At 55.5% G+C, this 121,896-nt stretch overlaps 1 protein-coding gene across 1 annotated transcript; it reads right to left on the bottom strand.

Moving 5' to 3' along the window:
• Nucleotides 1-211: 211 nt before the first annotated feature.
• On the bottom strand, nt 212-115,901 carry PEPD (peptidase D). The gene is made up of 15 exons (XM_060083429.1): nt 115,829-115,901; nt 107,410-107,593; nt 105,340-105,467; nt 99,557-99,620; nt 92,268-92,315; nt 90,542-90,603; nt 82,060-82,104; nt 71,850-71,925; nt 70,897-70,943; nt 25,457-25,525; nt 23,921-23,998; nt 13,670-13,818; nt 5,512-5,696; nt 1,966-2,157; nt 212-1,513 (listed from the first exon to the last, which is right to left on the bottom strand). Exons 1-15 carry the CDS (start codon nt 115,843-115,845, stop codon nt 1,376-1,378), a joined length of 1,482 nt encoding a protein of 493 aa, XP_059939412.1. The 5' UTR covers nt 115,846-115,901; the 3' UTR covers nt 212-1,375.
• Between the last annotated feature and the right edge of the window lie 5,995 nt (nt 115,902-121,896).

Here is a 121,896-nt window from a genome sequence, read left to right as displayed (position 1 = left end):
GGGGGAACCTGAAACCCTGCGCACCACAGCATGGCTCGCAGATACAGCCGGGGGAGAGAACGATTTGGCAAACTCAAACTCCTGACCCTCAGAAAGACGATCATTACTCAAACTGCTTAATACCACAGATAACTTAGGGAATATATCTGCGCACCAGGAGGAAACCTGAAAAAATGGTTTGTAAATCTAAGAAGAAAAAGATAAATGATGATTTGAAACTAATGCTGCTTTATTTTAATGTGGCCACATCACAAGCACTTTTGTGTTACTGCCATAGGAAGAAATCAATTTACTCAACTCTTCAGTGACTTCAGCGGTCTCTGGCTTGGGCTACAGAGTTTCCCCACCCTGTTAAGGTTTCATCTCTGACGTCCGTCCTTCTCACCTGTCCTTCACCTTGGCTCGGATGAGAGCCAAGGATGAGAGAACCCCAGGATGGTGTGCAGAATTCTCGAAGCCCGCTGCAGGGGTGGGGGCGGTTCTCTGGGACCGTGGGAGAGGTGGGCAGGCAGAGGAAGGCCAGGTGTCCTGCCACTGGCAGGGACTGGGCCCAGGTGGCCCGGGATGGCTCCACAGCCTCAGGGTGGAGTTCGGCCAGGGGGCTTCCACCTAGGGGAGACAAATGGACTTGGCAGACGTGGAAGGAACCAGAAAGCTCACCTTTGCCATGGTGCTGCCTTAGGCGGCAGTGTCTCTCAAACAGATGCTGGCTTTGCAAGCCTGTCCCGCATGAGCAGGAAATCACAGACGAGGAATCTGCGAGTCTCATGTTGTCTGTCGATAACTGTACCTTAAAGGCTGCGTGATTCTGCCCCCCTTCGGAAATCCAGCTTTGAGGCAGTAACCGTACCAAAGAGGCTTCCTACTCTACAGCCCTCTTCACGTGGGCAGAGGCCCAGCCCCACCTATGCCCAGACTCCCGGGTCTCTGCAGGGCCAGTTTCCAGGTCTAACCCTGCAGTGCTCACCTGCAAAGGGACAAATAGAGAGGGAGCGGGACACAAAGGTCCATTTTAGGAAATCTTTTATTGCAAATTCCATTCTGTGTACTGATCTTGAGAGAAAACACGAGAAAGGCATCTTTCCTGAGCAGCATACACATGACGGCAAGATACACATTTAGTTGCTAGTGAAGAACAGGATTATTCAAAATAACGGGATAATTGAAAATGAGCATTTTAAAAGCCGCTGTCGCTGTCGTTCAAGCAAAGTAAGTAAAAACAGATTAAGGGTGTGATCCCACAGAAGGTTAATAAAAAAGTTTCTCCCTGGGAAACAATTTGGTGTGATCAAACGCTGATGCCGCATGTGATTTCTGAGCACCGCTGGGGGCCAACCGCCAGGCCGCCGTCCATGAAGTGAGCTTGCCCGTGGCTCTACTTTGGGCCAGAGAAGGGAGCAAAGGCCTTGTCACGGCCTGCCATGCATTCTTCAACCTCCTCCACTGTGCGGGGCACACAGGTCAGCAGCTCCACGCCACTGTCCGTCACCACGACGTCATCCTCGATCCGGACCTGGTCAGAATGACGGACGCTCGTTATTTCTGAGCTGGCCTCACACGCTAAGTTTGAGGGTCGGGCCCGACGGCTCCAGGCTGACCCCCGCCGAGTGGGAAGAGCCCTTTCTGAGGAGTGGTCAGTACTGCCGGGGGCAGGGGGCTGGCCTCAAGGCCTCTGTGGGCAGCTGCTGGGAAGAAGGCGCCTCCCACAGGGACCTGCTCATGCCACCTGCCCACCCTGGCCTTGCCCCTTGCCCGGTGGCTGGGAGCCCCTGGAGTGGGCAGGGGTTTTGTAGGAATCTGAGTCGCTTGTGTTGAGGGCTGAGGCTCCTGTCTGGTGACAGACCATGAGAAAGGGCAGGCCAGGTCCCTCTCCAGTGAGGAAGTCAAGACTGTGCCTCCTGTCCTGGAGGACAAAGAGGTGACACGCAGCAAGGGAGCAAGGACGCGGGGCCCACCAGCACTCACCCCGCCAAAACCACGGAAGCGTTGCAGAACCTCGCGGTTAAAGAAGCAGGCACGGGCCGGGTCAGCCAGGGCCTCGTCCAGGAGGTGGTCAATGAAGTAGATGCCGGGCTCCACAGTGAGCACCATGCCCGGCTCCAGGCGCCGAGCGGTGCGCAGGTGCCGCAGGCCAGGCTCGTCCAGCCGGTCCACGCCCTGGGGGAGAGGACGGTGAGGGGGATCCAGGAGGGCGCAGCCCCAGCCCAGGGCCACCGCATCGGTGGGAGGAAGATGGAAACAGGTGAGCGTGCGGGGCACCCGCCCCTGCCCGTGCAGGCGTCCACACGTGGGGCCTGGCTCGGGCCCCATGGGTCCCCCTGGAGCTGCAGGAGGCTCTATGACCATGGGGGTCTCCAGCCCAGACTCAGCCTTGCTGTGTTGTCCATGGCACTCCAGATAAAACCCTCCGCTCTCTGCACGCTCCCCTAGACTTCTCACGTCCCTGCCCCTGCTTCTCCTCAGAACCGTGACCCGTGGACGCCCGTGCGCACACACCCAGGACAAGCTGCCCCTGCTGGCCCATGGGGCTGGCTGGGGGTCCGGCTGCCTCAACCAGGCCCTCTCCCCGCGAGAGGAACAGTAGAAGCCAAACTTGTGAAGCTTTTAAGAAGGCTTGTGGGGCCTCCCAGGCTGCACGCTTTCTTCTAGGCAGCTCAAGTGGAAACCGGCCCCAGAAGTGCTGGACCTGGTATCCCCCACAAGCCAAGCCCTAGGTTTTCCACGTGGCCTTCCAGGAGGAGGGACAGGTGCTGTCGGCAGGACGGGCCATCAGTACGAGCTCTGGCTCGTGTGTGCACACAAACGCACGCTCACCCCGTGTGCATGGCCTGGGGGTGTGTGCCCCAAGAAGCGCACGTGGGCGGCTCCACACCATGCCCGTGTGCTGGGCCCCCACTGAACCATGGGGACCGGTTCTCAGCCCTGCAGGGGCACCACCCCACCTCCCCTGCCAACACTCACATGGGCGTGGCCAACAGGGCCATGAGGGCAGGTGGTACCTAGGACACTTGCAGAAATTTCCCTGCCTTCCCCAGGTCCCAGAAGCACCCATCCATCCCTTGGCCAAAGCCTGTGAGTGGGGCAGCAAGCAAGCTTTCTGGTCGGGCTCTGAGCTTGCCCTGCCCCGCTTGCAGCTCTCCCCTGGAAGCCCAGCTGCTGGAGATGGAGCTGTCATTTCTGACTGTTTGGGGGCCAAGAACATCAGACTTCAATTAGTGGTTCATGTAAGGTAACCAGAAACGGGCTGGCTCAGCCTCCATCCACGGCTGGGCACAGCAGGGAAGGCTGTGAGCGTGATTCCGTGAGGGCGGGGACAGCGGGCGTGTAGAAACTGGTACGCGCAGCCGCCCTGACCTGGTGTGAGTCAGGCTGGGACGGAGGTGATGAGGGGACACCAAGGCCCTGTGACCCCTGATGGGTCATGCTCTGGGCCCAGAAGCCTGTCTGGTGTGGTACCCGACCCCAAAGCACTACTATGTGCCTGGAGGAGCTAGGCAGGAAGGCAGGGGACATAGAAGGGCACAGTCTGGGATGACAGTCCCTGTGCTCAGGTGGGAGGTGCTGGTGGGGCGGGGCGGGGCCCTGTCTCCTGCCATCTGAAGCCCGTGCCTGCCCCTGGGCAGCCCCTCCTGTCCCTTCCCTTCCCTTCATGCTGCCCCCCAGGTGCCGTCGCCTTCTCTCTACTCCAAGGTTGTCAAAGCCAGGGGCCTGGCGGAGGCAGAGACTGACAAGGTCTCCCTGACCTCCTTGGTCACCGTGGGCCCCCCGCTGCCCCAGAGCGGTGTACCAAGGGTGGAGGGTTTGCTCCAACTTGTACAGACAGCCTTCCCTCTGGAAGATTTCAGGACCACGACTCAGACTGGGGGTGAGGGGAGAATGGAAGGGATCCCGTGGGGCACAGGAGAATGTGCGTGCCCCAGCCCACTGACCATGACCCCCCGCCCCCTTTCAGAGCGCTAGCTCTCTGGTCTGCCCTGTGGGGCCCACCAGGAACGGCCAGATCAGGGCTGGGAGAAGGATGGAGGCCGAGCTGAGTGGGGAGAAGACCCCAAGAAGGGGAGCAGCCGAGTGCCCAGCCCCTCGGGCCCGGGGACTCCAGCCTTGTTGGGGCTCAGGGGCCCCTGCCCATGCCGGGTCCACGCTGGCTTCTCCCTGGGCTCAGGGCTCGATGGGGCCTCCCCTTTACTGGGCTCTGGGCAGAAGAGACCCAGATGTGTCTATAGGCCTGAAATAAAACAAATGACTTTTATAGGAAAAGCCATATTTTTTCCACAATGTTTATCTGTCAGAAGAATAGACTCTGAGCACAAAGGACTGCTTACTGGAAAAGATGAAAACAGTTTGCTGCCAATTTTCTCTGGTGGAAAAAGAGCGCTTTGGAGACTAATGAATAACGAGCCTCAGTTAACAATGTCTGGAAGGCCCAGCTCTTGGCTCCGTACCACAATGTGATGGATAGAAATTAGGAAATTAAAACCGATTTTGTTTCTCCAAATTTAACTGTTTACACTTGAGGAAAAAATAATTGAATAATAATGCTTCTCTTGAGCAATTCCGCACCCCCCCTCAACCCCCAAATATCGTTCTTAGAGCTTTCAAAATACCCTGCAGCTAAGAGGCCAAGCCCAGTCTTGGCTAACTGGCTGGTGGGCCCCAGGGCGTGCACCGATTGCATAATCCGCCCCCTGCACTGCGGGCACCAGGCCAGACGGCAGGGCTGGGCTTACCCACACCCACCGGCCGGGCAGGCTGCAGCCACCTGCCCGGCAAGGCTTCGGCAGGGCCTCCCGAAGCCGTGAGCACCGTCTGGGTGGTCCTTTCAAGGGTCGGTCAGTAGGAGGGGGAGGGGAAAGCCTGGCCTGGAGACGCCCACACAAGCCTTCCTCCCCTGCCAAGGGTATCTCCTAGAGACAAGGAGGCCAGCAGAGCGTGCTGGCCCAGGGGCCTGGGGGGCAGAGGTTGCACCAGGGAGGAAGCAGGAGTAGGACCTGTGAGGGGCGCTGGGCTCAGCTAGTCCCAGGAGGGACCGGGGCCAGCCACCAGATGGTGGAGCCTCATCACCCCGTCTGAATGAAGCCAGAGGCATGGGGACATGACGGGTGCAGTGCCAGCCCCATCACTTAAGACCCAGCTTTGTGGCTCCCGCTGCCCTGTGGGGACCCCGTGCACTGCACACTGACCATCTACCACCTTTCAGGGCAGGCGATGCCCCCAGCGCACAGCCCGGGGCTCCATGCAGAGCACGCCCATCCCACACCAGGTCCTGTGGAGGCACCCATGGCGGGGGAGGCGTTGGGCACGGGGGGGCATCAGGGCAGCGACCTGGGCCAGGACCAACCAATGGGTGAAGGGGGAGGAGGGGCGGCGGGCCTCGCCAGGACCCCACTCCTCCTCACCCTGCCTGTCCCACTACACTCCCGCCATCTCCCAGAGCCCCAGCCCAGCCCAGGGAGGGCCAAGCCCAGCTACGGCTCACAGGCAGGCCACTCGGGCTGATGCGCCCACACTGACCTCGGGGTAGCCTCCCACGTCATGCACATCGATGCCCATGAAGTGGCCGAGCCCGTGAGGCATGAACACGGCTCCCAGGTGGGCCTGGACCATGGCGTCCACGCTGCCGGTCAGGATGCCGATGCGGGTCAGCTCCTCCAGATGGATGCGGTCGGCCAGGCGGTGCATGTCGGGCCACCAGACGCCTGTGGCTCAGAAGGAGGTTGCAATGAGCTGCGGAGTCTGGCAGCCTGGCCAGGGCTTCCCCGGGCAAGGTTTTGGGGGACACACGATGCCCTCGCACTGGCTGAGGCCGTGAGGGCCTGAGGTGAGGGGCAAGGGTGACGTGTCCCGAGCAGCCGTCCACGCAGGGCTTTCCCAGCACAGCTCTGGACTGGAGACCCTCCCTCTCTCCACTGTGCCCTCAGGGGCAGGCTCTTGTCACCCATGGTCACCACAGGGGCCCAGCCCATGTCGTGTCTGCTCCTGGGGCCAGGGGAGCCCAGTAAGGTCCTTGGCGTCAGGAGGAGAAAAGCGTTGTGTCCCCAACAGCGGACGTGGGGCGGCCTCAGTGAGCCCCAGGCTGAGGCTCAGGTCCAAACGTTGCCTCAGAGCCTCAGGCTGGGGGTGGGGGGCATCCCTGCACACCCCCACATGGGGCTGAATCATCCCTGGGGCCTCTGTGGGGAGCAAAGGTTTCTGGGGTGAAAGTGCAGCTGGCACTACCTCATGGGCAAACTGGCAGGGGTCTGTGGCCCTGTCTGCTACAAGCGCCAGGTGACCATCTCCGTGGCAGCCCAGATGTCCAAGCCCCAGGCTGCTAATCAAACTCATCTTTGCCCCATCCTTCTGGGGCAAAGGTCACCATGGAGAGTATCCCCAGTAACCAACTTTCGAGGAGGGCAGGCTGTGCAGAGCTCAGGGGCTCAGCCCTGCCTGGCGCCCAGAGAGGCCCTTAGGGGCTGGAGCCTAGGGCCCTCAGGGAGCCGCCTCAAAGAGCCTCGGCCGTCACTGGGGCACGGCCGCCTTGGCCACTGGGCTCCATGGAGTCCCCACCTTCAGCCTCACTCGAGGGCACTGGGTGCTCAGCCTAAGCACCAGACAAGGTCTTAGGCTGGCAAACCCCCCCGCCCCATCCTACGAGGGTGGAGTTGGGGGCAGGCCATGTGCCAGCCGAGGCTAGCAGCCCCAGGACACTCAGGGCCAGGTGGACAGGGTGGGACCGGCACCCAGAGAGGGTGGCCAGTGCCGGTACCTGTGACCCCCTCCATGTGGGGAGTAACCCTGGCTCCCAAGGGGCCTCCCAGCCATGCCCTGATGATCACGGGAGCACTGGGACCCCACACCCTGAGGGGCCTTGTTGGACCCTGCACTGGTGAGGGTTAGGCCACCAGGGTCTGAACCTCTGGCTGGCAGAGGGCAGATGATGGGCCCAAGGGGTAAAAGGAGATGAGAGCCCCTCCTGGGACACATACCCTCCCCTCTCAGATGCTCTTGCTGGGCACCAGTCCCCCATGTGGGGGCCCCCTTTCCTGCCAGAGATAGTGGGCCCACGGCTGGGGTCTCGGGCTGGCTGGAGGCCCAGGGCTGATCCAACGTCCCGGATCCCCAGGGTCCAGGCTCTGAGCAGGTGGTGCTGCGGCCTGGCCAGTTCACAGGGGAGTGGCCAGCCCCTGGCCCAAGCCGCAGGGAGGCCAAGGGTGGAGGATGCCCAGTCTTGTCCCAAGGCTCAGCCTCCTTGGAATCCAGCTCCTGAGTCCAGCCCCGTTCTACCTGCCCAAGCCCACCACATGGGGGTGGCATCCTGGGGTCTGGAGTCTGGCTATAACCACGACAGTGTGGGGGACCAGGTCTGCACCCCTGAGGTTGGAGCCGGCATGGGGGGCTTTTCTCTGATGGTCTGGCATCCTGAAATGGAGACCTGGGTAACCGGGTCCCACCTTGGCCGCTCACCTGCCGTGTGATCTGGCCAAGCCTTCACCTCCATGAGCCTCAGATGCCTCTTTTGTCAAACAGGGCCACAACGCTGGCCCCAGAAAGCTGGCTGTATAGGCTCTGGCACCTACTGGGGGACCAGCTCACTAATCCCCCCAAACTGTCATTCGCCACCTGTGGCCAGCCAGACCCTGGCTTGGACACATGACAGTTCACTGCGTTCCTGGGGCACAAGCCAAGCCTGCCCCAGCCTTGGCCGCTGCTCTTTTTCTAAGACCGACCCACCCACCTCGACCTCCTCGGGTCAGGCCACCTGTGTTCCAGAAGCACACTGAGGTCTCTGCAGGTCAGACCCTTTCCAGACCCGGCTGGCCTGTGACTCTTCATCCTCGAGGTCTCAGCGGAAACGTCAGCCCCTCCTGGGGTGACACCCCCCACCCCACCCCCACCGTTGTTCTCTCTCTGCTGTCCCGGCTATTCCTCTCCTCTCCGTGCACCTTGTTCCTGTCCAGCAGGTGTGCTTCCTTGCTTCTAGGGTCTCTCCACCAGAAGGGCGGCTGCCTCCCCTGGGCACACCAGGGCCTGGCGGAGCGGGTGCCGGTTCAGGGCTGAGTGTGTAGCACACTCTTTTCTAAGGTCTGCTCCTGCCTGGGGCTCTGGGCCTAAAAGAGCCCCCAAACAGCCCAGCGAACTCGGGTCCTGTCACTCAGCCTGGCCCCTGGGACTGAGGAAGGGCCGATGCCCCAACCCCCGGGCAGCTCCATCTCTCTTGGGCAGGGCCTTTTCCGGTGGCCAAGAGAGAGGCCCGGGAAGCGGTCTGACTTCAAACCTGGCTAACTTCCACGGCGGGGCTGCGGTCTCGGCCCAGCCGCAGCAGAGGGTGGGAACCAGGTATAAATCAAGCTCCGTGCTGGCAGCTCGGCTCTCCTCCTGTCCTCGTGGCCCCTCGTGGGGGCCGGACGTGCAGGCCCCAGCGGTCCCCACGGCGCCTCTAGTCTTCCTTGCCTGCGTGCCCTTGGGGAAGGCCTTGCACACAGCTCTCTTGGCCGGGAGTGGGAGTTTCTGCCTGCGTGTGGTTAGGGTTGTGACAGTGATTAAACCTCCAGCAACTTGGCCCCAGCGTCTGGCCCGGACGGTGGTTACGACACCCTCGGCCAGGGCAGGGGCCCCTGAAGCGTGTGGAGGTTACTGTCCTAGGGCTAGGCTGGGGGGGTGGGCACAGGCCAGGGGGCCTGCCTGCCCACCTAACGCCCCGACGCCCGGGTTCCGCAGCCTCTGCAGCCCGCAGGCACCTCTGGGCCCACACGCCCAGCCAGGGGCATCGGCAGTCCCCCACGCCTGCTCCTACTGGGGATGCCACGCCGGGGATCACACTGCAGAGACTGGGCCCCATCTGCCCTGCCCACCCTCCCACCTCCAGCAAGCACCAAGTCTCGTCCCGTCTTCCCGAAACATCTCCTGAACCCGGTGCCTCTGTGGGCCCCCACCTCTCCTGGACCCCTGCCTGGTTCCTCCTCAGTCCTCGCAATGCCTCACCCCCGCTGCATCCTGCACAAGGCCGGGACACCAGGACATCTCTTTAGAACACGGAACAGACCATGCCAGTCCCCCCCCCGCCACCGGCCCCCGCCGAGGACAGAGCCCTGAGCTCCTCGGCCCGGCTTCCCACTCCACCCTCATCCCTCACCCACTCCTGAGTGCTGGTGCCCCCGTGCCTTCCACCTGCTGTTCCCTCAGCTGGGGCCACCCCCTCCAGGGCCCTCGCCTTCCCAGTCTCACTCCCGTTCCTCCTATGGGCCTTTGTGCTGAGGCTTTCTCCAGGAAGCCCTCTCTGACTGCCCCTTCCCGTGCTGCCAGAGCTAAGCACACGGGCACAGCCATGGCAGGTCGTGGCCTCTGATCCCTGAGAAGGCGGGGCCTATGCCCTGCTCCGAGGCTGGTAACCGTTTGGCCTGACCAGGAGCCCCTGCCTCCCTCGTGGCTCTCTTGCAGCCAGTGCTGTGACCTCATGGACCCAGGATTCAGGTGTGCCCGCCCCCCGCTCCTCTGTGCACTCAGACCCCAGGATGGCAGGGCAGCATCTGGGTTTGCGCCGCATCACCTGCCTTTTGGCTCAGAGGGACCAGAGTCCCAGTGCCCAAGCCCCACTATGTATCCAGAGCAGCCCCAAGTCACTGGCTGGTCTTCTGTGCCCACCTGGCCCCCCTCAGACCACACCTTCCCCTGCTGGGCCGGGAGCCTGCTGGGCCTGCTGCCTGGGCCGGCTCCTTGGAGCCTCGGCAGCATCCATCACAGGCTTGAGGCCTCCTGCCCAGAGCGTGACAGCCCTGGGGGCTCTAAGGCCCTGAGCCGAGCTGGGAAGGCAGCAGAGGGCCCCTTGAGCTACATCCTCACAGCCCCATCCAGACAAAGAGCTCACTTCATTTGAAGACAATGGCCCTCGGGGGATGATAGCGCGCCAGGCCCTGGGGGTGCAGGAGGGCAGGCTCAGGGCCAGGGTCCCAGGGCAGGCCCCACGGGCTGCAGGGAACTGTCTGGCAGGCCGCACTGGCGCAGGGCTGAGGGCTTCCAGTCCACCCCACCACACAGCCCTGCCTGCTGCCAGGACCTCTGGGGACCCACTCACCCTGCAGGACAGGGGCAGCACGTGCCCAGGCTGCAGGCGCCTCGATGCCGAGTTGAGCGTGGCTGCCTCACGTGGTCTCCGTGTGGTCCCTCCCCGCCCTCCCTGGCCTCTCCGCCAGGGAGGGCGGGGACTCACCCACTGCCCTTCGGCCAGCAAGGGAGCCTCTCAGGCCAGAGTGGGGACACAGGGCCCTCGCCAAACACAGCCCTCCCTGTCCTGGCTTCTGCCAGAGGGCGCTCACGATCTGGATGGCGCGGTCTCCCAGCACCCCTGTCTGCCAGAGCCCTGCATTCCGCACCATGTCTAAGGCGAGGCCTGAGAGGAGTCCTGCCGCTGCAGCCCCCGCCCCCGCCAGGGAGTGCGGCAGAGCAGGCGAAGGCACCCCGACCCCGGGGGTCTGCAGAACTGCCCCGCCCTGCACCTGCGGCCAGCTCAGACGCTGGCTCCGGCCCCAGCCTCCCCACAGTGCTTCCTCCCCTCATACGGGCCGGTGCGGGGGGTGGGGGGTCCCATCGGCAAGCTCCTGGGTGCCCGCGGAGACGGGGGTGGGGTGGGGGGTGGACACGGAAGCCTTGGAGAGCTTCGACTGCACCCGGCCAGAAGCCGGCGCGTGGCCGCCGCATCCCCTCCCGCGGGGCAGATGAGGGTGGCGTTCTCCCAGGTGTGGTAGCTGCCTGGCCTGCTCCTGCGGCCCCCTGAGTGAGCTCAGCCCTCCGTCCCTGGCTGTCTCTGAGTGGCAGTGAGGGACGCTCCCCCTCTGACCCCAGGCCTGCTTTCCTCAATCCCGGGGCAGTAGACCAGGATCTGGTACACTCCGAGCACTGGTCCCTGCCTCTCCTCTGGGCATCTTGCTGTGACCCCGGCCGCCTTTATTTACTCTTCCCTGGAAGGCTCAGGAAGCAGTCACGCAGTCTCAGCGGGTGTTTGTCTTGGCCCAGGAGCCAAACCCACAAACCAGGGGTATTTCCGCTAGGATAGGGCACAGGGCTGACCTGGCCACGGCCTCTGAGCTGCCTGTGGGGAGGTGACCTGCCCCGACGTGAGAGCAGCTCTGTGGGCAGGACCCCCATCCCGCCCGGCCTGCACGGCATGCGGCCCCCGGGGAACTGTGTGTCCCAACCCCGAAGCACGGGGTGTGGGATGGGGGAGCTCTGCGAGGACTCTGCTTCATCCCCCCAACAAGGGAACTTCGAAGCCCCACTGTGTGCCGGGGGAGGCTTGCCTCCGTCTGCAGGGACCAGCTCAGCTGAGCCCAGCCTGGCCGGGCCTGAAGCCTTATAACTGTTCCTGAAGTGACATGGCCAGGCAGCCCCATGGGACCTCGGTGCCAGGACCACGCACCAGGCCCTTTTAGTGCAATGTGTGGCCCCGGGGACCTGCCTGTGGGCCCGGCCACCTTCTGGGCAGAGTTGGCATTGCTTGGTTGGCCGACTGAGCTGGCCGGGACACCAGCTGGGGAGGCGCCACCCAGGTCCTGCCCAGGCCGCAGCAGGTTTTCCTGTGGGTGGGTGGGGTCAGCCAGGCCTTGGCCGCCACCCGCCTCAGCACAGGGACGGAGCTAAGCAGTGCCAGGGACATGAAGCCTGGAGCTCCAAAGTGAGCGAAGAGCCCCAGGGGAGACACTGTCCCTCCAAATCCCTACCTGCCCGACATCCCGCCAACCTTCCCCGCCCCCCACCACCGCCACATGCCTTGGCCTCACTGTGCCCGCCCCTGTCTCCAGTGTGGAGTGCGGCAGCAGCCCTCCATCCTTCTGTACCGCGGCCCGGCGCCAGGCTCGGGTCCACGCAGACCCACGCCACGCTCCCAGAGGGACCCGCCCTGGGGCGTGGGTGCACAGGGGTCATGGGGCTCACCCAGAGGAGCGTCCACCTCAGGGGCCAGGCACCTCCACTCACTCTCACTGGCCCAAACCTTTTGCTACACATGGAATGCTTATCACTTAAACGACCGATGTTCAAAGCTGAGCAGAACCATCTATTCCTTCTCTCCCTGGGGTAAAGCCAGGGTGTCAAGGGAGGAGGAGGAGATGTCCCTCGCTCGGGGTGACTGCCCCACACAGGCCGGCTTTTACGGGTCACAGGTCACACATTCTGAGGTTTAAAGGTCAGAAAGTATAAAAAGGCTCCTGGGTTTCCCTGGTGGCGCAGTGGTTGAGAGTCTGCCTGCAGATGCAGGGGACACGGGTTCGTGCCCTGGTCCAGGAAGACCCCACATGCCACAGAGCGGCTGGGCCTGTGAGCCATGGCCGCTAAGCCTGCGCGTCCGGAGCCTGTGCTCCGCAACGGAAGAGACCACAACAGTGAGAGGCCCGCGTACCTCAAAAAAAAAAAAAAAAAAGGCTTCTGGTGAACACTCTCCCTTCTGCCCATGCCCCACCGTGTCTGTCCGGTTCCCTTCCTGCACCTCTTCTGTGGATTTCCAAGCACATGTGGATCCACGTTCTCGCCATCCTCTGTTTTTCATGAAAGGGGGGTCCCCTGGCCACCCCCTCCTGCACTTCTGTGTCTTCATGCAATGGTTTGTCCTGGAGGTGTCCATATTAATCCCTACCTAGAGGGAGCTGCTGCTTTTTAAACACAGTTACAGCACAAGATGCTGTTTTCTTTCCCAGCCGCTAAACCAGGCAAGTCTCGTCGACACTGTCGCCGAGCAGGAGGTTAGCTTTGAGGTTTCCTTCCTTGTCTCCTTTCTGGGGTATATCTGAGTTCCTCATCCTTGGACTCATCTGGTGACCAAGCCCTGTTCCCTCTGGACACAGGGTGTGGGCCCATCACCCCTCCAGGGCTCCCTGGCCTCTGGTGGGCCCCAGTGCTGGATGGGGGGCATCCACAAAGCCCTGCTGACAATCTGCCTCCCCTGAAGGGGGCAGCTGCAGAGGACCCCTCACGATCAGCACCTGGCCTGCAACAAGTGGCCACGGGGCCGTGGAGGCCAAGAACCGAGCCATCAGATTCTGGGCCCGAAAGGGGCCACACACTGGGGCCTTACAGTCTGGGGGCTCAGGATCTTTTCTTCTTTTTCTCTTTGTAAAAAAAAAAAAAAAAGCTCCATGGAGGGATACAAATCTGACTGCCACAGTCCCCGATTTTGAACTCAGAGCCCAGCCCTCAAGGCCTGTCATGCCAGGTGCTCAGATGGCCCCGCCACCTCCTCTCACCATTCCCCAAATACCGGAGAGACATTCAGCTCCCGCCAACCCAGCCGCAGCCGGCAGCCGCGAACGAGGGTGCTCCACGCGCAACCAGAGGCCAGTGATCAAGCTGCCAAGCCCTCTCTGGAACAGACTCTGCTCTGGGACAGGGCAGAGGACATGCTGACATCCCAGTGGCCAGTGTGGAAAGGAAGATGTGCAGGTGGAGGTCGGATGGGATGTGGGGTGACCTTGGGCTGAGCTCCCCGATCCCCAGCTCTGTCCCTGCTTGGTGGTCAGATCCCTTTCCCAGGAAGGATGCTGGGGACCCGCCAGCATCTGGAGCCTTGCTGGCTGAGCGTGAGAGGGGGCGACAGATTCAGGTCGCAGAGTGCGGGACCTGCTTCTCCGAGGTAACCTGCCACCTGGCCGTCTGCATCCACACGCCAGGTGGTCCTCCCCGCAGGCCCCGCCCCTGCCCTCACCTGGCTTCATGGTGCTCATGACGGCCCGGGAGCTCCGCAGCACTGCCTCATAGATGGCCTTCTGGTCCAGGGTGAACTTGCCGTTGGCGGGAAAGGAGCACGTGATGTCCGAAGCAAAGCAGTAATACTCCCCGCCCATGTCGAACACGCTGCAGGGAGAGCGGGGCATGAGGCCAGGGGGACACTAGGGGCACCCGTCCCCTCCAACCACGCTTCCCTCCCGCCCGGCGCTCAAGCCGCTGAGCCCAAGCCTTCTTGCAGCGTGGCCAGTGCAGGCAGCAGCTTGGGGCCCTCCGACCCTGCTGTCCCCTCACGGTACACGAGCGGCCAAGGAACCACGGGGCGTCCCAGGAGACCTCCGACCCCAGAGCAGGAAGGCTGGGGGCAGTGGGGCGGCCCACACACCTCCCCTCCACAGCCTCCGCTGGCCAGGCCTCTGGATGCCCAGCTGTGGGGAGGGGGAGGGGCGGAGATGGCCCCAGACCCCCACCTGCCACCTGGCCTCCATAAGGGCATTCTGACAGACCCTCCCGGGGCCACCCAGCACCCAGCATGGGGCACAGCTGCAGCCCATGAGGCAATGCTCACGGGAGCTGGACGGGTCCTTGGGACAGACGCACCCGCCTGACAGAAGACGTGGGCTGAGCCGCAGTGCCTGCTTCTTGCAGGCCCCGGTGTCCCCGTGAAAACCCAGCCGACAGTTCTGCTCCAGCTCTGGGGTCCCCTTGGCCAGAGAAGCGTGGCCCTCTCCCCACTGGGGTGGGACAGTGTGCTCTGCCAGGGCCCGGCTGGCCAAGTCCCCGACTCGGGGGCCGTCTGGCCCCCAGCATCTCCAGGTGACAGAGTGGAGACCAGGAGGCACAGAAGGTGGGAGTAGAGAGGGGGAGGAAAGAAGAAGCTGGAGCTGGGAGCACGAGCCAGTAGAGGCAGGACGGTGCTGGGACAGGCAGGCAGGCTGCTGAGTCAGGAGGACGGGCCAGCTGAGCCTGCCCTCTGGACACCCCGTGACAGGGCCCCGGTGCAGCAGGGCTGGGAGGGAGAGGAGCGAGCCTCGCTCCCACACCCTTGCTGCCTGACCACGTGCTCACACCCTTTACTGGTCAAGGACGGGTAAGAATCCTGCCCCACGCAACCTCCACGGTGAGATAAGACTAAATAAGTGAGGGGCTGCTGGGTCCAAGCCTGGCTCCCACTGGGTCACCCACGCTGAGAGGAGTGGGGTGCCCAGACTGAGCAGCCTCCACATCCTGTCCCACCCCAGCAGGCTGCTCGACTGCAGGCACAGAGCAGGGACCCAACAGCCCCCTGGCCCCATCACGGGGTCAGGGCCAAGGCAGGATGCTGACAGTGACAGAACCGACGGAGGGACATCAGTCCAGCCTCAGGCCTGGACCCCTGCTGTGTCTTCAGGACCAGGGGACCACAGCGCCAGGTGGGGTGGAGGCGGTAAGGGCTGTCCTCTCTGTGCCTGGCTCTGCCCCTGGGGGGCACTCTGTAGGCCGCACAAATCCTGGCAAATCTGAGCCCGGAGGGCAGAGCCACGCCTTCTATGACAAGAGCTTCTCACCCAAACCCAAATTCTAATGGTAAACACGATGGCTCAACCAACATTCCAGAAGCTGCCTGTGTGCCTGTCTCTGGGGACCCCTACCCCCAGCAACTGGCCCTACAAGTGGAGCAAGGAGTTGGGCCACGCGGCCTGACAGCAGCACCGGGGACACCACAGAAACAGACTTCTAAAGGAAAAACGCGAACGCTCGGGATCCGCAGACGCCCTGCTGGAATCCAAAGTCCCCAGTCGGGCACTTTTTAATCTCCTGTCTTTTTCTGATTGCAAAACACCATAAACAGTGTCAATAGTGCAAAAAGCATCAGATAACAACTCAGGTGATTCTCAGGGGGGCGGGGGAAGAGCCCCACTGGCACGGCAGGGGAGACTTCGCGTTGGGTCAAAGTCACAGACTCTGGGGGACCCTGCCTGGGGCAGGCCAACGGAAGGGGGACTTGGGCCTCCCTTGAGGGGAGCCACCCAGGCCTGGTGTGGGAACCGAGGACCAAATGTCGAGAAGCCCTGAGCAGACATGCCTAGGCATCTGCTCTCCAGGATGCTCCAGATGCACCGGGGTGTTAGGGCTGACGGCTGTCTGCAGCCTTACTCCTGCCCGGGGCACATCCCCACTCCCCTCCCGCCCCCCTCCCAGCTGGCCAGGAGGGTGGGGCGTATCTTAGCCCTAAACTGCAGGGAAACTGAGGCTCTGAACACTGGTCCAGCAAAGTCCCAAGTCGGTGGTCAGCAGTTCAGAGCCCAGGGATGGGCTCTCCTGTCCTGGCTCTGGCCCTCAGCCTTCAGGGACTCAGTTTTCCCACTTTTAAAACGCGGACGCCACCACTGCTGCATGTTCACGTCCACCAGGGCCAGCATGCAGACAGGCCTGGGGAGCGGAACCGCATGGGCCGCGGCCTAGCTTCACCCGGAGAGCAGGGCATTCTCATTTGGGCTCCTCAGAGCCAACAAAAGAAAATCGTCTGTGGTTTGTTGATTCAGAATGCCCAGGAATGGCCTGAGCAGTCAGGATAGAGCCAGGGGCGTGGGGACATGGATTCCTGGGGGCCACCACATCAGAGGGCAACCTGTAGCAGCACCCCCGGCAGAAATTTCTATCGGACTGTGCAGATCTCAAAGAAAAACATAAATTAAATTATTTAAAAAGCCAGGAAGCCCACAAGAACAGGCCAAACGCTGGAGTCATCCAGAGCAGTGAAAACAGGACTCTTCCCCAGGACAGACAAGACTCCTGACCAAGTTCTCAAAAACAAAAATGTGGGAAGGTGGGTGCTTGGAGTTCCTCAGCCTGTCTGGCTTTATTGTTCAGGTTCTAGAAAACTTCAGCTGTATTTTTTGTTTTAAAATCATCCGCTTTCTGGAGAAGGAAGTGTACACCCAGCTGGCCAGCTCCATCCTGCCCCGCGACGCTCAGGCACGGGGCTGACGTCTATTTTTGTGCTCTCAGTTCCCTATCTTTTTTTGCTTTTTTTTTTTTTTTTTAAATCCCCCTCAGAGTTCCTACATGTATAAGTTATTCAGATTTTAAGCCATTCTGGAATCCAGGGATGAAAGCCATCGCCTTTTATAAATCATCTCCCCCAACTCCTCTGTGTCCACCCCATCCGTCCTCTGAATGCACGCTGATGATGGAGAATTCGCTCATCCTTTGGCTCAACCGAGAACGCCGGATCCGTCCTCCCCGGCTGCCTGGGGACACCCACCGGAGACCTTACCATCTCTGGTCGAGTGAACGCGTGTGATAATCTAAGCCATCTGGGGAGATATTACACATCTCCGAGCAATATGCTGGCGTCTCTGTCCTCACATGTGTTCATCTGGTTCTATTTCTGGCTCAGATGAGAGGTTCTGTCTTCCGCTGGCTCCTCCTGGGCAGCTTTAGGCCCGGGCTACCCGCCACCATTGGCCCACCCAGGCCCTCCTCAGTCCCCCTGGCTCCACCGCAGGCAGAAGGCCTACGAGACGGTTCGGCCAGTGATGTGAGGCCTGGGGAAGGTTTGGGGGAAATGCCGCAGTGTTTATACGAGGGCCGCTGTGTACGCAGGCTGCAGCTTCATTTTAAGCTCCAGGGTCGCTGCCTCGTTCCCAGCTACCTCTCACCCCAGATAAGGCACTGCGCATGCACGCGTGTGTGTATGCACTAACTCAATGACCTGTTCACCACGGTCGCAGCATTTCAGACCCCAACTTGCACCCGCCCCAGTCTGCGTTCCAGACCAGGCTGGGGGATTTCTGAGCTGCGGGAAACTCCTGCTTCCCTCCAGACCTCAGCGTGAGACAGAGAGGGAGGCGTACTGGTCACTTTCCTGTTCATGTGCCGCAGGCCAGACAAGACCCACGGGCCACCCACTGGCTCCCAGCCAGACCTCTGGTGCAATGCCGAGCCCCAGGTGTGGCCGGCGGGGCAAAGGCCACCACTCGGAGCCCTGGAGGCTCCCTCCGTACCACAGGCTGACTCACCAAGCTGCTCTCTCCCCAGAGAGACTGCCTTCTGGGCATCCCTGTTCCCCAACCCAGTCACGGGACAGCTGTTCCTGTGGGGCCCGGGCAGACAGGGAAGTCACCTAGGCAACCAGCTCCAGGAGCCCCCGAGCCAGCAATCCCCGGCACACACGGTGACAAGAGCAGGCACGTGCTGTGGGCCTCCTGTGTCCGGATGGGACTGCTGTTACCTTTCTACAGATGACGTGGGGAGAAGCAGGGCACCAGTGTGGGCTGCGTCCCCAGGAAGGACGTTACCCGGTACCGGTCCGACCTATGGGTGGGACACGGCGGGCGCCCACCCGGGGCTGGCTGCTGCCACAGCACAGCGGGGCGAGGGCTGGGCGTCAGGGCAGTGGCCTCCGCGGGGGAGGCAGTGAGTCGGTGTCACGCGCACAGCACATGCTTCGTTCCACTTTTCGGTAAGTAGTGTCCCATGGTATCTGCGAGCACCCGGGCTGTCTGGACTGGTGCTTTCACACTGTGAGTCGTGATGTCAACTGTGTGGGCTACAGGGAAGGAGCATAAACGGACAACACAGACGGACAGAAACCCCGTGGTGAGGGTGCCTGGTTATCTAGGCATGTCTGCTCCCCTGGCCCTGGGTTATAACGGTAAAGGCTGCTTCAACCTGGATGGCAGGTTGAAGGCCACGGCCACTGGTCTAGACAGATGGCTGACCAGGGCCTGTGCCCTCCTGAGAGTGTTCTCTTGCCCCCAGGACTGGGGCATGTCCTTAAGACCATCCAATCCTCAGGAGGGGGCTGGCTGGTGACAGCTGCATTGTCCTCTGAGGAGACAGCCAGGCGGGTGCGGGCGGGCTGGGGGTGTGTCTGGGCTGGGCCTGGCATCAGGAAGCCGGGCCTGGAGGTGACACTCATTCCCTAAAGCTGACCGAGGCCTCAGGCACCTCAAGCACCAGGACAACGGGGGCTTGGGGACACCTCAAGGTGGCCTCTCTGCCAGCTGGGGAGGAGCCCCAGGCATGACTCGCCCCTCCATGGGCAGCAGCACACAGATGCCGGAAAGACATCAGACCAAGTGGCCCCCAGGAGTGGGCAGGATCGTCCCATTCCTTCCTGAGATGCCAAGGGGGCTGCCGGGACCCTGGGTGAGCAGTGGGGACCCCGCAGCCCGCAGGGGCGGGAGTGGGATGTCGATGACGGAGACGCAGGCTGTTGTCCCGGGCGCCGTGTGACGGAGGGGGTGAGGCGGGGGCACGCTTCCCAAGCAGTTTAAACTAACGTCTAGTCCACATCAAACCTGTGGGACGAACAGGGAACTAACTCGAGAGAAGGGCAGGGAGAAGCCGGCCGGCAGTGGTGCCAGTGGCAGGACGAGGGTGGCCAGGAGGGGAGAGAGCTGCCCCAGCCGTGCCCCCTCGTGGGCCTGGCTCCTCCTCTGTGGCAGGAAAGGACGGGGCAGCCCGGGCAGCCCTGCAGACAGTGTCTGACACCACCTCAACGCGGGGAGCAGCAGCAAGCACCACCCACACGCCAGCGACACTTCGGGTGTCTTCCGGGGCCTCCCTGGGAGGAAATCAGTAGCCCTTATTTCTCTGGGCTTCGGTCCAGGAGTGCTGTGTCAGCCCTCCGCCAGTCAGCAGGGCAAAGCCGGGGCTTCAGGCTGACCATCATCGGGGCAAGGAGACAGAAGGGGCCCTCGTCCCGCTACAGGGAAGGAGAGGAAATGACACAGGCTGGCTGCTAAGGGACGGGCCGGGACAGGCGTCTCCCTCCCCCACTAACCGAGCTAGCCGCCCCCCCTCCCATGCCCCAGGACACAGAGACCACAGCCAGCAGAGATGAGCCCGGCAAGCGCGCCCTGAGGCAACGCTGCCCTCTTCTGGCCAGTGCTGGGAGGTCCGGCTCACCACCCACCTCTGCCCCTGGGCAACCCAGGCCGGGGCATCCTTCGACTGGGGCAGCTAGAAGGCTCTGATAAGGGCCACAGGGCACGCTACCCCAGGAACCACTCCTCCGCCACCTGATCAGATGGTGGGAGAGGGAGGAGGTGGCAGGTGAGGAGTGGTGTCCCAGCTGTTTTCCAAATCAGACCCCACTGGACGCAGACCCTGGACCCTCCCTACCTCTGCCTCCTGGGGTGTGCCTGCTGGGCCCAGAGGAGACGGGGAGTCTAGCACAAGCGTGGGTCCAACTCTGGGTGCACTACTTCCTTGGAGACTTAAACATGGACAGTGGTGCTCCCTGGTGGCCCATGGGCAGGGCACCAGCCCTCGGCGCTTCTACCCACCTTTGGAGACTCTGGTTTCCAAAGCCCAGGCTGGTTCTGGGAGGAGAGGGCAGTGCGTGAGGACTCAGAGGACCATCACCCCAGCCACTCCTGTGCTCAGAGCCAGCGGGTCAGGACTGACTTGGTGGTGAGGGGTTCTCCTGGGGCTCCCACCCAGGAAGGGCCTTCGATGACGCTCGACACCGTCCCGTGTGAGCTCGGCAAGGGCATTAATTAGAAGCGCGCCACACTTCTGTTATCCTGTTTTAGAAGGTCTGCCTGTTTGCCTTAAGATGAAAACAGCAGCTAACGGCTTCTCTAGGACAGCAACTTGGTGACGGGGCTCATGGTGAACCCCGAGGGCCACAGCAGGAAAGGGCTCTCAGAGGCAACAGCAAAGCCCCGAGAGGCCCCACAAGAGGCCTTGTGCCTCTGAACCAGCCAAGAGGGAGGAACGTGGGGACCTGAGGCCACGTCAAAGTCTAGTTCCCCACCCCGGGATCCATGCAGAGCAAGCGGGGCAGCATCCAGCCGAGGTAAATGGCGGGGGTCTGGCGTGGTGCGAGGAGTGGTCCCCCAAATCCTCTTCTCAGCTCTCGGGTGACGCATCTGATGTGGAGTAAGAACCAGCGCGTCTAACGTACGGGGCCCTGATTTCCCGGCCCAGCTCCCGGGAGGTGCCTGGTTTTAGAAGGACAGAGGAGTTGACGGTGGCCCTGGCCGGCTACGTGCTCCACCTGGCACGCGCCTCGCGGACAGTTTGGGGGCTGAAAACACAGAGCAGGCAACCACGTGACTGGAGAGCTGGGCCCGGCACATGCTCCGCTGGTGGCTCTCGCCTCCAGCCTCCGCCCTGGAAGCAGCTGCTGGAAGGCGGGCCTCAGGGGCACAGGTGCGTTGCTGGCTCTGGGAATGTCGCTGTGTTGCAGCTCCCTCCCGCCAAGAGCCACCTGTGCCGGGCTCCACACTCAACGTTTTGCCCTCATTATCCCAGTCCTCAGAGCTGGGTGCTGTCTTTCCCCCAACGATGGATGGAGAAACTGAGGCTCAGAGGGGTGGCCATTCAGCTAGGGAGGGGGAGGGCAGGGACTTGAACTGGGGACCTTCTGTGTTCATCATCACACATCTGGGACCAGAGGGAGAGGGATGGGAAGGGCTGGCTGCCCCTCGGCACCCACGCCTCACTTTCTCCAGCAGCATCTGACTGTCCTGGACCAGCTCCGGCCCCCAAACAGTCCCACTGCTAAATGTTAAACCATCTCTGGGGCATTTTCACCCGACATCAAGGAACTGAGACCCAGAGCGTATCACCCGATGGGCACCTGGAAAATAGTCATGGCTCTGGGAGACGCTCAGCTTCAGGAAAAATTCTGCACTATGCTTATATTTTGGTTTTGTACCTTATGATGAAGTGCTGTGAATTTTATGTTGGGATAACAGAGTGCTTTATTATTTACCAAACACAGTAGGCGCTTGGCAGATCAATTTCAATAAAACAATGGATTATAAATGCCGCCAGCAACCTGGCTGTAGCAGTAATCAACAAAACACGTTGTTCTAAATGCTGCATAATAAATTGACTGTAATAAACTCATAATTATTCTACTGGCTACATTTCAAAGTGAGCACTAGAAAAATAAAATCACCAGCTTGGGCTTGGCATTAACAACCATGGGATTCCCTGGATCGCTCCTGTCTCTAAAGCTGCAACCAAGAGACACAGGTGCCACACACTGCCCAGGAGGGTTGAGGCCACAGCATCTGGATGTGTGGAGGCGGCCTGCTGCATGGCACCCCTGGTCAGCCAGGCCCCACCGTGCCAAGGGCCCCCGGAGCCAGCCTCTCATGGGGGGAGGACTGTCTTAGGACACATAAAGAGAAGAGAGGAGAAGCAGTCCTTTCCTCTGGGCCGTGACTAACTCACAGAGGAGAAAGACTCAGAGCCATATGGCCCTGCTGCAGAACACCCGACAGGGACAGCTGGGGCCTGCTGGTGTGGCTGGGGTCTGCCTCTGCCTGGGGACTGGGTTCCCCCGTCCTGGCCCAGCCAGAAGGCGCCGCAGAGTCAAAAGCGTTAGGAAAGGTTCTAGAAAGCGTGAGTCCCTGAAGACACCAGGCGATCTTCCTTTGGGGCCACCAAAGGGCAGCCCCCCCCAACCACCAACTTTCCTTAGTCTCCAGCTGAGTCAAGCCGGAGGCAGCCGACCCCACCCCCCAATCCTCTGGCTCTGCACCTGGACTGTGTCTCAGTGACCTTGCCTACACGTTGTGGGGGGGAGGTGAGGGGAGGGGGAGACACACACTTCATAGGATCAAGGTGAGCAAATCTACATAAAGAGCTGTCCCTGGTGCCAGGCATAGGGGAGAACCCTGTCAAAGTGGCTGCACGCCCTTGGCCCCTATGCCAGGAAGGGCGTTAGACACTCTGGGGATGGGGGGGTTGTGGTGAGCGGCAGTGGCCTCTGTGTCCACATGGGGTGTCCCCCTCTGCGTGCTCCCATCCCTGTCCTGCTGGCCCAGGCCCCCAAGTGTCCACCCAGCACTTGTGGTCCCAACGGGTCCCTGCTGCTGCCCAGTGCAGTGCCAAGTGCTGTGTGCTATCTCCACCGACAGCAAGTAAACTGAGGCTCAGAGTGGGAATTAAGAGGCTTTGTTTCCTCCTAGAAGGCTGAGCTGGGCTCCTGCCAACAGGGGCCCGGACCAGAACATCCATCCAGCTCCTGACCCTGGGTGAGTGAACACCGCAGCCAGTGGGTGCCTGGTGCACCCTGCAGCAGGGGCACCCTGGGCTTGGGCGGGTTTCTGAAAACACTGTGCAGTGACAGCTCAGAAGCGGGCATCTCTTGGCTCATGTCCCCCGGTGGCTGTGGGCCAGGGAACCCCGGGTGCAGCCTTACCCACTCCCTGTGCGAGGCTGGTTCCTGGCCAGTGTTGCGGGCAGGACCAGAATGCCAGCTCGGGGATGGAGCCTAGCAGGGCACGTGTACGACCCGAGAGGGGGCGGGGCACTGGCGGGAAGCAGCGCAATGGAGCCTGGCTCAGGTGCCTTAGCAACAGGAGGGAAAGGCACCAAAGGACCAGGTGGGACAGTGCGCACCCCTCCTGCCCTCATCTGCGGGTCGGTGACCACAGCAAGATGTCTGCAGGCCAAGACAGGTGGTCCCGTGGGGCCGGTGGCCTCTGGACGGCTCTCGGGAGCCCTTGGCAGCCTGGACTGGCCCTGCCTGACGTCTGGGTGGTGGAGAGAACAGGCGGGCAGTGCGAGTGCCCGTGAGCGGAGGACGGGGCCGGTCCAGGTCAGTGAGGCGCCCACAGGCCCCTGCCAAGGCCAGAGAGGCTACCCAAGAGAGGGGCGCGTATGCCCAGTATGAGCCCTACACACTGGGGTCTGGGAGCAGGGTCTGCGACTCCGCCTGCTGGGCACAGTCCATCGGAGGGCTGGAGGCTGTGGGTCCTGCCCACGTCTGCTTAGTCACGGCTCCATGGGGAGCGGGGAGCACATCACACTGTGCTCAGCAAAGCCCTGCCGACAGCCTTGAGGGCCAAGCACCACCTCTGACCTCCTGAATCAATGGCCGCTCGTGCCAAGGAGTCTTGAGGCAGGAGCTGGCAGGTTCAGAGGGCGGGGGACTCCCTAGGGGTCTTCTCTGCTCCGAACTGAGATGCCAGAGAAGTAAGCGTGGTGGGTGCTGGGAGACGGCGCAGGCCCTCCTCTGAGGTGGCGCGTCACCCGCACAACACAGGGCCCCCGTTCCCCTCTCTCAGGGCCTCCCTGGTCCTGGAGAGGAGGCTACATGTAGGCCAAAGCCTTGGCAGAGAAGTCTGGACCCAGAGCAACGGGGGGACCTCACCGTGGTCAGCCTTCTCAGGGTGGGACCAAGAGGCCGTGGGCAGCCACCTTTGGGGTTGAGGCCCACCACAGCCCCGCTGTTCACGTGCAGAACCCGGGCAGCTCGGGGGCTGGCCTCACTCACCACATGTCTCCGTCCTGGATGGTCTTGTTGTTGGGGGCCCCGGCGTGTCCGTAGTGCAGCACGGCCGAGTTCTCACCACTGCAGAGTACCAGGGGGAGGTCAACAGCTCATCCTCACCCAGAAGACCCCGGGCGCTAGCACCCCAACTCCCTGCCCCAAGGGCAGTACTGTCCACCTTGCAGCAGGGGCCCAGGGCCGCTGGACCAGGTCCACAGCCTGAGGTGGGGGTGAGGGGCAAGGCAGCCCTGGCATATTGCAGTCACACAGCTCTTGGCCAACCACTGGGCTCCTGGCAGTGGCACTGGCAGCGCTCCCTTGGCTGAGGCTGTTCGGGTCGGTGGCCTTGGCGCTGGGGATGTGGGCCTGAGGTGGGAGCGAGGGCCTGCGGGCCCGGGGAAGGGACTCCAAAGAAGCCCTTATTTCCTGGTGACTAGCAGAGAGGGGAGGCCCAGTGGGAAGGGCCGGGCTGTGTCAGGGGGCTGCCATGGAGGTCTGCCAGGCCAGGGCCACAGACGGTGAGCCAGTGGCTCCTAGCCCCTCTGCTTGAGAACACTTCCCTAATGAGAGATGCCTTTAAGAAAAAAAAGACTTTTAAGTCTGTCGAAAGAAAAAAAAAACCCACTGGGTGTAATATTTATGGCCCTGTTTGGGAGTCTTAGGAATCATAAAAGTAGAAATAATGATTTTTCTCTCTATCTACCAGAGAAGAACACGTCCAAGGACTGAGATGTTCACATGTATTATTCATGTGCCGAGGACGTGCACGTCAGCAGAGCTGCTGGCTCCATCCTGGCTGGACAGAGGCCAGACCCTCTGACCCAAGGGGACAGCACAAGGAGACTAGATGCGGTGAGCCTGGGGGACAGGGGGGCCGCCCACACCCAGGACGTGCCCCTCAAAGCCACACAGCAGTGCACACTCACGGCCATGAGCTGCCCCTATACTCGTGGTCATTTCTACCCTGTGCCTCTAAAGCACACCCGGCCAAGTGCGGGTGACACACAGGACGGACACAAAGCCCCCGCCCCCAGCCACAACGTGCCACACACAAACATGCCTACAGTGGCACCCTGCATGACAGAGCCCCAGACCCACCCACGGCTGTGCTGTTCCCCACACGGCCACACACACGCAAAACCACAGCCTCCGGCACTGATACAGCTCCTTCTGCACCGCCTGCACACAGAAGCTGGCATAGCCTGAGGTCACGGCCCGGTCCCCCCATGCTGGGAGCGTGCCTGTGTGGAGGGGGCGAGGAAGGCCAGCCCCAGGAGGAGCAGCCAGCCGGAGACGGGGAGGGAGGGCACGGCAGTGGGCAGGCCGGCTCCCCTCCTCAGCCGGCACTGCCCAGGATGGGCAGAAGCAACCTCTGCTCCCAGAGCCTTAGGAGGGGAGAGCGACTTCTAAGGCTTAGGTGGGCACTGCCTCGGGCATGGGAGCAACAGGTGCGTTTAAGCTGGGAGGACGGTGGGGTCCCCTCACTTTCCCTAACCGCCTCCCGTGATCATTCCCACGCGACCCAGGAGGCGCGCTTACCTGCCGCAGATGCAGGTGTAGGAACTGTGGCGCATGCCACCCCGGGAGAAGCAGTAGTGCTCGAAGAGGCTGCGGGGGAAGGAAGACACGTCAGAGTAGAGTCACTGGAGCACACACGCCCCCCGCCCCCGTGCAAATCTTCAGCCCAGGCCCTGCTCAGCTGCGCCTGCAGGAAGGCCTGAACTCCCCAGCGTGGATCCGTGGCTGGTAGCCTGTAGTCCACAGGCCGCCGAAGCACAGAGGTCAGCGCGGAGAGGGGACAAGGCTGGAAGAGCTCGCCACTTCCAGTGCCACGGCGCTGCCCAGCCTTCGAGGCCCATCAGGAAGACAGCCCTGGTCCCGCAGGGAGATGGGCTAGGGCAGGGGCCACCTGCCTCTGCAGGGCTGGAGGGGGCGTCTCCCTGTGACTCCCTTCTCCAGTGGCCACATCCTCCCACACGAGGAGGGGCTGGATGCACAGCCAGGGAAGGACGAGAGCTCTCCCAGCCCCAGTGCGGGACTCACCCAGGCCCTGAGCCTGAGCCCAGGGAGGGGCGCAGGGAAAGGAGAGCGGGGGCCACTGGGCTCTGGCCTAGAGGACGGGGTTGAGGGGCAGGTCCATGTGCAGATGGAGCAAGGCAGGGCAGGCTCCAGGGAGGGGGAGAAAGGCAGGGTCTGGGGGCAGGCCCAGCTTTTCCCTACTTGTGCCAAGTAGCAAACCGGTTGGCCCCCTGGACGAGCTCCCATCTGGAGCAGGGGAGGCCAGGAGAAGGTCTAAAGGGAAAGACGAGACCTCAGAGCAGGTCGCTGGTAGCCCACCCTTAGGCTGAGCCCAGAGCCAGAGCCAGGGGAGGCCTCCAGGAGCTCGGAGGTCAGCAGAGCCTGGCAAGCCCCGGGGTGTGACGGAGGTCAGCGGATGAGCCACTGCCACATCAACACCATACGAGCAGTGCTGAGCCCTCAGGAGCCCACACTGCCAACAGCTCTGGAGATGCCAGGACCCTGCCCCTGCCCCCACCATACACTGCAGGACCTCGGGGGGTGGGAGATCGTCTGGGCGTGGGACTCCGCACTCCAAGGCCCCAGCCTCTGCAGAACCCAGTCGGGGCGGAGGGGCAACGGTGGGGGGCTGCCCTCACCCCCTCCCTGAGGCCTGGGCAAGAGCTCAGGCCCAGCCTTCTGGATGGCCTTGGTTGAGAAGCAGGTCCAGGTGGACCCCACTCTACCCACTGACTGCCAGGGCAGGGAAGATCGACCACAGGGCTGTGCTCAGAACACCAAGGCTGCCCGTGGGCACACTAAGTGACAATCCTGCCCTGCATGTTCTAGGCCTGTTTTAGAGCACGTCTGAACAGAGGAGTCTAATCCTCCAGGCACTGTAAACACAAATTATGCATAACTGTTATGATTCGGTATTAAGGAACTGTTACGCAGGAACGGCTCTGCTGTATTCAGTCAGCTTGCAGACCTGCTTTACAAATCCCACAGAGTAATTGGGCATCTGCAAGTGAAATAGTTCCTCAGCCCAAAGAATTTGAGGAACTGCCCAGGGAGGTGAGGAAAGCCACGCACGGCATCAGCTGCCCCCGTATTCATGGCGGGAGCGCTCAGGCGGCTGCCCCCGACTCCAGCCTCGGTCTCTCCGAGGCCACAGGACGGCCGGGCCAAGTCAGGGCCCTGAGGCGGCTCCACACCGCCCACCCAGACAATGGGGCCTCAGACACTGTGACTCCACACAGCAGCCCACGGTGAGTGGGGGATGCCGACAGGCCATGGAGCCACAGGGCTCCCTGAGCCTTGGGGGACGATGCCCTACCCAGACAGAAGCAGGGCTCTGGGGGCAGCAGCCACTCTCCAGGTGATAGGGACAGCAGGGGACAGGCAGAGGGGTGGTGAATGTGCAAATCAGGAGGTTCAGCCTGGGGAAACGGGGTGGCATCGGTTCCCCCACCTGCAGCCAGTCTCAGAAGCAGGTGTTTCCCTAACCCGTAATCTACTCAGTAGAAACAGCCTTCATCGCATGCCTTGGCTTCTAAGTAAAAAGCCTTTGAAAGGCATGGCTCACAGAAGCACCAGACTAAGGAACGGCCGACCCAGTTTTCATCAGCAAACTGCAGCCCGGATTGCCTCTGTCAGCCACACGATCCCACACCCACAAGGAAGAGCTGGAAAGAGGAGGGGAAACGCCACATGCTGGAAATTCATGCTCCCTTAAAAGGGTTTAATTAAGTCCTTCAAGCTGGACTTGAGCATCTGATTTTGTTTCAAATGAACCTGTCTGACATGATACAAGAACAAACAGATGCTCTAGTGGCGTAACACGTGGACTCGACAGGTTGCGTTTTTTGCTCACACACCTCAAGGGCCCCTCTCCCTGGGACCTCAGCCTTGGGCCATGGACATGCAAAGGCGCCCAAGTTCTGGGGCAAGTGTAGTGGCCCAGGACCCTGAGTCCGACATATTTCTGATTCTCAAGGCATGGGGAGTAAGGATGCTCCAAACTGGGGCCACAGGCTCGACGTGAGGCTCCCGTACAGCCCGGTCAGAGCTCGGCAAGAACAGGCCTGGAGGACAGACCGTAGAAGCAGAGGCACCCCATTCCCACTGGATGGCTCACAGACCAGGCAGCAACGGGAGGATACTTCATAAAGACCCACTAGACCTTTACAGAGAATATGGCAAACTGTGAACTAGGTGAGGGTCCAGCTGACGCATAACCTGAGGGGCTGACCACTGATGACACACGTCTATGGCCGAATTCGGCTGTGAGCTACCAATCAGCCCCTTGGGAGCCACAATAAGATGAAGGTAGAGTATGCAGCCAAAAGACTTCCTACCCCCAACACTCAGAGGTGCTGATTAAAAATCATAAGCAGGGCCTCCCTGGTGGCGCAGTGGTTGAGAGTCCGCCTGCCGATGCAGGGGACACGGGTTCGTGCCCCGATCCCGGAGGATCCCACATGCCGCAGAGCGGCTGGGCCCGCGAGCCATGGCCGCGGGGCCTGTGTGTCCGGAGCCTGTGCTCCGCAACGGGAGAGGCCACAGCAGTGAGAGGCCCGCGTACAGCAAAAAAAAAAAAAAAAAAAAATCATAAGCAGAGCCACATCCACAGGACAAAAGGAAAGTGAGGCCAGCAGAGAAGAGGAAGCTGCTGGTCTTGCTAACCTGGAGGCCTTGGCATTCGTTGCCATGTGGGGACAGTGAGAAGGCCCCGGACAAACCAGAGGTAGGGGGCCAGAACTGAGAGCCCTCCCCAACATAAAGCTGGGGGCTGGGCAGGGATGCACAGCCTTGGAGAAAATGCACCAGCACCACAGGAGGCCATCAGGAAGCTTCCCGGGCTCTGGGAAAAAAATAATGAACGTTCCCTCAGAATTCGCAGCATAGGTCTGTCCTCCACGGGGTTCAGGTTCAAGTGTGAACGACCTGTATGGTTTGGAAACCCTGAAGCCAGGAAACTAACAAAAAATTTGGTCCCTGACTTTTGATACCTGGAGCCAAATTGACAAAGCCAAACTGAGCGGCCACACTCTCAACCCAGGCAGGAGAGCCACGATCTGCCACAATCTCTGCATGTGCACACACACATATGGACACACATGCATATATGCCTACACACACATGCACATACGTCTACACACACATGCAGGTACATATACACATATATATACACACACCCCACACACTGAAGATGAACTCACAGTCTGAAAATAGTCCACAAGAGCTGTCAGACACAGCAAACAGCAGGTTAGACCCTCCCAGGACTTCCGATAAAAGAACCATCAGGGGCTTCCCTGGTGGCGCAGTGGTTGGGAATCCGCCTGCCGATGCAGGGGACACGGGTTCGTGCCCCGGTCCGGGAGGATCCCACATGCCACGGAGCGGCTGGGCCCATGAGCCATGGCCGCTGGGCCTGCACGTCTGGAGCCTGTGCTCCGCAACGGGAGAGGCCACAGCAGTGAGAGGCCCGCGTACCACAAAAAAAAAAAAAAAAAAAAAGAACCATCAGATAGAGACCATAAACACACATTAGATAATTAACACCTAGAAGTACAGTATGAAAACACAGCAGGCAGATTTTACAAAGAGTCAGAACAGCACTGCTAGAAATGACTGGTCTATCCATAAGAGGGCAGCAGACAGAAAGACAGGAAGTGTCGGCAGCCCCAGAGACCAGCGCCGCCTGCCCTTTCAGACAATCGGCCTCTCACGTGCAGCGCGAGGGTCAGGTGGGCCTCACCACCCCAGCTTCCTCCTGCTCACCTGGACGGAGGGCACTCCGACCAGGCACATGGCCCACAGCCTCCCGGAGCAGCAGGAGGGGCTTCCTGGCGAGCAGAGGGAAGGGCGGGGTCTGCCCAAAGTCCCGCCACCCGCCTTGTGGTGGTCCCTGAAGCTCCCCGACATGGCCATCCCTCTAACGCTCTTGCCTATAAATTTTTCCCAAGCAAGACACAGGTAGAAAATGCTTTGTATCCAGGCAAAAATGAGAACCTTTAAGTAACCTGGGAGAGTCTGTGCTGTGAATAACGACGTCAATGGGGCTCCTGTAGTGACAGTGTGGCAGGCCCATCCGTCAGTGCCTGGAGAGGGGTTAACAGGGCAGGGACAGCAGATTCCAAGGCCCAGATCTCCGGGGACAGTACTGCTAGGACTCCCCAGGTGCCTGCAAGTCCAGCCCATGGAGCCTTCCTGGCCGCACGGTTTGGCTTCTGCCCTCTGAGGTGTATCATCTGATGAGGAGACATCCACAGCCCCGCAAAAAATGCATTATAGCTGCTCAAGGTTATGGCAGAAGGGCTGCCCCAGGCAGCAAGGGTCGCCAAACCCTCAGTGCGAGCATGAGCGCCAGCAGACGGGGCCAGCCAGGGAGCTCAGCAGGGGCTGTGGGTGGCACCAGCCACCTCGTTCCCTCCCAGGTTGGGCCTCGATGCATGTCAGGTTCCCAGGAGGCCGAGCCAGGAAAAGGAGCGTGCAAGAGAAGATGGGCAGGGTGGTGGAGGCCACCTGGACGAGCAGAGGGTCTCGGAGGGCAGGAGGTTAGGACACAGGGTCACGAAGGTGGGCAGGGCCAGAGCGTGAGGGCCTTCTTGCGGGAGGGGGGTTCCGGGACTCGGTGGTAGACCGGGGGGCTGCCCTGTCCCCCTCCTTCCCCAGGCCCCCCGGTGAAGAAGGATGCAGAGCGCTCCAGCGAGCCACCACGGAGAGGCTCTGAACATGCTTTAAAAGAGCAAGTAGCCTTCACACGGAACGACATCAAGAAGGGACGGATTTCAAGCCTTGGATAAACCCAGAAATGCATTATTAATAAAACCAGTGCTCACAGAACAGCTTCGTGGCGCAGCCTGCACCGATGCAGCACCACCAGGGACAAAGGACCACCTGCAACCCTGGCCGGATGGGGGATGCTGCCGCCTTCTCACCCAGGACCTCCCACAGGCGTGGCCAGCGAGAAAGACCCAACAGCTACCTGCAGCGTTTGGCGTTTAGGACAATCCTTCAGGGGAGGAGAGGGTTTCCTACTTTGCTGATGAGGAAACTGCAGGTCAGTGTGGTGACGTGCTGTGGTCAGGAAAGCCCTCAAAAGAGTCCCTTTGAGCCTGGGGTCCATGTAGGGTTTCTGACCCCGATGGCTTTGGACCTCACATCTGTCAGCGGTGGGGGCACTTGGCAGGGCAAGGCTCTCTGTTCCCCAAACACCACTGGCGGATGATGCTGTGCTATGCCTTCCAGGGCCCTGGACTCTAGTCTGTGCATGGGGCCCAGACTGAGCGGGAAAGGGCCTGCCAGGACAAATGGCCCACCGATTCCAGGGATGGTGCACCAGGCCAGCCTGTGGAAAGCAGGAGCTGGTGCTCCAGGAGAGGTAGCCGGGGTGCAGAGATCCTGGAAGGGGAAAGCTCGCCTGCCACAGGCAAGGGCAGCGTAAAGACGGCAGTGGTCAGGGCATGAGGAGAGGCAGTGCCAGTGAGAAGCCACTCTCTCTCTCCACCAGAGCGGCCTTATCAAGGTATGAGATAATTAGCATTTTAATTGGATACTTGGGAATTCTGAATTGCCTATCTTGTATGAGACATAACTGAGGACATAACATGACATTCAATTAACAAATATTCCCCTTTATTCTTGACGTGCTCCATTAGGTGGAGTTCCTGAGTTCCTCGGTATCAATTGTGGGATAAAGCACTACATCCTTTCAGCTGGCAAAGCCCTGGCCACATCAGACTGCTAATAAACTTCAGCCGTGTGTGTGTGTGTGTGTGTGTGTGTGTGTGTGTGTGCGCGTGTGTGTGTGTAAGAGATTTTAGAAATTTTCTACACAAAGGGAAAAAAAATTAAAACCATCCATAATCTTATCTCCCAGAAACAATCTCTATCAAATATTTTGTTGAACATCCTTCCAGACAATATTTTTAGTGCATAAACACAGATTTTTAAAATAATAATTAACTAAACTTTTAAAAAGTCACCTCTTGACTGAAGTCTGACATACATACAGAAAAGGACCAGAATCATAAGGGCTTGGCACAATGGCCTGTCACAAAGTGAGCATCTCTGTGCCCAGAGGCCCCTGCCTGTCAGTCCTCCTGCCCACGGGGAGCCTGACTTCCAAGACCACAGGTTAGATTTGCCTGTTTTTGAACTTGATGTAAATGGAATAAAAAACCAAGACCTCTTTGAGTTTGGCGTCTTCCACGGCTCCACATCACGCCGGTGAACCACCCCCCATGGTGGGTCACTGTCATTTGTTCCTTCCGCTGGCAGTGTTCCGCCGGGTGAGTGTGTCCCAGTCTTCTGTTGGTGAGCGTGCCTGCTGTTTCCAGATTGTAGCCGTCATGAATAGTGCTGCCGAGGACCTTGTGCAGTCTTCAAGGGCACATACACACACATCCCCCACCGAGCACGTAGCCAGGATGTGTCGCTGGATTCTGTGTAGGTTCAGCTTTAGCAGATAAAGCCCATCTTTCCAGGTAACTGGATCTATGTATTCACTGGCCTCTTCCACTTCATACCTGTGCATGGGGCCCAACTGAGCTGAAGGGGGTCTGCAAGGACCAATGGCCCCACCCAGCCCGGGATGAGGGCCGGAATGTGCCAGGGAAGCTTCCTTCTAAAGAACGTTGTTCCCTGTCAACAGATACGTGTTTCCACTATGCCCAGAATCTGACACTTCTCCCCACCGCCTGCCCCTGGTGCAGGCCACCCTCTTCTCTTAAAGATGGTGACAGTGCCTGGTCGATGGTGACAGTGGTGGAGCTGGCTCCCCTGCCTCAGCCCTCATCCCCTACAGAGTGTGCTCCTTTAAAAATGTACGTAGGCCCCCAGGACTCCTGTGCTCAAACCCTGCCTTCCCATGAGCAGACTGCCTCCCTCTCGTTCCCCCATCTTCTCTCACTTCCCAGTCTGCCTCCTTGCTACTCATGGGACCACCAGCCAAGCTCCCACCTCAGGGCCACCAGATGAGCCCTGTTCTCTCTGCCTGGAACGTCTGTCCCACAGGTCCACAGCTTGTTCTCTCTCCTTCGGGCTTCTCCTTCATGTTTCCTACTCAAGGACAACTGTCCTGAGCCCCCTGGGTAAAGAATACCCCCCATCCATCCATCCATCCTCTCTCACCTCCCATTAGGCTAGGTTTTGTCTATTCTGTTCACCGCAGAATCCCCAGAGCCTGGAATAGTGCCTGGCACACAGGAAGCTTTCAGTACATCTGTTGAGTGACGGAATAAGTGAATGGTTGCATGAGCAGGACCGCAGCCTATAATTTACCTAACCGATTTCACGCTGTTAGATATCTAGGTTGCTTCCACCTCCGTGTTACGATGGACACCCGTGGCCATATGCCTTTTCACTATCTTTGGGCTAAATTCCTAGAAGGAGAATTCCTGAGCATCTGCAGTTTTGAGTCTCAGGGCACGTTCTGCCAAAAGGACCCCAGAAAGCTCATGAGGATTTTCAGGGTCCTGAGACCTGTACCATGGGGCCTGTTTGCCACTGGACTGTGAATCTGGTAGGCAAAACAAAAAGGATTTCGTTGTCTCATTAACTGGCAAGTTTGGACATGTGTATGTGTTTATTTCCTCATATTTCTTCCTTTCTGAATGGCCTGCTTCTATTTTAGAAAACGGAATGTTCATCTTTTTCTTACAGATCTTTAAGGGATTTATCTATGAAGGATACTAGCTAGTGGTTTTGACCATCACCTACGTGGCAAGCGGCTGGCCTGTTCTGCCCCTCTCCAGCTCCTTCTTTGTCTGGAAAAAAGAATGGGATGCCTGGGGCAGGAGCTGCAGACACAGGCAGGGCAGTACCGGTGCCCAGGATGGTGACTACACACAGGAGAATGAAACCTGGATCTCACAGCACATGGCTCAAGTGGGAAATCCTAGATCTGTAGATCCAGACCTCTTTGGGGCTGGCACTCTCCAGCAAGTGAGAGGCCCCAGCTTTGGAAGGGCCTGGAAGAAGCATGTAAACACAGGCACAATTTGCCAACTGTTCTCTGCCTTCCTCAGAGACCAGCATCTGCTCTCATCTGACTCAATCGAACTAGTCCTTGCCGATGTCAACAAGAACACCTTTCTGGGCCCCAAACCCAAAACTCCCCCTTTAAAAATGCACCAGGTCGCCCTAGGAATCAGCCAGGGAGGATCAAACTGCAGGACCAGGAAGCAGTGGAGGGAGATAATCCTCGTTCACCACGATCTAGAGCCTACTTTCCCTCCAAGGGATGCCAGCACCCCCCGCTCCCCTCCCCGGGAAGGTGCAGGGCCGGGAAGCCCATACACAGGGAGTCTTCCTGGGGAGTGGAGGGAAGGGATTTTCTTTGAGCTAGTGTTTCCCAAAGCATGACATGCGTCCATGAGACGACATTACGGGATGGGGTACACTGATAAACATGTGTGAGTCACCTTCCTGCAAATTATACTGGGTTTCACTCATGACAGGAACACAAAGCTTTCTTTGAAAAGATATCTCAAGAAAAAAGTAAATAAACTATCAGGCACATAATACAAGGATTTGGCAGAAGTTCTCTGAAGAAAAGCCTGTTTTTAGCTCTGGGTGGGAGGACAGTCCAGAAGCTCCCCGTCCCCAAACGTCCTCCAAATCTGCCGGTCTTTGGAAAACAGCTGCTGTGAGGACTCCAAGAGAACCTAGACTCTTTCCAGTGCCCCCACCTGCTCCTGTCCCCAGCTCAGCAGCCTTGGACACCAGGCTAGTGTGGACCCTGGGAACAAAGGCCAAATGGGCCCTCTGTCCTTAGCACTGGGGATGCCGAGGGGTCTCAGGGAACAAAGCCACCTCCAGCAAACGTAGTTGCCGAGGGCCTCGGACAAGCAGATGCCAAGCTCTTAACCACGATGCTCTGTTCCCCTACCAAGTGCAGGCGAGTGAGGAATTCCCTTCAGCCCAGAATCCTGGCTGGAGTCTCGCTTGGCAATGTTTCTACCTTCCTTTATTTAATAGCTCCTCAAAAGGCTGGGGCGTTGACAGGGCCTGGTCAGGGCAATGACTGTCTGTCTGGGGCCCACTCGGGACCACGGTTGTATAGCACCTTGGGTGACGGGCAGCTGCCCGACTCCACCCTGGGGTATCCTTGGGGGTACCACCTGCTACAACTCTCCCCACTCCATGAGTTCCCCTCCCATCCCCAGTGGAAGAAACAAAACCTGGAATCTTCCACCAAACAGGTGCTTCCTAAATGCTAATCCTGCAGGAGACAAGGGCCCCGGATTCCACCCAGTGCAGGTAGGACAGGATGACTAACCCTTATTCCTGAATTTCTCTGGGCTTTGCTTTCTGAATCCCTCTAGGGTGTTGTGTCTTGTTTCTACAGAGCCCAGTGCTACTTTATTTCCAAACATCGAATTCCTTTCTCAGCCTTATAATCTTAAAATATTTCACAAAAGTGTCATATCAGATAGCACTTTCTTTGGAAAGTTCTATCACTGCCTTTCTAACGTGGCAGTCCCAAGCACTGGTTCTCTCTCCCCGGGCCGGCTCCGGCTCTGGGCAGTCTCCCGTGGCCCTCACCTTCCGAGGGGCTGAGCCGCAGCTGGGCCCTGGCTTATTCTGGTTCTTCTTCTGGTCTCGTGTCCACATCCTCCCTCCCAGCTGCCCTCGGCTCAAGGCTCTGAGGGGAGACAAGGAGCAGCAGGTGGGGCCCAAGCCAGGCCCACCTGCACACAAACCCCTCTAGTGTTAAACACAGGGCACCGAAGACAGGGAAATGCTCATCCGGGCGGTAAGTGTGCAGCAGCAGGCTTGGGTCACCCCTAGGCTGGAGGGACCCAGGGAGCTGCGTCCCTGCAGCCCAGGATTGCAGGCCACCTGCAGGAAGCGAGAACCATGGGTGCTCCACCAGGCAACCGCTACCCCAGGTTCCTGCGACATGATGTGTCGTCTTCGAGAAGGCTCTCCCAAGCCCCCAGGAGCCACAAAGCCCAGGTCGAAGTCAAAACAGCAGTGGATGGAGGCCCAGACACTGTCCGACAGGGCCCGGGGACCCTTGGTGGAAACGGCCCTTCCCACCCTGCTTGTGGCTGTGCTTTTTGGCAGCATATCGGCTGTTTGGTGTGAGCTGCCGAAGACCCCTCTTCTAATGAGCTTTCCCATCCTCACTCACGACTCCAACGTTATTTTAGTCACAATTGGCTGAAGAAACAACAGAGGACTCTACTTATCACTGTGAAAGTCGTCATCCACTAAAGACGATAAATGGGGGGTGCACTCATGCTGCCCCTGGAGAAAGATCAGCCCCGAAAAGAGGAGGTGCTGCCGGTGTGGACACCCTGCAAGCACAGGGCGGGGGGCGTAGAGCGAGGCTTGGCCTGGCCAGGGGCATCTCCAGCGCAGTGGGGGCCGCGTCGGTGCTCCCGCGGGAACTCATCAGTGGGGCCTCAGCCAAGGCCCAGCGAAGACACGGTCGGAGGATGATGCCACCTTCCATCGCCACAGCGCTCCCCACTGTCCCCAAGCTGCTGCAGGATGTCCACTCTGGCTCCAAGGGGACGGGAGAGGTGATTTAAGAATTCACGCCCATGCTCTGAACCTTTCTCCAACTGACACCCCAGAGTTGCAGGGCAGGCTCCTAAAAGTACAACTCTAACCCCCATGAATTAAATATTTTGGTAACTTAAACCTACGTATCAACAGCTAATTAACAAGGGCTAAGTCCTCTGGTGACAGGGTGATTAAACTGTTTTTGAAATAATCCATTTTTAATTAAAATGCTACCCTCTTTTGGTTTCTGGATAGATTCAGAACAAAGCCTTAACAGATGTCTTGTTTTAAAATGCACATTATATAAAGCCAATAATTAGAAGAATTCATGCTTTTAATTATATTTTAATAATTCTTTGCCTGTTGATGCGAAGTTAAGTGATCTTTCTTCATGGTACTAATGCTGCTAACCAAAGCCAGCAGACAAGTAGCAGGAATTCTTCTGGGTGTGAAATCCCATTTCAGGGAGCAAAGGTACTTGCAGGGACTCTTTGTCCTCGTCCTGGCAGACGGCAATCTCATTACAGTGAACTGCCTGGTCTGGAAGCGCTCGCCCGGCTCCCGGCCTGTAAGAGCCACACTCCAAGGCGGACACACCAGTTATGTGATGAGGGCCTGGGTTTCCCCTTCTGCTGTGTAGCCACCAGGCAGAAAAGTCCCTTGACTTCTCCACTCCCCTCCCTGTACACTGTGCAAAGCATCTCACCAGTGACCTGCAGGAATAACCAAATCACCTGCCAAAATTCAGAAAGCTCACAAAACACAGTGAAGACTTGAGGATGAGGAAGAGGGGGCCACCCCGAGAGGTGTGCTTTCCCACCTGCCACGCTGACCACTGCAGGGGGCATCCTCATACTGGTCAGTGTGCCCTGAGCTCTCCCTCCCAGGCTCCACCTCCAGCACCACCCACTGCCAGCACCCCGTCAGGTCCCCTCTCCCCAGGACCACTGCGGTCCCTCCTCATGGCTCCCCCCAGGCCACCTGGCTACCCTGCTAGCCTTACACAGGTCCCCTCAGGGCCCACCCAGTAGCCTCCCCCTCCTCTCCCCCATCGAAGTTCTTCATAGGTGAGGCTCCTTCCTCCCCACCTCCTCCCCATCCTCTCTCTCTCTCTCACACACACACACACACACACACGTGCACGCCCTCTCATGGCTGTTAGCCTTGCACATGGCTGTGCCACAGTGCCTGCCTTTTCCCCCTCCAGTCTCAGAGGGAACTCCTAGAAGCAGGCCCAAGTCACCCTGTACCCAAGGCTGGGCACGGTGAGGAGAGCACGGTGAGGAGGGCACGGTGAGGAGGGCACGGTGAGGGGAGCACAGTCAGTCCTCAGTAAGCATCTGGGGAAAGGGTAACAGACGGCAGGGATGGTTGGCCTGCACATGCCTAATGACCAAAACAGAATGCGTGTGCGCGCGCGCGCGCGCACACACACACACACACACACACACAGAGCCTTAAGCCCTGCCTGTCTAGGCGGAGCCCCAGGTGGAGACCTGGCCGTGTGCTCACCCCTCCACTTCCTCCTTCTGGGCACATTTTTCAGGCTCCCTGCAGTTAGGCTGGGACTAGGGACTGACTCTCGTCAATGGGAGTACAAGGGGAAGGGACGTGTGCTGCTTCTCAGCAAGACTTGTAAGTGCATGTACGTTCTCTGTGCTTTCTCTCTCCCCTCTCAAAGGGGGCAGCATTGGGCAATGAAGCAGCCCCTCCCCATGTTTGGAGGAGAGACATGGGGCCACTCAGACCGTAACATGAGCCAGAAATAAACTGTCCCTAGGCTGAGCCACTGAGATCTGCGGTTTTGTTGTTATGGCAGCAAAGGCTATCCTATGCTGACTAACACACATAGGAGTTTAGAATATGGTAAAGGTGAAATTATCAGTCAGTGGGGCAAAGACATTATTCCAAAGACAGGGGATCAACTACTCATTTCAAGAGGGCAAAAGTGCCAGGATCCTTGCTCGCTCACCACTTTAAATGCACTTTAGATAAAGAGTTAACAACTTAAAAATGAAATCACATGGATACATGGATATGCTATACTATACATACCAGCATCAAAATATTTTGTAACTGTACAGAAGATATTTTTTAAAAGAAAATCATAAAAGTAGAAGAAAACATACGCAAATAATTGAATTGTATTGAGGTGCTAGGAACGGTTTATGTAACTATGCAAAAAGCATAAACTATACAAGAAAGCCTCAATTTGACTATTATATTTTTAAATTCCTGTATATCAAATTGGGAAAAATATTTTGACCAACAGAACTGTAACATGAAGAGCCCTATTATAAAGTGTTCTTGTAGATCAGTAAGTCAACCTACACATGTCAGGAGCAAATTGTGCCAAGGACAGACAAGCCACGAAGGCAAATGCCCAGGGAACACCTGTAAGAGAAGTTTAACCTTGCCAGTAGACAAAGAAGTACAAATAAAGGTGGGATATTACTTTTCCCTTATCAGACTGGTAAAGATGATTAATAATAAAAACAGTACTAATTAACTTTACTGTCCGAGTGGGCCCACAGGCACTATGGATGTATATGTATACGTATGTGTGTGTGTGTGTTTGTCCGGCTCGGTAGCTGAGAACTCGGTTTCTGGAGGGAGGCCACCTGGCTCCTCTAAGACCCATCTGTCCACCATGGGATCTTGGGCAGTTCCTTAAAGCCTTCCTGGCTCTGTGTGCTATAAAGCAAAGATGCCATCCCCACCTCACGAGATTAAATGAGAAAATCCCCAGGAAGCCCATAGTATGTGCTCACCAGACATTGACACTGACACCATGCAAGCTGTGTGGGAGAACAACTTTTAGAAGGCAGTTAGGTTTTGTGTATCAAAATCCCCCCCCAGAAATTCCATTAGCAGGAATCTACCCCAAAGAGATTATCAGTTAATCACCCAAGAGGTGGATAGATAAGGCTGATCAGCACAGTGCTGTTCATGCTGTAAAGTCAGAAACCACCTGGCCGCCCTGGCAGAGGGCTCCATAAGCGGATTACGGTGCAGCCCCGCAGGTGCAGGGGGTCCTGGTTCACTGACGGGAAGAGATTTCCACTTCACAGAGGAGGAGGGACAACTCCGCCTAGTGTGATCCCAGCAGACCTGAGTCTGTCTGTCTGTGCCCCCAGAGAGGTCCAGAACACGACTGCTAAAGCAACAGGGATTAGTGAACCTCTGCATCACAGGATATTTTTCATATCTTCTCTTTAATGCTCTGTGCTGACTGAACTTCCTGCTGGCACACATAATATCTTTTTTTTTTTTTTCTGCAGTATGCGGGCCTCTCACTGTTGTGGCCTCTCCCGTTGCGGAGCACAGGCTCCGGACGTGCAGGCTCAGCGGCCACGGCTCACGGGCCCAGCCGCTCCGCGGCACGTGGGATCTTCCCGGACCGGGGCACGAACCCGTGTCCCCTGCATCGGCAGGCGGACTCTCAACCACTGCACCATCAGGGAAGCCCCCATAATTATCTTTTTATCCGAGAAAGCTGTTTTCATTTTGAAAATATTTTTTGGAAGAAATGAAAGCTACTTGTTAAAAGACCAGCTCCCCTGCAGCCAGCCTTGCCCCACTGGCTCCACCAGGCCCCTTTCCCACGTGGACAGAACCCACACGGCCACGATCCGGGACAATGCTGCGATGCTGCCACGAGGGGTCGCTAGTGCACACCGCCCGCCATCCACACTGAGAACCTTGAGAAGCGTCCAGCCTGGCTTGAGGGATCACAGTTCAGAAACAAACGCTGTAGGAAGGCCCTTTGGTATGGTGTGTGAAGAGTCCAAGCCACAAGAATGTCTGCTCAGCCCTGCTTCAAAAGCCCACTTATCTGCCTTCTCTGGAATGGGATTCTGTCTGCGCGAGGAGGCAACCCTCCTGCAGCCGAAGTTGGGGACGTCAGAGACTGGCTGGAAAGCAGCCTCACCTGCTTCCTCTGGCCGCCCACACCGTACACACTGCCCTCCGTGGACCACCCCCCGCCACCTCGGGAAACTCACAGGGCTTGGCCTCCCACTGAGTGGAGGGAGCCAGAGACAGGATGGGGCCGTACATGCAGCTCTGAAGGGCCAAATTAAGAAGCAAATTTGCCCCTGGTGCTGCTACTGGGAAACCCCAGCTCCCCATCTCCCCTGGGAGCAGGAGGACGCTTCTCTGCCCAGGGCACTGAGCTGCTCCGTGGAAGCGAGCCTGCTACTATAAACAGATGCAGCATGCACAGGGAAAACCTCACCTAGGACACAGAAAGCATGACATTCACCAGATGCCCCTGGAAAGAGCACTCAGATCCAGTAAACAGCTCAGATTTGGATGGATTTACATTCACAGCTTCTAAATCCCCAATGCAATGCATTGCTGCACGGCAAAGCTGGGAAGTTGGGGCTCCCTGCACGTGTAACCTGGAGACAGTGGCCCTGATGTTGCCTGAATCAAATACACACACACCTCCCGGGAGCCTCTGGTCCCCCTCTGCTGTACCGCCTGCAGCTATGGCTGGGTACATGGCATCAGACCCTCCCGCTCACCTGCCCGCAGCAGGGTGTTCTGGGGGAAGACACCTTCTACCAGCATCCTCCCCCACTCCAGTTCTGGGACAAATGGTGGTCCCCAGGGCCCCAGGAGCTACACGACACTTGTATGCGGCTCCTAACCAATTCCACCCCATGTGAATCTGGCTATCTCTCCTGGCCTTCCTTGCCTCAGGCACAGGACAAGCATCATGAGGCCACAAAGTGCCAGCTTCCTCAGAAACTCTGACAACTAGGGAAGAGATTTCTTTATGAAATTTTTGTGGTCTGGTTGCTAGTTCCTGCCTCTTCCAGCATGAGCAGGTGTTTTACCCTCAAATACGGAGCCGAGCGCTCCCTTCCCTGCTGGGCATTCCCACCCCCCCACACACACACAGGGCACAGAGAGACCCTTCAGACGGTCTTAGAATAATGATGCCCACTTGGTACCTCCAGGGGACTTAACTAATTTATGAGGCAATTTTAATAATAACTATATATTAATTTTACATTCCCCCTTTTTACCTATTTCAGTGACTATGAACTGTTAGGAATTAGGTAATATATTACAACAGGCTTCTGGGGACTTTTTATTAACTAATGTCCCATATTTAAAAACCTTCCTGTCAAATGAGAAACATTAAAAAATGCTGTCCCTTTTATAATTGCTTCTAACAGACTCAATATTCAGGTCCTGGCCTTACCAGACAGCCCGGGCGGTACTTCCCCAAATTACACTTAACTTTTCATTTTCTTTCTGTCACTGGCCAATGGACTAATTCTGAAAACACAAACGGTCATCTTACCGTGTCAGCCTGTAGCTCCTGAGATGCCTATAAATTTGGAAGGTACAAGGACCACACAGTACAGAGACATGCGGCAGGCTTTCTGCCCAGACTGTCACTGCAACAGCTCTGCTTTTGTAGAGTTGTTTGTTTTGTTTTGGGGGTTGGGGGGCAAACCTATTTATTGAAATATACATAAAGTAAAACGCACACATCGTAGGTGCCCAGATTGATGAGATTTCACAAATGTACCCTTTAGATCAAGACGCAGAACATTTCTAGTCCCCTGCCAGGTGGCACCGCTGCCCCCTCTCTCTGCCCCCATCTGCTCCTCCATCACCAGAGTTTTGCCTGTTGGGGAACTTCACGGAATGGAACAATTCTCCTTTCTCTCAACACTGACACCACGGGAGCCGCCTGACCTTGGTCTCGTGTGCAGAGACCTGTGGTTCTCCCCACTCAATGGTACTCATCACGTGAACACACCACAGTCCACCTCCACGGGCGGGCTTTGGGTCCCCGCGGCTTCAGAGAACCCCCAGCCCACATACACAGTGTTCTCGCGTGTGGCTCTTGGCGTGTCTGCTGTATGCCGAGTGGAACTGTTGGTTGCCAGGTACGGGATGCTCAGCTTTGGTGGACGCTGCCAGTCGTCCTCCAGTGTCTCTGTTTTTCATGTTTGTTACTTTTTCCCTGGCGGAGAAGAAACTTTCAAGCCCATCGCTTTATGACCTAGAGGCTTGAACCCGACCGAGAGTGAGGCCTCAGAGCGCCTCACCAGGCCTGGGACCTGCCTCTCTCGGTCATCTCGGGCAAAGCTGGCAGAAACCGCCTTCTCCTAAAGCCAGACCTACCCTGTGGGATGACGGCACATCTAGCCTTCCCCCTAGCCCCAAAGGTGGGGTCACATGCTCCTGAGAAATGGAGCTGCACATGGACTCTGACGCCCCCTCATCTACGAGTAGAGACCTCTGCAGAAATGGAAACGTGATTGGGGATGAGGCAGAGGGAGTGAAAAACACAAACCCTTTCAAGTAGGGGAGAAAGGTACCAGCTGGGGGCATCCAGAAGTGGCTGGGAAAGGCCATGCTTTTTTTTTTTTTTTTTTTTTTTTGCGGTACGCGGGCCTCTCACTGCTGTGGCCTCTCCCGTTGCGGAGCACAGGCTCTGGACGCGCAGGCTCAGCGGCCATGGCTCACGGGCCCAGCCGCTCCGCAGCATGCAGGATCCTCCCGGACCGGGGCACAAACCCGTGTCCCCAGTATCGGCAGGCGGACTCTCAACCACTCGCCACCAGGGAAGCCCGGTCGTGCCCTTTGAGTGGCCGCTCGGCCTCGGGAACGAGGTCAGGAAGCAGCAGGAGGAAGCTCAGCAAGTGGCTTGCGAGGTCCAGCCCTTCCTGCTTTGAGAGCAGACTGAGACAGGGCAGTCAGGGGCCGCGCAGACACCGGACAGGCAAACATTTGAGGATAACCGGAGAGAGGGAGCAGAGAGAGACATCAACTTCCCCGGGGAAGGAGCCCCAGGGTGCAGGCCCACTGCAGCATGAGGGACAGGGACTATCAGAACACAGGCCAGAACTGATGATGAGGGACGAGGAGGGACAGAGGAGGTGGCAGACAGCCCCCAGCACGGGGGGCGGCCAAGTGCGGGCAGTTGAGGTGACAGTTTCATATCCACCCTGCACTTCCAGGCAGAGGAGAGAAGCAGCCCAGCCTCCCAGGGCTGCTGGAAAGCCACCAAGCTGGGAGTCCTTTGTTTTCATTTCCAAATTCAAAGGCCCTGGGCTGGCGTCAGCCAGCATCTGATCCCGACTCAAAGCCACAGCGGGTCCCCGGTGAGCCCAACACAGAGTCTCAGCTGTGCCAGCCTTGGGGAGCTTGGAAAATTAAGGCCCCAGAAGCCAGGTTTAGAAGTTTATGAATAATAAATGCAATTAATGTGATAGAAAACAGAATCTGGAAGCCGAGGGGAGGCCTCAGGATGGGTGACTCAGCAGGTGGCCTCCCTCGTCACTTCCAGCTGCCCAGCCCCTCAGAATGGACAGGTGGTCAGGAGGTGGGGGGGTGCCAGGCCCCTCCCTCACCTGGCCACAGCCCAGAACAATGAGCAATTGGGGCCTGGGTCTGGCGTCCTGGCTCCAGAACGTGCCTCTCTGGCCTTGACCACACTTTTGACTACATGTTGTCACATAAGTGCTGATCCTATGACCCTCTGCTCTCACTCACATCAGCATCCTGGGGGTCCGAATCGCCAAGGGCTGCAGGCTGAGGGCTGCCTCGGGCCCCTCACACCACATTCCCACGGGGTCCCCTGCCTGGTCTTGTGCTAGTCCGAGACCCGTCTGCAGGTCGGTGTCCCCCCCAGAGCTCTCAGCAGGTCCTCTGCCTTCCCAGTGCCTGGCACTGAATATCCCTAAAGAACGTCACTGGAGGTAGAGCCGGTGTGGAGGAAGAAAGAGGCTGGCCTCCAGGAAGCAGTGAGGAGGAAGAAAGGTGGGCTCCAGCTGGGGGAGGCGAGGAAAACCTGAAGTCAAAGTGGCCCAGAGCTCCCCCGCACTTCTCGGCTCCCAGCTTGGTTTCAGGGTTGCTTCTGGAGAGAGGAGAAGGAGAGGGGAGGAGAGGTGGAGGAGGGAAGGGGCGGGAGGGCTCAGACGGGCAGCCTGCCCAGTGGGCCCCCAGAGCCCCACCTGGAGGCTAGAGTGAGCCTTCTCCAGCATCTCCTGCTGGCGACGACAGGCTGCTCCTGCCTGACCAAGACCAGCACAATCCAGAGCTCCAGTGCCCCCCAGGCTGAGGAGGCACCTGCCCCTGGCATGGGCCATGAGACTAGTGCCCACCGGGGAGGCCTCGGGGGCTGCCCCAGATGAGGTCACCAGAGAGACTCTGTCCACTAGCCCTGTAGGGACTCAAGGGCCCATCGGTGAAGATGGGTGAGGAATTGCCAGGAAGCTTCTTTCACTTACTATAAATTGCACCTTTATGGGAAAATCAATGATATTGCCTCCTCGATCTTCCACACTTGTTGCTGGTCTAAAGTAATTACTCCACAGGGTGACAGGCCAAAACCGGTGATTCCCGAGAGCCCGTCTGCCTCACGCCTGCATCCCAGGAGGGCCCAGGATGGGAAGCTGCCGGGAGAGATTCATCACACCCAGCTCCCCGGCTTGTCCATCAGGTCCCTGGGCAATACCATCCGCACACCTACTATGCACCAGCCGTGACATACTGTGACCACAACAGGATGACTGAGGCAGACCCAGGCCCTCGTCCACGGAGAGACAGACATTACCTGATTAACTGTGACAGTGGGAAGTTGGGACAAAGCAGAAGCCATGTGAGGGAGAGCACAGCCAAAGTGACGGGACTCACAGGAAGACTTCCTGGAGGAGGGGGTCTGCAGCAGAGGGCAGAGCAAGTGGGAAATTCAGAGGCGGAGAGAAGCAGGGCATGTGAGAGGAGCAGCAACAAGGCCCGAGGAGGCAGCCAGAGCTCGGGGCGCTCTGACCCTCAGAGCTCCTGTGTCGCCCATTCCTGGCACTCTGAACGTTAACTTCTTGAAACAGTCTACTTCTTCCTCTTTCAAGGTTCTTTTAAATGATAGCTTGTTTAACTACCAACATCAATTGGCCAGCCATTCCATGAACAAATGGTTCTCTGCTTATCTCTGCGTTCAATCACTTTTATTTGTCCCCAAGTATTTGGCAGGAACCAGTTACATCAATAAAGAAACATCAATTTTTAACTGCCACATGATATGCAAAAGCTTCAGATGGATTTTCCATCAGCAAACAGGGTGCCTGGAGGACTATTATTAACAGCCATTAGAGACACACAGGCAGGCCCGGGAGACAGGGCTCTAGATTTAGACCGGATTAAGGAGATGCTGTAGACGCCGGACCTCTCGGCATCATAAATAATGCTGAAATTTTAGACTGTGGCTGAACTCTGTTGTCACAATCGTTTAGGCCATGGTGTGTCTGATGTTGTATAGCAAAATGACAAATATCTTTCTCAGCTGCTCAGTGCATAGAGCCCCCAGGAATAAATCCAACGAAATTGCCCAGTACAGGTAAGGAGACATGACATGACGGGGGGCGGGGTGGGGGAGGTGGTATCAGAAGCAACTCAGACAGTGATTTCCAGAGGTGTGTGGGCTGTGTGGAGAGGGGCCTGTTTTCTCGCTGACTCTCACCACTTCCTGTTGTGTCACCTAACTGTTGGAAGAGGTGGGGTTCCCAACCCTCAATAACATGCGGGGTCTGATACCCAGCTCTCCCCAACAACCACCACGTCGCAGCAGAGCCAATGACATGGGCAGAAAAAAAATAACGCAGGAAGAATGATGGAGTGAAGCGTCTAACTGTGAAATATAAGGAGAGAAGTGCATTAAAGCCATGAGTGATCCTCCCGGACAGCTGGAAATCGCCCTCCACGTCCCGCTGGCTGGCCCACTGCCCCAAGGCAAGCCCCCAAGGATGTCACCAACCAGCAAGACTTTGTGCAATGTCCAGAAACCGCGGAGGGCGCTCAGAGGGCAGCCCCGGCGGCTCTGGGCTTCTGGCACAGACACTCGGCTGGGTACAGGGTGAACAGACCCATCTGCCCCTGGGCCTGGAAAATAACTGTCCCAGGGGCAGGGACGCCACATCTCAACACCCATGCTGTGCCCGTTCTGTGGGAGAAACAATGCCCATCTTATGATCCTGCCCCAGCTCGGAGCCCCAACCAACACGCTGGGCCGCTCCCTCTCTTGGGCCAGACCTGCCTGATTTTGTGGTTGCCAGAAAATGAAGACTGCAGGGCATCGAGAGAAGAGGCAGGTCAAAGGGTTCCACTGGCCCTTTAGCCCTATTCCTTGCAAGACCAAGACCTTTGCTGGGGCCCGTGACACACCCAGCCTTGCCAGATGGTGAGCTCTTCCACTGTCCAGCCCACCAGGCCAAACCAGAGCGGCCCCTGGGTGATGGAGGTGGGTACGGCAGGGTCCTGCTCGCATCAATAGCCAGCCCTGGCGGGGCAGCTGTCCTGAAGGAAAACATTCTCCCTGCACTGGTCATTCTCCCCGGAGCAGAACTGTGGAGCCAAACCAATGATGCCTCTGGGACTGAGGTGTGCTTCTATAAGAACACAGGAAACAAGGAGAATGCTGTCTAACAAAGAGGGACCTGTGCTCCAGGACAGCCCAGTGACACACTTCTCCTCCCTGGCAGTGCACCAGTGACTGCTCTCGGAGGGGACCTGAAGTGGAGGTTTGAGGGGCTGCTCCACGCTCCAGACAAGTCATGGCCTGGGTAGGGAAAATCGTGACCTGGCCAGGGCTCTCATAACCTGCCATGTCTCACAGGCATTCACAGGCCCCAGAGGGTACCAGCAGCACCCGGGTCCTACACCTCCTGGCCCCGCCTCCCCTCGGCTGGGCACCTAAAACAAGGGGCCCCGGCTGTTGGTGGCCATGACTTCTTTTTTTTTTTAAACAGCTTTTGCATAATGCTAAAAGCTACTGCTTATCTTTTGTTTTGTTTTGGTTTTTTATTATTATTATTATTTTTTTTTTTTTTGGCTTCCTTGGGTCTTCGTTGCTGCGCATGGGCTTTCTCTTAGTTGCGGCAAGCGGGGGCTACTCTTTGTTGTGGTGCGTGGGCTTCTCACTGCAGTGGCTTCTCTTATTGCGGAGCACGGGCTCTAGGCGCACGGGCTTCAGTAGTTGTGGCGCGCAGGCTCAGTTGTTGTGTCTCGCGGGCTCTAGAGCACAGGCTCAGTAGTTGTGGTGCATGGGCTTAGTTGCTCTGCGGCATGTGGGATCTTCCCGGACCAGGGCTCGAACCCGTGTCCCCTGCATTGGCAGGCGGATTCTTAACCACTGTGCCACCAGGGAAGTCCTGGCCATGACTTCTGCCAGGACTGGGGAGCAGCACTAGACCCTCCAAATCCTCTCCTGGAGGGGCCAAATCTTAGACAAAGGCGGGTCGGCACAAAGGCTTTCTCCCCTGTGCACAGAGGCAGTGGGAGGGGGACCAGGCACGGGGCAGGCTGGCATGCCCGTCAAGCCTCCCCAAGAAGCAGGGTCTCTGAGGGTGACCTGGCAGGGCCCCTGGGGCCCAGGCAGTTGGTTTTAGCTCCCTGGGGGCTCACCCAAAAGAAGATTCCCAAGTGAGAGGGCTCAGCCAAGAGATGACCACTACAGCTGGCTGGTCAGGGGTCTGCGGGTCACGCGGCCCAGCAGCATCCTTGTGAAAGGTGGCTGGCGCCCCCAACGGTCAGCATCCGTGATTAAATCAGACCACAGCCTCTCAGGTGCTGCCACCCTCAGGCCTTGATTAACGCCTTTCATACATTCCCTGGAGCAAACGTCAAACCTTACAAGAAGACGGTTCCAAGAAATGTTCTGCATGATTGTATGCTGGCTTCTCCTCAAGCCTAGCAATGGTTCAATTATAAAAATTCCACACGACGCCCAGTAGGACCCGTCATCAGACGGGTGACCCTGGCTGGAGGTGGACCTCTCCCCTTTGCTGCCTCAGTCTCCCCAGGCACAGGTGGTCCAGACTCTTCTGGCCAGTCTCCCCCCGACCCCAATCATTTAAGAGCAAGTCCATCCTTCCAGGTACTCACGTCGAAAACCCTGCAGTCACCCTTGATCTGACGGCAAATCCTGCCGCCTCTACCTTCCACATCAGACAGGACCAGATTCCACGATAACCTCTGAGCCCTCGGGTTCACCAGGTCCACCATGCAATACACCCAGAACCTGTCTGCTTCTCCCCTCAAACGTGCTGACCCCAGACTGGGGCCCTGTCGCCTCTCACCACGGCAGGGGCCTCCTCGTGGGGCCTGCTGCGGCCGCCCTTGCCCCACTGCTGTGTCTGCTCAGCACAGCTGCCAAAGGCTACTTACTCTCCATTATCAGACGGTCCCCCCGCTGCCCGACCTGTCGCCTCTCGGCCCTCACGCCCCAGCCCTCTCCTCTCTGCCCCTCGGGCCTCTGCATTGCTCCTCTCCTCTGCCACCCCAGGGCTCGGCCCCCAGCCCCCCTGGGCCGTACCCAACCTCTCTGCAAGGCTGCGATGCCACCCAACTCAAAACCGCAGATCACTCCTAGGACTCCCTGTATCACTTTTCACGGTTTTCCCTTTTCTGTAGTATTTGTCACCATCGAATATTCTGTACATTTTACTTATTTATTTTGTTTGCAGACAGGTTTCCCTCTGTTCTGTCTCTCTGCTCCTAGAGCACTGCTTGGCACCTGTAGCTCCCCCAATAAATGTCTGTAATCCAACCAACTGGCACAGGCAAGCTGGGAATGAGCCAATACTTGCTGGCCGGCGGGCAGGATGGGCCCAGGGGTGGCCTGTTTGCCAAGGACAGGCAGTGTGTGGGGGGCATCTGTCAGCCTGCTCGGCCACGACCAGAGGGAGGGTCCACAGGGCTTCCGCTGCCCTCCCGGCGAGCCCTCTGAATGGTCAACTCAGAACTCTCTGCGACGGACAACGCTAAACATAGTTCTGAGCCAGTTTTCACCGCACGGACTATATCTGGAAATGACTTTGGAAAATCCTGGTCTTGAAGGGACAGTGAAGCTGGTTTCTGTAGGTTCCGCCAAGCCCAGCGAGGTCAGCTCTGGCTGTCCCAGGCCTGCAGAGGTGACCTCGACAGCCTGCCGCATGAACATCCTCCTGGCGAGGCCGGCCTTTGTCTGGCCTCGAGACCACCTGGGAACGACTGCGACACCAACACGCCTCTTATCTGCCAGCGCAGGGGCGCAGACCCAATTCCTCGATAACCACTGGGCTGTCAGGTTCACCAGGGCCAGTGACCACATCCACAGGAAGCGAGGCTGCCTGGAAGAGGGCATGGCTGTGGGTAGGGTGGGGTGGGGTGGGATGGGGGTGGGATGTGATCTTGCTCTGACACGCACGACTTTGGCCCCAGCTGGCCTGGAGACTCCCTGGCCCCTGAATCCTCCAAGGGTTGAGTGAGGAGCCTGCGGAGTCCTCCTCTTCCTCAGGAATATTTACTGAGCACCTGCTACGTACCAGGCCGCCACAGGCCCTGAGGCAGGGCCTGTTCTCTCTGCCCTGTCTGCAGTCCAGAACTGTCCATCCCTGCTGGTGACCTCTGCCTGCTAATGACCTCTGCCCCCTCCCGCATGTCTACCCGACCTGTCCCTTTGCTCTGGACCTGTGGTCTCTAAAGAGCCACAGAGAATGTTTCTAGAGGCTGGAGCAACCGCTGAAGGCCACACCCTAGCCTCTAGACAATGGCCCCTGGGCTTCCTGACCTTGACCCAAGGTGTGGGGTGGGGTGGGGGGGTTTGAATGCCCTGCCATTTCTTAGGCACTTCAGGAGGCCATTTCTTCCACTTTAGGAGGCAGAACCTCTTCCTTTCCTAGGGTTGACCAGATTCCCCCCCACCCCGATTCTGGCATTCGGTTATATGTCATCATAATTCATAAAGCGATAGGTCTTTATCATTTTAAATTTGCATAGGTAATTTAAAAATCAGAACTCCCATAAAAGACACCTGGGCCTTTCTGGTACCCTGCACTGTACAATGATCACTGCCAGGATGAAAGAAGCAGGCCCCCATCCATTGGGCGGAGGTCGCCATGGCCGAACAGCGAAGGTCAAGCACTCTAGAGCCACGGGCCAGGGTTCCAATCCTGGCTCAATGGATTGGCCTCTTGTCAATGGTATGGCCTTGGACAAGTTACTCAGCCTCTTTGTTCCTCACCTTCCTTGCCTATAAAAGAGTCAATTGTCCCAGCTTACCCTTCCCCCTCCCCATATCCTCAAGTCCATTCTCTAGTAGGTCTGTGTCTTTATTCCTGTCTTACCCCTAGGTTCTTCATGACATTTTTTCCCCTTAATTCCATATATATGTGTTAGCATACGGTATTTGTCTTTCTCTTTCTGACTTACTTCACTCTGTATGACAGACTCTAGGTCTATCCACCTCATTACAAATAGCTCAACATGGACATATATACACTACCAAATGTAAAATAGATAGCTAGTGGGAAGCAGCTGCATAGCACAGGGAGATCAGCTTGGTGCTTTGTGACCACCTAGAGGGGTGGGATAGGGAGGGTGGGAGGGAGGGAGATGCAAGAGGGAAGAGATATGGGAACATATGTATAACTGATTCACTTTGTTATAAAGCAAAAATTAACACACCATTGTAAAGCAATTATACTCCAATAAAGATGTAAAAAAAAAAAAAAGAGTCAATTGTGTCTACATGCAGAAGGTTGCTGTGAGGGTGAAATGCATCGTACCCTCATTTGATGGCAGAAGAGGGAAAAGCCCAGGCCTCTGGAAATGCCTGCGGGGTTGTTGCTGCCGCCTGGCCAGTGCCCATGACCTCCCTCTCCCAGAACTAGCTCCAGGGTAAAGGGCCTCCTTCACTGCTGGATCCCCAGGGCTCAGAACAGTGTCTGGCATACAGTTTGTGCTTAATAAATGCTTGCAGAACAAACGAATGGGCTGAAAGAGGGACAGCTGAGGGAACTTGCCCCGGCCTCAGGGGTTTTGTGTCTTACATGCTGGACCAAGAACTTCTGATCCCCAAAGCCCCTTTGCCCCTCCCTGAGAACCACCACCTTCCCGTCCGCACAGGTCACTGACAGATCATTTCTAAGACCCCAGACCCACTGCCCCAGCTCCTCCTCACTCCTCCACCTGGTCGTCAGCCCCACGAATGGCTCTGTCCCTCTAGAGATCGATCTGACCCACCCCACCTCCTGCCTGTGGTCTAAAGGGACCTGCAAGGGCCAGGCTTGTGTGCTCTCAGGCAGGCAGAGCGAGGGGGTGTGCTTAATGGGTGTGCACAGCCCTCCACACAAACACAGCACACACACACGAATACATTACACACACACACACACACACACACACACACACACTTAAGGCAGGGACATGAAACACAGCCAGGCCCTGAATGAAAGTGCAGAGCCAGGTCCCTAGGGAGCTCTCTTCCATCCAAACGCACGGATGTCATAAAAGCACAGCCCTGTGCTATGCAGCTGCTTCCAACTAGCTATCTATTTTACCTTTGGTAGTGTATATATGTCCATGCCACTCTCTCGCTTTGTCACAGCTTACCCTAATGTAAAAAAAAAAAAAAAAAAGCACAGCCCTAAGGCAGAGCCTCTGTGTTTCAGGCCAGAATTACAGTGGCTGGGAGGTAGGAGATGGGAGAAAAAGCAGCAAGCAGTCTGGAGGCGCGGCACCCGGAGCTGCCTGGACCAGACTTCCCTGTAAGGGGACAGGCAAGGGGCTTTGGGGAAGTGTGACTCAGCCTGCACTGCCTGGCTCGGCACCACTAGGCCGCAAGTCTGAAGCCTGGGACTCCCACCATTCCTTCTCTTCCCTCACCCCCACGTGCCATCCCTCAGCAAGCCCTCAGCTCCGGCTCCAGCCTCAAACGTCCTCCAACCCATCCTCTCCTCTCACTGCCCTGCCACCCCCTCACTGCCCGCCTGTGGCCGCCTCTGTCCACTTGCCACCCAAAGCCACAGCCTCAGCACGTCAAGTCACGCCAATCACAGACATCTCTGAGGGGCGTCTCACTGAGACCTGGCCTGCCACCCGCTCCTCTCTTACCCACCGGGCCCCGGTCCCTGTGCCCCTCGCCAGGTGGGTCAGTGCCAGGCTGGCTCCTCAGCCCCTCTCGGCCTCGGTGCAAGGGTCATGCTGGGCCGTCAGCTCCCTGTTCTTTCCTGGACTCCAACTTATCACCACATGTATTGATAATTCTCCTGCTTGTCTATCTTCCCCTCTGGCATGTCAGCGGTGAACTCCTATGGGCTGAGTTGTGTGCCCCCCAAATTCCTATGTTGAAGCCCTAACCCCAGTGCCTTAGAATGTGACGGTATGGAGACAGGGCCTTTAAAGGGGTGATTGAATTAAACTGAAGCCATTATGGGCACCTTCATCCAATCTGACTGACATCCTTATAGGAGGAGATTAGGACACAGAGACACCAGGGATGTGCACCCACTGAGGAAAATCCACGTGAGGATACAGCGAGACGGGGGCCATCTGCAAGCCAAGGAGAGAGGCCTCAGGAGAAACCAAACCTGCCCCCACCTTGATTTTGGTCTCTTCCAGCTTCAACACTGTAAGACTATAAATTTCTATCGCTTAAGCCCCCCATCTGTGATATTTTGTTATGGCAGCCGTAGCAAACTACTACAGGCACCTTCAGGCCAGAAGGATGAGAGGTCTCCAGACGCTCTCAGGGAGGCTGTGATCACAAACCACCAGAGCCTGAATCGCCCATGACCTAAAAGCTGAACCAGAGTCCCACCAGGGTCAAAGCCAAGACCTCAGAGGCCAGAGAGAGGACATGAGGAGCCACTCCCCCAGGCTAGCTCCAGCCACAGCTTTGTTGCCTGCCAGGAGGGGCCTGTGTCTTCATGGCCGAAGAGAGATGCAGAGCCCCCCACCCAGCCCGCCCCTGGCGCCCACCCCCACTCCCACCCCAAGGAAGGGCTGCCAGCCTGAACCATCCAGACTGCAGCCTCTCGGAGATTCATTTCTTTCCTCTTCAAAGCATTATAGATTGATGGCCAAGTCTTGCCGTAAATCAAAAGAAAGTCACTACTCATTACCTACTTAGAATTCCCTGAGTTCTTCCTGGGAAACCATTTCTCAGCTGTTTGATCTCTGAACCACCGGCACTATCTGCAAGCACGCCACCCATCACGGCAGCCACCAGACACTTGTTTCTTCCAGGCTCCTTTCTCAGCACCCAGATGAATTTTTACCTTTCTCCAGTTTCAAGAAGAGCTGCCAAGATAAATGATTCAGAGACTCCAGCTCATGCTGAAAATATATGGACTGCGTAGAGCCTATTCTGAGTAACCCCACGTTGGGGAGAAAGGCACCAACCACACTCTCATTGGACGGGCTGTGCTGGCAGCCGGACCCCAGACTCACGCAGGCACCTGCATACTCCTTCCTGTGTCTTTTCACCTGCGGGACAGTGACTTGTCCAGCTGCAGCCAGAACCAGCTGCCCATGCCTCAGTCAAGCCCTTCCTACCCCTCAGCAGAATGTCACCTAGGGCCCCAGGGACACACACCAGCTGGCTGTGGCTAGTGGGACCAACAAGGTACCCCATTTGCAAACGAGGTGCCCCAGGAGGACCCTCTTTCCCCAGTTCTGCAGCTGGTACCTCTCTCCCAAGGAATCCCTACCCCACAAAAGGGCTACTCACCACCCAAGGGGGCAGGGCCCAGCCAATGCCAGCCTCCCCAACCCAGGGTGCCCATCTCCAGAGCCACCAGCCCAGCTCCAGGTCGAGCAGTCAAACCCCACTTCTCTTGCTGGGATGAACAGTAAGACAAAGTAAAACAGCAAAAACAGGGACTTCCCTGCTGGTCTAGTAGTAAAGAATCCGCCTTCCAAAGCAGGGGACACGGGTTCGATCCCTGGTCGGGGAACTAAGATCCCACATGCTGCGGGGCAACTAAGCCCACGCGCCACAACTATGGAGCCCACAGGCGCGCACCACAACTAGAGAGAAGCCCGCGGGCCACAACGAAAATCCCGCGTGTTGCAACTAAGACCTGACGCAGCCAAAAATTTTAAAAATAAATAAAATAAATAAATGTTTTTTAAAAAAAACACACACACAGCAAAAACAAGCCCAGCCAGGCCCTGACCCTAACAGCCACCAGGCATCCACTGTGCGAGGGGCTAGATGGGCAGAGCTCTCCACCAACAAGCCCCAGTCACCCAGGGCTGGAGGGGTGGCTATAGAGCACCTGGCCCTTGCCAGGACACCCAGGAGAGCCACCGGGCAGGCCGCAGTGCTGTTCCTCAAGGTCGGGATGTGAGAACAGCCCCACCTCAGGCCCAGACACAGAAGGTAGGGGACTGCACTCACAAGCGAGGGGACCCCAAGTGCTGTCACAAGTGCAGGCCACCTGGCTGGCAGGGGTGTGGCATGTTCTTGGAGGATGGCCCCGGGGGAAGGCACAGCTGGATGATGCTGGAGCAGAAGGGGATAAGGAGACGTGGCTGCCGCAGAACTGGGTTTTCTACCGGAACAGTGGAACTAACATAAACGCAGCCAGCTGGGTCTGTGAGCGGCGGTAACCACACCAGGTTCCCGCAGGTGCTGGCCGGGAGATGCCAGCCTTTGTGGCCAGGGCTGCAGCCATGGGCAGGGGCCGCCGTCTTATTCTGCTCAGAGAAGAACGGAACAGGAAGGGACTTGGGTCATGGCAGTACTGGGGCCTGAAGGAACCCAGGACACTCCACAGTGACGACATGCTAGCCCAGACCCCTGGCCCGAGGCCTGTCACCAACAGCGGACATGGCCCCCAGCCAGGCAGCAGCAGCCTGGTTCCTGGACATCCTTGTCTCTTCTGAGCCTCAAGCACAGTGTGAGGAGAGTCCCGGGTCCACGGGAGCTGCAGGAGCCCATCTCCTGACCGTCCACCTGATCCTGCACCCTTCCTCACCCTGTTCTGGGGCCGCTGTGGGAGGAGGAGGCCGCAGCCAGGACCGTGGCAGGCCCTTTGACAACAGTAGAAGCTCAGAGGCCCACACGGCCCACCCTCCACGCCAGGGACCAAGAGGAGTCCCAGTGCAGGGCACAGAGGCTGGCCTGGCCTGGCGGGGGGGCTCGTGTGGGACACAGCTGTGGCTTCAGAGCAGCCCCTGTTGTTGAAACCTCTAAGTGGGAAACCCTCTCTGTGGTTCCACCATCAATAACCTCCGGGTTTTAAAAGCATGCGTGCCTGCTAGCAGATACGGGCATGGGCTTTCAGAGTTCCCGGACTAAACCTTTCGTGACATCCACAGAATTCAGAGTTAGCAGGGAAAACCTCCCAGCCCAGAATAATTGCTCCCACAGGGAGCATCTTTCTGCACCAGAATGTAATAGGTCTGGATGAGAATTTTCTAAAAACCAGCACCAAACCTTGCAGCAAAATCACAACTGTCTGCTTGTTCTGGGGGCCAAACCGAAATAACAGCTCCTACAGGATAATTCCTCACCAGACGCTCCTGAGACCCAGAGCAATGCTTTATGACCATCGGACGCAGACAGGGCAGATTGCCCTCCGAGATGGGCCCCTGGTCCACACACCACATCCTCACCTGTTCCTATCTGCCATGGGGCTCCTCCTGTACGGAAAAGCAGAAAAGCCACTCCAGGGTCGGAGTGAGGGCCAGTACCAGCTCAGAGGCCTAGGGGCACCTGGAAGGTAACTTGTAAAGGAGTGAAGCTGACCAGAGATTTACACACAAAATATGAGAGACAGTCCTTTGATTTTCCCCATAGCACTCCCATTTTTCTTGAAATACATGATCCTTTTGACTATTTTTCCTCTTTCCTTCTTTTGATAGAGACACTGGTATGAGAAATCTTTCTCAACTACGAAAGAACCAATGTCATGAGAGCCATGAGAAAAGGTGGTGGAAAGAGTCTGCCTCAGTCCTGGGGGAGGCATCAGGGAGGGGTGGGGCCTGCAGCATGTGCCCCAAAGGCTACTCTGCCCGACTGGGCTGCTGCTCTATGGGAGTTTCAGCCCAAGGATACTATCAAGTTCAGTATCTAGGGAAACCCAGAGAAGTCTCCTGATTTTTAACTGTTGACTTAGAACAACCAAAACAAACCAAAAAATTCCACTGTGTGGGCCACACTAACACTGCTTACACCCTGGGTCTAGCCCAAAGGCTACCCACCAGTTTACAACCTCTGTACTTTGTCTTGCTAGAAAATTCCTCCTGGGGAGTAAGAAGTAGGGACACCAGAGTTTCCACTCCCCACAAGACCCTAACTTGACAGAGGCTTCTGGAAAGCCACAGGGTCTGCAGCCCATTCTCACCAGGGCTCCCAGGGGAAGGCAGGCCAGCTAATGGGGTATGGCCAAAGCCAGCTCCAGCAGCAGCCAGTGCAGGGGAGATGTCCCCCACTGCCTGAGAGCGAAGGCCTGCTGCACCCCCGGTGTGGCTCACGCCCTCCTCAGCTCCTTTGGGTGGCTCAACTTGGCAGTGAATCCACAGGCAACCCAAACCTTCCTCCCCTTTTCTTCTGGGCCTGGGCCATTTCAGCGGCACCCTGCATCTCGGGGTCAATCAGACAGCTCTCGTTCAGCTGTGCAGAAGCAGCCAGAGCAAGTCTCCCTTCGGGAAACCGGAAGCAACTTAGAGTCTCTGACCCATGTTTTTGTTTTTGTTTTTTGCGGTATGCGGGCCTCTCACTGTTGCAGCCTCTCCCGTTGCGGAGCACAGGCTTCGGACGCGCAGGCTCAGCGGCCATGGCTCAAGGGCCCAGCCGCTCCGCGGCATGTGGGATCTTCCCAGACCGGGGCACGAACCCGTGTCCCCTGCATCAGCAGGCGGACTCTCAACCACTGCGCCACCAGGGAAGCCCTGGCCCATGTTTTTACGGGCTCCACAAGGTCAGCACATCTGAAGAGCAAGAGCCAACAGTCATGGATGGAGAAGGGGCCACAGTGGAGAGGGGCTCTCTAAGACCACAGATGTGGTGGCCGAGGTATAAAATGAGCGTGATACGGGAGGGGCAGAGCTTCTGGAAGGGGGTCACAGGAAGTGAATGAGAAGACAAGCTTGCAAACTGTCCACCGACGCAGAAGTGGGGATGGTGAGAGAAAAGATGAGAGCCCCGAGGCAGGGACAACCCCAGGCCTGTCTACACAGCTGCTGGCACCCAATGGGTCACCATGTTAGCTCCTGAAACTGAGAAGGAAGCCACAGAGAGACCAGGGAGTGAAATCTGTCCAGGGTGACATGATATATAATTACATTACAGGTCTCAGATAACATGACCCAAGGGGATAAATGCCTGTCCCTGGGGAGTGACTAGCGGGACAAGAGACAGGAAATACAGAGCGTGTCACATTCTCACTTGAGTGTGCACACGGCCACTGCCTCTGGCCTGTCCTGGCTGGTGGCCCAGCTGTTCCTGACTCCACAGAGCTGTTGCTGGCATCACCGGACCTGTCACCTGGATCACAGTCAACAGGCTGTGTCCTCCTCCACCTCGTCTGCTCTGTGTCTAGGCGTGACTGCTTCTCTGCTCTACCTTTCACTGGCTTAGGTCAGAATACACCTGATCTGAGTCTTGCCACTTGAGTTGTGCTGCCCTCCGCACCTACCCGTGCTGCCTGGCTGAAGAGCTGTCGGCTAACAGGAGGCCCAACTCATGCCTCTTTTCAAGGAGCCACCTCCAGGGCCTCCTACCCAGCTGGCGAGGCTAGTGGGATCCATGACTCCCAAAGCATGGCTGAAGCACAGAACGGTACCGAGACAGATCCTTGGGAAATACTGCTGCGCTCAAGAGTCCTAAAAACATCAGGCAAGAAAATTAAAAGTTCCCGACAAAAGAGAAAGAATATGATTGGCCTAAGATCTCCGGCAACAATGGAGGGAACGTTTTCATAGAACAGAGATTCAAAACCCAGTAAAGCCCTCCTTCACACAGGAGGCAACACAAGGACCCTCCAATGTGCGGGGTCAAATTAAATGCTTTAGAGGAAAGGGAAAATGCAGTACAAAATAGGGGTCCACGCTGGATTCAGTAAGACAGTGACATCTAAATAACTGTATTAAAATGATTAACTTCTTTTTTTTTTTTTCTTTTTTTTTTTTTTTTGCGGTACGCGGGCCTCTCACTGCTGTGGCCTCTCCCGCTGCGGAGCACAGGCTCCGGATGCGCAGGCCCAGCGGCCATGGCTCACGGGCCCAGCCGCCCCGCGGCATATGGGATCCTCCCAGACCGGGGCACGAACCCGTATCCCCTGCATCGGCAGGCGGACTCTCAACCACTGCGCCACCAGGGAGGCCCAAAATGATTAACTTCTTAACACCAACTTTCCAACGACAAAAAAAAATTTTCTTTCAAAGCCAGGACAAAAACCAGAAAGCACCAAAGGAGACTCTGGATGAAAAACCAAACATACTGATCATCACCACAGATGCGAATGGCCCTCCTAACACTGGGAGGGGCTCAATTTGGAACAAGTAAACTGCAACCAATGAACAAAATTCAAAATAAAGGAGTAAGCAAAGATACACCAGGAAAATGTAAGAAAAGAAAACATTTAATAGCAAAACCAGTATCAGTTAAAGTCAGATTAAAGATAAAAAGGATTAATTAGGTGAAAATGGTTCTTAAAAGCTGTAAAAAGGTAAAATATCACAATAAAGTCTTAATCATCAACCTTTATATGTCAAACAACTTGGGAGGGAAATGAATAAAACAAAAGCTACGAAGAATTACAAAGAGGAATTCATAAAACCATCTCTCTTAATCTTATATATACAAAAATCAGGAAGGAGGCAGAGGACTGGAATAAGGTAAGAAATCTGATTTCATGTACACCGAAGTGCACTCTACTTTTTTTTTATTAAAACATAAACATTTTCCAGTATTCTATAAAAGATTGAGAAAGAATATGTCTAGATAGGCCACAAAGGAAAATCTCAAAATTTACATAGACTATAATCTCTCACTATAAAGGTGATAAAACCAGAAACTAATAATAAAAAGTTAACAAACCACACATCTACCTAGAAATGAAAAGAAATGCTCTTAGTTCATTTCTTGGGTTAAAAAACAAATCAATCAAAACCTCTTAGGATATGGTCAAAGCAGCATTAAAAAATATATTAGCTAAAATTCACTTATTACTGAAGAGGAAAAAATAAAAAACTAAGATTCAACTAAACAAGTTAAAAGATGGATGTTCAAAACAAGGTCAGGAAGGGGGAGAAAGAAATCAATAATAAAACTGGGAATCCATGAGTTAGACAAGCAGAACCAATAAATACATTTAATAACTGATTTTATGAAAATACCAATAAAACTGGTATAATTCTGGCAATGCTAATCAGTAGAAAAAGAATACAACACATAATATTAGGAATGAGAAAGGAAATACAACTACAGTTATAGAGAATTTCTTGGTGGGGTGGGGAGCCACGCTGTGTGGCTTGCAGGACCTTCGTTCCCTGACCACAGGTCAATCCTGGGCCCGGGGAAGTGAAAGCATGAGTCCTAACAACTGGACCGCCAGGGATTCCCTAGAGCACATATTTTTAAAAACTTAGACAGTAAAATTGATAACTTGGTTCTAAGAAGTTTAAAATTCTTGAAAACAAAAATTTTCCAGGAAAAACTTGAAAAGGTATCAAAGAAATTCGCCCCAAAGTAACAGTAGGTTCTGACAGCTTCAAAAGACTTCTTTATACCTTTAAGGAACAGTCAGCCCCTATGCTTTCTAAATTGTTCCAAAAAATGGAAAAATGTGGAGAGCTTCCCAGATCATGATCTCAAAAACCCTCATCTTAAAATATGACTAAGAAGTTAAAAAAAAAAGTCTACCTCAATCCCCTATTTTGAACCTATATACAATGCCAGTAAAATAACATCAAAACAATCATTATGTCCTATACACTAATGATGAAAAATCTGAAAGAGAAATTAAGGAAACACTCCCATTTACCATTGTTACAAAAAGAATAAAATACCTAGGAATAAACCTACCTAAGGAGACAAAAGACGTGTATGCAGAAATCTATAAGACACTGATGAAAGAAATTAAAGATGATACAAACAGAAGAAGAGATATACCATGTTCTTGGATTGGAGGAATCAACATTGTGAAAATGACTATATTACCCAAAGCAATCTACAGATTCAATGCAATCCCTATCAAACTACCAATGGCATTTTTCACAGAACTAGAACAAAAAATTTCACAATTTGTATGGAAACACAAAAGACCCCGAATAGCCAAAGCAATCTTGAGAATGAAAAACGGAGCTGGAGGAATCAGGCTCCTAGACTTCAGACTATACTACAAAGCTACAGTAATCAAGACAGTATGGTACTGGCACAAAAACAGAAATATAGATCAATGGTACAGGATAGAAAGCCCAGAGATAAATCCATGCACATATGGTCACCTTATTTTTGATAAAGGAGGCAAGAATATACAATGGAGAAAAGACAGCCTCTTCAATAAGTGGTGCTGGGAAAACTGGACAGCTACATGTAAAAGAATGAAATTAGAACACTCCCTAACACCATACACAAAAATAAACTCAAAATGGATTAAAGGGGGCCTCCCTGGTGGCGCAGTGGTTGAGAGTCTGCCTGCTGATGCAGGGGACACGGGTTCGTGCCTCGGTCTGGGAAGATCCCACATGCCGCGGAGCAGCTGGGCCCGTGAGCCATGGCCACTGAACCTGCACGTCCGGAGCCTGTGCTCTGAAACGGGAGAGGCCACAACAGTGAGAGGACCGCATCCCGCAAAAAAAAAAAAAAAAAAAAAAAAAAAAAGGATTAAAGAGTTAAATGTAAGGCCAGACACTATAAAACTCTTAGAGGAAAACATAGGGAGAACACTCTATGACATAAATCAAAGCAAGATCCTTTTTGACCCACTTCCTAGAAAAATGGAAATAAAAACAAAAATAAACAAATGGGACCTAATGAAACATAAAAGCTTTTGCACAGCAAAGGAAACCATAAACAAGACGAAAAGACAACCTTCAGAATGGGAGAAAATATTTGCAAGTGAAGCAACTGACAAAGAATTAATCTCCAAAATTTACAAGCAACTCATGCAGCTCAATATCAAAAAAACAAACAACCCAATCCAAAACCAGGCAGAAGACCTAAATAGACATGTCTCCAAAGAAGATATACAGATTACCAACACACACACATGAAAGGATGCTCAACATCACTAATCATTAGAGAAATGCAAATCAAAACTACAATGAGGTATCACCTCACACCAGTCAGAATGGCCATCATCAAAAAATCTACAAACAATAAATGCTGGAGAGGGTGTGAAGAAAAAGGGAACCCTCTCGCACTGTTGGTGGGAATGTGAATTGGTACAGCCACTATGGAGAACAGTATGGAGGTTCCTTAAAAAAACTAAAAATAGAACTACCATACGACCCAGCAATCTCACTACTGGGCACATACCCTGAGAAAACCATAATTCAAAAAGAGTCAGGTACCACAATGTTCATTGCAGCTCTATTTACAATAGCCAGGACATGGAAGCAACCTAAGTGTCCATCAACAGATGAATGGATAAAGAAGATGTGGCACATATATACAATGGAATATTACTCAGCCATAAAAAGAAACGAAATTGAGTTATTTGTAGTGAGTTGGATGGACCTAGAGACTGTCATACAGAGTGAAGTAAGTCAGAAAGAGAAAAATAAATACTGTATGCTAACACATATATATATGGAATCTAAAAAAAATGTTTCTGGAGAACCTAGGGGCAGGACAGGAGTAAAGATGCAGATGTAGAGAATGGAATTGAGAACACGGGGAGGGGGAAGGGTAAGCTGGGATGAATGAGAGAGTGGCATGGACATATATGCACTACCAAATGTAAAAGAGATAGCTCGTGGAAAGCAGCTGTATAGCACAGGGAGGTCAGCTCAGTGCTTTGTGACCACCTAGAGGGGTGGGGTAGGGAGGGTGGGAGGGAGACGCAAGAGGGAGGAGATATGGGGATATATGTATATGTATAGCTGATTCACTTTGTTATACAGCAGGAACTAACACACCATTGTAAAGCAAGTATACTCCAATAAAGATGTTAAATAAATACATAAAACAATCATTATGATGCTTATTAGATATACTGTTCTATATACTATACATACATTAATTCACCAAATCCTCCCAATTATCCTATGAAGTGCTATTATTATCCTTTCTTCCAGATGAGGAAACTGAGGCACAGTAAGTGGCACAACTGGGACCCAAACCCAGGACACCAGTCTCTAGAGACCATGCCCTAACCTCTAAAGTGGACTGCCTCCCCATTTCAATCCTGCAGCTTATTAAAATAGTAATCCACCACAACAAATTAGGGTGTGCCGGGGATGCCTGGCTGGCTCTGCACCAGGGAGTCTAGTCATAAAATTAATCTAAGGAACACCCAGTGCCCAATCTTGGTATCTGATACCATGATCCAATAAAAGGAACAAGGGCTCCTTGGAGAAATGGCTGATTCAAGGGCTGGAGCAAGGGATATACAAGATGAGCCTGGAGTATCCTGCAGTGCCAGAAACTAAGAAAGTGTTCAAAAAGCAAAATTATGCAGTGTGTCAGAGGGACATGGGAGCCAAATGAAAGCGTCCCCAATGGCCAAGCTGGAACAATTTAAGCAACAAAATAATGTATTGATAATATTGGTTTATAACCCAAAGTATAAAATATATATCTATGAGTCCATACAGATATAAGTAAATAAATGACTGAATAAATAAACAGGAGACAAGAGACAAATCTTCCGTACAGAAGAATTACAAATAGTGTATGTAGATAATTCCCCGCTCAAGGAGATAGAGTATAACTCCCCACTCCTTAAGTGTGGGCTGTGTATTCTGCCTTCTGAAAAATACGGTATGGAAAGGGGGAAAACAAGTATGTTTACGGTGGAGAAACTTGACAAATACTAGCTCAGTTAGGTGATCAAGGTCATCATCAGTGATAAGTCAGTTCACTAACATGTACCCTTGAAACAACGAGATATACAAGTGGCACTTTACCTCTGGGGTCCTCCTCCCAATGACACATATCTCCAATCTAACCATGACAAAAACATCAGAAAAACTAAAACCAAGGGACGGTCTACAAAATACCTGACCAGTACCCCTCAAAACTGTTAAGGTCACTGAAAACAAGGAAAGTCAGAGAACTGGCCACAGCCCAGGGCAGCCGAAATGTAATGTGGGATCCTGGAACAGAAAAACGTTATTAGGTAAAAGCTGAGGAAAGTGGAATAAAGTATGGACTTTTGATAATAATAACTTATCAACCAGATTCATGGACTTCCCTGGTGGTGCAGTGGTTGGGAGTCCGCTTGCCAATGCAGGGATCATGGGTTCGATCCCTGGTCTGGGAAGATCCCACATGCCGCAGAGCAACTAAGCCCATGTGCCACAACTACTGAAGCCCGCACACCCTAGAGACAGTGCACCGCAACTACTAAGCCTGTGTGCTGCAACTACTGAAGCCCACACACCTAGAGCCCGTGCTCTGCAACAAGAGAAGCCACCGCAATGAGAAGCCCGCACACCGCAACAAAGAGTAGCCCCTGCTCATCACAACTAGAGAAAGCCTGCACACAGCAACAAAGACCCAGCACAGACACAAAACAACAAAACAAAAACAAACAAAACACTGTTCGTGAGTGGTGACAATGTATCACAATCACATTAACAACAGGGGAAAAAGAGAACTGTCTGTAATATTCCTGTAACTTTTCTGTGATCTAAACCTGTTCTAAAGTCAAATGTTTATTAATTGCTTAAAACACAGACACACAAGGCTGATAAAATTCAACATCCTTTCCTGATAAAATCTCCTAGTAAGCCAGGAAGAAGACACTACTTCCTTAAACTTATGATAAATATTTTTCGAAAATCAACAGCACCACGTTCAACGGTGAAACACTAGAGGCAAGTCCATGAAGATGCCTGCTGGCACCACTGTTACCTAATGCGTTCTCCAGGGGCAATTCCCCCAGCATCTGAAAAGAAAAGGCCTATTTCTGTTGGCTTTGCCCCCCAAAAGCTCTAATTAGGGCTGCATCAACCAGGGTGCACATTTGCAGGAAGTCCTTCCCTCTGGTTCTTTGCCCAGCTTTCTGGCTGGATCTCACACAAGTTTATGTCCTAAATGTGCCCATTTCTCAGTTACTTTTTAAGCAAAATGAGCTATCCAGGCTTTAAGCCACAGATCCCCAGGACCCCTAAGACCCAGCTACACTCTCAGACACTGGGCTCTGCAGAACCTCTTGGTTCTCCTCCCTGATGTCAGGTCTGCAGACAGAGCAGGCTGGGTGGGCACGTAGGACCTGCCCTGCCTGGTATCGGGGGGCCCAGGATGAGGTAAAGCCTGCTCAAAACCCCAGGAATTCTCCACCCAAGACGGCCCTGACTCTTCTGTCAGAAAGGGCTCAGCTCAAATACACCAAGGTGTGGCGGGGTGCAGGACTCATGGGCTGCCTTCCTGAGGGGTGCACCGAACAGATGGGGGTTTCCTGACCCTTTCGTGGTGGGCTGTGTGTGGCTCATCTGCAACCGTCGAGGAAGTGCTGGCAGGAAAGCCGCACCAGCCACGCAAAGCAAGGCAAAGAGCTGGCTGGGCCACACCCAGACCTGGGGGTCTCAGCAGGCCAGGCCGCACCCTAATCCCTCAAAGTGGCCAGCGAGAGTGAGTGACATGTCTGCTGTGGAGGGTGCAGGGTACTCACCACCCAGACAGTGACCAGGCCCACGGAGGAGGGCCCATCACAGCTGTTCTTACCCAGGGGCTCTGGTCTCAGTGGTTGCCTGGACCCAGACCTGCCGCAAAGGCCCCAGGCAAAATCTAGCACCTTCCTGAGGTAGATAAACTGAGGGCAGTCTCCCTGAGGCCCAAGCTTGCCTAGGGTGAGACCAGATTACATTGGACTACTCCAGGGAACATCTCCAGGGCCTCCAGGAAAGCGGGAAGTAATAAGGGCCTCTTGGTGCTGTCCATGACCAATGACACCAGGATCCCAGCATGACCCATGGGGGTGCTCAGAGATACACAGGGCCATGTCTGACCACCACACCCAGCATGCCAGGCAGAGAGAGACCCAGAGTGAGAGGAGGGCCACGCAGGCCCAGGCGTCGAAGAGACGGCCCCGCAGGGGTTACAGTGCACCAGGAGGGATGGGCAGAGAAAGAAGAGGATGCTAACCTGAGAGCAGGAGATGCAGCTCCTGCAGATCTGACAGAGAAGCTGGTCCAGACGAGAAGGGGGTGGGGTGGCACTGCAAAGAGTGAGGGGTGGGCTCAGGGGTAACTGTGCTGCGGAGGCCTGGGCGGGAGAGACAGAAAAGGTCGGACACGCCCGCCTACGCTGGCTGCAGATACAATCACCACGGCTTAGTAGGGGTGCAGGGTTTCCTGTAAACTCTCCCACCTTCCAATTACCCTCACTACAGTAAAATTTTCTAATCCTCAGGAAAAACAAAAAAACAGGCCTTTTTTAACAAGAACACAGCAAGGATTTTTGCAGCCTGCTCCCTGGGCGGATAATCTGAAAGATCAACCACCGATCAAGCCACTGATCCGGCACCACGTGGCCTGGATGGAATCTGTGTGTGAGTGTGTGGTATGTGTATGTGATGTGGGACATGTGTGTGTGCAGTATGTGGTGGGAGTGGTGGGAGTGTGTGTGTGTGTCTGTGTGTGTGTGTGGTTTGGAGTGTATGTGTGGTGTGTGTGTGTATGTGTGGTATGTGGTATGAGTGGGGGGGAGTGTGTGTGTGGTGTGTGGTGGGGTGTGTGTGTGTGTGTAGTATGAGTGGTGGGGGGTTGTCTATAGCTGATTCACTTTGTTATACAGCAGAAACTAACACACCATTGTAAAGCAATTATACTCCAATAAAGATGTTAAAAAAAGAACGACAAAGAAAACAGGAGACTCTTATTGTGGGCTGATGCCTGTGATGAAGCACAGGGAAACCCAGGCCTTGTCAGGGGTCTCCAGATGGGGTCCGGTTGTCCACCAAGAAGGACGCCAGCCAGGGGAGGAGGACAACGCCGTGTTGTCCCCTAGTACACCTCACAGACCCCTCTGCCTGTTAAATGACTCCCACACCCGCCACGGGAGCTGCCGGGAAAGGGCCCGAAATGCCCCATTCACTCATAGGTTGGGAGAGAAAGAGAGCGTAATTTCAGTTAAGGTCCCAGACTGTCAAAAACATCAAGTTATTAATCTCCTTGTGGCAAATGTGAACCGGGACCTGCTTACACAGCCAATTGAGCATGCTCTAAATTAGTGTTTGCCAGTAATTGATTCAGCTGCCAGCCCCATGCCAGCCGGCTATAAGCCGGTGATGCCACTAACATAAGTAACATGAGGAGGCAAAACGCATTGCCTGGTTGGGCCTGCAGTCAGATGCCATCAGCACCTGATTTACCCAAACATTAACGTCTTATTGGTTTAACACAATTTACCACACCTCAATTGCAGAAACTGATTTTCATTTTCCCTGGAACCCTGCTCGCAGGCACAGCACGGAGGAGGAGTCTTAATAAATGCCACCAGCTGGCTTCCTTGTTTCTAACATGCCTTCCAGATTTTATGACAAACCTTTGATGATAAAACAAAAAGATGAGGCTTAGAACTGGGTCTCCTGGCCAGCGGCCCTTGTCTGAGTCTGAGCGCTGTTGCGCCGGTGGTATGCCCGCTTTCCAGAAAATCAGCCCCAATCTCCCCCTACCCCCACCCCCAGGAGTCCCTGCCCTTCCTGCCCTGTGTCCCTCCATGGGGCTGGAGCTGGCCATGCTCTCAGCAGAACGTCCAGAAGGTTCTAGAGATGCTCTTTTAAGCCAGGGGTCGGTGGCCTGGACCTTCCTGGGCATCGGTCCAGCCTGTGTTAAGGAGGCCACACCTCTTGGGGAGCCCCCACCTGCTTTAGACGCGACCTCACACTCCTACTTGGTTACGAGAAGAATGCTGAAGTTCACAGCGGCAGAGAAGACAGGAGAAAGTAGTTCAGGACATTTTCTTCTCTCTCCTGCCCATCCATCTAACCCGCCCATACGTATTTCCTGATACCAACTGTGGGGCAGACACTGCAGATTAACGAGATGGGGCCTCCGAGAGAAAGTGCCCAGGCTCCAAGAACACAGGCCACAAAACAGCATCCCAGGCTACCTGGGCAGTGACGTGCCTGTGGGGACAGAGAAAGTGACGTCGGCCCCCTTACCACTACAGACGCCCCCGGGCTCAGGCTGGCACTGGCAGTGGGTGGTGCCCTCCTCAAATCTGGCCAGGGACACCTCAATGTCCCGGGAGGACCATTCTCCCACTGTCTCCAGGGGGTGACACCATCTGCCTCCCAGGGTCACTCCTCCTACCTGCCCTTCGGGAACAGACTCTGTCTCTTGTCCTCACCATCTCTGCCTCAGCTTTTAAAACCCCTCCCCACACTCCACCCCAGGAACCCCCCTGCTCTCAGGTCTCAGGGACCCAGAGATCAGATGACCCCCCTGCCGGGCTGAGGGTGCGAGGGTAGCCACTGCTTCCCCCCGTACCCCCTACGGCCAGCCGCAGGGTGGGCGTGACGCATAGTATGTGCACAACAGGGCACACACCTGGCACGCTGAACTGGATTAATGCCACTCAGCACCCTCAGGGAGGCTGCTTCTGGTCCAGAGCCTCAGGATCATTTCTCCAAGGGCCGCCCCTGTGCCCCTGGTCCACAGAGGAGGCAGCGATGGGGCCAACCTGGGACGCAGGGTGGAGCGGGAGGCTGAGCCGTTTGTAGACAAATGTAAGATCTCCCCGGAGCCCAGCTCAACAAGAGGGTCTCCTTCAAACAACAGCCAACCGCAATGTGTAGACCCTGAATCCCAACTCATACAAACCAGTTCTAAAAAGATCGTTTTAGACAACATGAACTACACATTTATAACGTTAAGGATTATTGGTAACTTACTTAGACGTGATAAGGACACAGTGGTTACATGAAAAGGAAAACAATACCGTCATCCACTGAGATACCCACTGACGCATTTACCGGTAAAATGACACAATGTCTGGAGTTTGGTTTTAAATACTCCAGTAAAACAAGACGAAACAGAAAACCCTGATGGGGACTTTGACGTTCATTATACTCTTCGACGTGCGGGTGGGGGTTATTTGAAATGTATCATTAAAAGAAGAAAAAAAGACCTCTATTACCTTGGGTTTGGAAGTAGGGAGCTGGGGGAGGTATGCTGAGTGACCAGCCCCTGACCCAGAACTCACACCCTGGTTGATCTGGCTCTGGGACACCGAGGACGGCTCAGGCCCCTGCCAGGAGCCACCTTCAGAGCTGGACTCCCCGCAGTTTAGGGCACAATGCAGCAGTCAGTGTGGCTCCACACTGGAGCAAGCGAGTCCTGCTCCAATTTCTGGGTCGTTTTATTTGAAGCATCAGCTGTGGGTCACTATGAGCCAATTCAGCTGGGAACAGGTTTCTGGGCCAGTGCCAATCTGACGGACCCACTGCCCAGCCCACCTCCCTGGCAGCCCCGCAGAATTCCTCCTGTCCCAGGTGGGGGGTGGGGGCAAGGACCCGGGAATCCCAGAGCACGGAGGCAAGAGCTAGGCGGCTCCGCCCCTTCCCCGTCCTCCTTGGGCTGGCCTGACGGCGCTGGGTCCTTGATGACTCATTTGTTCCATGCCCCCTCCTGGGAAGGCACAGCAGCGGGGCCTCCGAGGCCATGTTAACCTCTTACGTCCCAGGGTAAGGGAAGGGAACTATAGAGGCTCCCTGTTCAGGACTCCTTTAAGGGTTATTAGACTTTGAGGAAAAGCCGCCTACCCCCAAGCCACGTGATGGTGATTGTAAATGCCCATGGTGCCCACTGCCAACTCTGTCTGTACGTCGCCCTCACTGTGCACTGCTAAGGTGCCCGCCTACCCCCAAGCCACGTGATGGTGATTGTAAACGCCCACGGTGCCCACTGCCGACTCTTGTCTGTACCTCGCCCTCAGCCTGCACTGCTCAGGTGTGGAGGCAGAGTGGCCCTGAGGGCACCTGGGGTGGACACGGGCCCTGCAAGGTGGGGACAGGGCAGCAACACCAAGCTCTTACAAGGCCAGGCAGGAAAGGGCAGCCCAGGGCGGAGGGTACAAGGTAAAACGCTTTTTCGTACACACAACACTTCTGACGGCAAATATGTAGGTTTTCCACGCTAAGCAATTCTCCGCTTCTCTGTGGACACCTTCTGACCCTAACAAACTGCCAGTTCATGCAGACCCCACAGGTTAAGCGCTCAGTCCCACGAAACAGCCCCCTCTTCAGGCACCAATCACAAGCCCAGGCCTCCTTGACCTCTGACCCATCGGCCTTAAATCAGGGGTTCCCACAAAACCTAGCCTTGGGTTTCATAATCTGCTAGAATGGCTCGCAGAACTCAGGAGAGTGCTTTACTTACTGTTATCACTTTATTAGGGAGAATACAACTCAGGAAGAACCAGATGGAAGAGAGGCAGAGGGTGAGGTGCGGGGGAGGGACGTGGAGCTTCCAAACCCTCTCCAGGGATGCCAGCCTCCCAGCACCTCCGCGTGTTCACCAACCTAGACGCTTTCCAAACCCTTTGGTTTAGGGCTTATGCAAGTGCCATTACCTCCTTAGATACAGGATTGATTAAATCACGGGTCAGGACTCAATCTCCATCTCTAGTCCCTCTCTTCTCCCAGGAGGTCGGGGCCTCCAAGAGTCCCTCATTAGCAAAAACTCAGGAGCGGTGGAAAGGGGCTTATTATAAAGAACAACAGATGCTCCTATCAGGGAATTTCAAAGGTTTTACAAGCTCCGTGCCAAGAACTGGGGGCAGAGACCAAATACGCATTTCCTATTAGGTCACAGGGGGAGAAACGGCAGCTTCAGTGTTTTCTCCCCACAGGGGCTCCCACGCGGTGCAGTCACTGGTGACAGACTCGGGAATGGGGGCTTCCTGCCCCAGGAGGTGGCCGGGAGGGGAGCCACTGGGGCAGTTTGGGTCTGACCCCAGGGCTTCTTCAAGCTGTGGGCAGCAGCACGCTAACTGACCCCTGGGTCCTGGAGCGGGGCTGAAGAGCTGGCCAGGCCACACCCAGCACAGCAGGGCAGCCCTGGGAAGGTCCCGGGTGGCAACAGGCTCCCTGCAGCCTAACTGGAGCTGCAGGATGATGGAGCTCTCCAGAACGCTTTATGAGCCACTTAACCAACCCGCAACCCGGTCGACCAAGCACAGCAGACATAATGGCAGTGTTTACCCATAAAAATGGCAAGCTGTTTTACTAGCAGCTTTCAGAGTCACAATAGCAGCTATTTGGTAGTTTCCTGCAAATTGCAGCAACAAAGTCCAAGAGTGGAATGATGGGGCACTAAACCACCCTGAAAAGTAATCAAAGACCATTACCATCAAACACTCTGCCAAGGGCCAGGGAGGTGGCCACAGTCGGAAGAAAAATCCTCTTTGCCCACGACGCCGAAGCCCTACTCCTAATCCCCACTCAACGTGTGTGCCAGGCTGCGCGCCTCATCTGTTACTTGCTCAGCGAACGTAAATTACTGTTTTTTACATTTTAATCTTTACCCAGAGAAACACAGCAGCTTACCTTTCCATCTCATATTCTTTCATTCCCACTTTTACAGCCTTCATTACCTGGAGGATGGATATTAAGCAAAGACATTTGTATTAAGGAGATAAGTAACACTACCTTATAAATAATGTATAGCATTTTTTCAAAAGAATCTCTTCTCTTAAAAAAAAAAGAATGATACGTGCACACAGTGGTGCAGAAATGTGACAAATTAGAACTTTTTTAAAGCTCCAAAGTCATACAGTTTATTTAAACCACTCCGGAGCACTTCTGTTCAGAAGTCGATAAACACCTTGGGAGGCAAGTGAAGATTTAGCCAAGACGTGTTTGGTGAATACTTAATGCTCAGAAGCCTATGACAACTATCCTAAGAGGTTTCCTTCCTTATAAAACACAGAGAAAATGAACTCGGAGAAGAGATTGTGTTGCCCCCAATGACTCCCATCTGTCTCCTGACACAACACTGCAGTGTCAGTAAGCAAGTACTGGGCTCTCCCAATGGCCCGGATCCATTTCAAAAAATAAACTTCCTTATTTGCTCCTGCTCCTCAGGTAAAGTGGGAAGGTTTGGGAAAGAACCAGCTGAGGGTGTTTTCAAAAAAATGGACGATAGTAATAAACGTGCTTGAATCTTGGTTAAGGACCACAGATTCTTTCAAAGGAACTGGGACTGCCAGAATGCGAGGAGGGAAAGCTCTGCTGTCCTGGAAGTCGGGACTTCTGGCTGGGAAGTTCCCTGAGGGTGGGTACCTTAAGGTGAGGACAGGCCCTCCCTGCCCTGTCCCCACTGGGGAACAGTAAACAGCCAGCACCGTATCTTGGGTCTGCAGTGACACTTCCTGCCTGCTGGGGACCAACGCCCCCCCAAGGCCGTCCACCTCGACACCGCCGTCTTGCCCCACGCAGAGCAATGCTGCCTCCCCAGCCCACCCAGAACGGCAGGTCCAATGAGCCAGCGCCCAGCTTACCTCCTGGTGGGCCTCGCTGGAAATTTTATTGGTGTAGCGCAAAACCTCCAGCTCCATGTCTGTCTTGAAGACCCGGCTGCAGAAAGGAGAAAAACGAAGCAGCAAGTCAGCGACTTCCAGCAGGAGCTGGCAGACCCCTCCAGGGAAACCTCCACACCCTGCACAGCCTGGGAAGGAGCCCAGGGCTGCAGATGGGCTGCCTGGGCATAGGATGGGAGCAATATGGGCCACCAAGCCCCAGGAGTGATGAGCTACACTAAGCATGGCCCATCCCGACCCAACGCCAGCCTCAGGAGTGCAGGCTGCTTCCAGTTACGAGATCGGGAAGCCGCTGTGGGTGGCAGAAACCCAGATTCTGTAGCCGGACACACAGTGCCTCACTGAGACTCAGTTTCCTCATCCATTAAATAGGGATACAATCCACCTGGCAAGGCTGTTAGACCTGAATCTTAAGTGTGCTGACTCTCAGGGCTCTGCCCAGATGGCCGAAGAGTTCTCCCATTTCCCCCCACCACACCCACCTGTCCAGGCAGCCTTGGAAAACCATGTGACTCAGGCCCCCTGTGTGAAATAGGGTCAAGCTGGGAGTGGGGACAGGGCGGTGCAACCAACAGACCCTGCCGTCCTTTCAAGGCTCAGCTGTACCTCCTGCCAGCTGGACTCCAGGCGGGTACTGGGGTCCTCACAATAAGCTCATGTTAATTTGCCCCAAATTGGTTAGGTTTCTGGTCCTTGCAATCAATCTCAACCCCAAGTAAGCCTCCTGTAAAGAAGCTACATAAATATTCTTTTTCTACTTCTACCCATTTCAAGTAAGCACCTCCAGCTCGCGGCATTTAAGTGGCAGTGGGCCCAGTCCTCAAGCGCGTGGAGTCCTCAGTGCAGCCCTCATGGCCGACTCTGCTCCCTTTATGAAGGTGACCTGCCTTCACCAAAGCCCCCTCAAGGTCAGCCAAGCGGACTGTCCTGATGGCAGATTAGCGCCTGCCCCTGCGTCCACCTCTGAGGCCTGACGGTCCTGAGCCAGCCTCAGCCGAGGCGTCTGGGGATGGCAGGGAAGGCGCTCCCACCTCCACCAGAGGCAGCTACCGACCTGTGCTGCTGTCTCCACGATGCCCACGTAGGACAGCCAGCCAGTTGTCGCTGGGAGGGGAGGAAGGCATCGTACAGCACAGGGACACCTTCCTAAGACTGTAAAACCTTCCAGGGGATGTAGGAAAGACAAACCCCCAACCCACTGAGACTTTCTCCAGACGAACATGCCTTCCTTTTTCAGGGGCAGACCCTGAAGCCTACGTTTGCTCTGTAGCATCATAAAGGTGCTCCGGCTCCACCTCGGGGCGCTGGGAGCAGTTCTACCCGGGGGAACAGAAGGCTGGTTCCCGTGCCCCGGAGGGTGTGGTCCAAATCCACTCACAGGTAACCTAGCGGCCCCTGATGCTTCCTTCCTGCCCTGCTCGGCACCAGCCAAGGACCTGGGATCTGGGAGCGGGTCTCTCTATTCTCCGATGCGGGGACGGTGATGACCAGAGTTACAACACAGGTGGGAACCAGGCCCAGGCTACAACCGCCTCTGACCCCCTGCCTCTCTCTTCAGCCTAGAGCCCTGCTCCAGCCCTCTAGCCACCACTCCGGCCAACACTTTAGACCCCCCAGGACTTGTGCCCTTCGACCCACACAGGCTCGGCCGAACGCCCGCAAGGGATGAACCAAAGCCCAGGCCAGTGTGTGCAGGACACGAGGGCTGAGGGGGAAAGCACTCAGCTGGGCGGACGGCACAGCAAGCTGCCACCTGCCTCCACACACCCCAGCTCTGCCGGGAGTCACAGGGGGAGCGTGCAGGCTCCTCTCAACTTCCTCCACCTCGGGGCCCTCCCAGGGCTCCTTGTCACATGAACGAACTCATCCCCTACTTCCTGGAGAACACAGAAGCCAGCAGGTGGGCATACTCTCACCTCTTCTCCAAACTCCCAAGCCTTCCCCACCCCCACCCTCCCCTCTCTCCCCGCCTACAAGGGAAGGGGTGCCCTCTTGTCAGTGAGGCTCAGCCCCCCAACACACACACGTGGGCTCAGATCCCAGCCCCCAAGCGCCTCTGTGCACCTGCCACTCTTACTGGAAGCTCCATGACCACTCACCTCCCCGTCCAGCCAAGCTTTCCCCCCACCACCCCGCCACGTTTCCAGAAAGGACACCCTGACAGTCCTTGCCTCCGGAGAGGCGGGAGAGCGGCTTTCACGAACCTCCTGCCCGTCGTCTCACGAACCCTCTCCCCCCCCCCTTCTCCCTTCAGCCCCTGCCTCTGCCAGCACTGCCGCACCGGGGTGCCAAACCCAGAGGCATTCCGTGACCTCCCAAGAGCAAGAGGCACCTCGACGCCTGCCTCTGCTGGCACGTGCTTGGCGGCTTCCCCTCCTCCAGCTCTGACGGGCCCTCCCCTCCCGGCCCCCCAGCCTTGCCGCTGCACCTGCCCCCAAAGCCCCAGCTCCCCGGCACAGGCCTCTCAGCTGCCTTCCACCTGCAGGACCCCCCCAGGCACCTCCAGCTCAGCAGGACAGAGACTCCCACCCTTCTGCAGGCTCCCATCTCCAGCCACACCTCCCCACTGCTTAATGCAGACACCTGGGCACCTCCCTCTCATCCGTCCATCACTCCCACATCCAACCGATGACCAAGGGTGGCAATTCCACCTCCACAACCTCTCACGCCTCCCCTTTCTCTCTCTCCATCCACACCCCACTCTCTCCAGCCTGGAAAACCTCTCCTGGCTCTTCTGGCCTCCAGCCCTGTCTGCTCCCCAACCACAGCTGTGGATCTTCGGGCAATGCAAATCTGACCAGGCTTTCCCTGGCTTCAAACTTTTAGTAGCCTCTAGATGTCGTCCAGATGAAGTTAAAACTCTATCCAGGGACCAGGAGGCTCTCTAGGCCACACCCTGCCTGTCTCCACCACTTACCCCCCAACCCCCGACAGGGACTCCTCTGCCTGGAACCGGCTCCTGCACATTCATCCTCTAGCTCCTTTCTCAGAAAGCAGGGAGGGGCTCCCTCCAGCCCCCTACCAGGCTAAATCCCTCCCTCTATTCCCTGGGCAGTCTATGTGAATCCTCAGTAAGCTATCACGCTTGTAATTTCCTTTTCACTTAAGTCTCCCCCTAAAAGCCCATAGCCCTGGAGGGCAGGGTCCCAGGGCTAGAACAGTGCCCGGCCCAGAGCAGACAGACAGTAACTATGGGTTAGGAACAGTACCTGGGCATTGCACCAAAGCTGCAAAACACCTTACTTCCAACCAGGAGAGAGAATGGTTCATCTCAAAAAGAAAAGGAGGCCTCCTCCACCCCGCCCTCCCTGGGCTGTTCACCAGGTCATCGTGGGGTGTCGCACAGCCTGGCAGGCCCCGGTCAGGACAGGGCGTGGGGAACAGCCTCCCCAGGCCTCAGCAATCCAAACTCCCACCACCACTGCCTCCCCAGCCACAAAGGCAGTCTCAGAAGCCCACTTCACAGGCTCTCCACTCACCTCCTCCCTGCCCCGTAGGCACCCTCAGTCTTGCAAAGAGCCGGGAAAAAGACTCCATCAGCCCAAGGAGAGAGGATTCTTGGAGCCCAGACCATGCTCCCTGCCTATCAGAGATAAGCATGTTGAGCCACCGAGGCCCAGAGTCCTGCTTCCTTTTCTAATTTCACTTTGGGGAAGATGACAAACTAGGCCTCTAGCTGGTTGCCTCAGGACGTATTTTTTTAGTCATGTTAAAAAAAAAGAAAAAAAAAATCAAACTGAACCAGGGCAAAGGCAGTTCTCCAGTGAAGCCGGCCTGGCTGAGCACTGGCCTGGCCCAGTTGAATCCAAGCTTTAAGGGCCCTGAAAGTAAAGGCTGCTGTGTGCCGGCTCACCCAACTGTCCACAGGGCACTCTGGGGCTGAAATCTTGCCCCGGTGCCAGGCATCCCTGACTGGCCCCGTTATCTCCACAACACAAGCACCAGAAATTGTTTTTAAGATCACGGCAGAAAACAGTAAGACTTTCCAGCATTCTGCACAGTTTCTCCTCATCTGCAGGAAGAATTCACTGCCCTGAATTTGAGGAGGCTATTTCCTTTACTCCCGAGCACAAAAAGGCAAGGTAGGGGGATTCTGCTGTGGTGCAGCCTCTGTAGGCCCAGTCGCCTTGGAGTGAGGGATTCTGAGTGTCACACTCAGCCCCCGCCTTGTCCAGCCCAAGGACATGTGGGGTGGTGGTTAGAAATATCCTCTGCAAGGCTTCTATCCCCAGGGGAGGACGAAGGTCACCTCCTCTAGGAAGCACCAGAGGACCAAGGCTCAGGACAGGACAGCACTGATGCCACTTAAGTTATCTGTGCAGGATTCCCTGGTGGTGCAGTGGTTAAGAATCCACCTGCCAATGCAGGGGACACGGGCTCGAGCCCTCGTCCGGGAAGCAGCTAAGCCCACGAGCCCCAACGACTGAGCCCACGTGCCACAATTACTGAAGCCTGCCCGCCTAGAGCCCGTGCTCCGCAACAAGAGAAGCAACCACAATGAGAAGCCCCTGCACTGCAACGAAGAGTAGCCCCTGCTCGCCACAACTAGAGAAAGCCCGTGCACAGCAACAAAGATCCAAAACAGCCAAAAATTAAAATGAATTAATTAAAAAAAAAAGACATCTGGGCAGAAGGCAACTCAGGCTCTTCCGGCAGCAAGAGGAGGTGCCTGACGTGTGCAGGAGAGGAAGGCACTCAGGCAGGGTCCCCAGCTCGTGGCCAGGCCTGTGAGCATCACCACGTCAAGGGGGGCTGCTCAAGGAGAAAGGCAGCACCACGGGCAGGGGGGTGGGGGTGAAGACACAGAGCCCCCTGCTGCTGGCCTGAAATGACAAACACTGGACCAAGCTGAGGCTCATCTGTGCAAGCTTTTTCTTCCTTAAATATTCACAGGTCACAAAACTGCCTCTGGGCATTAAATGCAGGATTAAGACATCAATTAAGTGAGGTCTGAATGCTCCACTGATTAAAACAGTAGCAAGACAGGATGAAGTATTTCCAAAATCAGTCTCTAAGCATCAAAGTGCCACAGTGTTGCACAAAACCCATTTGAAGGGACAGGAATTCCATCTCTCCCGGAGATGAATGTGCAGGGGCTTCTGCGGGAGCAGAGTGCGGGAATTCCATACAGCAGGACCCCCACGGCCGTTCCTTCCCTACCCTGTGAGCCAGGGATTCAAAGGGTAAAATCCCAGAACAACAGGAGGGACAGAAAGGAAAGAGCTGGCTGGAATTACATATCCTCAGGAAGCTCAATCCATAAGTCCTCTTAGAGAAACCAGAGCCAGGAAGAAAACGGTGGTTCAGCCCGTGGTAAGCCGAGTGTGCCTGAGACCTGACCGGGGCCAGGCAGTCGTGAGCCATGTGCAGGGAGAGCGGGGACCAGGGCCTGACTGCTCCCACATCCCGGGTCCAGCCTCCCGGTGCACAGTAAGCCAAGTTCTCCCCACTACTCTCAGGTTCCCACTTTCCACCTGGCATTCTCGTTGACTTAGGGTTAAATGCCTATTCTCCGGGAAACAAAAATAGCAAGCCTACTGGGATACTTTTCATATACACACGAAGAACCTAAGTCATCATCTAGGTACCTTTTCTAATTTGGGACACATTACCCAGGATGCAGGATCCTGGTGCGTGTCTGCCCCAAACCATCCACCCCTCACCGTCTCCCGTGCACAGAAAGGCAGGGGAATAGAAATAGCTTACCCCGCTGCCTGATGAATACACGCAGGCCACCTCCGCTCCGTGTAATTAACAGCTCTAACACTGGCATGACACCGACTCAAGTTAACATGGCCTCACTTAAAACCCGAGAAGGCGCGTGGCAATGGCTGACATGCTTGCTTTTCTGTGACGCTTCCAGAGGTGATTAACTGAAATCCACAGTGCCGAGCTATTAGACAGCACAGAAGTATCTCCTTTTATTTCCTACCCCACCTTCAGATCAATTTAATCATCTGCTGAACAGGAATGCAGAACCACAGACTAAATTATGGAAGTGAGAGACGCCTGCTCTTATTAAGTTTCAACTTTTGACCTCCACGTTCAAACTGCAATACCTAGCACAAGGAAAGAAATGATCAGCTATGATCTCATGTTTGTGGGGAAGAAGAATATGATTATAGAGGAATTTACAGGAAATCAAAAAGGTACTGCTTGAGAGAATGGAAAACAATAAAGCAGTCACAGAAAGGAAATGAATGACACCCAAACACAAACGAGAAGTGAAGCTTCCCCTATGCTGGGAGAGGCTGCCTGTTGCCTCCTAATCAGACAGGCTCTGGGAAGGATCCCAAATCCCCAGCTCAGCCACTACCTGGGAGCTGGGGTACATGTGGGTGGCAGGGCACCGTGCTGGGGGAGGCTTAGCTGCACATCCCCAGGCCCTCCACCCCACCACACCCTGGCCTCCACAAGATCTTTTCTGTGGGTTCTGAGCAGGTCGGATGGCCAAGAATGAACCGAGAAAGAGGCTGACACGCAGGCAGCACCCTCCACTCCCCAGGGTACTCCTCAGAGCCTGGAACCATTGGCCTGGGCTCAGCTCCTGGCTTTTTCTTGGGCAAATCACTTTCCTGTGCCTCAGTTTGCTCACCTGTAGCATGGGGATAATCAGAGTCCTACCTTATAACATAAATAAAATACCTCTTTAAATAAGGGGACGTGTGTCAAGTGCTTAGCATAGCACCTTGCATAAAGGAAGTCTCAAAAGGTGACAGCATGATTACCAGTATGTGTTGTCACTTGACTTTTGCTCTCACTCAAATAAGGGAGACCACGTCCACTCTGCAGGTATGGAAACTGAGGCTTGGTGTTACACATTGAACACTGTGTTCCCCCCAAATTCACAGGTTGAAACCTATCCCCAGCGTGATAGTATCTGGAGGTAGGATCTTTGGGGGGTGCTTAGGTCATGAGGGTGGAACCCTCATGAATGGGATTGGTACCCTCATAAAAGAGACCCTAGAGAATTCCCTCACCCCTTCTGCCATTTGAGGACACAGAAAGAAGACGGCCATCTATGAACCAGAAAGTGGGTCCTCACCTTGGCCTTGGACCTCCCAGCCTCCAGAACTGTGAGAAATGAATTTCTGTTGCTCATAAGCCACCCGGTCTATGGTAATTGTTAGGCAGCATGAATCTTCACATCCATGCTGTGAGTTAGGCATTACTACATCCCCATTTTATAGATGAAGATGAGGCTCAGAGAAGTTAAGTGACTTCCTTAGGTTGGGTGGGCTGGGGTGAAAATTTGGATATGCCCAACTGGATAGTTTTTCCATTACCCCAGGTAACTTCTCTCCACGGGCCGAGAGGGGGGACACTGGAAAAAGCATCCAGGACAGGGGCCCAAAGATACATCAATGAGCCATAATTTAATACCATGGAAACCCAGTCTCTCCTGTAAATGAGGGGCCTGCCCGCCATTCCACCCAGAATCCTTCCTTCAGTTACCGGAGGAGGGCAATGACGGTGACTCGCACGGCTCCCACCAAGAATGACTGCGGTCACTACAGAGGCCAGAATGCACACGGCTAAAACACACCCGAGGCAGTGAGGACAATGTGACATTTCTAAAATAGTTCTACTGCCATCAAATGACAAATAAGTCCTCTCTGCTGCTGGCTTTAATAAAACTGGGAAGTATCTTATGAATGCAGAATCTACCTCAGAGCCTTGGAAATGTCACCAGAATTAAAGCATGCTCGTTCCAAAGTGACAAACTAATGACTTGTCCCTCAGGAGATGCTGGGGTGCACAACCCAGCCCTGGTCTCCAAAGCACTCAGAATGTAAGCGGCCACAAGGGATGCCACATCTGGGACATAGGTGGACGCGGTCCCTGAGTATCCAGGATTTATTCTTCTGCCAACTGGGGGCTACAGAAGGGCCAGGCATTTGTTACTTCATCAAAACAAGAAGAGGCGGCTGTGAACTGGAAGGACACAAGCCCCCCTGCTCACAGAGTGTGCGGCCAGGATGGGCACCGGGCCAGGGCTGCCAACAGAGCTGCTGGCCCGCCCACCCTCCAGCTCTCGCGAGGGTCAGTATCGATGCCTGTCGACAGCCCTCAGATCTTCGCCTCTGGCCCAGCCTCTTTCCCGCCGGCACCTGCCTCAAACTCAACACACCACAGACAAGTCCCTCACCTGCCAAAGCACCTGCCCCATCTTGGTGACACACCGCCCAGCTGTTCAGGACAAAACCCCAGAGTCACATTCAACTCCACCCTTCACTCAGGCGTCAAGGCCGCTTCCTCCCAGGAGCATTCCCCTTGACTGCCCCTTACTCTCAACTCTGTCACCTACCCCTCCAGGGCCACCTGGACCCTGCAGCAGCCTCCTAACTGGCAGCCTGCTCCCACTCCTGCCCCACAGCTTTAAAAAACGCTAACCTGGGCTTCCCTGGTGGCTCAGTGGTTAAGAATCTGCCTGTCAATGCAGGCGACACGGGTTCAAGCACTGGCCCTGGAAGATCCCACATGCCGTGGAGCAACTAAGCCCACGCGCCACAACTATTGAACCCATATGCCACAACTAGTGAAGCCCATGCGCCTAGAGCCCGTGCTCCACAACAAGAGAAGCGACAACAATGAGAAGCCCGTGCACCACAACAAAGCGTAGCTCCCGCTCTCCGCAACTAGAGAAAGCCTGTGTTCAACAACGAAGACCCAACAAAGCCAAAAATTTTTTAAAAACAAATAAAAATTTAAAAAAAGCAAACCTGATCCTACCATTCTCCTGCCTAAATCCTTGAAGGTTTCCCCTGGTTCTCATTTCTCTCAAGACAAAGTCCAGGCAGACACCACGGCCCACCCGGCCCCTGCCCATCTCTCTAACTAACCTCAGGGGCCACTTCCGCAGTGTGCGGCTCTAGGCTGGCCACACAAAGCCACCAACCTTTCTTGTCTCCAGCCTTTGAACGAGTGGCCCCTTGGCCTGGATCACGCTCTCCTTCTCCCCACTCTGCGCTTCCCCCAAACTCAACGGCTGACTCATCCTCGTCCTCAGGCCACAGTGTTCCCAAGTGCTTCAAGACTAGGTGAGCAAGGTCTCCCAACTAGACAGGGAACTTGACGCATGGCCTTAGGATCAGATGTGAGGAGTCCACACGCCTCCCAGTCAGGGGACGATACAGCCAAAGCCCTGCCTCTCCTCTCTCCTATATTCAGAATAAGTGCAGCCATACAACAAATAAAACACGGTTTAGTGCTATAAAAGAGCAACTTGAGGACTTCCCTGGTGGTGCAGTGGTTTAAGAATCCGCCTGTCAATGCAGGGGACACGGGTTCGAGCCCTGGTCCGGGAAGATCCCACATGCTGTGGAGCAACTAAACCCGTGCACCACAACTACTGAGCCTGCGCTCTAGAGCCCGCGAGCCACAACTACTGAGCCCACGTGCCACAACTACTGAAGCCTGTGCACCTAGAGCCTGTGCTCTGCAGTAAGAGAAGCCACCACAATGAGAAGCCCACACACTGCAACGAAGAGTAGCCCCCGCTTGCCGCAACGAGAGAAAGCCCATGGGCAGCAACAAAGACCCAACATAAAAATAAAGAAATTAAATAAATAATTTTTTTAAATAAATAAATTAATTAATTAAAAAAAACAAAACTCAATGGCTTGGGAAGAAAACTGGCAGCACATCAGTGGAGGGTCTCTTCAAAGGCCCACAGAGGCAATGCCCAACTGCAGGGACCTCGCCCTGCTGTGAACCAGCAGAAAACACACTGCAGGTAGGGCTATCAGTACCAGCAAAAAAAGAGAGCAGGCAACATAAGACACGTAAAAAGGATGCCAACTAGTCAAGACATATGTGTGACATGAGGAAAACATGTTTACCTTTCTGGTAATAGGATCATGTATGATGTTTATTTTTATTCTTTTTCACTATCTACTTTAACTGAGCTATATACGTTTGGCTCATTTATGGTAAGATTTCTTTTAAAAACTCCTAAAGAAAAAGAGAAATTTAATTGACATTCGAGTGACGTGTGCCCTTTTGGAAAAACAGACCAACTGACAAACAAAAAATACAAAACAGAAGAGGCTGAGAGAAGAGTTCTAGGGACCAGCTTGTCTGAGGGGCTCTCTGAGATGGAGTGGGTGGGAACAGCAGGGTCTCTCACCTTCCTGGGCTGAGCACAACGAACAGCCACAGCCATACTCACCATTCCACAATCTCCGGATGAAGAATGGTGTTGTTGACATTGAACCTACAGAAAGAAAACAAGTCAAGTCCATTAGTTCAATGGTCTATCATCTCCCAGCAAGAAATACTTCATTCAAGACATACCAAGAGAAAGCCTGACCGAGAGAACTTTAACTTCATGACTCCCTGGACAACAGAAGGCCTGCTGCTGCTCACGTCCTGCAGCAGACTTGGCAGTCCAGGCCATGTCCTCCAAGTGTAGTCAGTTGGAGAACAAGCTGCTTGGCTGCAAAACGTCATCCTCCACCCTCACTAGGCAGACAGCATATAGCCTCTTCCATCACGTATACCAACATACACATAATAGGAGTTCCAGAAGAAAAGGAGAGAGATAATGGAGCAGAAGAATATTTGAAAATATAATGGCCAAAAACTTTGCTGATTTAATGAAAAACATCAATGTAAACATCCATAAAGCTCAATGAACTCCAAGTGGGATAAACTCAAGAGATCAACATCCAGACACATAATCAAACTGTCAAAAGAAAACCTTAAAAGCAGTAAGAGAAAATAAATTCATCACATGCAAAGGACCTTCAGTAAGATTAATGGCTGATTTCTCATCAGAAACTACAGAGGCCAGAAAGCAGAATATGGGATGACATATTCAAATTGCTAAAAGAAAAATATCTGTCAATGAAGATTCCATATCCAGCAAAGCTATGCTTCATAAATGAAAGAGAAATTAAAACAGTACCAGATAAACAAAAACTGAGAGAATTCATCACTAGAAGACCTAGCTTATAAGAAATACTAAAAGGAATCTTTCAGACTATAGTGAAAGGAGTTTCTAGAGAGTAACTAGGATCCATATAAGGAGAAAAAGGGCACTCGTAAAGGTAATTACATAGGCAAGTACAGAAACAGTGTAAACGTATTTTTCGTTTGAAGTCCTATCTGACTTAAAAGACAACTGCATAAAGCAATAATTATAAACCTGTGTAGGTCACTGTGAAATGTATAAAGATGCAATCTGTATGCAATAACAGCACAAAGGAAGGGAGCATAATTTCTGTGTACTATTGAAATCAACTGATATCAATGTGAACTAGATTATTACAAGTTTAAGAAGTCATTTGTAATCCTCTGGGTAACCACTAAGAAAATAACTAAAATATACAGAAAATGAAATAAAAAAGGAATCAAAACTGTATACCGCAAAAAAATCAATTCAACACAAAAGAAGGGAGTAATGGAGAAACTGAGGAACAGAAACAATATATGACACAGAAAACTAACAACAAAATGGCAGAAAAAAGGTCTTCCTTATCAGTAATTACTTTAGATGTAAACGGATTAAATTTTCCAATTAAAAGACAAGGATTGGGCTTCCCTGGTGGCGCAGTGGTTGAGAGTCTGCCTGCCGATGCAGGGGACACAGGTTCGTGCCCTGGTCTGGGAGGATCCCACATGCTGCGGAGCGGCTGGGCCCATGAGCCATGGCCACTGAGCCTGCGCGTCCGGAGCCCGTGCTCCGTAACGGGAGAGGCCACACAGTGAGAGGCCCGTGTACCCCCCAAAAAAAGACAAGGATTGGCAGAATAGATGGGAAAAAAAAAGATTCAACTATATGCTCTAAAGAGACACTTTAGACTCAAAGACACAGATGAAAGTGAAAGGATGGGAAAAGATATATTATGCAAACAGAAACCGATATATCCATAGACTGGAATATTTCTCAGTCATAAAAATGACCAAAGTACTGATTCATGCTACAACATGGATGAATTTTGAAAACACAGTTAGTGAATGAAGCCAGATATAAAAGGCCACATACTGCATGACTCCATTTATATCAAATGCTAAAGTAGGCAAATCCATAGACAGAAAATAGATTAGTGGTGGCCAAGGGAATGACTGCTAATGGGTACAGGGTTTCTTCTTGGGTGATGAAAATATTCTAAAATTGATTGTGATGATGACTGCACAAATCTACAGACATACAAAAAGGCATTTTAGTTGTACAGTTTAAGTGGGTCAGTTGTATAAGGTATGTGAATTATATTCCGACAAAGCTGTTTTTAAAAACTTACTGAATTATACACATAATAAATTTTATTATATATAAATTTTATTCTAATAAAATTGATTTATAAAAATTGACAGAAATGAGAAACAGATAAATCAACAAGCATAGTTTCAGATTTTCACATACCTCTTCGGATGACAGAACAAGCAAACAGAGAAATCAGTAAAGTTGCAGAAGATACAAACAATACAATTAACCAACTTAATTTCACTGACATATACAGAACACTACAGCCAACAACTGCAGACTACATGCTCTCTTTAAGTATACATGAAACACTTATCATGAAACAATATATGTTGGAAGTTTCAACAAATTTCAAAGCATTGAAATACAGAGAATATTCATTGATTACAGTAGAATTAAACTAGAAATCAGTAACAGAAAAATATAAAATCCAAAACTGTTTGGGAATTAAGCAATAAACTTCTAAATACCTACAGTTCAAAGAAGAGATAATAATAAAATCAGAAAATAAAACCATGAAATACCGTAATTGGTGAAATGCAGCTAAAGCAGTGCTTAGAGGAAAATTTATAGCTCTAAATGTAGGCATTAGAAAAGAACATTGAAAATCAATTATCTAAACTTCCACCCCGGGACTTCCCTGGTGGCGCAGTGGTTAAGAATCTGCCTGCCAATGCAGGGGACACGGGTTCAACCCTTGGTCCAGGAAGAGCCCACATGCCACAGAGCTACTGGGCCCACGTTCCGCAACTACTGAGGCCTGCGTGACGCAACTACTGAGCCCACATGCTGCAACTACTGAAGCCCACGTGCCTAGAGCCCATGCTCCACAACAAGAGAAGTCACCGCAATAAGAAGTCCATGCACCACAAGGAAGAGCAGGCCCCCGCTTGGCACAAGTAGAGAAAGCCCGCATGCAGCAACAAAGACCCAACGCAGCCAAATAAATAAATAAATAAAATAAACTTCCATCCCAGAAATATCTTTCTTCTTTCTCAATGAACTAGAGAAAGAACAAATAAAACCTAAAGAGATTAGAAATTTTTTAAAGCAAAAAAATCAATGAAATAAAAAGCAAACATACAATAGAGAAAAATCTACAAAACTAAAAGTTCTTTGATAAGATGAACATAACTGAAAAGGGAACCCAGGAGACAAAAGGATCAGGTTGGGGCACATCCCTGACACTTCTGTCATGCGTGACTCAGAGCTCAAGCTGTCAGTGAGACAGCTAGGTAAGCACAATGTGGCCCAGCACAATGTATGGGCCTCAGCAGAGAAGCCTTGGGAAGCCTTCAATCCTCAGGATTCTGAGCCCTGCTCCATCTCAAGCCAGGATATCACACAGGGCATACAGGATTGTGACCCACCAGGAATCCTCCAAGGCCTCACTGATGGGTGTCTGAAAACACCTATCTAATGCTGTGGTTGTGCAGTGGGTACCCCCACTTCTGGCTGAAGGAGGGACAAGGACGAGGAGAGGGAAGGAGGTATTAGCAGGCTGAAAGGATTCCAGATCTTCGGAGCTTTCGGGATCCCTAACTATAAAAATAAGACTACTTAATTCAAAGTCTACCAAAATGTTGTAGTATCAAGCCCTACTTGTGAAATATCAAAGAGACCACAGAGAGCCAGCGCGGCTCAGAGTGAAGAACAGAGCAGGAGATGACATAAATAAAGACGGCAAGACAGACTGTCTCCCATTCTGCCAAACAGCACTTTGACGCTAGGAAAAGCGATGGCCTATCTCCTCAAAAGCCAAACACGCCAGTAAAATCTCACGTTACAAAACATACATACATACACACACATGCACACACACACACAAACAGCAAAGTGACCAGGCACAAAGACACAGATGCAAACACACAGACACACACACAGACAGGCATACGCTTCGAAAAGAGGCGCAGGCATTCACGGACACAGGCAAATACATGCACACACACACACACAAAGGCATAAACTTGGACTAACATACAAAGATCCACACCCAAATATACACACAAACAGAAACACACAGACTCACACAAATGCACACTCAGACACAAAAACATTCAGATAGAGAAACACCCTCAGACACACACGTAAGAGTCCAAAAGACATTCACTGCAATGTCAGTGGTTTAACTCAGGTAATGAAATTTGAACACTCCTTGCTTTCGCCTCTGTGCTAGTTAGAGCTTTCTATACCAAGCATGTAAAAATTGCGTAAAAACAACAACAAAGCCCACCAGAGCCCATGAAGGTGGGCAATGTCCTGGAAGCAGAGGGTACCTCCCTGGTGGGCTCTAGCTGTGGGCTGGGTGATGGACAGTGAGCAGTATGAGTCCAGCCAGCCCTGCTCCAGCCCCTGGGCTCCTCCCTGCAGTTTCTAACTGGAAGATGGAGAACAGGTCCCAGAAGGCCCCCCACTCCACCCACACTGGGGGCTGGGACGGGTTCTCGTCTCTTCAGGAGACTCATGGAGATTCCATGAGCCATAATCAGAACCTCAATCCAAATTGTTAACTTGATACATAAGTTAACAGTAACCAGAAAGCCACTGGTCCCCACACCACAGACTGCCATTTTATTGTAACTGTCGAGTTTTAATAATGTCCCTCTATTTCTTGGGCTTGAAAATTCACATCCCTGAGCATTAATATTCCTACTTTAATAACCCCCAAATTCAGCAATTTCATACTTAACTGCTTATTTAAATGGAATTAATTTGTAACCAATCGTCGTCAAATATGCAAGGCAATTTAAGTAAATGCCAGAAGATAAGAAATATGCTTATCCTGAATAACCAGCTAATGTAAAGCATCGACCATATTTCTCCGTCAGACAACGGCGTGAAACAGAGTGCTCTCTACTCACCGTCCCCGCCCAGGGCTCCTGGGCAGTCTGCCTGCCTTGGAGGGAACTGTCTCAGGCCAAGAGGGCAGCCCATAGGCCACCTGGCCCCCCACAGATAATCTCTTTCCCTTCATAGCCAGGGTCTGTCTGTCTGTCTGTCTGTCTGAAGAAAACCAGCTCTCAAGTCTACCTCTCCTCTGATGCTAACAAAGACTAATCATGTCTGCCTTTGCTCCCAGGCTGCAGGACCCAGCTGCTCCAGGCAGCTGTGGTATGTGCCGCCCCCAGGAAGAAGGTGTCTTTCCTGTGGAGCTGCCCTCTCCACAGACCAGCCCCGGCCCCGCCCTCACCAGCACCTGGCCACGAGCACCTGACCCTGTCCTCTGGCCAGAGCCCCCTACAGGGCCTGCTCCTTCCACCCTTTCCCTGGGAGCTGTCCGGGCACCAATCCCGCTGTACAGGGAGCTGTGGCCGGGGCTGGAGTCAAACTCAGCATGAGGCCTACAGACTGTCCCCACCTGCTCCCTTCACCCCAGCAAAATCACACCCTGGCTCCCCGGGGAGGACGAGGCCACACCCCTTGGTGAGCCCAGGGGCCCCCGGCCATGGGGAAATCCCAGCGCATGTCTACCACCCCACCCCGCCTCTGTCTCCCTGCTCCCAGTCCTCTGCCGACCCCACCACCGTGACACCTGGCACACCCCCTGTCGTGGGCAGCAGGCGGCCTGGCCCTGATCTGCGAAGGCCAAGGAAGGTCTGAGGGCTCCCAGGACCAAACCCACAGCCCCGCTGAGGTGACAGGCCCAAGGCAGCCGACCCTGAGGAGCCACGTCTGGAGAGGTCACAGGCTGACTGCCTAGCTGGGTGGACAGGGGAGGCCACTGTTCCATTCCAAGCTCCCTCCTGCCCCCAGGCCAAGGGATAAAGGTGGCCTGGGGTGGCCCATCAGGACAAACCGAGAGGCCAAAACCTGAACTTCTGCCAGACCAGGTCAGTGAAGGATCCAAGATGGGAGGTGTTGCAGAGAAGTTCAAAAGGGTCAAAAACAAAAATTCCAGGAATAAGGCACTTCGTTAGGGCAGTGAGAAGTGACCGAGGATAGAAGCAGCTGAGTGTTGGAAAGTAGGACGACAGCAAGGTTCATCGTGCAGAGGAAACAGGCTATTATTATCCCTGCAAACAGCTGGAGGTGCTCACGGCTGGCAGGTGAATGCGGTCGCTGAGCCGCAGCGGCTCTGGAGGACAAGAGCCTCTCCAGCCTGGCGCAGGGGCCGAAAGGTGGCAGAGCTGGGGTGGCTGGGAGACAGGGGGCTGAGCTGCACCCATACCCCAGGAATACAGACACGACTTTCTGCAGGGAAGGCGCTGGCAGGGGGCCCGAGGTCAGTGGCCACAGTGCGCCGCAGGGTGGGGGGGGGCGGTACCCAAAAGGAGCAACCCCTAAGGGCAGAGCTACACGAAGGGTGCCACAGTGGGATGTGACAAGGTGTGAGGGGACAGGAGGGGAGGCAGTACCACAGGGGGGCCGGGGGACCCCAAGGCAGGGAGGGCTCTCACCTGCGATACTTCAGCCAAGTCAGAAAACTCAGCCTGCCACATGGGTGTGGAAACGGATCCCCCCAGCATGGGGGCAGGCGCTCAGCCCAGCAGTGAGGGGCCTGGGGAGTGGCTCACAGCCAGTCCGCGTCTGGACTGGACCATGGGTTGGAGAGGGCCAGCCTGGGAGAGTGTGCAAAGTTAAGGCTCTCCAAAAAGCCTCCCAAGGTGGGGTGGGGTGTTGGCCAAGTACAGGCTCCTCTGGGCTCTTGGCAAGGGCCACGGGGACTCAGGGAGCAGCAGGGAACAGAGGCTGGGGTCTGCTCAGTGGAGGAAGAGGTCAGTTCACAGTGGGACTCCTCCCGGGGTAGTGGGGACGAGGCCTCAACTTCCACTGCTCACAGAGAGTGATGATGCCCCTGGAGTCCCCCACTGCTCCCCCAGAAAACCTGGGCCCCGGGTGCTTGAGAAGGCGTTCTCTGCAGCAGAGACCTCGGCTGGGGGGTGGGGCAAGAAAGACCCCACAGCTCACTGACATCCAGGAATCTTGTCATCGGAGATCCTGAAGTCCGCTGGCCCACTACATAGCTGGGGAAACTGATGCTTGCAGGGGCACGGGGGCGTGATGGGGACTTGCTCGTGGGCAACTGTTTATTAAGCACCAGCTCCACGCCAGGCTCTAGATGAGCGGGATCTCATTTCATCCCACAGCAAGCCTGAGCAGCACCATGCTTCCCGTGGGAGAGCAGAGGCTCAGAGGCAAGTTCTGCTAAGGTCACAGAACCGGTCAGTGTGGCAGCCACCAGGTCTCCCTCCTTCTAGCTCAGGGCTTCCCCACAAGGCAGTGAGACCCAAGTCGAGACTGAAGAGGCCAGCCCACGGGACCAGAGTGGAGGCAGGTGAGCAGGGCACAGGAGCCGCCCCGCACTGGGCAGTGCTGGGGGACCAGGGGAGGCTCGGATCAGGACAGGCAGCAGCAAGCTGTGCCCCGTACCACTCCCCTCAAGGGCCTAGAGAAAGACAGCGGCTCCACGGCCAGCATCTCAACGAGCTGGGCTAATCACTGCTGGTGTGGGAGGCGAGGCCGCTCTGGGGAGCTCCCAAGAGGATGCGGAGATGTGTGCGTCGAAAAGACGCAAACCTGATGCCCCACCACTCTTATCACTGGGGGAAGTGACACATATTTATGAGCTCATCATCTCTCCTAATCACACCACACATCACACATACGCACAAATTCCCATGGCTCAGGCTCATACATAATTACAAGGCACTTCCTCGGTCCACCAAAGGACAGAGGATTCCATGGCGCAGAGTACAGGTTGGGGGGGGGGGCTGGGGCCGGAGAAACAGGAGACCAGGCGAGCTGTCCACACTCAGCAACCCCAAGGAGCAGGTGCCTCCCCTCAAGGGCTCATCTGCTGCAGCCTCGGGCCCTACAGACCGCCCCCCGCAGGGCGAGTCAGCAGCCAGCCCGGGGACACAGGCATGGCTGGCAGGCGGCACTCTCCAGGGGCCAGGGCATGTGGGTGGCAATGTGCCCAACACCTGCCCTCCTGCCTGGGGAGGCCTAGAAGGGGGAACAGAGCTGGGGGGCTCGGCCTGGGGCTACACTGGGGAGCGAGGGCAGGTAAGGGGGGTGCCATCTGGGACTGGGGCAGCAGGGGACATGGGGAAGTTGTGAGCCAGGCTGGGGGAGGGCAGGGGCTAGAAGTGAGGGGAGGGGGCCGATAACAACGAAGACCACGGAGCTCAGAGCAGGTCCCTGGAAGGAAAACAGCCGTCCCATGTGTGTGCACGGTGGCCAGGGCTTCCCTAAACACGTGGCAGGCCTGTGCTTTCACAGTAAAGCTTGACAGGGAAGTGGCATCGATCCTTAAAGTCAAGGTTGGAGTGAATTTAGGCAAATTATTTTTCTAAGCATGTCCTCGAATCACCCAATCTAACCCCTTTTTAGCATCCTCCTGTTAGTGTGTTTGTGTCTAGTCTGTAGACGGGGCCAGCCTGCTGGTGAAGACGTGAGCTGATGGAGGAGGAAGGGAGACGGTTCCCGGGGCCCCAGGACTCACTTGCTGATGCCCTCGAAGGAGGCCTCCCTGCAGATGCTGCCGCTGTCAGTGTTGACGCCACGCTGGAGAGAGAGAGAGGGAACGTGAGGGTGCAGACCCGTCACACGGGGCGACAACGGGGAGCCCCCGCCTCAGCCCAGCCAACCCATCCCTTCCCACCTTTCAGGTAACTCCAGGCCGGGCCCCAGCACAAGGGCAACCCTCCTTTCTCTGCTGCAGCTTGAAAAGGAGAGAAAGCAAGGCCTCCTGCGTCCAAGCACCTTGCTGACCCCAGCTCCGGCTGCCTGGGCATAGGTGGAGGCTGGGCGAGAAGACCTCGGACCGGGACCACCTCCAACCACAAATCCCCCTGCCGCCCCAAGGCTGGCTGGTCTCCCTGTGCACGTGTGTGCACACACACTCCTCACAGACAGTGTCCTGAAAAGCACTGTCAAATCCGGCCCTTCCAGAGACACGGGTGTGACCCGACTCAGGCAGGAGGGGCCTTTCTCCATGACACCGAGACTCTGTGTCACATTCCTCTCCTTTCCCTAATTGTAAGGAGACTCCAACTGGAACTCAGACAGGAGCGGAGACAAAACAAAAGATTCAGAGGAAAGCGTGCCATCACCAGAGAGGCCAGGCCTTTTAAATCGCCTTTTAATTCTTCCTCAAGACCTTCAGGTCGATGTCTAATTGTACCCCCCCAAAAAAAACACACTGAACCCTCCGTGACCACAATCATAACGTTTCTTCTCAGCCATCAAAAACGCAGGGTGGGGGCTTCCCTGGTGGCGCAGTGGTTGAGAGTCCGCCGGACGATGCAGGGGACACGGGTTTGTGCCCCGGGTCCGGGAAGATCCCACCCCGCGCAGTGGCTGGGCCCGTGAGCCATGGCCGCTGAGCCTGCGCGTCCGGAGCCTGTGCTCCGCAATGGGAGAGGCCACGACAGTGAGAGACCCACGTACCGCAAAAAAAAAAAAACAACAACGCAGGGTGGAAAAAAGAGATCATGTGTAGCGCTAACAAAAATAACTGAGAAAAACTATTTCGGTAAAAATCAATTAACAAAGGAGAGAAGGGTCACTTTGGGAGCGTAGAAGGGCTGCATACTCTTCATGTTTGAAGCTCCCCAAGGGTGAAGAAGTGTAAGAAAGCAGACTTCTTCTCGGAGCCGCTTCACAGCCTCAGCACCCCCTCCCCGCCCTGCGAGGGTGCACCGTGCACCCCCGCCTGCCCCAGGCTGCAGCAGGCCCTCCGTCGTTTAGTGCCCCGAGTCCAAACTCTGATGCCACACAGCCCAGCACCCTCATGGGCAGATGCAAAGGGTGTGTTCACCGACACACTGTACGCTGCACATTACCTGAAGTGCACGTTTTGATACGTCCTCTATCAACAATGGAGGAGAGACAGTGTGGAAGCAAATTGATATTCTACGTCCACAAACCCCAAGAGCTCAACCTGACACAAGTACATCCTCTAGTCAGGTTTTAACCCTCGGAGTATGTGTGGCGTCTTGTCCACAGTGGCCTCGGGACAGGACACAGCCCAGGTCGACTGGAGAATGGAGGACATGGTCCTGGACACGTTCAGCAATTCAGACTGAGGTGTCAGTATTTATCAGCAATGACCCTTGCTCTCAGTTTTCAATCCTCCCCACGGCCCTGACCTCTGCAGGAGCAAGCGGCTCCCTAAAGCCCCTCCCCGTACTCAAACGCTGCCTGGTCCCTGAACGCCAGCCACTTACCAAAGTGAGGATGACGGAGGGGCTCCGTGATGTCAGGACGCTGGCGATCTGAAAGGTCAGAAAGAAAAGTCCACTTTAGCGCCACCACGTGAAGCCTGATGGCGATGCCGTACCAGTGTTATTAAATACTGACGGCTCACACTGGTCCAGCACATCCTTAAAACAGAAGTTTACAGAGAATAAGGGATTTCTGAAAGCCACACAGCTATCAGGTAGCAGAGAGGGATTCAAACCTAAACCTGGCTTCCCCACGTGCTGCCCTGGCTCCGAGCCCCACACAGATCCCAGCTCCAAACAGCCAGACCCACTCGCCCTCCAAGGCTAGCGCCTCTGTTCATCTGCCTGGTCCCTCATGAAAGACCCACTGAGGCAATCTCTTCGGCACTGGTGCCCAGGGTAGACACCCTCCTCCCTGCCCCCTTCATCCCCCTGACCACATGGACTTGCCACCCACAACCCCACATCCTGGTTTTCCATCCCATCATGGCCCACTCAGGCCCCTGCACGCTGGCTGCTTCCCACCCGACCCCCTGAATGAACTTGCCACACAAGCTCACCTCCCCATGCCTTTGCCTGGGCTCTCACCTCTGCCTGGGACGCCTTCTCCCCATCTTAGCCGCTTCCTCAATTTGAACTCAGGACTGAGGTATCTGGCCCCCCGGCGGGTTGGTCCACTCCCTCCTCTACTGCCCCCCTGGCCAATCACACTGCCTCGGCCAGGACATCCTCACCCCAAGGAGGCGGGCCACCCCGCTGGGACCACCTTCTTCCTCTCCTGGCCCTACCCCTCAGTCTGCTCTGCATCTTGGCCACTGCAACTCCTACTGTACTGAGCCCCCTCCCCACGCTCCCACCCTAAACTCTCACACCCTGACACAGGGCGAGAGGGAGGAGGATTTGTTGTTTGTTGTTTCAACAGTTTTATTAAGCCATCACCGACATACTCTATGCTGCACATTATTTGAAGTGCACGTTTTGATAAGTTCTGACATATATATATATATATATATATATATGTGTGTGTGTGTGTATATATATATATATATATATATATATGCTTTTTAATACTGAGAGGCTCCCAGAGAAAACCTGGAAGATACCGAAAACTATAAAAAGATAAAATACACCTACAAAACCATCCCCTGAGACTTTTTATCTCTGCACATAAAAACAGAGATCTGTAATGACATTTGGATCATATGAAGTTACATGCTTCGCTTACTTCCTGTCATTAAATATACTTCAAACACGCCATTTTTACCAGTCACTACCGCGGGGGATGGTAAACGTCCAGGGAACACTTGATTACACAGCCTGTGCCAGTCACTGCAGACTCATCTCATGTAACCACCCAGGAAGCTGGTACTGCAAATGTCCAGATTTCACCAGTGAAAAGGCTTATGGGTTAATCTGCCCATAGTTAAAAGAGAGCACAGTGGTGGCTGTGTCATATTCTCTTAACAGATCTGGCAAAGTTTATTTATTCATTCCTCTACTGGGCACTTATATTATTTCTAATGATTAACTTTATAAATCATGCCCTGATGGGCATCCTGATATAAAGTCTTTACTTCCTTAAAAAAAATGACTTCCTTAAAAAAAAAAAATTGACCCAGTGAAACTGCTGGGTGACAAGCCCCATACTTTGTCAAGGTTTTGATGCTCACGGCCAGATAACTCTCTGGATGTGTTCCAACCACCCTCCCACCCGCAAGCCCCACGCTCCATCTCCCTGGACTCTCGTTTGCTCAGTAACTGCTCTGAGAAGTACTGAAGCCCGGCCTCTGAGCTGCACACACAACGGCGTGGTCTGCGAGGAGGGGGCGGCTCATTAGAAGGAACCAGAGCCGCACTTGTCGGGCCCTGGGTGTGTTGTTACGGCGACTGAAGGGTCTACATTCATCAGCACAGAGCGGGTCCGTCAATTACGGCAGCACAACCAGAGCACGAGTAGGCACTTGGGCATTGTATGTGCTATTGTCCTTGGGAGAGGGGAGCAGGATAACAAATGTGTGGGCTGCTGGTTTTACTCTCGGCTGTGACTCAGGAAGTGCTGCTTGGGGATAATGGAGGAGAAAGCAGCCCTCTCAATGCCACCCGATGTGCAGACGGATGGAGGAGGCCTGACGCAGCAGGCCGGGCATCTGCTCGTCCTGGCAGGGCAGCATCTTTTATTGATCATGAACACTTGAGTGGGCCCTGGTTACCTCTGCGGCTGCAAAACCTCCCCCAGCCCGGCCGCTGCACCCACCCTTCCCCGTGGACGCCAATCAGGGCTACACTCTCGTCGGCACACCCTGATTCCCTGCCTCCGAAATTAAGGCAACGGACGTGAGGCAGCTATGCGTCACCGGTGGGAAACACAGCTCCGCACACAGGACGACATGGCTCTGTCCACACGGGGCCTCATTTCCATGGACCAGTGGGCACGGGGGACCCACCAGCTCTCATGAACCAGTGCTGTTAAACGCCTTGCCTTGCTTCATGCCACAGCATCAGTTTCCCAGGTAGCCTGGCCTCTCCAGCAGGTCGCAGTGGATGGCACATACAGAACTCTTCAGAGCCCTATGGACAAGGATCCTCCCCTGGGGACAGTCAGAGGCTTCCCGTGGACACCTCACGCACCCTCGTGCCCAAAGCTCCCACCAGGCCTGCTGGCCACTCTTCAAGGGTGATGATCCAGAAAACGGGGCTGGACAATCTTTGACCAGTGCTGTCAAGAAAGCCTGCACTGCTCCGGGAGCTGGGCTTCACTGTGCAAAAAGCAAAGCTTTTAAAAATGAACCTTTTTCACGGCAGTCTGAAACAGGGCTGAATGCTGGTGGCCGGCAATGCATTTAAAATGTTCAATCTGGGGGTAATTCCTTGGCAGTCCAGTGGTTGGCACTCCGCGCTGTCACTGCCAAGGGTCCGGGTTCGATCCCTAGTCGGGGAACTAGGATCCCACAAGCCACGTGGTGCAGCCAAAATAAATAGCTAAATAAAAATTAAAAAATAAAAATAAAAATTTGTTTCTAAAATTTAAACATTGGGAAAGACCATGAACAACATGGATTTGCAGCTACTCATGAACAACTGGTGTATCTAGTAACCTGGGGCGAGCAGTCCCACACAGCATTCAGAGGGCCCGCCGCAGACCCCACCACTCCCTGACGCCTCTACCCACCGAGGCAGAGAGGCAGGCAGCATCCATCACTGTGCTGCCACCAAGGTCTCTTACATCCGAGCCAGTGACCCTGGCAACATCTGCCTGGTGCCATAAAGGAGAACATAAAACGTGCCCTCCGCCTGGCCAACTCCCGTCATACCAGCCACTGCACTGCACCTTGATGGCAATGCCTAGTAGCCCCTCTCAAGGTTCTCCTGAGCCACCCCCTCTCAGGGGAGCCACCATTCACTCTACCGTCTCAGTAAACTCAGGATCACCTACAGGAGGAGGGAAGCTAGACAGCCAGGTTTGCCACATCAGACACCTGTATTGTACATGTGGCATCGAGTGAGGGGCCACGGCCTGGGGTGGGGGCTTCCTGCCCTCTTTCACAGGAGACAAGTGTCAGCTGCTTCTCGTCTGTGATGTGTAGCCAAGGCTGCCCAAGGTTGTTAGACCAAGCTGAGCACCACAGAACTGGGCCAGGGAACCCTTCCCCAACATAAAGGGCTTCCTGTCGCTTTCCATGATGGAGTAGCCCCAGGCACCCTCGAGTGCCTCCCAGCCCAGGTGTCTGTACTTGAGTCGGGCTCCATTTCAAGCCACAGAAAATCAAAGGCACTTGGGAGACTTGTCACCTCCGGAGGCGTGTCCTGCAACATCTGCTCACTTGTGACAGGGCGAAGGCAGAGGTGGAGGGCGAGCCCCCGGGGTCCAAAGTTGGTGGGGTCAAATCCCAACCCTGGTACTCCATGGCCATGCGGCCGTGAATGAGGCCCTCCACTGCTTGGAGCCTTGGATTCCTCTTAACGGGGTGAGACTGTGGCCCACCACGGGACAGGGCGGAGGGAGGAGGGGATCTGTGTGAGCTGCCGAGGTTGCTGGAACCCACAGGTGCCATCCTGGAGTGAAGCACCTGTCCCACGGTCCACAGGAGCCCTCGTTTCCAATAAGACCCATAGCAGTAATAGTCACAACAAGGCCGATTCACGATGACAGTGATAATGGCAAGGCCCTGCAGAAAGCACCGTGCTCTCAACTCCACTGAAGCCTTCGCTTAAGATTCTGCTTCATAAATACAGACTCAGAATGAGCTGGTCTGTGGGGCTGTAATCCTACACTATCATGACAGGCTTTCCTGGCCTGACACTCAAGACCTCCTCTGTTTTACCTCATTTGGAGGCCGGCTCTCCTTCTCCCCGGAAATCACTGTGTAAATGGTGCTGAGTTCATGGCCACCGCCCCCCTCCCCGCCCACCCCGGTCATAAAAGCAAAAACACCAGACTGTGGCTGGGAGGCTGCGGCAGAGACGCTCTGACTCAATGCACTGGGCCTCAGGGCCCATCCCAGGCTGCCCCCTCCACGTTCCATACCGAGGAGACCCAGAAGGTCAAGGTCCCAAAGAGCAATAATGTTAAGATGCAGTTTACAAAAGTAGGAAGGATACACCCATCAAAGGAGAGGGTCAGAACAAAATCAGAACTAAGGATGGGCATCCTTCTCTCTCTAGCACTTCAAAAATACAAGGTACAGGGCTTCCCTGGTGGCGCAGTGGTTGAGAGTCCGCCTGCCGATGCAGGGGACACGAGTTCGTGCCCCGGTCCGGGAAGATCCCACATGCCGTGGAGCGGCTGGGCCCGTGAGCCATGGCCGCTGAGCCTGCGCGTCTGGAGCCTGTGCTCCGTAACGGAGAGGCCACAACAGTGAGAGGCCCGCGTACCGTAAAAAAAAAAAAACAAGGTACAGTAAGTCCCCTACATATGAACCTTCAAGTTGCAAACTTTCAAAGATGCGTAAGTACATTCCATCAACGTCAGGCATGAGTGAAATTGCAGCCTGCCCTCCATCTCCTATTGCTGATGATCCTTCAGCTCTACCATCTCCCACCTCCTCTCCCTCCTCCAGTCAGTAACTCTTCTTGCCTGTTCACTCAATGCCAGCCCCTGTATGCCAGCTGTTGTACTGTACTACTGTACTTTTCAAGGTACTGTACTGTAAGATTTAAAATGTTTTCTTTATTTTGTGTGTGTTTGTTTTTTATGTATATTTGTGTGAAAAGTATCATAAACCTATTACAGTACACTACTATATAGCCGATTGTGTTAGTTGGGCACCTAGGCTAACCTTGTTGGACTTACAAATTGAACTTACGAACACGCTCTCGGAATGGAACTCGTTCATTTGTAAGGGACTTACTGTAAGTGGCAAATGACCTCATTAGGGGCGTGCAAATAAATGTTCAGACTATTGGAGATCCTATACCCAAAGAGGTCGATGCAACACATCATGTGTATATTAACAGACTCTTCAGATGCTATGAGTCACCCCCAATAACCTGGTATTGAAATCACATGACATAAAATAAAGACCCACCAAAAGCCCCCCTGCCTTCACACTCTAGCCAGACAGAAGTTGCTGCAGATACAGGCCCCGTGGAAGTAAGGTGCACTCCTCCACGAGGCCCTCCTGACTGGGCACCACCATACGGCTGACTATCCACCCGTGCGGTCACCTTCTGCGCCAGACCGTGCCCCTGGCTGCTGAGTTCAGCCCTGGGTCCCAACGAGCTCTGATGTCCACACGTCCCTGGGACTGGGCAGGGAGACAGTGTGATCGTAAACTCTGGGGAAAAAGGACTGGGCCTTAGTGACAAAGACAAGACAGCAAAGGGCAGGGTACAGACCAGAACACAGCCAGGGTCCACAACTGCTCACAAGAGCCAGAGGAGGATTGCCAGTGTGGACTGGAGCTGGTAGGGGATGCCGTGGGCTGCACAAGGCCTTGGAGGATCGGTAGGATACTGACAGAGAAGTGGGCTGGCCTTCCAGGACAGCAGAACTGTAGGACTGTCCTGTGCACAGGATGACACTGGCGCTGGCCTGCCGGGGGCTGGGCACAGGGGTTCATCAAGGTGAGCTGTCTGCCCCTGAGCAGGCCGGGCTGAGACACACCAGTTCCGCACAGCACTGTGTGCCTGGCCACAATCCCTGGGACGCAACCCCTCACCCACTGCTGTCATCCCCTGACACAGACTGTGTCCTGCCCAGGGGAAGTGGGGTCGGGGGCTGCTCGGCCTCCAGCTGGCTGGCTCCTCCGGCAGCGTCCACACTGCACCCCAGCTCTTAGTGTATGACGACCTCTGTCTGGGGAAATGTGGCACAGAGGGGCTCCGTGCAGCCGACCGTGCCAGGCCAGGGCTGCGCCTCAGGCGGCAGGCACTCACCTCAGAGTATTCATGTTCTACCCAGCACCGACCTGCACAGAGGATGGGGGTTGCGACAGCACCCAGGGACAAGCAGAGGCCTCCTGTGCGCCTGGCAGTGGTGCAGTATCGGGGGAGCTTGGTCCCCCAAGGAGATGAGGGGAGCACATGGCTGTGCTCTCACCTTTGCCAGGGCCTGGCCTTAACAGCAGTGGAAGTCAGGGGCAGCACCCCCCCCTTTTTTTTTTTTTTTGCGGTACGCGGGCCTCTCACTGTTGTGGCCTCTCCCGTTGCGGAGCACAGGCTCCAGACGCGCAGGCTCAGCGGCCATGGCTCACGGGCCCAGCCGCTCCGCGGCATGTGGGATCTTCCCGGACCGGGGCACGAACCCGTGTCCCCTGCCACGGCAGGCAGACCCTCAACCACTGCGCCACCAGGGAAGCCCAGGGGCAGCCCCTTTTGACTGCCTGGATTGGGGGGCAGATTCATAGCCCCAGGAGGACATTCACATACCCACCCAGGCCACATGCCACTGGGCAACCATGCTGGGAAGAGGATTAAAGCCAGGGGTCCTCCAAGTCCACCCCACCCCACAGGCCTCTCGCTGTCTGGGGCTCTTCTGACAGCGGCACCTGCAGCTGGTGAGGGCCTGTGGGAAGGGCCTCCCAACACGCGAAGGCCCAGCCAAGCCTGATCAGACCTTCACAGAGACATCCTTCCTCCGAGCAGCTCAGCAGCCACATCCCAGGTACAAGCCACCGGCGACCAAGTCAGGCACTGCCCCAGCAAAGCAGGGGCCTCCCAGGGAGGTCTGAGATGCATGTTTCTTGCCTGCCCTCTCCAAATAAGGGCACTACTGAGGGGGCTGGTGGCTGGACCGTGCTGTCCCGCAATGTCCAGCCAGGCTGTTGCAGTGGGAGGAGTCGGCCACTACTGACCTCGTCTGTGTACTGGACGTCGTCCACGGCGTACTTCTCCTTGAAGTGCTCCTTGGAGTGGATCCTCAAAAAGAGCACAGGGAACGCCAGGGTCAGGGTTTGGCCGCAGCTAGGTCCAGGCTGCCTTCTGAGCCCAGGCCAAGAAGCCCCGGGCCCATCCCTGCCCCAGCCGGCACCTGGCACCGAGCCGGTCTGCCCAACACAGGCTCAGAGGGCAAAGGACACTGGGCCACAGAGTGACCGCTGAACCCCACCTGCCTCCCTCCACCTCCCCCAGCCAACCTCTGCTCCTCCTTTGAGCTCGTGACCCTGGCCGCCTGGGGCAAGCAGCTGCAGACAAACCTCCCTCTACTACCAATGAGAGCCCACCCACCAGGCAGCCAGCCAGCCCACCCATGCTTTGGTGCATGAAATTAGCTGCCTCCCAGGCCCCCACAGAGCCTCTTTAAAGAAAAGTTTTAAAAGTTAACATTTTAAAGAAGTCAGTAACAGTATTACTCACTGTGATGCGAAACATTCAAGCTTACTCATGGTCCCTGAAAAATCAGCCAGTGAGAAGACAAAGACGCAGGGCGGAGGAGGCTGGGTAGCCCTTGCCCACCTCACAAAGGGCTCCTGGTCACGGCAGCACTGAGCAGGGCTGGTGGGTCCAGCAAGCACCATCCCCACCCCCCTGCCTCTTGGTAGGCAGATGAGTCAATGTCACTGCTGGTGACAGAGCTCACATCAGGAGCTCTAGCCGCCTGGGGGAAGGGTGTCCAAGATGCACACACACACACACACCGTCCCACGCCTGGGCACCGCATCAGCATGGGGGATTCACTCCCATCCTGCCTGTGATTGCATGATATTCTAGTCACCAAGTGTCAGATCTGAAAGAAGCCTCAGAGGAAGTAGCAGATGGTTTTCAGATTGTGCTTCCTGGGCTCTCAAGGGTGAGCAGATGACAGGCAGGTGGAGGTGCCAAGGACAGTGTACCTGGGGAGGCCCGTAGGGGACAGGGCGGGAGAGCACTTTGGGACTCGGAAATGACCAGCTCTAAAAGCAAGCTCCACGTGCCTCTGAAACACCACTGATCAACCAGCGTCGCTACCCAGGAAACAGACTCCCCTCTCTGGGCCCTGCACCATTTTCCTCTCCACCCAAACAAGCGTCCCAGACTGGACTGTGGCCGGGAAACACAGAGCACAATCCAGGGACAGATGGGTGGCCTTGGGGATCAGCATCAGGGAGCTCACAGCCGTAGGCAGCGAGCCAGGCCGGGGAGACAGTGGTCCACTAAGATCGGAGGCCCGGTGCCCCAGAACCCTTTTTGCTTTACCGCCCTTTTGGCTTCTCTGAAGCGGGCACTGGGTATCAAGCTCCCGTTGTTAATTAAATTTGCACGATCCAATTGCATTAGCTTCTGTGATTGAGACGGGACTCAAAGTTAAATGGCCAATGGCTGTGCCTCCATTAGCACTGCCTGTAGCAGCTACGTGGGGCAGGAACTGATGACAAGCACCTTGCCTGGATGCTGGAGGCCCCGGTTCCAGGGCTTAACTGCAAAGAGCTCGCTGACCCTTTGCTACCAAGCACGGACACCCTCAGCACAGCTGACCCTGCAGCCATTCACAAAAGCACGTGCCAGAAAGGCAAGAGGCAGGGCTATCGGTGTCATCACCACATTCACGCTGACTGCCCCGGCTCCAGTCCCTGCTCAGGACAGACGCCCAGAATTCTCAGCAGGTCCCCAATTCACCCCTGGTCCCCAGTCACTTCAGCCCCTCCAGCTGTGACAGGCATCAAAAGCAAACCCCCAAACTACTCAGGAAGAGCCAAGGACGTGCTTCCGAGGCCAGCCTCAATGATCCCTACAGAGGGGCGTCTCGGCCATTAGCCTGGACACAGACCTTTTCACCTCACCTCCCGTCGGGGACACTAACTCTCCCAAGCTGTCTTGCCAAAGGACACCTCAGGAAACGTGCTCCTGCCTGCCCTACCTGGGAGTCTTGGCAGTCAGCACTCAGCAGAGACCTAGGAGACTGCAGACCTGGGAACATCCCCGTGTATTCAGCCTGAGGTCAAGGTCTTGACAAGGTGGAACCAGAGGAGGTGGGGGGACGAGGGGGAAAAGGAGAGGAGAACTCGAGGCAGCCGTGACCTGTGGGCGGCCCCAGGGCTGTGCGCTTGCCTGTCCACCCCTCACCTACCAGCCACGAGCCACTTCACCTGCCACGGGAGCCAAGGAGTGGCAAGGGCCAGCCAGCCATGGGAGAGCCGGCTGAAGCCATCCCGATGTCCAGGAGGAAGTGAGTTCAGGGGCCAGCTTCACCAAATGCCCTTTGCCCACCTCGACACACACTGAGCCTCAAGGGCCCCAGATCGCCCAACTAGCCACAGGCCTGGTTCTCAGCAAGAATAACCATTTGGGGCTTCCCTGGTGGCACAGTGGTTGAGAGTCCGCCTGCCGATGCAGGGGACACGGGTTCGTGCCCCGGTCCGGGAAGACCCCATATGCCGCGGAGCGGCTGGGCCCGTGAGCCATGGCTGCTGAGCCTGCGCATCCGGAGCCTGTTCTCCACAATGGGAGAGGCCACAATGGTGAGAGGCCTGCGTACCGCAAAAAAAAAAAAAAAAAAAAGACACCAAATTTTTGTAAGCAAAGACCCCAAATAAAAACAAAATAGAAGCTACCACACTCCTGCCCCCACAAAGGCCCGGGGTGAGGAACAGGCGGAGCACCAGGCTGCCCACGAGCCCCTTGGCGTCTGCAGCCCTGACAACAGGACAGGCTGTTTACACGGGAAGTGGCAGATCTACAGACGTGGGTGTTGTTTCCCTGGATGACTTCGGATTGCAGTGTCTGCCAGATGGATTTTCAGAAGCCATCAGACAGAGACTCAAAAGGAAGCTGGGGAGCTGAAGGTCAAAAGTTCAGTCCAGTGGGTCTCGACTGCAAAGGCCAGGTAATCCCGTCAGCCTCGCTCCCACCCTATTGATTATGAGCGTCTGGAAACAGCTACACACATCAGATCTGGCTGCTCCCCACCTCCAGCCCTAGACAACCAACCCCTTCCACTGCCCTGTTCCCATCGTGCCTTCTCTCCCAAAGGCTTGGGACGTGGGGACTAGGGGAGGGTCACACCAGAGCAGAGGAAGGGAAAGGCCTGCCGGGGATGGGCACGGAGGGGGGCCAGGTCGACAAGAGACAAGGGGCGAGCTATCTGCTGCGGAGCCGGAATGCCCATTGGGACCAGCTTGTGCCGTCTGGCCTGCCCAGTGCGTACATGGAGGCTTTCCAAGAGGGAGACCCACCCTACAGACCCATTTGTACCCTCCAAGGTCCGTACCAGACAATCAGCTGCCCTGGCAAAGCAGGGACAGACTAAACGAGAACTTTTTAACAGCGGCTCTAAAACCCAGCCGTGGTCAAAGTGCAGAACATCATTCCTGTATTATTGGAGATTATGCTCTAGAACAGCCAACCGATAACAGCTGCTCCCTGACCAATCAGGTCCTGGGTTTTAAACCCTCAAGTCGGGACCTCCCTGGTGGTCCAGTGGTTAAGACCCTGTACTTCCACTGCAGGGGGCACAGGTTCGATCCCTGGTCAGGGAACTAAGATCCCACATGCCGTGCAGCTTGGCCAAAACAAAAACCCTCAAGTCAAGTGCTGTTTGGCTCCCCAGATGATGGCTGTGGGGAGGCAGGGTGAGATTTGCTCAGGTTTTCCCAATGGAGTGTGGAGTCCCCGAGGCAGGGGCCACACCCTGGAGGATGTCCACCCTCCCCCACGGACAGGCACTCCCTGACTTCTCATGCGAGTTGGCTCTGCATAAGCAGCAGCAGTCAGAAGAGGGGACGCACTCAGAGCCCCTGCACACCTCCACACCTCACCACTGTCCACGCCCACGTCTCACAGTGCTGCATCTCTGACTGCAGCGCTGCTGAGTAGTGGGCATCTCAGCACGTCCTGAGCCAAGAGGCAGGGCCACAGGGAGGCTGAGAGGGCAGCCAGGCCAAAGCCATGGGTGCCGTCCAGGCACAGGGGCCACTGGCAGGACAGGCTGAGGCTACAGCTCTGTGAACACCTCAAGGTGCAGGAGGGGGTCCGGGAGAATCTTCTCACGGAGACCAGATCTAAACTCTCACCAGGAAACTCCTCCAGTTACCAGGGCTTTGTGACAAATCACCCTGACACGCAGGGGAGGAAAAAAGCATGTATCACGTTCACAGACTCTGAAAGTCGGGGCTCGGAACAAAGCCCTGAGAGGGCTGGGGCTTGGAGTCACCCACTCTAGCGGGTGGTGCTGGCTGTCAGCGGGGCCTCTGGTCCCTCCCTCCACGTGGGTGAGTTTGGGTTCCTCACTGAGCGGCAGCTGGGCTTGAGGAACGAGAACCAGGTGGAAACCGTAGCACACTTTACAGTCTAGCCTCAGAAGTCACATGGTGACGCAGCCACGTTCACACATCGAGGCAGTCACCCAGGTCCTGACTGAGGGAGGGAGGAGGGAAAAGATTCCAGCTCTCCACAGGGAATGGCCACAAATACTGTGGACATCACAAGCTGCCTGTCCCCAGCACCCTCGCTGCCTCATTTCAGTGTCACAAATGTAACCACTCCACAGTGACCATCACTGTGACTAGAGCCCTGGCAGTGCCTCACGAGGGGCATCATCGCTGTTCCACAGATAAGGCATCGGAGGCCCGACAGTGGCCAGACCCGCTCCCCGCAGAAGCCCGCTGAGGTGTGGGAGCCCTGCACAGAGCAATGTCCCTGCAGCAGCCGGATGCCTTATCATTCAAACCAGCCGCAGACCCGCCAGCCTACCCAGTACTGAGCATTTGGGGCCCACGACGCAGCAAAGGCTGCAATGTATACATTAGCCCAGAATAAGCACTCTCCTGGCAGAAATGACACGCTGGAAGGCAGCGAGCATTTGGCAGGATCCTCTGATCACCTCAAGCAGCCCCAGTTAAATACAGCTTCTGCCTCAGCACCTCTGAGCAGGCAGGAACGGCTCCCGGGAGGGGTGGCCAGGGCCAAGGGCCCTGAAGCTGGCAGGCACCACAGATGAGGGAGGCAGCCTCTCAGGCTCACCCAGGCCTCTGGCCTCACACTTCTCCCACAGCACAACCCTAGAGCACGACCCCGTCTCCCAGGTGAGCCAGCTGAGGCAGGGCCTACATCCTGGGAGCCGCAGAGCCTAGCCCAGAGGCCGGCACGCGGGAGGCACCCAGGAACACCCTGCACTGCAGTCAGTGATGGGCTGCAGAGAAGGGCCCCAGGCTGCCCTCCCCACCACATCCAGGGAGGGGCTGCCTCCCAATGACCCAGGCCAAAGCCTCGGGCATCTTAACAAAGCTGGGAATCCGGAATTTCAAGATTAATCAATAGTACCTCCGAACAAAGGTGACCGTGGTCTGTGGCTCCAGCTCTGACACCCCTTCCCAGCAAAGGGTAACAGGCTCTGGCCCAGAGTAGGCTGTTAACGAGCCTGCCCGCTAACCCTCCCCCTTGCTAATTCTGCCCCCCACCCCCCCGCCGCTTGCCACCCACAGGCCAGTCCCTGCGCCCACCCCCACCCCAGCCGGCCAGCGGCCAGCAGCCAGCCAGCGGTCAGCAGGCAGCCAGCGGCCAGCAGGCACTGTCACACGCCCCGGCCCTGCGCCCACCCCCACCCCAGCCGGCCAGCGGTCAGCAGCCGGCCAGCGGTCAGCAGGCAGCCAGCGGTCAGCAGCCGGCCAGCAGCCGGCCAGCGGTCAGCAGGCCCCATCACACGCCCCGGGGAGCTCCGTACTTTCCCATCCAGGTGGCATGGCTGGGAGGAAACCTGGGCACGAAGAGCGTCGTCATCCCAGTGTCCACGTCCATCACGCCGTAGCAGCCTGGCTCGGTGACACCGAAGGCCCAGTGAAAGAAGGACTCCTGTGGCGGGAACAAGGACCCAGGTCACCCGTCAGCAGGACAGAAACGTGAGGTGCAAGGAGAGAGGTGGGGTATCTGACCAAGCGCTTTCCTCCCGGCACCCTGGAGAGTCAGCTCGGGCTCCCTGGCTCTCGGAGCCTGACCCCCAGCCTCACACCACCCTCCACCTCAGCACCCTGTCCCCTGCACCAGCTGCAGGCTGCCGTCCCCTCCTTCCTCCTGGCTGGCTGCTCAGACCCTGCTTCAGGCCCGTGCCCCAGCCCCACCTGCACCCCACCTCACCGGCCACCCGCCTCAGGTCCCAGACAGGGCAGGTTAAGACACGGGTGCCCAGGAGCACCACGGGTTCGTCTCTGCCTTGCCCGCACTCCCCTCCCTCCCCCCCACCTCTCTGCTACCCCCACTGCCTGCAGGCAGGCAAGATGCCACCTTGACTTAGACGCCCAGGCCGGGCATCTGCTCAGAAACGGATTCCTCCATTTAGGACTTCTTCCTTCCTTCTCCCACCCCCGGGGCAGCTGATGACTTCAGTGTTTAGCATTAAACACGGAGCTAGAATAGCGTTATAAAGGTATGAAGTGGAGGAGGCGCTCTTCTAAAATTAACCTTGCATAACACCACTAAGAGAGCCAACAGCTGAATTTAGGAGGCCGGTTTTTAAGCCACAGACTATGGAAACCTCAAGAAGCACCAAGACTAGTCAGAGAAAACTTATTTAGACCTGCACATCTCCAGCAACAGGGACGGCAGGCTTGCAGCTGCAAGGACGACGCAGCAGAGGGAAGCCCTGCAGGAGGAGGTGCTTTCCACAGAAAACACTGCGCCATGGCTCCTGGCAGTGGATCTCGGCCTGTGCCCTGCGGGGTGGATGTTGTCCAGCTGCAGAGGCCACGCCTACAGAGGCCACCCGCTCTCCACACTTAGCTCCCCTCTGGTTCCCCTGCCTCCTCCCTGACCCGGATGCTGGACGCCCATGTCCTCTCAGCTCTGCCTGCCCCTGGGGAGTTCCCAGCGCATCAGACCTCCACTCGGGGCAGCGCAGGGAGGAGAAGAGAGCGCTAGACTTGGGGTCGGGAGATGGGTTCTAAATAATCCCAGCTCCACCTCTAGCAAGTCATTTCCCTCTGAGCCTGTTTCTTTATCTATAAAGCAGGGCCAGCTCAGGGCCCTCCTGGCTTTCTGGGTGAGCTCCTCTGTCCAGTGTCCTTGTTCTTATTCCTGGGAACCGAGTGATGTCAGTGATTCTCAGCCGAAGCCACCACATCCAAGCTGGCTTCCTGCAGCTGGGCCACCCGCTGCCCCACAGGGTTCCAGAACCTCGAGGAGCCCCTGGACCACTTCCCAGAGGAGGACACCAAACCCCAGTGAGGGTCACAGGGTCGGCACTGGCCAAGCTGGGACCAATGCCTGGGCCGCCGACTCCTGCTCAGACCCTGCTCACATGCCTCCTCCCAGGACCTCTGCAGCCCCCGTCCTCCTTGCCGTGGCAGAATCTGACCCCAGGAACTCAGCCCGCCCCATCTGCACCTCTCCTGGGCCAGGGAAGGCTGCCCAGCCCGCCGTCTGAGGTCCAATCCTGTGGATACTACCCCCGAGCCCGGAACGCCCATCCCCAGCTCCACCAGTCAGAATTCATGCCGGCCTTCAGGGCTCACACCAAATACTGCCTCCTCCATGAAGCCTTGCCTGCTTGCTCCCCCAGGAGCATCGTCTCTCCAGACTCTGACCTGAGAGAGCTGAGGCTGGCTGGCGACAGCCCTGCCCCCTGCAGAGGGGGCTCCCTGGGGACCCAAGCCTCGGCCTGCTTTCAGAGAGCCTCTTCAGGGTCCCCCAGGGGGCAGAGCTGCCCAGGCCCACCAGGCCTGATGCTGGAGGAGGGCAGACAGCCCACAGCGGGCCTAGTGCACACTCAGAGATGTGGGAGTCTGCCGGCTGGGCTCACCTGGCGGAAGAGGACCCCAGTGTCGGTGCAGTAGCGCTGAGTCTCCTCCCCGCCCTGCAGCACCACGACAGAGCCGGCCTGCACCGCCGGGTTCTTTCGCAGACGCTCACATAGGCGCCGCCTGTTCAGGGCAAAGAGCGCCAGCGGCACCTTCAGGGTTTCATTCCCCAGCCAAAATGAGGGTCTGCAAAGACACAAGCACACACCGCCACGCAGGCTTCTGTTAGCACCACCAGGCACGTCCCCCACCCAGAGGCAGGACCCCCATTAGCACGTGGCAAGCCGGTCCAAGCTCGGCCTGCCCGTGACCCAGAAACAGCCCCTCACTGGGCCACTGGAGGACCACAGGGGCTTGTCAACCACACCCTCCCCTCCTGTCCCTGAGCACTGGACCACAGGTGGGGAGGAGAGGCAGCTGGGTCTGTGTAACTGATAGACGGGCGAAGCCCACGGAAGGGAAGTCTGCAGTGGTGTGGAGACACACCCCCAACCCCCAATTCCAGCCCTCAAGGAGCTTCCTATCCATGCGAGATCTGGCCCAGATGACAGTGGATCCCTGCCCATGTGTCTGCAGGCCTCCATCTTCTCTGCAAGTCACAGACCCAGCAGCCTGGCCTGTTCCTCACCTGAGCCGGGACACCCACCTGTCCCCAACACATACACACAAACACACACACACGCCCAGGGCATGCAGCACCAGGCCCTAAGCCGAGCCAGGCTCGTAGGTGCCAAATGAGCAAGGAGGAAGCACGACAAGATGGACCTGGAGTGGCAGCCCTTTGGGTGCTGGCCCTGAGGACGGCAGCCAGCAAGCAATGAGCTGTGGTGGCCTCACTGAAGGCCAGGCGGAGCCAGGCCTGGCAGAGCAGGTGGGTGTCTCTCCTCACGCCCACACTGGCTTCCCTTTTCACTGAGAAAACACCCCCTATCCTCCTAGCACCCACTCTCCAGACCCCTCCTGCCTCGGGCCCCTCTAGACAGCTGCTCCCACCCGAGGCTCCCCCTCCATCTGGGCATGGCCTGCCCCACCCCTCGCTTTTCTCCCCACCCCCGCCCCCCAAGTTGCTCCAGCATCAATTTTCCCCCTCTCAGGATCATTCTCAGCATCCAGACATACAGGAACCTCACCCGGCTTGAAAATAAATAAATAAAAGCACTCCCCTTGACCCCCGTGCTCGCCAGCCATCTATTTCTCTCTCCCTTTGCAAGAAATATCCTCTGAAGAGTCACCCAGCCCGTGCCCGTGTCCTGGCCGCCCGTGCTCTCCTCAATCCATGCCAGCAGACCTTGGCCCACCCCCTCCTGCGCTACAGCCCCTGCCAGGCCACAATGGCCCCATGCCCCTGAATCTGCAGGTGGGTTCCCAGTCCTCAGGGGGCCTCGGCGCCCAGGACACTGGAGGCCACGCTCTCTGCTGAAACCCGGCCCCGCACCGGCCCCTCCGGGCCCCCCTCCATCCTCAGCTCACCTCCAAGCTGGAGCCCGGACCATGTGGCTCATTCCCATCTCCCACCTGGACAACTTCAGGAACTCTTAGCTGCTCCCAGCCCCAGCCTCTGCCACAGCCTGGTCTGCAGCCACCCAGAGGGACCCTTGAAAAGTGGAAATCCCAGCAGGCATTACCCTGCTCAACCCCTCCCCGCTTTCTACTGCCCTTGCAACACGGTGCAGACTTACTCCCAGCCACAAGGCGCTGAGGGGAGCCGCACAGGCATCCCACCCTTCCCTAACCTCCGAGAACGCTCCCACGAGGGGCCTTCGCTGCTGCTGTTCCCTGTGAGGAATGCTCCCTCCCAGTGCCTACCAGGCTCGCGTTCTTGCTTTATCCAGGCCTCTGCAGAAATGCTCCCGCTTCCCGGAAGCTTTTCCGATGACCCCATCCAAACCTACCCGCTACTCTCTTCCTGCCTCTCTAGAACCACGCATCGCGGCCGAACGGTATATATTTACATGCTTGTTGTCTCCCCAAGTAAAATGTAAGCTCTGTGAGAGCAGGGACCTTGCCTCCTTCCCGGCACCTAAAATAGTGTCACGTGAATGACCAAACAAAGGAAGGAAGTGCAGTCGTAGCGAGCAGGCCGGGGGCTAGCAAGGCCAGAGCCAGGGTGCAGGAGTCAGGCAGTGCGTGTGATGTGTGTTCGAGGGAGGCCCTGCAGGCTCTCTGGCCAGCAGGGAGCAGGCATGGAGGTCCAAGAGGGGAGGGACAGCCCAGAGCTGGTGCAAGGGAGGGGGCTCTGCCTGGGGCTGCAGTGAGAGTTGGGCAGATGGAACCTGCCCTCACGGCCCTGGGGCACCTTCCACACTCACCTGGCCATGGGGCCCTCAGAGGAAGGTGACACCTCCTGTACATCTTGGCTCCAATGGCACTTTCTCAGGATGGCTTTCCCTGGCTTCCCTCTTTAACCTTGCAGCTCTCTCCCCAGCCTGTCCCCCAGCTTAGCCCTGGGCCGGGCTTCCCCCACTCGTGTCTCCACATCCACTCTCCCACTCTGTCCGGGCCTGGCCCACGAGGACCTCGTCAGCTCCAGGAGGATGTGGTGACTGGGAGGCAAAGCGAGAGGCTGGAGAGTGGGAAGAGATGGGGAAGGACACAGAATCCACTCCCGGCGCCTCCCTGGGGAACCTGGAGCTACACAGGCTGCTCGCTCTCCCCCCACCCAGCCTGCCCACAGCTGTGTAACCCACCCTGCATTACACTCTCTTCAGTCACCCCTTGGATTGAGGCTCGTCCAAGTCCCTGCTGAAATGACGCGTTCACTCTCCAACATAAATGTGTACTGGTGCTCACTGGTGAGGTCCGCCTCTGTCCACTAGAATGGAAACCCCATGAACACAGAGATCTGGGTCTGTTCTGGTCCCCGCTGCCCCGTGCCTAGCACTATGGTTAGCACGCAGCAAGTGCTCAATAAATATCTGCTGAGTGAACAACTGTCACAACGTGGGGCCACCCACACAGCTGTGCGAAGTTGCCACATCAGCCCCAGAGGGGCAGGAAGCAGAACCCTTGGGCCAGCCTGGCCAGGAAGGCTGGAGGGGTCTTGCCCACCCCGCACATGCTGACAGGACTATAGCCTCCCTGCTGTCCCCCTTGCCAGGCATGGGCCCCACTCACCCTCCTGGGCGGGTGGATACAAGAAGCCAGGGCTTCCTCTAAGCCGTGCCACTTGCCTGCCACGCTCAGCCACAAGGATGAAAGGACACAGGTGACAGCTCACAAACATGCCAGCGCCCCAGCTGGCCGTGCTATCAGGAACTGAAAGTGCAGCCACCAGCACCCGTGCACAGAGTCCCCCAAGCTCCCTCCCATTCTTTCCCCTCACTCAGCAAAGCCCATGGAGGGGGTGGGCTCAGGGAGGAGCCTCGTCTCTACAGGCTCCCAGCGGCCCAGAGGGAACAGCACCAAGGCACTGCTGCAGATGGCCTCGGCCAAAGGTGCCTAGATCCGTGCAGGCTCAACAGCACAACTGCCTGAAGATGCCCAGCCTCGGGCCACCGGCCTGCACAGCCCCACCCACCTCATCCACCACCCCCCCAGGCCTCATGCCCCACACACCTTCTTCCTTAAACACACCAGCTACCGGGTCCACCTGGACTGCCACCACGTCCCCACCTGGAAGGCTCTCAGAAGGGCTGGGCTTTGTCTTATCCAGAACCTTCTGAGAGACCTAAATTCCTCAGGGCACCCAGACAGGACCTGTGTGGCCCAAGAGCCAAGCAGCCCAGGTCAAGACAGGAAACTCAATACGCTACCCTCCTGTGAGCATCAGCTACTCCTGCAAAATCTACAACACTATCTAGTCGTCCATGGGCTCAGCCAGAACAGAGAAAGGCAGCCTGGCCGGAGTCCCCAGGCAGGCCGATGGCTGCAGTCATTCATTACGGCAGGGTATCCCAGAATCAAGGTTTATAGAGACATGCCCTTTGATTTCTCATGACATAAACCAACCCCTCAGAGAGAATGTTGGGCCCAGAGCCATCGCAGGTGGCTTCTCCCTGCAAGTTCAGCAAAAGCAGCACCCATAAAACATCCCCAACTGGTTTCTGCTGGAGCTTTTGCTAACTGGCACCCGGAATCTAAAAGGCAAAAGCCAGGTCGTCCCCAAGTCCACGTAGAAATAAGGCACACTTTACTGCAGGCAGCCAAGGGCACAGGCAACGCCCAGGGAAGACCGCAGGGGCTGGCAGACAAAGGCTCCAGGGTATCAAAGAGACACACGGAACAAGCTCCAGCCCACCCCCTGCCACCTGCCAGAGTCCAGGAAATGGCCAGTGACCAGCCCCCGCAGAAGGCGTGACACCTCTGCTCCGAAACTCTCTCCTGTCCCCCAAACAGGTACTGAGTCAGCCCCTCCTCTGACCTCAATGGCCACCTGCAGGGTTCTCACCCAAGGGACTCATGCCTGGTGTTTAGGGAGTCCACCTACTTGGATGGGAAAAAAATTATATCTTTATTTTTTCTAACCTCACCTTTAAATTAACATTTTCTTCAATTATTAATGTAAGCAACAAACCACAACAGTATCAGCAGTGTGTGAATCTGTCACCAACAGAAATCAGAGGTATTTTCATGTCACCTTATTGATGTCACAGTACGTCAAACTACCACTTTTACTCATCACCACTTCAACAATAAGGTGGTTCTTAGACCTGCTGCTTTTACTATTTAATGGATAAAGAAGCATATACTACTACACCACAGATTTATTTCTTAACATCTTTATAATTGTATTTCCATATAATTGGTTTTCCCTGTAATCCTCTGTATTTTATTTCATCACACTGAGAGTCATGTAGAGGTCTCATGGGTGTCCATGGGGTCCACAGCACAGACAAGGACAAGATCCCTGCACTAGAATGTGACACCACTTCTGGATGGGGCCATGCTGCTAAGATTCTGGCAAGAGATGCCAGTCAAGGACCACCTGCTTCCTTGGCCACAGTCTCCAGCTCAGGCCAGGCATCAAGCCCACCGAGCCCTCCGGCTGCCTGTTAGCAGGGCCAGACCGCTCACCCTGGCTGGAGGGGCCACACGGCAGCTGGTCAGCATCTCCCACCCTGCCTACCTTTCTCCTGAGGAGGGTCGGGGGGCGAAGCACACACAGGGACCTGTGTGGAGTCAGACCAGGCCTGGGGAAGGGCATGGGAAGGCAAAGGGGCACTCAGTGGCCGCCTGCCTCCCACAGACCCACCCCTCCCCCGCCAGCCCCTAAGGTCAACCCAATGCATCTGCTCCAAGAGCACCAGGTTCATATCAGGGTGGGGACGGGCTCTGATCCAGAACCTGGCTCCTCCAGATACTTGCCCTCCAGAAGTGCTGACTCCAGCGTGAACTATGACCCCACAGGCACACACCCAGGGCAGCTCACCTGCTGCTTATCTCTGGGCAGCAGCTCCCTGAGAATCACCCAGTTAAAGAATTAAAGATACTCCTTCAGAGATATGGGGATATATGTTTATGTAGAGCTGATTCACTTTGTTATACAGCAGAAACTAACACACCATTGTAAAGCAATTATACTCCAATAAAGATGGTTTTTTTTTTAAAAAGATACTCCTTCACCCTATTCAGAGTTCTGTTCCCACTCCTGCCCACAGCTCCTTTCCTCAATCACTGAGGGCTCTGTGCAAAGCAGGATGGCATGCTGGACTAGTGTAAAGTAAATCCTCCTCTTATTCATTAGGCACCGTGTCACCCAGCACCAATCACTGGGCAGCCACAGGGCCCTGGAGACACAAACTGAACTGGTCCCTGGGCTCCAAGGATGCTGGAGAGACATGAAGGGGAGCAACCTCTCACCCAACCATGACGGGCAGGAGTGCAGATGTAGAAGAGCATCCTGCCAGTGGGAAACACTGGGATGCTCTGGAATACTGAGCAGGAAGCCTTGACTGGAGGTCAGGAGGGAGGGCGGTCAGGAAAGGCTTCTAGGAGGAGGAACCATCTGAGCTGAGTCTGCAAGTATGTGAACAATATGTCAGAGGATGAGGACTCTCCAGGGCCAGCCGGTGAGAGGGCAAAGGGAGGTGGAGAAAGGAAAAAGCCATGTGGGGGGCCGATGCAGCAGGTCTGGCAACAGCAGAGAAGTCTCATCTCTGTCCATGGGAAGCTCAAGGCATGACTCAAGGAGAAGGCAGGGCTCCCTCCCACCAAGTGATACTGGATTAGGGGAGGGGGTGGAGACGACCTCACGGCAGACTCTCTGGGGGCTGTGGGACCCTCCGTCTCAAACTTGAAGTCCCTGCCCAGGCTGGCAGCACAGAGCAGGATCAGCCCTTTAACACTCCCCAGAAGAGCTTCTCAAGTTTCTAGTTGAATCTGAGATACCAACTTAGGGCTTCCACTACTCCCCACATCACGTGGAGCACACTCCAAGCACCCAGGCCTCCCTGGGCCCAGGACCTGTAAGGACTCTACAGGCAACCAAATCCAACTCCTGGGGAGCCTGTGGCTGTGACTTGATGGTATGGTGCCTCATTAGGCCTGTCACTCTGATCTGTCCTGTGTATGCAGCTGGGCACTGAGCTTTGCTGGAAACACACTTGAAGCCTCTTCCACTTAAAGAATCTGCTGGGCTCTAAGTGTCCAGCAGGGTAACCCATACCAGCCTGGGATGGCTCTTGCCAAGCAGGTCCTGCCAATCTCTGGAAGCTACCTGCACCTGTCAGGTCTCCCTTCCGATTACACACCTCTCCAAGGCCTCTGTCACTCGGTTTTACTGCTCCATGGCCCAGAGAATCAGTTGTGCTATAAGGGCCCTCCTTCCAGGATTCAGCCAGTTCTAGACTCACGCCCATCCAATCACCAGCCTGGCTCCCTGTCTCTTCGAGAGAGCAGCAGACCTCAAGCCAGCATGGAGCCCTGAATCCAAATGCAGCCCCTGGAACTCCCTGTGACCACCTGGTGGCCCAGATATAGGGGTAAGTGACCCACATCTGGGCACTGGCCTACACCTACTGCTCACTCTGCTCTTTAATAAGACAGGGTCACAGGCTGGGTTCAAGGATCTGGCCCTAGATTCCTTGATACTCACCTGGGACTTTGCAAGCATAGTTCTCTGCCTCAGGGGTGCTCAAGGACTAGCACAAATGTCATCCAGGGAGTGAAGCCTACCCACACTCTCCTCTGAGCTCAGAATCCATGCCTGTCAATGGCACACACCAAGACTAGAGGCATGACATCTACCCCAGTGGCCCATGAACACGTAAGGGTAGGCCTAGTACTGTTCCTGGAATACAGCAGGTGCCTATTAAGTGTTTGATTTGCATGTCCTAAGCTCTCCCAACCTTGAAGTTGGGGGCCAACTGAGGAGGCCATTTTCTGTTGCCACTCTCCCTACCTTCCAAAAAGAGAGATGCATTTAGTCCTCCCGTTCCCCCATTCTGATCTCATTTCCAGCCTGGCATCTGGGGCACTGCCCTCTCTCTACCACTCCCCTTCCCAGCCCCCAGCACCTCCAGGCCCAAATGCCGCCCCCATAATTGGCCCTTGCCCTGAACTCATATATAGCCCAGGGGATAGTCGTCTCAAAAGCAGATCAGAGCAGATTAAAAAACCCTTGGAAGTTTCCAGTCCCTTAGGACAAAGTCTAGAAAAGCCAGCTGGGACACTGCCCTCAGGCACAGGGACACGCTCCACTGCCCCCGTCCCCAGAACACTCTGAACTCTCAACCTTTGTTCAGATGTTCCTTCATCAGGGACACTCCCCAACGCTTCAGTGAGCCCACCTGTCCACATTTCCTGCCACTAGGACCATTCACCATTGTTTCATTCAGCAGAATTTATGAAGCATCTACTGTGTGCAAGACATGTACCAACAAGGTCCAGGTGCAAACCAGACAAAGGCCGTGACCTCACACTTTAAATGGAGAGAAGACAAGAAACGAGTTGTTTCTTTTGTTGTTGTTATGTACTACATAATTTACCAGGTGGTGCTAAGAGTAGGATAGGTGCTTAGGGAAGTCTCTCTGAGGAAGTTCCATCTGGGCCCTGAAGGAAGAGGAGAAGTGTCCCGCTAGGGAGGGGATTCCACGCCCATCTGAAACGCTGCCTCCTCCCGAGGGCCCCCAGGTCCCCAGCGCCCTGGCAACGCAGTCTTCCCATCTGAGGGTCGTGATCGTGAATGTGCGCGTGGACCCCACCTCGGCCGCACAGTGGGGACTCCACACGCGCGGGTGGGGCCTGGACGCCACTGCGGCCCCGAGGGCAGTGGGCAGTGGCCAGGGAGCTGACTCGGACGCGCAGCCAGACGCCCCGCGCTGGACGCCCAACCCGCGCGAAGAAGCGCGCTGCCCGCGGCCACACTGCACGCCCGGCGGGGACGCGGCCCTGCAACGGGGCTCTCAGCCACTGTCCAGCCGGGAGGCCCAAGCCCCCGCTCCGCGCCGCCATGCAAGGGCCGGGGACAGCAGCAGCACTCACCCGGTGGCCGCCGCCATGCTTGCCCGGCTCCAGCGTCACGTGAAGTGAGGCGTCAGCTGAGCCCCACCAGATCCCACTTCGCGGGGCGGGGCCTGGGCGGGGCCGGGAGCCATTGCCCCGCCTCCTCTAGTGAAAAGGCTCCGCAGGACCCGGAGGGGCGGAGCCCTGAAGGAGGAGAAGGATCTATCTACTCTCCGGCCCCCGGCTGCAGGCGAGGGGCGGGGCTCGGGTGGAGGCAGAGGCCTTTCCGGAATAGGAGGGAACTTCCCGACGCAGTGGATACCTTGATTCTGCCCCTGACCTGGCGTCCCAACCTGCCCAGGGGAAGGACACCTTGGGAAAGGGAGCCTCTGACCCAGTCTAGGGACGGGGCAGAGGTGACAGCTGTTGCTTGAGAAGGGAAATGGCTTGAGCAAAGGCTGGGGCAATTGGAATAAACTAAAAGTTCAGTGTCCAGGAGGGGGGTGTGGGAGTGAGAGGTGCAGCCTCAGAGGTAAGCAAGGGTCAGATCTTGAATATGGGGCTGGGGAGTTAGGTCTGTTGGGCCCTTTCCAAGCTCCCTCAACTGCAGGATGGAGAAGGACCTAGGGACAGGGAGGCCAGTGAGGAGGGCTGGGGAGAAGTGGGCACAGGGAGGGCACAGTTCAGGAGAACTCTGGGCATCCCCCTCTGCCCTGCTGGGTACTCTTGTTGGGTGCAGTGTCCTCCAGAAGGTTGGGGAGTGGGACAGGAAGGGTGGTGATAAGTAGATGTTCCAGGGGAGCTCCCTGTGTTGCCAGTGCCTTAGAATAATAGTAATACTAACAGGTACGGAGCACTCAGTGTGCCCCAGTGCTTTACAAATGTCAGTTCACTGAATCCTCACAATATCCCTGTGAGGTAGGCTGTGTCCTTAATGCCATTTTACAGATGAGAAAACCGAGGCCCAGAGAGGTAGATAACTCACCTGAGTTCACACAGGGGCTGACCTCATGCAGTAGTGACTTGATAGTGATTTACACTGGCTCAGTAAAGGAAGGGGCCCCAAGGCTGGTGGGAGAGGTTACCCCTTGAGTCCCAGCCCCCACAAGGGTTATGCAGATGTGTGTGGGCAGGATGTGAGGCCCAGCACGTGCCCATGGGCTTCTTTACCCCACCCCCAGCTATCTCACAGCTGGAAGTAGCTTCTCTTTGAAGACCTTGGGTTTGAGAGTGCCTCTTGTTTCTTTGTCAGAACAAGGATGTGGGTCACCATGGCTGAGCTAGGGAGGCCCCAGGGACTCGGAGATGGAGAAGCAGCTGTTGTTTGTTCCCACAAAGCTGGGAAGAGAGCAGGCCCCTTAAATAGGGGGAGGAATCAAACCAGAGCATAAGCAGGGTGGGTGACACAGCGTGCCTGCTTCAAGTCCTAGCACCATCCCTGGTTTCCTCATCTGACAGGTGGGAGCTAATGGTATTGCCTCACGGGGCTGCTGTAGGGTTTCATGAGCAGACATCCAGGCACCTTTAGCCTGTGGCACAGCTAAAATGGCCAAAGCCATGAGGAGGAAGGTGGCACCTCCAGAGAGCCCGTTCCACCTCCCTGACCCAGATAAGACCAAGGAGAGTTGATGGAAGAGGGGACCTCCATCCTTCCTCCCCCTTCCCACTTCCTCCAGGCAGGACCCCAGAGAGGATCTGTCCGCCCTCTTGCCAGTTTCCAGGGAGGAGAACAGAGGTATAAGCACCACACCCCACTGCCCAGCCCATTGCCCTGAGAACTTGGACCTGCCCCCATTTCCCATTAAGCAGTTTCCCACCTTCAGCTAAAGAGACTGGACACTTTTTAAAATTAACAAAGGGTGAGCAGAATGAGCTTCTCATGCTCTTTTGTGGAAGGAAAACCTGCCCCGGAGCTAATCACAGCCCCTCCACCATTTATTTTGAAAAAAAATATGTGAAAATTAAGCCAACTGCCAGCTCTGAGTGTTTATTAATATGAAAAAGAAGTAATTATCCTAAATAGCCACAAAATAATGGGGGAGGGCACCTACCAAGTGAGTGGAGCACCCTTGCTTGTGGGCAGTGCAGGGGGGTGGGAGGCGCCTGCCCCTGATTCCTGCCCACACTGGTCTGTCTGGATGGAGGGCTTGCCCTGCCAGTGAGCCTGGCACAGAGGGCTGCCCTGCTACTGCTCACCCCTCCCCATCAGAGGCTCTGGCAGGGCTGTCCCCCCCCCGCCCCCCGCCCCTGCTCCTGATCAGGGCTCTGGCAGGGGCTCCAGGAGAAGCAGCCCTGGGAGTGGGTGAAGATTACTCATGCAGGGCCGACCCTGAACGCTGCAGGAAGCCAGGAGGCAATTGGGAAAAGATTGATTTTAGAGAGTTGGAGCCAGAGAGTATAAATCAGCAAGGGAGAGCTCCAGCCAGCACACTCAGGCCTCACACAGTGTCCCCTCTGAGGTCATAGACTGTTGGTTGAAACAGTCTCCCCTCATCGTGACCTACAAGTGGCTGAGAAGTGTTTGCGCTCAGCCAGCCCAGTGGCCAGGGCATCATGACTCTCAAGAAGTGCCCTGCCCCAGCCAGAGACCACAGAGAAACTTGGTCCCAGGAAGGCTTCTCCTTGGAGCTCCCGTGGCTCCCTTTGTCCCTGTGACACTGCCAGGTTTCCCTGCTCTGCCCACACCACTCAACCCGGGCACAAAGCTCTCGCAGCTCCATGGACACTGCTGATGGCTGGCTGCCTGGAGATGGTTGTCCCAGAGGTGGCGACCAGCCAAACTCTGACTTGGGGCCTCGCAGGGGCGTCCCTGGAAGAACAGGACATGGGCCCCTTCCATCTTCTGCTACATCTGAGGATGCTGGTCTGCCGGAAGGCTCTGTGTGACCACACTGGATGCCAGCTCTGCCCTTACTACCAAGCTGTCTCACGTGCCAATCTGGGAGGGGATGGGGCCCAGACCCTGCCCTGGAGGTCTGGGCCGAGGAGGAAGTGGGGCCCTCAGCATTGTCCTCAAGGAGCCCACCATCTGGGAGGGCCAAGAGCAGGGCTGTGTGACGAGTTGGGGGTTACTGAGAGATTCTGAGCAGGAGAGCAGTGGGGTCTGAGCCCAAATCTGGTGCAGGACGTGCTGGCAAGAGGCTCTGTGCTAATTGCATGGGGGCACCAGCCTCTGTGTTAAAACCTACACAGGGTGGCATGTGGGGTTTTTATGACTATTTGCTTTTGCTGACAATAGAGTACTGGGCTCAGGAAACCAGCACCAAAGAGACTGAACAGAAAGAAGAGAAGGGTGCAGGCATGTGTGGGTGTGAGATGGGAGATGGGGGTGGCATAGTCTAACCCAAGCTCTTCCCTAGTATGAAAGGAAGGAGCGTGTTGGAAATGAAATGCCCAGGAGACCACCTCTCCATCACGGATCTGGCGGATCCCAGCCCTCAGCCTTTGCAACATCAGCAGCAGCAGCAGCCATAGCTCTCCGACTCCTGGGGCCAGCCTGGCCTGCTCCTTCCTCCAGACCATGCCACAGCCGTCACCACCATCCCTCAGCACCCCCAGAGGAGCCCCACACCACGTCACACTCCTCCTGCCCTTCCTGGCCCCACCCAGCCCTCCTGGGTATCCATCTTCCTGCAGGAAAGAGGCAGGCAGCAGCCGGGGGGGCCTTCCCTAGGAAGCCCCGTCACTGCCTCAAATGAAGTGGTCCCTGCTGAGCCCTTTGCCAAGGTCTATGAGGCAGTTCAAGATGAGAAATGGAACGGTGCCTTCGGAAAGGCAAATCATTCCAACAGCACCTTAAAAACACCGAAGGAAACAAGCTCTGTGTGTGTGTGTGTGTGTGTGTGTAAATGGGAGTATATTGTTTTTCACTGTTTGGAAGACTGTTTTCTCATCTTGAAATCACAAGCTGTTTTCTTCCAGAGAGACTTATAAATACATCCAATTATCGACATTCAATATAGGAAATAAAGTTCTGAAATGGTTTTCTTGCGCGCACGCGGAGTGGGCTGGCCAGGTTGCACAGGTGATAATTACTTTTATTTCTTCCGAGTCGTATCAGTGCCGAGTGGCTTGTCTCTCCACCTTTTATTGCTTTCACTTTTATTGCATTTCCCATGTTGTGTGGGGCTATTCATTGGTGTAACTTTATTACCACGTTCCAAGATCTTGATAAAATGAACGAAATTCGGAAGTATGAGTGCTGGGTTCTGTGGCTTGTGTCCTGGAGAGAAATCTCCCGGGGGGATGGGCTCTCCCTCTGCCCCGCTCCAAGTTATTGCATGTCTCTGATGTTCCTGCCGACATTCACATCTGCCCCTCTCGTGGGTTTCCGTCAGGGTGTCATTTTAAGGGGGATGCTTTCAGCCCATCATGAAATCACCCACAGACTGTCCCCAGCAGCCACCTAACCTGTCTGTGCCACCAGCAAGACTGAGGCCACCTGCGACTCCTCATTCTCCTGACCTCACATCTGTCCGCTCTTCCTCCTCAGTGCCTTGTCTTCCCCCCACCCCCCGCCATGCCCCCCACCTCTTCCTTCCTGCAGCCCCTTCCCACTTCCCCATGTCAACGCCAAGGCTCCGGGGCTGCCTGCCTGCCTGCCTGCCTGCAGTCTCTTCCCATGTTAAGCCCCATGCTCATCAGCATTCTTTGTAACAAAGAGCCCCTGAGTCTGGTCATCCTCAAGTAGAGGATGTGTCAGGAGGGTGTCAGGAGGCACATCTGAAGGAGAGGCAGACTCAGAAAACAGAAGGGAACCAGGCAGGCTGGTAGCTAAGTGCACAGCCAGGCCACACCACACACTGCTGCCCTTAATTGTTGCCACTACCCCTACTCTTGGACATCACCTTGGACTGACACAGCACCCAGCATCCTGGCTTCACTCCCTGCATGGCCAAAACCCTTGGCGGGCAGTGTAGCCACTGACAGAGCCCAAGCCTCATGCCCACGCTCTGGCCATCTTGTCCCTTTGGGCTTCTGCAGAGGGGAAGGAAGGTTTGGGAGCCTGGCATCTCACTAAATCCAATTCTCCTAACAGGTGGGGGTTAAGATGCTGGGAGATATACACAAATCCCTGTGACACACAATATTGTGGGTACCAATTTGGGGTGCCAGCAACTCCCCCCAAATGAAACCTTGAAAAGGTCAACTTGGGCAAACTAGTCCTGAGTATTGCAATCAAAAAGTCTAGAAGGCAGCGATTTTCATTTCAGCACAAGTGTGAGTTTCTTGTTTCATGGTTTTTCTTTTCAGGTTACATGGGAGGATTCATCACCTTCATTTCTTTAGCTCTAAAGGTCTTACCGAGCCCTGCCTCCGTATCATTGCCAAATAAATATCCCCAGGCACAAACAGCCTGTTAGAAATCATGTGGTGGAGAAAGAAAAGAAGTGCATGGACTTCAAAATCAGAAGCCTGGGTCCCCTGACGTCTCTGGTCCTCACTTTTGCCATTTGGAGACATTGTTTCCCCTAAGAGGCAGTTCTAAGGGGCAGAGGAGACCCTGAACACCAGGGCTCTCGGGGAACAGGTTCACACTCTACAGATATGGCAGTGGTCACTTTCCTTATTATGATACTTATTACCCGTGAGCATGTACACGGAGGTTAGGAATGTGGATGCAGGAACCTAGATCCCATTCCTGGCTTTTTTACTTTACTCACTGTGTGGTGCTGGGCAACTTACCCAACCTCTGTGAGCCTCGGCTTCTGCCTTGGTAAAATGGAGCTGATGGGTCTCTGCTCAGAGGATTGTTGAAGAGATTAGATGGCTGATCCCATGAGACCCTCAGCACAGCCCCTGGCTCAGGATGGCTGCCATACTTATTTCAGTGGTCATGTGAGAAGTAGGGGCAGCAGGAAAGCACCAGGACCCTCATCCTCAAGGAGTGAAGGTGGGTGAGATGCCCCATGATGTCACTCTTAATCCTGCCCACCTACAGAACAACTTTGACACAAATGGGGGAGTCTGTAGCCCCAAGCCAAGGTGGTCAGTGCTTATTCCCTTCAAGAGGACTGGCTGGCCCTTGGGGCTGCCTAGCGACTGCGAGCCAGCCCTGAGCTGGAAGTCCAGCCAAACACAGAGATGCTGAAGAGATGCAGGAAAAC

Source organism: Mesoplodon densirostris, chromosome 19 (assembly GCF_025265405.1).
Source record: "Mesoplodon densirostris isolate mMesDen1 chromosome 19, mMesDen1 primary haplotype, whole genome shotgun sequence".
Lineage (NCBI taxonomy): Eukaryota > Metazoa > Chordata > Mammalia > Artiodactyla > Ziphiidae > Mesoplodon > Mesoplodon densirostris.
The sequence above is the reverse complement of the archived record's forward strand: the minus strand, read 5'-3'. Positions and strand labels throughout refer to the sequence as shown.

Coding starts and splice junctions, on each gene's coding strand:
- PEPD (XM_060083429.1), bottom strand. Junction 105,468..107,409: donor CTGGGGTCCTCTTCCGCCAG/GTGAGCCCAGCC, acceptor TTCCCGCCACAG/GAGTCCTTCTTTCACTGGGC. Junction 23,999..25,456: donor TACACCTGCATCTGCGGCAG/GTAAGCGCGCCT, acceptor GGTACTCTGCAG/TGGTGAGAACTCGGCCGTGC.